Source organism: Pongo abelii, chromosome 8 (assembly GCF_028885655.2).
Source record: "Pongo abelii isolate AG06213 chromosome 8, NHGRI_mPonAbe1-v2.0_pri, whole genome shotgun sequence".
NCBI classification, from domain to species: Eukaryota; Metazoa; Chordata; class Mammalia; order Primates; family Hominidae; genus Pongo; species Pongo abelii.
Genome location: NC_071993.2, coordinates 107,206,902 through 107,350,126, shown reverse-complemented (window position 1 = coordinate 107,350,126; position 143,225 = coordinate 107,206,902). Strand labels below are relative to the sequence as shown.

Genomic DNA, 143,225 nt, shown 5'->3' with positions numbered 1-143,225 from the left:
TGGTACATGCCTGTAATCCCAGCTACTCGGGAGGCTGAGGCAGGAGAATTACTTGAACCCGGGAGGTGTAGGTTGCAGTAAGCCGAGATCGCGCCATTGCACTCCAGCCTGGGCAACAAGAGTGAAACTCCATCTCAAAACAAAAAACAAAACGTACTATAAGAGCCCTTATTGTTTTTCACATGTAAAAGAAGTGTTTTCTAATGTTGAATTAACATTAATTCAGATTATTCCCATATTCTCCATTATGAAAGTAAATCAATATTGTTCTTTCTCTTCCTCTGCATTTTCGCTCCTTCCCCTTCTTGCTCTCCTCTTGCTTCTCCTGCCCTCCTCTTTCCTCCCTCTTCTTCCCTTCATGAACAACTTTAATCCAAAGCCTAATGGTAAGCAAGGTAGATGTCTTCATGACAGGAGTGGTTGTGGGGATGATCGGTGCTTAAAATCAGGTGCTGGAGTCTAAGCAGGGGAGAAGCGACCAGGCAGGGGTGGGTAAAGAGAGCAGCCATGTGGAGGGAAGCTGGTGTGCAGGGCTGGATCCCAAGTGCTGTGAGGAGACATCCATTTGCTGAAGAACAGGATAGTCAATAGTCGGAAAGTATCTCCCCACCAAATAATTAGTAAGTACCCTTCCTCCGCCACCTTAATCAATTGAACCAAATTACTATCCCCAGTAATGGGACAAATATAAATCACGTGCCACCCGATGGGATGCAGTGAGAACGCAGCATCGGTGCCTTGGTGACAGTCCTGACGAAGACGCGTAAACTGAGTCTCATCATGAGGATATGTTAGTCAAGCCCACATTGAGGGATGTTCTAAAAAACAAGTGGCCATTAAGCTAGAAATGTCAAGATTGTGAAAGTCAGGAAAAGACTCTTCTAGATTGAAGGCAACTAAAGAGACACGATGACTGTATGCAATGCATGATTCCAGATTGGATTCTTCTGCTAAAAAGGACATTCTTGGGACAACTGAACGAGGCCTGAGTTTATGGTTGTAATGTGGTTATATAGGAGAATGCTTGTTGGAAACACACGCTAAAGAATGCAAAGGTGTGAGTTTCTATCTTTTTGAGAGAAAATAATAATAATAAGAAAGAAAGAAAGAATACAAACATGATGGGCTAAACCGGCAACTAGCTTTCAAATGGTTCAGAAAAAGATAAGGTTCTTTGAACTGTACTTGCAAATTTTCTAAAGTTTGAGATTGTCTACATTAAAAAGATAACATCTACAATTGATGTTAAAAATTAACAAATAGAGGTCAGGTGTGGTGACTCACATCTGTAATTCCAGCCCTTTGGGAGGCCGAGGTGGATGGATCACCTGACGTCAGCAGTTCAAGACCAGCCTGGCCAACATGCTGAAACCCCATCTCTACTAAAAACACAAAAATTAGCTGGGTGTGGTAGCACAGGCCTGTAATCTCAGCTACTTGGGAGGCTGAAGCAGGAGAGTCGCTTGAACCTGGGAGGCAGAGGTTGCAGTGAAACGAAATTGCACTACTGCACTCCATTCAGCCTGGGTGACAGAGCAAGACTCCGTCACACACACGCACACACACATACACACAAAACTAGGAACTTGGAACCCCAAAATATCTTGCCCAAATGTCCCCAGATCCACTTCCAGAGCCTGAGTGGACCTCTTCCTGGGTCTGTCCTCCCAAGGATGTACTGTATCCTCTGTGCACACCTCACTAGACCCAAGGGGGTGGCTGCTTGATTGTTGTGTGACTGAGACTTAAACATGGGACCTGCAGAGTTCACATGAATGAGCATCAGAACTCTCCTGGTGTGGACAGAGCTGGGGTAGAGAGCGAAGGGGTCTAGAGGCTGGTGCTGGGGCCAGCTCGTCCCACACCACCACATTCTGGTGTGGGACTCTCAGGAACTTGAGAATTCTAAACCCAAATCTAGCCTTCTAGGTTATGAAGGCATATGTGTCAAGGGAAAGGGAAAGAATATATCTTTCTCTTATTTTATTTAGCTGTTTGTTAGCTCGATTTGAAAATTTTAAATATTTAAACACATCTTTGTTCTTTTGTGCTCCTGTAAATGGTGGTTTGAAAATCCTCATGGTGACCTTTGTTTTCTACCTTATCATCATGAAAAGAAACATTAGGAAAGTGTAATTTGAAAAGCCCACTTGACCTGTCTATGCCTTTCATTACATTTTTTTTTTTTTTTTTTTTTTGAGATGGAGACTCACTGTGTCACCCAAGCTAGAGTGCGGTGACACAATCTTGCCTCACTGCGACCTCCACCTCCCAGGTTCAAGCAATTCTCCTGCCTCTGCTCCCGAGTAGCTGGGATTACAGGTGCCCACCACCACACCCGGCTAATTTTTTGTATTTTCAGTACAGCCGAGGTTTCATGATGTTTGTCTGGCTGGTCTTGAACTCCTGACCTCAAGTGATCCACCCACCTCAGCCTCCCAAAGTGCTGGGATTACAGGAGTGAGCTACTGTGCCCCACCTTTACAATATTTGTTATACTTCTCATAAGTATTTCATAAGTCAAGTTGGCATAGGAATAATTCGGCCATGGGAACAACCAGTATGTGCCAAGCGGTCACTTTAGAGAAGGTCAGTGACTGCAGATGGCACCACCTGGTTAAATGAGACATCACTCTCTTTCGCATTTAAGAATGGGCATGTCATTATCTCAGCTCTATCCAGATTGATCAGAACTGCTGCGTGATCTACCAAGTGATTCACTTTGGTCTGCAAAAAGGAAGGTATCATGTTCAATTTACTGATGCTTTGTATTTTCCTTTCTTTTTTTTTTTTTTTTTGAGACAGGGTCTCCGTGAGTCACCCAGGCTGGAGTGCAGTGATGTGATCTCGGCTCACTGCAACCTTTGCCTCCCGAGTTCAAGCGATTCTCCTGCCTCAGCCTCCTGAATAGCTGGGATTACAGGTGCGTGCCACCACAGCCCAGCTAAGTTTTGTATTTTTAGTAGAGATGGGGTTTCACCATGTTGCCCAGGCTGGTCTTGAACTCCTGACCTCAGGTGATCAGCCCACCTCAGCCTCCCAAAGGGCTGGGATTACAGGCATGAGGCACCAGGCTTGGCAGATGCTTGATATTTTCAAAATTTGGCCAAAATTTGTATTTTTGTGAAAAGTCTGAATTGAAACTAATCTGATTCTGTCTCTCCTTTCCTCCCTTCTTTCTTTTTCTCCTGTCTTCCCTCCTTCCATCTTCCATTTATTTGCTCCACAAAAAGAAAGCTATTGGGAATTTCTTCTGTCTTGGAACGTAAACAGACTTTTTAGGAAGAAAGCAAATTAGTTTATAGACCCAGAGTCCAGGACTTTTGCTTTTTTCTTTCTAGCTTTTGTTTTTAAAAAATGTTTTATGGGCTAGGTGCGGTGGCTCACACCTATAATCCCAGCAGTTTGGGAGGCCAAGGTGGGAGGATCATGAGATCAAGAGATCGAGGCCATCCTGGCCAACATGGTGAAACCCCATCTCTACTAAAAATAAAAAAATAGCTGGGCGTGGTGGCACGTGCCTGTAGTCCCAGGTACTCGAGAGGCTCAGACAGGAGAATCACTTGAACCTGGGAGGCAGAGGTTTCAGTGAGCCGAGATCACGCCACTGCACTCCATCCTGGGCAACAAAAGCAAGACTCCATCTCAAAAAAAAAAAAAAGTTTTATGTATTTAGAGATGGGGTCTCTCTATGTTGCCCAGGCTGGTCTTGAATTCCTGTGCTCAAGTGATCCTCCTGCCTCAGTCCTTCAAAGTGCTAGTATTATAGGTGTGACCTACCATGCCTGGCTAGGACTTTTGCTTTCTTCCCATTTCTTTTTTTCTTTTGTTTTGGTTTGTTTTGCTTTTTTGAGATGGAGTCTACTCATCGCCCAGGCTGGGGTACAATGGCATGATCTCACTGTAACCTCTGCCTCCTGGTTTCAAGTGATTCTCATACCTCAGCCTCCCGAGTAGCTGGGGTTACAGGCACATGCCACCACGCCCAACAAAAAATTTTTTTTTTGTATTTTTAATAAAGACAGGGTTTCACCATGTTGTCCAGGCTGGTCTTGAACTCCTGACCTCAGGCCTTTACTTCCCTGCCTTTTCTTCCCATTTCTAAGAGGGTCCCACCACGTGCTCTTAAGCAAGTTCTGTAGCTTCTTCGTGACTCTTTTTTCTCAATCATTTACCACACAGAGCTTACTATCCAAAGGAAATGGCTATCTGCATAAACTGAATAACGAAGGAAAAGTTCAAAATGTCATGTGAATATGTTTTATTCATGAGAAACAGTATGAAAGCTGTGTACAGTGAAGAAAGAACTATTGGTCACAGAGGGTATTTTTTTTCCAGCCACACCCACATACTGACAACAATCTCAGCCAGTTGTGCCCTCTCTGATTACAAAGAGGTAACACAAAAAATTCTGGCTGCGTAGAGTCCTACTTCATATAAAAGGGACAATTTTGGAGGCAAAACTCATGGGCAGCAGAGCTCGAGGACAGTCACAAAGACAAGGGTCGCTTCCAGTTCTAAGATTCCAGGATTTTAGTTTTTTGAGTTTGGGAGAAAGGATGCTCAGCTGAGCAGGAGAAGCATCCTGCCTTCATCAGTTAGTGTTAAAATTGTGGCACAGCTCAGCCTGCCTGAGGTTTATTTTGATACCTTATCTTCATCTGGGTTTAAATCAGTCGTGGTCACCTAGATTGCAAATATAGGATTTTTAGGCCGGGCACGGTGGCTCATGTCTGTAATCCCAACACTTTGAGAGGTTGAGGCGGGCAGATCACTTGAGGTCAGGAGTTTGAGACCAGCCTGGCCAACATAGTGAAACCCTGTCTCTACTAAAAATACAAAGATAAACTTGGCATGGTGGCAGGCGCCTGTAATCCCAGCTACTCAGGAGGCTGAGGCATGAGAGTCACTTGAACCTGGGAGGCAGAGGTTGCAGTGAGCCGAGGTTGCACCACTGCACTCCAGCCTGGGTGACAGAGTGAGATGGTCTGAAAAAAAAACAAGTATAGGATTTTTTAAAGTGCATTAGCTTTGTTTGGATGAATACAAAAAGTTGGAAAGTATGCCTTTTACTGACGTCACAAAAAGCTTGACCAATATATTTTCCTTTTATTGAATTATTCATTTAATTACCAGGCTGGGGAGAAAGAAATAGAGATTTCTTTTTTTTATTATTATTTTACTTTAAGTTTTTAATTTTATTATTATTATATTATATTATATTGTATTTTATTATTATTATACTTTAAGATTTAGGGTACATGTGCACAACGTGCAGGTTAGTTACATATGTATACATGTGCCATGTTGGTGTGCTGCACCCATTAACTCGTCATTTAGCATTAGGTATATCTCCTAATGCTATCCCTCCCCCCTCCCCCCACCCCACAACAGGCCCGGGTGTGTGATGTTCCCCTTCCTGTGTCCATGTGTTCTCATTGTCCAATTCCCACCTATGAGTGAGAACATGCGGTGTTTGGTTTTTTGTCCTTGCGATAGTTTGCTGAGAATGATGGTTTCCAGCTTCATCCATGTCCGTACAAAGGACATGAACTCATCATTTTTTATGGCTGCATAATATTCCATGGTGTATATGTGCCACATTTTCTTAATTCAGTCTATCGTTGTTGGACATTTGGGTTGGTTCCAAGTCTTCGCTATTGTGAATAGTGCTGCAATAAACATATGTGTACATGTGTCTTTATAGCAGCATGATTTATAATCCTTTGGGTATATACCCAGTAATGGGATGGCTGGGTCTAATGGTATTTCTAGTTCTAGATCCCTGAGGAATCGCCACACTGACTTCCACAATGGTTGAACTAGTTTACAGTCCCAACAACAGTGTAAAAGCATTCCTATTTCTCCACATCCTCTCCAGCACCTGCTGTTTCCTGACTTTTTAATGATCACCATTCTAACTGGTGTGAGATGGTATCTCACTGTGGTTTTGATTTGCATTTCTCTGATGGCCAGTGATGATGAGCATTTTGTCATGTGTCTTTTGGCTGCCTAAATGTCTTCTTTTGAGAAGTGTCTGCTCATATCCTTTGTCCACTTGTTGATGGGGTTGTTTGTTTTTTTCTTGTAAATTTGTTTGAGTTCATTGTAGATTCTGGATATTAGCCCTTTGTCAGATGAGTAGATTGCAAAAATTTTCTCCCATTCTGTAGGTTGCCTGTTCACTCTGATGGTAGTTTCTTTTTGCTGTGCAGAAGCTCTTGAGTTTAATTAGATCCCATTTGTCAATTTTGGCTTTTGTTGCCATTGCTTTAGGTGTTTTAGACATGAAGTCTTTGCCCATGCCTATGGCCTGAATGGTATTGCCTAGGTTTTCTTCTAGGGTTTTTATGGTTTTAGGTCTAACATTTAAGTCTTTAATCCATCTTGAATTAATTTTTGTATAAGGTATAAGGAAGGGATCCAGTTTCAGCTTTCTCCATATGGCTAGCCAGTTTTCCCAGCACCATTTATTAAATAGGGAATCCTTTCCCCATTTCTTGTTTTTGTCAGGTTTGTCAAAGATCAGATGGTTGTAGATATGCAGCATTATTTCTGAGGGCTCTGTTCTGTTCCATTGGTCTATATCTCTGTTTTGGTACCAGTACCATGCTGTTTTGGTTACTGTAGCCTTGTAGTATAGTTTGAAGTCAGGTAGCATGATGCCTCCAGCTTTGTTCTTTTGGCTTAGGATTGTCTTGGCAATGTGGGCTCTTTTTTGGTTCCATATGAACTTTAAAGTGATTTTTTCCAATTCTGTGAAGAAAGTCATTGGTAGCTTGATGGGGATGGCATTGAATCTATAAATTACCTTGGGCAGTATGGCCATATTCACAATGTTGATTCTTCCTACTCATGAGCATGGAATTTTCTTCCATTTGTTTGTATCCTCTTTTATTTCATTGAGCAGTGGTGTGTAGTTCTCCTTGAAGAGGTCCTTCACATCATTTGTAAGTTGGATTCCTAGGTATTTTATTCTCTTTGAAGCAATTGTGAATGGGAGTTCACTCATGATTTGGCTCTCTGTTTGTCTGTTATTGGTGTATAGGAATGCTTGTGATTTTTGCACATTGATTTTGTATCCTGAGACTTTGCTGAAGTTGCCTATCAGCTTAAGGAGATTTTGGGCTGAGACAGTGGGGTTTTCTAGATAAACAGTCACGTCATCTGCAAACAGGGACAATTTGACTTCCTCTTTTCCTAATTGAATACCCTTTATTTCCTTCTCCTGCCTGATTGCCCTAGCCAGAACTTCCAACACTATGTTGAATAGGAGTGGTGAGAGAGGGCATCCCTGTCTTGTGCCAATCTTCAAAGGGAGTGCTTCCAGTTTTTGCCCATTCAGTATGATATTGGCTGTGGGTTTTTCATAGATAGCTCGTATTATTCCCATCAATACCTAATTTATTGAGAGTTTTTAGCATGAGCGTTGTTGAATTTTGTCAAAGGCCTTTTCTGCATCTACTGAGATAATCATGTGGTTTTTGTCTTTGGTTCTGTTTATATGATGGATTACGTTTATTGATTTGCATATGTGGAACCAGCCTTGCATCCCAGGGATGAAGCCCACTTGATCATGGTGGATAAGCTTTTTGATGTGCTGCTGGATTTGGTTTGCCAGTATTTTGTTGAGGATTTTTGCATCGATGTTCATCAGGGATATTGGTCTAAAATTCTCTTTTTTTGTTGTGTCTCTGCCAGGCTTTGGTATCAGGAATGATGTTGTCCTCATAAAATGAGTTAGGGAGGATTCCCTCTTTTTCTATTGATTGGAATAGTTTCAGAAGGAATGGTACCAGCTCCTCCTTGTATCTCTGGTAGAATTCGGCTGTGAATCCATCTGGTCCTGGACTTTTTTTGGTTGGTAAGCTATTAATTATTGCCTCAATTTCAGAGCCTGTTATTGGTCTATTCAGAGATTCAACTTCTTCCTGGTTTAGTCTTGGGAGGGTGTATGTGTCGAGGAATTTATCCATTTCTTCTAGATTTTCTAGTTTATTTGCGTAGAGGTGTTTATAGTATTCTCTGATGGTAGTTTGTATTTCTGTGGAATCGGTGGTGATATCCCCTCTATCATTTTTTATTGCGTCTATTTGATTCTTCTCTCTTTTCTTCTTTATTAGTCTTGCTAGCGGTCTATCAATTTTGTTGATCTTTTCAAAAAACCAGCTCCTGGATTCATTGATTTTTTGAAGGGTTTTTTGTGTCTCTATTTCCTTCAGTTCTGCTCTGATCTTATTTCTTGCCTTCTGCTAGCTTTTTGAATGTGTTTGCTCTTGCTTCTCTAGTTCGTTTAATTGTGATGTTAGAGTGTCAATTTTAGATCTTTCCTGCTTTCTCTTGTGGGCATGTAGTGCTATAAATTTCCCTCTACACACTGCTTTGAATGTGTTCCAGAGATTCTGGTATGTTGTGTCTTTGTTCTTGTTGGTTTCAAATAACATCTTTATTTCTGCCTTCATTTTGTTATATACCCAGTAGTCATTCAGGAGCAGGTTGTTCAGTTTCCATGTAGTTGAGCGGTTTTGAGTGAGTTTCTTAATCCTGAGTTCTAGGTTGATTGCACTGTGGTCTGAGAGACAGTTTGTTATAATTTCCGTTCTTTTACATTTGCTGAGGAGTGCTTTACTTCCAACTATGTGGTCAATTTTGGGATAGGTGTGGTGTGGTGCTGAAAAGAATGTATATTCTGTTGATTTGGGGTGGAGAGTTCTGTAGATGTCTATTAGGTATGCTTGGTGCAGAGCTGAGTTCAATTCCTGGATATCCTCGTTAGCTTTCTGTCTCGTTGATCTGTCTAATGTTGACAGTGGGGTGTTAAAGTCTCCCATTATTATTGTGTGGGAGTCTAAGTCTCGTTGTAGGTCTCTAAGGACTTGCTTTATGAATCTGGGTGCTCCTGTATTGGGTGCATATATATTTAGGATAGTTAGCTCTTCTTGTTGAATTGATCCCTTTACCATTATGTAATGGCCTTCTTTGTCTCTTTTGATCTTTGTTGGTTTAAAGTCTGTTTTGTCAGAGACTGGGATTGCAACCCCTGCCTTTTTTTGTTTTCCATTTGCTTGGTAGATCTTCCTGCATCCCTTTATTTTGAGCCTATGTGTGTCTCTGCATGTGAGATGGGTTTCCTGAATACAGCACACTGATGGGTCTTGACTCTTTATCCAATTTGCCAGTCTGTGTCTTTTAATTGGGGCATTTAGCCCATTTACATTTAAGGCTAATATTGTTATGTGTGAATTTGATCCTGTCATTATGATGTTAGCTGGTTATTTTGCTCATTAGTTGATACAGTTTCTTCCTAGCCTCAATGGTCTTTACCATTTGGCATGTTTTTGCAGTGGCTGGTACCGGTTGTTCCTTTCCATGTTTAATGCTTCCTTCAGGAGCTCTTTTAGGGCAGGCCTGGTGGTGACAAAATCTCTAAGCATTTGCTTGTCTGTAAAGGATTTTATTTCTCCTTCACTTATGAAGCTTAGTTTGGCTGGATATGAAATTCTGGGTTGAAAATGCTTTTCTTTAAGAATGTTGAATATTGGCCCCCACTCCCTTCCGGCTTGTAGAGTTTCTGCTGAGAGATCAGCTGTTAGTCTGATGGGCTTCCCTTTGTGGGTGACCCAACCTTTCTCTCTGGCTGCACTTAACATTTTTTCCTTCATTTCAACTTTGGTGAATCTGACAATTATGTGTCTTGGAGTTGCTCTTCTCAAGGAGTATCTTTGTGGCGTTCTCTGTATTTCCTGAATCTGAATGTTGGCCTGCCTTGCTAGATTGGGGAAGTTCTCCTGGATAATATCCTGCAGAGTGTTTTCCAACTTGGTTCCATTCTCCCCGTCACTTTCAGGTACACCAATCAGACGTAGATTTGGTCTTTTCACATAGTCCCACATTTCTTGGAGGCTTTGCTCATTTCTTTTTATTCTTTTTTCTTTAAACTTCCCTTCTCGCTTCATTTCATTCATTTCATCTTCCAGGGCTGATACCCTTTCTTCCATTTGATCGCATCGGCTACTGAGGCTTTTGCATTTGTCATGTACTTCTCGTGCTGTGGTTTTCAGCTCCTTCAGGTCCTTTAAGGACTTCTCTGCATTGGTTATTCTAGTTAGCCATTCATCTAATTTTTTTTCAAGGTTTTTAACTTCTTTGCCATGGGTTCGAACTTCCTCCTTTAGCTCGGACTAGTTTGATCATCTGAAGCCTTCTTCTCTCAACTCGTCAAAGTCATTCTCCATCCAGCTTTGTTCCATTGCTGGTGAGGACCTGCATTCCTTTCGAGGAGGAGAGGTGCTCCGATTTTTAGAGTTTCCAGTTTTTCTGCTGTTTTTTCCCCATCTTTGTGGTTTTATCTACCTTTGGTCTTTGATGATGGTGACGTACAGATGGGGTTTTGGTGTGGATGTCCTATCTGTTTGTTAGTTTTCCTTCTAACAGTCAGGACCCTCAGCTGCAGGTCTGTTGGAGTTTGCTGGAGGTCCACTCCAGACCCTGTTTCCCTGGGTATCAGCAGCGGAGGCTGCAGAACAGCAGATATTGGTGAACAGCAAATGTTGCTGCCTGATCGTTCCTCTGGAAGTTTTGTCTCAGAGGAGTACCCGGCCGTGTGAGGTGTCAGTCTGTCCCTACTGGGGGATGCCTCCCAGTTAGGCAACTCGTGGGTCAGGGACCCACTTGAGGAGGCAGTCTGTCCGTTCTCAGATCTCAAGCTGCATGCTGGGAGAACCACTACTCTCTTCAAAGCTGTCAGATAGGGACATTTAAGTCTGCAGAAGTTTCTGCTGCCTTTGTTTGGCTATGCCCTGCCCCCAGAGGTGGAGTCTACAGGGGCAGGTGGGCCTCCTTGATCTGGGGTGGGCTCCACCCAGTTCGAGCTTTCCAGCCGCTTTGTTTACCTACTCAAGCCTCGGCAATGGTGGGCGCCCTGCCCCCAGCCTCGCTGCCACCTTGCAGTTTGATCTCAGCTGCTGTGCTAGCAATGAGCGAGGCTCCATGGGCGTAGGATCCTCCGAGCCAGGTGTGGGATATAATCTCCTGGTGTGCCATCTACTAAGACCATTGGAAAAGCACAGTATTAGGGTGGGAGTGACCCGATTTTCCAGGTGCCATCTGTCACCCCTTTCTTTGACTAGAAAAGGGAATTCCCTGACCCCTTGTGCTTCCCGGGTGAGGTGATGCCTTGCCCTGCTTCGGCTCACGCTCGGTGCGCTGCACCCACTGTCCTGCACCCACTGTCCGACACTCCCCAGTGAGATGAACCCAGTACCTCAGTTGGAAATGCAGAAATCGCCTGTTTCTGCATCGCTCATGCTGGGAGCTGTAGACTGGAGCTGTTCCTATTTGGCCATCTTGGCTCCACCCTCTTTTTTTTTTTTTTTGAGATGGAGTTTCGCTCTTGTTGCCCAGGCTGGAGTGCAATGGCGCAATCTCGGCTCACTGCAACCTCTGCCTCCCAGGTTCAACTGATTCTCCAGCCTCAGCCTCCTGAGTAACTGGGATTATAGGCATTTGTCACCATGCCTGGCTAATTTTTGTATTTTTAGTAGAGATGGGGTTTCACCATGTTGGTTGGGCTGGTCTCAAACTCCTGACCTCAGATGATCCGCCCACCTCAGCCTCCCAAACTGCTGGGATTACAGCTGTGAGCCACCGCGCTGAGCCAGAAATAGATTTCTGAAGCCAAAGATAATTGAAGGCAAGTGCCTGAGTATTATACCAAGAACAGGACTATGAGGAGTCTGGTGTCTATTTCTTCCCAAACAGAGGGTGGAGTGGGATGAAGGCACAGAGCTCTGACAGAGAAGTTTGTGTCTCACAAAATGAAAAGGAAGAGCTACTGGTGGGAACAGAGGCAGCTGCCATTTAGTCCTCTATAAGCTGTCACTCTGCCCCTGCCCCTGGCCTGCACCAGCCTGTCACTACTGAGTCTCAGAGCCTACACCTGGCTACCTGGCTGGGGAGACTCACTATCCTCCTTATCCCACCCGACATCTTTATAAAGTCCCTCATTGAATAAAGTGTCCGTGAATGGGTTCGCTTTCTTCATAGAATTCCAGTAACTGAGGGAGGTATCATCCTCATCTTGAAGTTTGGAAACACATTCATAGATAGTGTATAGTGGTCCTCAACCTGAGAGTAAAATGAGTAAATTCCTGTGCATTTCCTCCTGATCCTTGTGGTAATTAAATCCTTGCAAAAAGAGCTTTTCTGTGAAATGTTTAAGGAAAATTTTTTAAATTGCAGTTGTGGCCAGGTGCAGTGGCTCACACCTGTAATCCCAGCACTTTGGGAGGCTGAGGTGGGCTAATCACTGGAGGCCGGGAGTTCAAGACCAGCCTGGCCAACATGGTGAAACCCCGTCTCTACTAAAAATACAAAAATTAGCCGGGTGTGGTGGCGGGCACCTGTAATCCCAGCTACTCACGAAGCTGAAGCAGGAGAATCGCTTCAATCTGAAAGGCAGAGGTTGCAGTAAGCTGAGATTGCTCCACTACACTCCAGCCTGGACGACAGAGCGAGACTCTGTCTCAAAAACAAATAAATAAATAATTGCAGTTATTATTGCAGAGTATTCATTAAGAGAATCTTTTTTCCCCTAGAATCCTTCATCTGAATCCCAAGGCTAGATGAAAATGGAATTTCTCTCCTGAAGGAAATCAAAAGATTGTTACTAGGATTCGCAAATACTTGTCTCTTTTTTTCCTTAATGAGAGATCACTATTTCCTATTGCACATCTTTGTGAGGGCTTCTCAGGTACACCTGTTAGATTTTTATTCCAAACCCAGCTTCCACAGATGAGATATGTTTAGGTCACTGGTGTGACCAGGTGGCAACAAAGAATCTAAGGGATGTCCTTGGTGTCTGGTCTCTTTGCTGACTTTAAATCTGGGAAGGTTGCAGGCTAGCTTTAAACACAGGGGATTGGCCGGGCATGGTGGCTCACGCCTGTAATCCCAGCACTTTGGGAGGCCAAGGTGGGTGAATCACTTGAGGTTAGGAGTTTGAGACCAGCCTGGCCAATGTGGCAAAACCCTGTCTCTACTAAAAATACAAAAAAAGTAGCCGGGCATGGTAGTGCATGTCTGTAATCTCAGATACTCTGGAGGCTGAGGCAGGAGAATCGCTTGAACCTGGGTGGCAGAGATTGCAGTGAGCTGAGATCACGCCACTGCACTCCAGTCTGGGCAACAGAGCAAGACTCTATCACAAAAAAAAAAAGAAAGAAAACATTTTCACCTAACTTTACATAGCTTTCTGATATAGATAATGTCATTAAGTAGATATGTATAAAAGTCTATGAAAAAAACCCTGTTTCCTTCAGGCCTGGAGCAGAATCCAACTCCATTTCAGCATGGGGTGGGAGCTCAGTTTAGAAAAATTGTCTGACATGTAGCAGGCATTCAATAAAAAGTATTAATTAAATTGCTGTATCAACTGCTAACTCCCTGGATCAGCTTCTGTGCTCTCAACCATACTCCCAAAGTCTAAGTAAAGCCTGTGACACTTTTCCTGTAACTCTGATAAGTAACTTGAGTTCACTTACTAAAATCTTTTTTAAAATTAAGACATTGTTTATGTTAAAAAGCTCAAAACAGGTCAGGTACAGTGGCTCACACCTGTAATCCCAGCACTTTGGGAGGCCAAGGCATGAGGATTGCTTGAGCCCAGGAGTTCAAGACCAGTCTGGGCAACATAGGGATATCCCATCTTTACAGAAAAAAAAAATTTTTAATTAGCCAGGCAAACTGGCATGCAGCCCAGCTTTTCGGGAGGCTGAGCCAGGAGGATGGAGAGGATCACTTGAGCCCAGGAGGTCGAGACTGCAGTGAGCCATGGTCACGCACTCTAGCCCAGGCAACAGAGTAAGCAGAGTAAGACCCTGCCTAAAAAAATAAAGCTCAAATCAGATAGCATTTTATTAACCTCTACTGTTAGAAAGGGGAAGACTCATTATAGAAGGAGTGTATGAACTACTGGCTTCCAAGTTCTCAATTGCTTCCTACCTCATTTCTCTATATACCAGATAAATATGCAATATTTTACCTTCTGCTGATGATAGAGTGCTAATTAATTAATGTTGGCAAGATCTTTTAAAATGGGAATGTAGAGTCTGTTAAAGAAGCAGGAAACAGAATACTAGAGCAAGCCCTCAAGATTGACTAAAGTGTGTGTGTGTGTGTGTGTGTGTATTTGTGTGTGTGTGATGGAGTCTTGCTCTGTGGCCCAGGCTGGAATGCAGTGGCGTGATCTGGGCTCACTGCGAACCTCCCGGGTTCAAGCGATTCTCCTGCCTTAGCCTCCCTGGTAGCTTGGACTACAGGTGCACGCCACCACACCCAGCTAATTTTTGTATTTTTAGTAGAGACGGGGTTTCTCTATGTTGGTCAGGCTGGTCTTGAACTCCTGACCTCAAGTAATATGCCCGCCTTGGCTTCCCAAAGTGCTGGGATCACAAGCATGAGCCAACATGCCCGGCCTATTGGCTAGATTTTATAATGTTACATAACATGTTTTCTTGTACCAAATGAATAGGGTAGATGAGTTTTAAAAGAGTTGTTTTCTTAAAGTCTTCCTGTTACATTGGCAATAGTAAATAGCAGCCCAAATTAGCAATTGCTTAAAATGTTTGAAGAGTCAAGCATCTGGGAGAATGGGAACCAATGATGTAGCCCTCCCTTGTTTGTTTTCATCTTTCATTCTACAAGTAATTACTGAATGAATACACACTGTGTGTCATCAGTATTCTAAGCTGTATGGGAGATATTGTTTCTATTTTTTATTTTTCGAGATGGAGTCTCACTCTGTTGCCCAGGCTGGAGTGCAGTGGCATGACCTCGGCTCACTGCAAACTCTGCCTCATGAGTTCAAGTGATTCTCCCGCCTCAGCTTCCTGAGTAGCTGGGATTACAGGTGCACACCACCACACCCAGCCAATTTTTGTATTTTTAGTAGAGACGGGGTTTCGCCATGTTGGCTAGGCTGGTCGCAAACTCCTGACCCAGGTGATCCATCTGCGTCGGCCTCCCAAGTGCTGGGATTACAGGCATGAGCCAGTGCACCTGGCCTATTGTTTTGTTTTAATTTAATTTAATTTTTAGATACAGAGTCTTGGTCTGTTGCCCAGGCTGTAGTGCAGCACTGTGGTCATAGCTTACTGCATCCTTGAGCCCTTGGGCTCAAGCGATCCTCCTGACTCAACCTCCTGAATAGCTAGGACTACAGCTGCACACCACCACATCTGGCTAATTTTTAAATTTTTTGTGGAGGTGGGTATCTCATTATGTTTCCCAGGCTGGTCTCTGACCCCTGGCCTCAAGTGATCCTCCCACCTCAGTCTCCCAAAGTGCTGGGATTATAGGTGTGAGCCACCATGCCTGGCCTTTATGGGAGATATACAGGCATATAAGAGGGCAACATCTTCCATTAAGGTTATAATTTAGTAGAGGAAGTAAGATATGCATGTATAAATATCCAGGATATTATGTAAGACAGGATATAAGAAAAGTGCAAAGTACTTTCCTGGAGTGATTGGGACAGTATGTAGGGAGCTAGCCTTTGAGCTGGCACGAATAGGGCAAAAGCAGAGGGAAGGATCATCCAGGCAGAGGTAACTATGTGGGGGAAAACATGGTCAAACTTCCTCCTCTGTGAAGTCTTCTCTGACCCTCTCCCTTTTTTCCTTAGCTGTTCCAAATGGAGATAGATTCCTTCTGCCTTCTTGCTTTCTGTAATTGGTAAGCACCTTCATTGGAACAGTTAGTAATATATCATAACTGTTGTTTGCCTGTCACTCCAATAAATTATAAACTCCTTTAGGGCAAGAACTGTGTACTTTCATCTTTGTATTCCTAGCACTTAGTAGGGCTTCTGACGTGTATACCTACTCAATAAATACTTGAGGGAGTAGGGGAATCAATTATAGAATGTTCAAGGGGGAGCAAGTACTACAATATGGCTGGAATCAAAGATTCATGCAGAAAAGCAGTGGGAATTAAAGCTACAAAAGTAGGTTGGAAAGTAGGTCTGATAATATCAAGTGTTGGTAAAGAAGTGGAGGAGTGGAAACTCATATACTGCTGATGAGACTGTTAAGTTGGCACAACCATTTTGGAGAACTATTTATCAGTATCTAATAAAGTCTAATGCTCATATCCTGTGGCCCAGAAATTTCAATTCTAGGGAGACTCTTGCACATGTATACAAAGGAGACAGATACAAAATATTTATAGCAAAAAGCTAGAAATAAATTCAATGTCCATGAACAGAACGGATGAATAACTAGAGATACATATATCAATGTGGGTAAATATATAAGTATAATATAGAGTGAAGGAAAAAAAAACCAAGACTGCAGGAGAATTCCTTTTTTTTTTTTTTTTTTTTTTTGAGACGGAGTCTGGCTCTGTTACGCAGGCTGGAGTGCAGTGGTGCGATCTCGGCTCACTGAAACCTCTGCCTCCCAGGTTCAAGCAATTCTCTTGCCTCAGCTTCCTGAGTAGCTAGGACTACAGGCGCCTGCCACCACGCCCGGCTAATTTTTGTATTTTTAGTAGAGACGGGTTTTCACCATGCTAGCCAGGCTGGACTGGAACTCCTGACCTCAGGTGATCCACCCGCCTTGGCCTCCCAAAGAGCTGGGATTACAGGTGTGAGCTACCACACCCAGCCCCTCTTATCTTTGTATAAAGGTTAAAATACTGGCAATACAGTACTATGTATTATTTAGGAATATATATGTATATATTATATATTTATGTATTTACAAAGATACAAATATAAAGGCCAGGCCCGTTGGCTCACGCCTATAATCTCAACACTTTGGGAGGCTGAGGTGGGCAGACCACTTGAGGTCAAGAGTTCGAGACCAGCCTGGCCAAACATGGTGAAACCCTATCTCTACCAAAAAATACAAAAATTAGCCAGGTGCGGTGGCACGCACCTGTAGTCTCAGCTACTTGGGAGGCTGAGGCATGATAATTACTTGAATTTGGGAGGCAGAGGTTGTAGTGAGCTGAGATCGTGCCACTGCACTTCAGACTGGGCCACAGAGTGAGACAGTGTGTCAAAAAAATAAATAAATAAAAAGATATATATGTGTATATAAAGAAATGCCTGGCCGGGCATGGTGGTGGCTCACACCTGTAATCCTAGCACTTTGGGAGGCTGAGGCAGGGGGATCACCTGAGGTCAGGAGTTTGAGACCAATCTGGCCAACATGGTGAAACCCTGTCTCTACTAAAAATACAAAAATTAGCCAGGTGTGGTGGCGGGCACCTGTAATCCCAGCTACTTGGGAGGCTGAGGCAGGATAATTGCTTGAACCCAGGAGGTGGAGTTTGCAGTGAGTGGAGATCGTGCCACTGCACTCCAGCCTGGGTGACAGAGCAAGATCCCATCTCAAAAAAAAAAAAAGAAAAAAGAAATACCTGGGCAAGATGAATACCAAATTTAGGACAGCAGGGAAGGAGATGTAATCAGAGAAGTTTACATAAGGGCCTTGATTCTGTTAAACTGGGTGGAGGGTATATGGGTCTTTCGTATTACATACATAGTATGCAAAAATAATATTATTAACATAGAAGGTTCCAGGCTTGCACTTTCCCCTGACTCCCTCACCCAAATTAGTCTGGTAGTGAAGAGGCAAAAAGAGGGCAAGAGGCCCTGGGTCTGAATCTCTCAATCTATCAAACTGGAGAGAAGGCAATTCTTTAACAAGTGTCATAAATAAACTAGAAATAAAGAAAATTAAATAAATGAATGAAAAAATATAAAAACAAAAGACAAATTAAAAACATAAAAAGAAAGTAGATTCTATATATTCACAATTCACCTAGTACTCACATTAGACAAGTGAGAAGGACAAATTTAATTAAATTTATTTGAAATCAGGGAACAAGGGCTAAATGTAAGGGGCTTGGGCTTGGACGCTTTGAGTTAGAATTATATTTGTTTTAAAATGTCTTTGGGCCGGGCGCAGTGGCTCACGCCTGTAATCCCAGCACTTTGGAAGGCCGAGGCAAAAAGATCACCTGAGGTCATGAGTTCGAGACCAGCCTGGCAAACATGGCAAAACCCCATCTCTACTAAAAATACAAAAATTAGCCAGGCCTGGTGGCATGCGCCTATAATCCCAGGTACTCGGGGGGCTGAGGCAGAAGAATTGCTTGAACTCAGGAGATAGAGGTTGCAGTGAGCCAAGATCACGCCACTGCACTCTAGCCTGGGCGACAGAGCGAGACTCTGTTTCAAAAATAAATAAATAAATAAATAAATAAATAAATAAAATGTCCTTGTAATTGAATGTATCAGTAGGCAAAAGAAAAATCCATGGAGTTGAAGATACTCTTTGCCAGTTGTTGATATGGCAGGAAGGAATCAGGATGGTCCTCAGCCCTACTGGCCTCCTCCAGTCTGCCAAATAAATTTCTCCAACTGTTTTTTTTTTTTTTTTTTTGAGACAGAGTCTTGCTCTGTTGCCCAGGCTGGAGTGCAGTGGCATGATCTTGGCTCACTACAACTTCTGCCTCCCAGGTTCAAGCAATTCTCCTGTCTCAGCCTCCCGAGTAGCTGGGATTACAGGTGCGTGCCACCACACCTGGTTAATTTTTTATATTTTTGGTAGAGATGGGGTTTCATCATGTTGGCCAGGCTGGTCTCGAACTCTTGACCTTGTGATCCACCCACCTCGGCCTCCCAAAGTGCTGGGATTACAGGCATGAGCCGCCGCGCCCGGCTTTTTTTTTTTTTTTTTTTGGGGGGGACAGGGTCTCACTCTGTCAACCAGGCTGGAGTGCAGTGGCACGATCACGGCTCACTGCAATCTCCACCTCCTGGGTTCAAGCGATCCTCCCACCTTAGCCTCCCGAGTAGCTGGGATTACGGGCACGTGCCACAATGCCCGGCTAAACTTTTTTTGTATTTTTAGTAGAGACACGGTTTCACCATTTTGGCCAGGCTGGTCTGGAACTCCTGGCCTCAAGTGATCCACCCACCTCAGCCTCCCAAAGTGCTGGAATTACAGGCATGAGCCACTGCACCCTGCCTCTCCAACTGTTTTAAAACATTTATAGACCAGGCACTCTGGCTCACACTTATAATCCCAGCACTTTGGGAGACCAATGCAAGAGGATCGCTTGAAGTCAGCAGTTTGAGACCAGCCTGGGCAACAAAGTGAAACCTGACTCTACAAAAAATTTAAAAAATTATTATTTTAAAAAAAGGCTGGTTCCATTGTAGTGGGTTATCAGAACTTATTAACATTAGTGTCATTAAAGTGGTATACAACCCCTCACCGCTAAATTTGACTGGCTTTAAAAAAAGAAAAAAAAACATTTATAAAGATGTATAATGTTCAACAGATTCATCAATGCAACAAAGTATTTACACTACATATAAAAAGACCATTTAAAAGGCTGGGCGCAGTGGCTCATGCCTGTAATCCCAGCACTTTGAGAGGCCGAGGCGGGCGGATCACGAGGACAGGAGATCGAGACCATCCTGGCTAACAAGGTGAAACCCCGTCTCTACTAAAAATACAAAAAAAAAAATTAGTCAGGCGTGGTGGTGGGCGCCTGTAGTCCCAGCCACTCGGGAGGCTGAGGCAGGAGAATGGTGTGAACCCGGGGGGCAGAGCTTGCAGTGAGCCGAGATTGGACCACTGCACTCCAGCCTGGGTGACAGAGTGAGACTCCATCTCAAAAAAAATAAAAATAAAAAATAAAATAAAAAGACCATTTAGAGATGGGTGTGTGTGGTGGCTCATGCCTGTAATTCCAGCACTTTGGTAGGCCAAGGTGGGTGGATTGCTTGAGTCCAGAAGTTCAAGACCAACCTGGGCAACATGGCAAAACCCCAACTCTACTTAAAAAAAAAAAAAATTCTCCAGGTGTGGTGGCATGCGCCTGTAGTCCCAGCTACTCAGGGGGTTGAGGTGGGAAGATCACTTGAGCCCGGGAGGTGGAGGCTGCAGTGAGCCCTGATGGTGCCACTGCACTCCAGTGTGGATAACAGAGTGAGACCCTGTCTCAGAAACAAACAAACAAACAAACAAAAAGTTGTATATTTTTTCCTTCTTCTTTAAAAAAAAAAAATTTTTTTTTTTTGAGACAAGAGTCTCGCTCTATTGTCTAGGCTGGAATGCAATGGCACAATCTCGGCTCACTGCAACCTCCACCTCTCGGGGTCAAGCGATTCTCCTGCCTCAGCCTCCCGAGTAGCTGGGATTACAGGTGCCTGCCACCACGTCCAGCTAATTTTTTGTATTTTTTTTTAGTAGAAACGGGGTTTCACCATGTTGGGCAGGCTGGCCTTGAACTCCTGACCTCATGATCCACCTGCCTCGCCCTCTCAAAGCACTGGGATTACAGGGGTGAGCCACGGTGCCCGGCCAGAAATATATATATTTTAAAGAAAACTGAAAATAGAAACAAACAAAAAATAATAGAAATACATATATTTACAGCTGCAGTTCCCTCACATCTTTGCTCAAATTTTACTTCTTCAATGATACTTACTTTGATCATTCTATTATTATTATTATTATTATTATTGTTTTTGAGACTCAGTTTCACTCTGTCACCCAGGTTGGAGTGCTGTGGCATGATCTCGGCTCACTGCAACCTCCACCTCCCAGGTTCCAGTGCTTCTCCTGCCTCAGCCTCCCGAGCAGCTGGGATTATAGGCACCTGCCACCATACCCAGCTAATTTTTGTATTACTAGTAGATACGGGTTTCGCCATGTTGGCCAGGCTGATCTCGAACTAACCACAAATGATCTGCCTGCCTCAGCCTACCAAAGTGCTGGGATTACAGACATGAGCCACTGCGCCCAACCTGATCATTCTGTTAAATACTGCAGCCTACCACCTGCCCATTACTCCTGATTCCGCATTTCCTGCTGTACCATTTCTCTCTCTCTCTGTTTTTTTATAATAGAGATGGAGTCTTGCTATGTTACTCAGGCTGGTCCCTAACTCCTGGCCTCAAGCAGTCCTTCAACATCAGCCTCCCAAAGTACTGAAATTACAGGCATGAGCCACAGCACTTGGCCCTACTTTTTTTCATAGTGCTTTTAAACCTTATCTTCTGGGCGCAGTGGCTCACGCCTGTAATCCCAGCACTTTGGGAAGCTGAGACAGGTGGATCACCTGAGGTCAGGAGTTTGAGACCAGCTTGGCCAACATGATGAGACCCTGTCTCAACTAAAAATACAAAAATTAGCTGGGTGTGGTGACGGCACCTGTAATCCCAGCTCTTTGGGAAGCTGAGACAGGTGGATCACCTGAGGTCAGGAGTTTGAGACCAGCTTGGCCAACATGATGAGACCCTGTCTCAACTAAAAATACAAAAATTAGCTGGGTGTGGTGACGGCACCTGTAATCCCAGCTACTCAGGAGGCTAAGGCAGGAGAATTGCTTGAACCCAGAAGGCAGAGGTTGCAGTGAGCTGAGGTTGCGCCACTGCTCTCCAGCCTGGGCAACAGAGCGAGACTCCGTCTCAGAAATAAAATAAATAAATAAATAAATAAATAAATAAATAAACCTTATCTATCTAATACTTACTATATAATCTACATATTGGGCCATACGCAGTGGCTCACGCCTGTAATTCCAGCACTTTAGGAGGCTGAGGCAAGTGGATCACCTGAGGCCAGGAGTTCAAGGCCAGCCTGAGCAACATGGCAAAACCCCATCTCTATTAAAACTACAAAAATTAGCTGGGTATGGTGGTGCATGCCTGTAGTCCCAGCTACTCAGGAGGCTGAGGCACAAGAATCACTTGAATCCCTTGAACCCGGGAGGCGGAGGTTGCGGTGAACCAAGATTGTACCACTGTACTCCACCCTGGGTGACAGAGAAAGACTCTGTCTCAAAAAAAATTTTTTTTAATCTACATACTTAGATTTAATTTTTATAATCTGTTCCTCTGTTGTGCGTACACACACTAGAATGTAAACACTACAAGTGTAAAGATATTCTATTCTGTTCCCTGATGTATCCAAATATTTGAATAGTACCTACCCTGATGAGGCACCCAGTAAATATGTGCAGGATAAATCAGTTCTGAGAGAGAAATTCAGGATAAAGAAGACATTTTGAACACACGCATTTGCTCCCTCCCCAAACTGTAGTAAAATAACAGTAAAGGTTTTTTGAGAGGTATAATCCCACAAGGACAAAAGAATGGGGAAAAGACCACGATAAAATTTTGGAAGCTGGAAAACAGATTATGAGTAATAGCTGTCTTAGTAGAACCTGGAAAGCTGAAGCTTCAGCAGGCAGGGAGGGTAGCCAAAAGCAAAGTAGTTTACACCAAAGAACCCACAAAGGTTCAAGATTTGGTGGCCCCAGCTATCTTTGGAAGGGGAGGAGAAAGGGGAAGGTATGGCTAAGAATAGGATAATTGTTGAAGAAATTGTTAGTTCTCCCGACTTCAGGTAAAACACTGGAGGTTGATTCATCAGAAGGAGTGAAATCAAGGATCTCTTGACTGGGGAATACCAGAATCAGTTAAGGGCTGAGTTATAGCATCAGTCTGGGTCCATTCAGGAGACAGAAACTACACAGTATTATAGAAAAAAAGAGCAAAGGCTAAAGACTATATACTGAATGTTGCAGATAACTTATATACTGAATGTTGGACTTCTTAGTCTTCCAAGAACTTCTCCTCTTTCAGCTTCTAGAATGCTGGTAACCAGGTCTGAACTCTCAGGCTGGAGATTAGAGGAAGCTTCTCTGCAGATTCTGACAACCTAAAAGAAAAAAACCTATGATACAGGCAGGACGCAGTGGCTCATGCCTACAATCCTAGGGCACTTCGGGAGGCCAAAGCAGGCAGATCACTTGAGGCCAGGAGTTCAACACAAGCCTGGGCAACATGGTGAAACCCTACCTCTATTAAAAATACAAAAACTAGGCTGGGTGCGGTGGCTCACACCTGTAATCTCAGCACTTTGGGAGGCCAAGGTGGGCGGATCACGAGGTCAAGAGATGGAGACCATCCTGGCCAACATGGTGAAACCCTGTCTCTAAAAATACAAAAATTAGCTGGGCATGGTGGTGTGCACTTGTAGTCCCAGCTATTCGAGAGGCTGAGGTAGGAGAATCACTTGAACCTGGGAGCAGAGGTTGCAGTGAGCCGAGATTGCACCACTGCACTCCAGCCTAGCAACAGTGCGAGACTCCATCTCAAAACAAACAAACAAAACTAGCCAGCATGGTGACACAGACCTGTAACCCCAGCTACTTGGGAGGCTGAGGCACAAGAATCTCTTGAACCCGGGAGGTGGAGGTTGCAGTGAGCTGTGATCACGCCACTACACTCCAGCCTGGGGCCTGGGCAACAGAGCGAGATCCTGTCTCAAAACAAAAACAAAACAAATAAACAAAAAAACTATGTTACTAGTATTGGGAATTACTCTAAGAAACCATCCAGTCAAAAAGACAGAGATATGCTCATACTGAATGTAGTCTACCACATGTGCAGAGCCTCCAGCTGGCTTTTTGGTGCCCCATTGTTATACATAAACAGATAGCCAAGGATCATTCGTTATCTGCGAAAACAAATCTGCCAAAACAGAAAACAAGACAGAAAAATCTTGGAGGGCAAGAGACTTTGTAGGGAAAGAAAAATATTCCCCAACTAATCACTAATATTCTTAAAGGAATAAGAAAATATTGCAGGCTGGGTGTTTTGGCTCACACCTATAATCTCAGCACCTTGGGAGGCTGAGGCTAGATAAAGGATTGCTTGAAGCTAGGAATTCAAGATCAGCCTGGGCAATAAAGCAAGACCCTGCCTCTAAAAAACAAAACAAAACAAAACAAAACCCAAAACCCAGAAAATATTGCATCCATGGAAGCAGACAAGATACAGTAAGAAAGAAACATTCTAGCAGAATCTTTGGAAATTAAAGTATGATAACAGGTCTTAAAAACTCAATAGGGCTGGGTGTGGTGGCTCACGCCTGTAATCCCAGCACTTTGGGAGGCCGAGGCGGGTGGATCATCTGAGGTCAGGAGTTCAAGACCAGCCTGGCCAACATGGTGAAACACGTCTCTACTAAAAATACAAAACTTAGCCGGGCGAGGTGGCGGGCATCTATAATCCCAGCTACACGGGAGGCTAAGGCAGGAGAATCACTTGAACCTGGGAGGCAGAGGTTGCAGTGAGCCGAGATCGTGCCACTGCACTCCAGCCTGGGCGACAAGAGTGAAACTCCATCTCAAAAAAAAACAAAAAACAAAACAAAAAAACCCCAACTCAATAGTAGGTTTGTAAGATGAAGTTCAGGGAATCTAGACAGCCAAGCAAAAGCAAAAGGCATGGAAAATAATATAGGACTTTTTAAAAATAGAGAATCAATTCTGAAGATTCAAGAGAGAGAACAAAGAAAATGGAAGAGGAAGATGAAATCATCAATTAATCAAAAAACATCCTCAGAAATGAAGGAAAAGCATTTCTAGATTGAAATGGACTAGGAAACATCTTTGATAATGGATGGAAATGGATCCATACCAAAGCACATCATCATGAAATTTTGGGAAACCAAGAACAAAGAGAATATCTTTAAAATATGTCTTTTTCACAAGACTAATAAAGAATGAATTTCTCAGCTGGGCGCGGGGGCCCACGCCTCTAATCCCAGCAATTTGGGAGGCCAAGGCAGACGGATCACTTCAGGCCGGGAGCTTGAGACCAGCCTGGCCAACACTGTGAAACCCCGTCTCTACTAAAAATGCAAAAATTAGCCCAGCATAGCAGTGCATGCCTGTAGTTCCAGCTACAGGTTGAGGCACGAGAATCACTTGAACCTGGGAGGTGGAGGTTACAGTGAGCCGAGATCACGCCAGCACAGCACACTCCAGCCTGGGCAACATAGTGAGACTCGGTCTCAAAAAAAAAAAAAAATAGAATGGGTTTATCCAAAGCAAGGAAGTAAATCAAGAAAGAGGAACACAAAGGATCCAGGAACAGGGGATCTAACACAGGAGAGAACAAGGCTGAAGAGAATTCCCAGGACAAAAATTATGTATGCAACAGGTTGAGAGAGTAACCAGTCCAGATTGGAGCATGTGAGGGGGCTCCAGGAGAGATTTCTTCAAGAAAATGAAATTGAAAAAATATCTGATGTGACCAAGTGTATTAAGAGATGTAGACAACTGGGGCGGAGGTTGAGTTAAATTAATATATTAAGTACATAGAAAAATACAACTATTAGGTCCAAAAAACACAAAAAGTTATGCAAGAGAGAAACATTACTCAGCTTACTTGGGTACATTACTTCGCTTATTTGTGAATAATATTTGCATAGTCACAGCAGTATAAACACTGACTTTTTTTTTTTTTTTTTTTTTTTTGAGACAGAGTCTTGCTCTGACTCCCAGGCCAGAGTGCAGTGGCATGATCTCAGCTCACTGCAACCTCCACTCCCCAGGTTCAAGCAGTTCTCTGCCTCAGCCTCCCTAGTAGCTGGGATTACAGGCACCACCACCACGCCCGGCTAATTTTTGTGTTTTTAGTAGAGACGGGGTTTCACCATCTTGGCCAGGCTGGTCTTGAGCTCCTGACCACCACGATCCACCTGCCTCAGCCTCCCAAAGTGCTGGGATTACAGGTGTGAGCCACGACGCCCAGCCAACACTATTTAATTAACCAATTTTTTTACAACACAAGTGTATTGAGAGGACAGAGAAAGTGAAGTATGCAGATACCATGTGAATGAGTGAGGATGTGGTAGTGGTGGCACTGGTGATGGTGAAAAAGATAACATTCTCATCTTCTCTGGTGAGAAGTTCATAAATAATGTAAACATGTTTAAATTAATACGTAGTCATATAAGCCTTTAGAGATAAGTCATTTAGAGATACAGAGGTAAATGCCAGAAGCTTCCATTAAGAGAAGTTGAAAGTGGTTACCTTTGAGGAGCTGAAAATGGTGAGGAGAAGAGGCCAGGGCACTGCTATTTCAAAACAAGCCGTATGGCAGGGGTTGGGGAGTGGGGGCGGACAGGGACAAGCCTTATAAGGCCATTTAATTCTTTAAATCATGTACAAGTATAACAGGTATAAAATAAGAACAAAATACAAAGAGACTATAGGAGACTTTTCCAAGTGAACAGAGCCCATTGGGAGGCCCCCAGCCCCAATCTATTTCTATGACATTGTCTTATGTGATATCCCACCAATCTTCCCCCAGCCCAGCACTCAAACAAGGGTGCTGACAAGAGCAGAAGGGAGACATTGGTTGAGTCTGGATCTGCCCTGTCAGGCTCTTGTTAGAAGCCCAAGTCAGCAGCCCATTAACACTAGATTTCTTCTCTCTAGGCAAGTTAAAGATTTTTCTACTGAAATTACAAATATCAAAACCAGACTGACTCAATCCTAATGTGTTTCTTCTTCCTTACATTCCACTGAATATCTTGATTCCAAAACCCATGATTCGAAACATGCCTTCTTCTCCTTTCTTGAGGTTTTCCTCCGTTCATTGCTAGAATGGCCTTGGGGTCCATCTGCCTTTGGTAGCACTCACACTTGCCAAGTCTTTTAACACTTGGATAACAAACTATTCTGTTACCCTTTCACCTCAGTCTCTTGCCTTCACTGAGGATAAAAGGCAGAGGTACTATTAGCTGTGCTTTTTTTTTTTTTTTTTTTTTTTTGGTGAAGAATATTACCTTTACCTAACAAATTCTACAACATTTTTCCTTTTCCTTCACTGTATTCTACTGGCTCTGATTCTAAGGCTGGTCCATGACATAAATAAGGAACTGTTTGGGGAACAAAGATGGAATGACCTTGGTAAACCGGGCGTGCTCATCCACTCACTGCATAGTACTCAAGGGAGAAGAATGTCTCATTTCAGATTAGTTCAAAACAAAACATTTCACTTTGTCCTTGTCTCTGACCTAGACAACCCTCTTATCTGTGATAAAGAAGGCATGATTATGCTATTTTCCACTAAATAAAGCTAGAAGAGATATTTAATATCTTGGAAGACTGAATTGGGATTCATAAAGCTCTCAATAGTTTCCAAAGTTAGAATTAACAAATAAATGAAATTTACCAGGGAAATATATATATATATTTATTTTTTGAGATGGAGTCTTGCTCTGTCGCCCAGGCTGGAGTGCAGTGGCGCGATCTTGGCTTACTGCAACCTCTGCCTCCTAGGTTCAAGCCATTCTCCTGCCTCAGCCTCCCGAGTAGCTGGGACTACAGGTGCATGCCACTCTGCCTGGCTAATTTTTTGTATTTTCAGTAGAGACGGAGTTTCACTGTGTTAGCCAGGATGGTCTCGATCTCCTGACCTCATGATCCACCTGCCTCGGCCTCCCAAAGGGCTGAGATTACAGGCGTGATCAACCGCACCCGGCCAACCAGGGATATATTTAAAGTCCCATACTTATGTTCAAAATATTAATTTCACAAACATAGGATAAGGAAGACTTAGCTTAACAGTTCAGGTGAAAAAGGCTATGAGTCTTGGCTGACTACAAACTTAACAAGTTTTTTTTATTTTTATTTTTATTATTATTAGTTTTTTACGCTTAATGAGTTGAGAGCAGGAAGTGGCTAGGGAGTGACTACCAAAATGTAAATACTTCTCTTTTTACTTCTGACAACACAGGCAAGATTGAGTGCATCTATCAGTTCACAAATAAATATTTACTGAAGATCTGCTATATGTCTAGTATGAGGAAGGGGCTGTGGCAGTAGAACAAAAGGAAAAACCCAAGGATCTTTGAACAGGTTGGACAGACAACATATACATAAAAATAATAGCAGTAATGATCACTTACATTTCAATAGTGCTTTAATTTATTATGTCTTTCATTTATACCAGCTCTTTGTACTTCATAGCTGCCCTATGAGGTAGTAAGTCAAATACAGTTATCATTTTATTTATTTATTTATTTATTTTAATTTTTGAGACGGAGTCTCACTCCGTCGCCCAGGCTGGAGTGCAGTGGCGCAATCTTGGCTCACTGCAACCTCTGCCTCCTGGGTTCAAGTGATTCTCCTGCCTCAGCCTCCCGAGTAACTGGGACTACAGGCACGTGCCACCCTGCCTGGCTAATTTCTGTATTTTTAGTAGAGATGAGGTCTCACTGTGTTGGCCAGGCTGGTTGCGAACTCCTGGCATCAAATGATCTGCCTGCCTCAGCCTCCCAAAGTGCTGGGATTACAGGCCTGAGCCACCAAGCCCGGCCAGTTATCATTTTAAAGATGAGAAAACTGAGGCTGAGAGAAGTTAAAGCAGTGATTCTCAAATGTTTAGCTCTCAACCCCTTTATAGCCTTAAAATAATTTAGGTACCTCACACTACATACAAAAATGAAATCAAAAGGGATCGAAGACCTAAATGTAAGAACTGTAATTATAAAACTCTTAAAAGAAAACTAAGCGTAAATCTTCGTGACCTTGAAACAGACAATGGCTTCTTTAATGTGACACCAAAAGCACAAGCAACAAAATAAAAAATAGATAACTAGACTGCATCAAAATTAAAAAGTTTAATGCTTCAAAAGATACTAGCAGCTAGGTGTGGTGGCTCACGCCTGTAATCCCAGCACTTTGGGAGGCTGAGGTGGGAAGATCGCTTGAGTCCAGGAGTTTGAGACCAGCCTGGGCAACATAGTGAGATCTCATATCTACAAAAAAAATTTAAAAAATTAGCCAGGCTTGGTGGCACACACCTGAGGTCCCAGCTACTTGGGAGGCTGAGGCGGGAGGATTGCTGGGGCCTGGGAAGTTGAAGCTTCAGTGAGTTGTGTTCAGGCCACTCCATTCAAGCCTGAGCAACAGAACGAGATGTCTCCAAAAAAAAAAAACCAGATAAAATAACAATAAAAACCTATTACTATTATAACAATTTTTTAAAGGAAAATAACTATTTTCCAAAGCAATCAAATATTTAATGAGATGAGAGTTATTTTACATTTTTACTAATCTCATTAATGTCTGACTTAATAGAAGACAGCTGGATTCTCATATCTATTGCCATATGTTGTTTGGTTGAAATAGATGAAGAAAATCTAATCCCATTCAAATATGTAGTTGGAAAAGGGAGGAAGATTTTTTTTTTTTCTTTTTGAGATAGAGTCTCACTCTGTTACCCAGGCTGGAGTGCAGTGGGCCAATCTCGGCTTGCTGCAACCTCTGCCTCCCAGGCTCAAGCGATCCTCTCACTTCAGCCTCCCAAGTAGCTGGGAATACATGCACATGCCACCACGCCCAACTAATTTTTGTATTTTGGTAAAGACGAAGTTTCACCATGTTGTCCAGGCTGGTCTTGAATTCCTGGACTCAAGTGATCCATCCACTTTGGCCTCCCAAAGTGCTGGGATTATACGTGTGAGCCACCACAGGGAGAAGGATTTCAATAGATAATTGTGGATATTCTTCTTTGATACTACACTAAGACTCAACAAGTGTAGTGTCACACACGTCCATGTGAAGAGACCACCAAACAGGCTTTGTGTGAGCAACAGGGCTGTTTATTTCACCTGGGTGCAGGCGGGCTGAGTCCAAAAAGAGAGTCAGCAAAGGGTGGTAGGATTATCATCAGTTCTTATAGATTTGGGATAGGCGTACAAAGTACATTCTCAAGGGCGGGGGGGAGAATATATAGTATCAGGGTGGGGCAAGAACAAATCACAATGGTGGAATGTCATCAGTTAAGGCTATTTTCACTTCTTTTGTGGATCTTCAGTTGCTTCAGGTCATCTGGATGTACATGTGCAGGTCACAGGGGATGTGATGGCTTAGCTTGGACTCAGAGGCCTCACACTTCTATCTTCTTATATTAATAAGAAAAACAAAACAAAATAGTGGTGAAGTGTTGAGGCAGCGAAAATTTTGGGGGGTGGTATGGAGAGATAATGGGCGATGTTTCTCAGGGCTGCTTTGAGCGGGATTAGGGGCGACATGGGAACCTAGAGTGGGAGAGATTAAACTGAAGAAAGATTTGGCGGTAAGGGGTGATATTGTGGGCTTGTTAGAAGGAGTATTTGTCATATAGAATGATTGTTGATGGCCTGGATGCGGTTTTGTATGAATTGAGAAACTAAACAGAAGGAAGACACAAGGTCCAAATAAGAGAAGGAGAAAAATAGGTATTAAAGAACTAAGAATTGGGAGGACCCAGGAGATCCAATTAGGGAGTGCCAAAGGGAGTTCAGCATAATTATTTGCTTGGTTGGCGAAATTTTGGGCTCTATCCTTGAGTTTTTTTATGTTGTCATATACCAGGCCAGATTGATTTAGGTAAAAACAACATGCTTCATTTAAAAATATACAGAGTCCTCTTTTCTTAGCAGTAAATTGAGGCCTTGGTGATTTTAGAGGAAAGAGAAATGCAAAGCCAGCAACTGTTTGTTAAAGAAGGATTAGAGGGCCGGGAATAGTGGCTCACCCCTGTAATCCCAGCACTTTGGGAGGCCTAGGCGGGTGGATCACGAGGTCAGGAGATGGAGAACATCCTGGCTAACACGGTGAAACCCCATCTCTACTAAAAATACAAAAAATTAGCCGGGCATGGTGGCGGGCACCTCTAGTCCCAGCTACTTGGGAGGCTGAGGCAGGAGAATGGTGTGAACCCTGGAGGCGGAGCTTGCAGTGAGCCGAGATCACACCACTGCACTCCAGCCTGGGGGACCGAGAAAGACTCTGTCTCAAAAAAAAAAAAAAAAAAAGATTATAAACGGGGCTAGGAGAGAGTGAGATTGATAGTGTGGTGGAGATAGCTGGGGAGAGGTAGAGGGTGGCATAAGAACGGGAACCAGAATAAGAGCGAGTATAAAAGTAAAGAATAGGACTTCATCAGGGTGAAAGCATTGGAGGGTACCTTGCAACTGAAGATCTATCCACTTTAAGAGAGCCTCAAGTGTGGCGATTTGAGGTAAAACCAGGAGCCACTAAATACCAAGAGCCTGAGAAACTGCTTGGGTGATTTGACTAATAAAGGCTGGTCCATTATCACACTGTATAGAGGTGAGAAGGCCAAACGGAGGAATTATGTCTGACAGAAGGGAAGAAATGACCGTGGTGGGCTTCTCAGACCCTGTGGGAAAGGCCTCTACCCATCCAGTGAAAGTGTCTACTCAGACCAAGAGGTATTTTAGTTTCCTGACCTGGCGCATGTCAGTAAAGTCAATTTGCCAGTCCTGGGCAGAGGCAAATTCCCCAGCTTGATGTGTAGGGAAGGGAAGGGGCCTGAACAATCCCTCAGGGATAGTAGAATAGTAGATGGAACACCGAGAAGTGATTTTCTTGAGGACAGATTTTCACGATGGAAAGGAAATGAGCGGTTCTAAGAGATGGGCTAGAGGCTTGTAACCTACATGGAAGAGGTTATGAAATGACGACAGAATAGAATAGGCCTGTGAGGCTGGAAGGAGATATTTTCCTTGATCCAAGAACCATTTGCCTTGTGTGGGAAAAGATTGATACGTGGAAGTTTCAGTGAGGGATTAGGTGGGAGTGACCGATGAGAAGGAGAAAAAGTGGCCCTGAGGGACAGAAGTTGGAATGCTAGCTGCTTCTTTAGCTACCTTATCAGCATAAGCGTTCCCCTGAGTGATGGGATCTGATGCCTTTTGATGGCCCTTGCAGTGAATGACTCCAGCTTCCTTTGGAAGTAAAGCAGCCTTGAGAAGAGTTTTTATTAAAGAGGCACTAATGATGAAGGACTCTTGCATAGTAAGGAAACCTCTTTCAGCCCATATAACAGCATGGTGGTGCAGGATATGGAAGGCATATTTAGAGTCAGTATAAATATTGACGCGTAGTCCCTTTGCAAGAGTGAGGGCCCGAGTTAAGGCAATGAGTTTGGCTTGCTGAGAGGTAGTGGAGCAGGGCAGAGAGGTAGCCTCAAGGATAGATGTGGAAGATACTATAGCATAGCCTGCCTTTGCTGGTGAATGGCGATTAGGTCTGGTGGAACTGCCATCAATAAACCAAGTATGATCAGTGTGGGGAACAGGAAAGAAGGAAATATGGGGAAATGGAGTGAATGCCAGGTGGATCAGAGAGATACAGTCATTGGGGTCAGGAGTGGTATCAGGAATAATGTGGGAGGCCGGATTGAAGTCCGGACCAGGAACAATGGTAATTGTGGGAGACTCAACAAAGAGTGAGTGTAGGCTGGGCGTGGTGGCTCATGCCTGTAATCCCAGCACTTTGGGAGGCCGAGATGGGCAGATCACTTCAGGTCAGGAGTTCAAGACCAGCCTGGCCAACATGGTGAAACCCTATCTCTACTAAAAATACAAAAAATTAGCCGGGTGTGGGGCACACACCTGTAATCCCAGCTACTCCAGAGGCTGAGGAGGGAGAATCGCTGGAACCTGGGAAGCGGAGGTTTCAGTGAGCCGAGATTGTGCCACTCCATGTCGGCCTGGGAGACGGAGTGAGACTGTCTCAAAAAAGAGTTGAGTATAGCTGAAGGAGCCAGGGAGCGGAAAGTATATGCGTCAGGTATGAGAAAGAAAATAGATTTTGGAAGTTATGAGAACTGTAGAGAGTGAGTTGAGCATAATGTGATTTTGAGGGCCTCTAAAAGTATCAAAGCAGTGGCAGCCACCACACACAGACATGAGGGCTAGGCTAAAACAGTAAGGTCAAGTTGTTTGGACAGAAAGGCTACAGGGCATGGTCCTGGCTCTTGTGTAACAATTCCGACCACACAGCCCTGCACTTTGGCTGTGTGTAATGAAAAAGTTGGGATGAGTTAGGGAGAGCTAGTGTGGGAGCAGCTTTTAGGGCTGTTTTTTAAGGAATGGAAAGGGGAGTTGGGAAAGGATTTAGGATTTATGGGGTCAGCTAGGTTTATCTAGAACAGAATAATGGGTTGTGGAGGGAGGTATTGAGGATAGGAGAGTATATGGGTTTGGCACTATGGGGTGGATAGGCAAGACAATTTGGTTGATAAGGCACAGATCCTGAACTAACCTGTAAGCTTTGTCTGGTTTTTGGACAGGTAAAATGGGGGAATTGTAAGGAGAGTTTATAGGCTTTAGAAGGCCGTGCTGTAGCAGGCAAGTGATAACAGGCTTTAATCCTTTTAAAGCATGCTGTGGGATGGGATATCGGCATTGATCGGGGTAAGGGTGATGAGGTTTTAATGGGATGGTAAGGGGTGCATGATCAGTTGCCAAGGAGGGAGTAGAGGTATCCCATACTTGTGGATTAAGGTAGGGAGATACAAGGGGAGGATGCAAAGGAGGCTTTGAACTGGGGAAAAGGGCAGCAGTGAGGTGTGGCTGTAGCGCAGGAATAGTCAGGGAAGCAGATAATTTGGTTAAAATGTCTTGACCTAATAAGGGAGCTGGGCAGGTGGGGATAACTAAAAAAGAGCGTATAAAAGAATGTTGTCCAAATCGGCACCAGAGTTGGGCAGTTTTAACAGGTTTAGCAGCCTGGCCGTCAATACCCACAACAGTTATGGAGGCGAGGGAAACAGGCCCTTGAAAAGAAGGTATTGTGGAGTGGGTAGCCTCCGTATTAAGAAGGGGACAGACTTCCCCTTCACTGTAAGAGTTACCCAAAGCATCTGTGATGGTCCAAGAGGCTTCTGAGGCGATTGGGCAACATCAGTCTCCAGCCCCTAAGCCGAGAAGATCTGGTAAGGAGTCAGTCAGAGAGTCTTCGGCCAGAGTTCCAGCAGCTCTGGGAGTGGCTGCTGGGTGAGTTGGACAGTCCGATTTCCAGTAGGGTCCGACACAGATGGGACATGGCTCAGGAGGAATCCCAGGCTGCGGGCATTCCTTGGCCCAGTGACCAGATTTCCAGCACTTGAAGAAAGATCCTGGGGGAGGCGGTCCTGGAGGAACACCTGGCCGCTGCGATTCAGGTGTTTTGAAGTTCTTGTGTGCTGGAGATGTGGCTGGGGTTTCTCTCACAGTGGAGGCAAGTAATTGCAACTCAGAAATATGTTGCCTCTACTCTATTACTGTACACCTTGAAGGCGAGGTTAATTAAGTCCTATTGTGGGGTTTGAGGGCTGGAATCTAATTTTTGGAGCTTTTTCTAATGTCGGGAGTGGGTTGGGTAATAAAATGCATATTGAGAATAAGATGGCCTTCTGGCCCCTCTGGGTCTAGGGCGGTAAAGCATCTAAGGGTTGTGGCCAAACAGGCCATGAACTGGGCTGGGTTTTTATATTTGATGAAAAACAGCCTAAATGCTAACTGATTGGGAGAGGTCAGATGAAGAAAAAGGAGCATTAACGTTGACTATGCCTTCAGCTCCAGCCACCTCTTCTTTTTTTTTTTTTTTGCCTTGAAATGTGTTTAACAGAATTGGTCTAGCAATCGTTCAGGATTTCAGTGTCCCTGTCTGGACACTGCCAACCCACAGCTGGAGGGGCATTTAAGGCACATCATTTTGTGATTAGAATTACACAAAGTTTGATTAATATTACAACTGCAAAATTAACATACACAATTTTCACTCATAATTTAAAATATTTTGTTTTCATGAAATGCTTTGCTTTCACAATAGAAGATCAATAGTACATAGTATATTGAACTCTGTAACAAAATTCTTTTTGGAGAAAATACAGAAGTGAGAAATAGTGATTTCCTCAATTTGTTTATAGTCTTATCACAAAGTAGGCCAAAGTTCAGTATTAAATAAATAGATATCCTAATAAAAGTTTGTACAAGTTTTCCTAAGGAAATACATTCATAAGACTGTTTACCTTCTGTTTGACAGCAGTGACAGGAACGTGGGGATTCCTACTTATGACGAGTCCCTAGCACTCGGCTCCTGGCACCCACAGCCTAGGCACGCTGCATCACCTGGTGGGGTGCAGCCTGGGCTTCTGCGAGTGAGGTTTCCTCACCTGGAACTCTGGTTCCATGTTTGTGCTTAGCCTGTGCGATTCTGGTAAACACAGAAAACCTGCCTGTCCACACCCAGTGCTGAAGACTGACTGGTCAAGGAGGTGTTAGTGAGAGTGTTGTGTTCACCATGTGGAGATCAGGCGGTGATTACCGCATCTTCTTTGCTGACTTTAGTAACTGGGTGTCCAGAGAGGAGCGACCAAGAGTGGCCGAGCAGTTGCCTGGACTCAGCTTCTGATTCTGCAGCTGGGAGTCAGATGCAGGCCCAAGGGTCAAGGGGAGTTGTTCAGCGCCTGGAATCGCCATGCACTGCGCTGTGGGCCACACGACGCTCCTGCTGTGTTCTCCCAGGCACCGACAGGCACTTGGAAGGCAACTTTGCTCCTCTGGCCACCCGGAGACCTCTTGGCAGTGCAGATGGGACAAGCTGGGGGCCTGTCAGAACACCCACTCGTGCCAGGAAGGCCAGGCACCAGCCTGCTCTGATGAAGTCAGGATAGTCAGCCATCTCTTTAAGATGAAATTGTTGGGCTGGTTGGGGAGAGCTAGTCGAGGAACAAAATTGTAAGCCAGACCAGGTGTGAGGAGGGGAGGTGATAAAAGGATTATAGGGTGGGGGAGCAGAGGCTAAGTAAGAATTGGGACCTGGCTCGGCCTGGCAAGGAGCAGCCTGGGGAGAAGGGGACAGGTCAGATGAGCCTGTAGAAAAGAAGGATTCAAAGGATTCGGAACTTGGGGTGGAGACTGAAGGAACAGACAGGAGAGAAAGAGGAAAGATTTGGGATGAGTCACATTGGGAGCAGAGACTAGGGAGGGACCGATGTGTGAAAGAATGCCTGGACGTCAGGCACCTCAGACCATTTGCCCATTTTATGACAAGAATTATCTAGATCTTATAGGATAGAGAACTCAAAAGCGCCGTTTTCTGGCTATTCGGAATCATTGTCGAGTTTGTATTGGGGCCAAGCGGTGTTGCAGAAGAAAATAAGACACTTAGGTTTTAGGTCAGGTGTGAGTTTAAGAGGTTTTAAGTTTTTGAGAACACAGGCTAAGGGAGAAGAAGGAGGAATGGAGGGTGGAAGATTGCCCATAGCGAAGGAGGTAAACCCAAGAAAAGAGAGGGTAGAGACACGGAGAAGGCGGGTGGGGCAGCAGGGGGCGTTGAGCAGCCCTGGGCTGCAATGTGGGTGAGCAGGCAAAGCAGGTATCCCCGCAATTGACTTGCCACCAAGGGAATGTGGGTGAATGACCAAGGCAGGCGTCCCCGCGGTGATCAGACACCAATGGAGTGTGGGTGAATAATCAGGCAGGCGTCCCCCCAGTGATTAAACACCAAGGGAAGACTGTCTTCCCGAATCCGTGACTGACGCTGGAGTTTTGGGTCCACAGATAAAATGTGTCTCCTCATCTCTACTAGAGAGGAAAAAGAACGGGAATTGGAAGGACAGGGAGATTGAAGGGTAGTGAGAGAGGAAGTTGAAGGGTAGCGAGAGAGGCTGGAGAAGAATGAAAAGACCACTTACCCTATTTGAAATTGGTGAGATGTTCCTTGGGCTGGTTGGTCTGAGGACCTGAGATCATAGGTGGATCTCCTCACGGAGTGAGGGCGATAACAGGGGACTGGTCTCCCAAAGGAGTCCTCCTGTCCTGGGTCTTCAGCACCAAATGTCACATGCGTCCGTGTGAAGAAACCACCAAATAGGCTTTGTGTGAGCAACAAGGCTGCATATTTCACCTGGGTGCAGGCGGGCTGAGTCTGAAAAAGGAGTCAACAAAGGGTGGTGGGATTATCATTAGTTCTTATAGGTTTGGGATAGGCGTACAAAGTACATTCTCAAGGGCAGGGAGAATATTACAAAGTACCTTCTTAAGGGCGGGGGAGAATATATCGTATCAGTTAGGGTGGGGCAGGAACAAATCACAATGGTGGAATATCATCAGTTAAGGCTATTTTCACTTCTTTTGTGGATCTTCAGTTGCTTCAGGCCATCTGGATGTATACATGCAGGTCACAGGGGATATGATGGCTTAGTTTGGGCTCAGAGGCCTGACACGTAGTATCTTAAAGGTTAATTGCACTGGGAATTTGAAACCATATCAATGAATTTTTTGTATTCCATTACATTATAGTTCATTGGTCTAACTTGCATTTCTTTTTTTTTTGTTTTGTTTTTGAAACATGGTCTTACTCCGTCACCCAGGCTGGAGGGCAGTGGCACAATCATAGCTTCCTGTAACCTCAAACTCCTAAGCTCAAGCCATCCTCTCACCTTAGCCTCCCAAGTAGCTAAGACTTCATGCGCATGCCACCATGCCTGGCTAATTTTCTTACTCTTATTATTTTTAGAGAGAGGATCTTTCTATGTTGGCCAGGCTGGTCTCAAACGCCTGGCCTCAAGTGATCCTCCAGCCTCTGCCTCCCAAAATGCTGGGATTAGAGGCATGAGCCACCACACCTGGCCTCATTTGCATTTTCAATGCACCTTTTATCCATGCATGATTTTGTAACATTATGTTTTGGTCATTTGAAAAGTATTGGTTCACTGAGTTATGCAAATCTTCTAAAATGTTGACACGTTTTATTCTGTAATATTTAAAAATTCACATTTGTGAACATCACCACTGATATCATCAGAAGAGTCTTTAATTATTAGGAAGCTGTCAAGTTTAGTACCACATGAAAGATTACCACAATTCTGAGTTTTGCTTGAAAGCTATTTTTTCTTTTCTTTTTTCTTTTTTTTTTCTTTTTTTTTTTTTGACAAGATCTTGCTCTGTTGCCTGGGCTGGAGTGCAGTGGCAAAATCATGGCTCACTGCAGCCTTGGCCTCCCAGGCTCAAGTGCTCCTTCCACCTCAGCTGGTGCATGCCACCACGCCTGGCTAATTTTTTTTTTCTTTTTGGAGAGACTGCCCAGGCTGGTCTCAAACTCCTGAGCTCAAGTGCTCCTCCCGCCTCAGCCTCCCTAAGTGCTGGGATTATAGGCATGAGCCACTGCCAAAAGCTCAAATTTTATCATTGGAACAAATATTGCAAGTTGTTACTTTGAAGTAACAATTTTACTTTATTAATGTTCTTGAAACTGCAAAATACCAAAGTCTGAACAACCAGTTTGTCAATCATTCTTTCAAACAAAAATGATATTACATGAATAAAGGGGTTAATTCAGCTCACAACTATAATGATCACACTAATGTTTTTCCTTAAGACAACCACTGTTCTTTGACATATAGCAGAAGTACTTTATAAGTACTTCCTACTTCCCATTTCATGCCACAGAATTTTTAAAAGATGCTCTTAAGGATCAACATTTAATAAATTAATAATTTTTATTTTATCAAGAACATCTTGGCTAGGTATGGTGGCTCACACCTGTAATCCCAGCACTTTGGAAGGCCAAGGTAGGTGGATCACCTGAGGTCAGGAGTTCAAGACCAGCCTGGCCAACATGGTGAAAGTACTAAAAATACAAAAATTAGCCAGGCGTGGTGGCAGGCACCTGTAATCCTAGTTACTTGGGAAGTTGAGGCAGGAGAATCGCTTGAACCCGGGAGGCAGAGGTTGCAGTGAGCCAAGATCATTGCATTCCAGCCTGGGGGACTGAATTCCCCTCCAAGTGCAGGGCAGCGTGGAATGTAATGCCCACTGGTACAGTTTGGTGCTACTACCATGATTCCTATCAAGGTGCAAAGAATTTCCCACCATCAGAAGAAATGTCAATGTGATGGTGAAAAAAGGCAAATAACGGCTTAATATCATCATGAACATCATTTTGACCTTACGGATACCCTGAAAATTATCTGGGGTACCCTCAGGGGTCCATGGACTACACATTGAAAACCTCTGCATAAATGCCTTTCCCCAAAGCCACACATCTATTAAGTAGTAGAACCAGTACTTGAAACTGGGTCATACTGACTCCTAGCCTAATGGTTTCTCTACTGCACCATAGTATGCAAAATGAATGATATAGATATGAAGTATAATAAGAACTAACATTAAGGGCCGGGCATGGTGGCTCACCCCTATAATCCCAGCACTTTGGGAGGCCAAGGTGGGCAGATCACGAGGTCAAGAGATCAAGACCATCCTGGCCAACATGGTGAAACCCTATCTCTACTAAAAATAAAAAATTAGCCAGGTGTGGTGGGCACACGTGTAGTCCCAGCTACTCGGGAGGCTGAGGCAGGAGAATTGCGTGAACCCGGGAGGCGGAGGTTGCAGTTAGCCAAGATCACGCCACTGCACTCCAGCCTCGCGACAGAGCGAGACTCTGTCTCAAAAAAACAAAACAAAACAAAACAAAAAAGCTCACATTAAAACCAAATAATTAAATTTCTACCAGAGGCCTACTTAGAAATGCAATTAGTATTTATCAGCCAGGTATGATCACTTTAAGCTCCCCCTAGTCCAGGTCATAAAGTCAGCTTAAACAGATTTGATCAAAACCATGAAGAAATGGGGAATAGCCTGACAATCAAAAGAGATGAGATTGACATCCATTCCATAGACTGAAAATAACGTAACTCCTATCACCTTATGTTTGGTTGAAGAGCTTTGATGTGCTTTATATCATAGTCTTAAAACTAGGTGGAACCTAAGAGGTATCTAATCCATTATCTCATCCCATTCAGGAACCTGTTTACAGAATCTTAGATGAGTTGAACAAATATGGTGAGAAGCAGCTTATTCCTCCCAAGACACTGTAGAACAGCTCAAGTTATTTGAGCTGCCTTCCCATCCATAGCCATGCTTGCTCTCATTCCCACATAGTTTTATTCCTTTATTCAACCCTCTGGACAATGAGGAATACGTCTATTTCCTCATTTGTGTTATATTCTAAGTCAGCTACCAAGGCACCTCATAAACCTTCCCCCCTTTTTTTTTTTTTTGAGACAGAGTCTTGCTCTGTTACCCAGGCTGGACTACAGTGGTGTGATTGTGGCTCACCAAAGCCGCAACCTGTCAGGCTCAAGCAATCCTCCCACCTCAGCCTTCCAAGTAGCTGGGACCACAGACATGTACCACCACATCCCACTAATTATTTTTTATTTTTTGTAGAGACGGGGTCTCCCTATGTTGTCCAGGCTGGTCTTGAACTCCTGGGCTCAAGCAATTCTCCTATGTTGGCCTCTCAAAGTGTTGGGATTATAGGCATGAGTCACCATGCCCAGTGCCCTTTTTCAGTCTTAAAGTTTTCAGTTTCTCAACTTTCCTTTTTGTCTGGACCCATTCTAGGGTCTTTTATTTGTTGGTGGTTTTGTTTTAGAGGCCCAGGTGTGGCCTTTACCCATACTCTGGGCCTTGCTCCCAGTCTCGCCCCCTCCATGCTGTGGTCCTGGGTCATCCTTCCCTTCTCTACTGATTGAGCCCTTCTTATATTCCAGGCAATATGCTCTGGTCTGCCATTTAATCCCCAGGAAAACCCTGTGAAGTGGGTACCATCAACAGTCCTCCTCTTGTTAAAATTAAGGCATTCAGCTGGGCATGGTGGCTCATGCCTGTAATCCCAGCACATTCGGAGGCCGAGGCAGGCAGATCACCTGAGGTCAGGAGTTCGAGACCATCCTGGCCAACATGGTGAAACCCCGTCTCTACTAAAAATACAAAAATTAGCTGGGCATGGTGCTGCACACCTGTAATTCCAGCTACTCCAGGGGCTGAGGCAGGAGAATCACTTGAACCTGGGAGGTGGAGGTTGCAGTGAGCCGAGATCATGCCATTGCACTCCAGCCTGGATGACAGAGTGAGACTCAGTTTCTAAAAAAAAATAAATAAATAAAATAAAAAATAAAAAATTAAGGAATTCTAGTTTGAGTGTAGCAGGACGAGCCGCAGATGAAACCCCTTAGACACTGAGTTAAAGAAGGAAGGGCTTTATTTGGCTGGGAGCATCAGCAAGACTCACGTCTCAAAAACCGAGCTCCCTGAGTGAGCAATTCCTGTCCCTCTTAAGGGCTGACAACTCTAAGGGGGTCCGCATGAAAGGGTTGTGATCGATTGAGCAAGCAAGGGGTACGTGACTGGGGGCTGCATGCACTGGTAATTAGAACGGAACAGAACAGGACAGGGATTTTCACAGTGCTTTTCCATACAATGTCTGTAATTTATTGATAACATAACCGATTAGGTCAGGGGTCGATCTTTAACTACCAGGCCCAGGGTGTGGTGCCGGGCTGTCTGCCTGTGGATTTCATTTCTGTCTTTTAGTTTTTACTTCTTCTTTCTTTGGAGGCAGAAATTGGGCATAAGATAATATGAGGGGTGATCTCCTCCCTTATGAGGAGTTTGAATAATTGTAGAGCTGTGTAAACATTACCTCAACGAACATATAGAACAGTTCCCTCATCCTAAAAGTTTCCTCGTGCCTTTTTTTTTTTTTTTTTTTTTTTGAGACAGCGTCTCACTCTGTCACCCAGGCTGTAGTACAGTGGTGCAATCTCAACTCACTGCAACCTCCGCCTCCTGGGTTCAAGGGATTCTCCTGCCTCAGCCTCCTGAGTAGGTGGGACTACAGACATGCGCTACCACACCTGGCTAATTTTTGTATTTTTACAAAATACAAAAATTGTTCTATTTTGTATAACAAGTATTGGCTAGGCTGGTCTCAAACTCCTGACCTCAGGTGATCCGCCTGCCTTGGCCTCCCAAAGTGCTGGGATTACAGGCATGAGCCACCCAGCCTTCTCATGCCTTTTTGCAGTCACATATGTAATTTTAAAAAATGGTACAATTATATATATATATATATACTTTTTTTTTGAGATGGAGTCTCGCATTGTCACTTGGGCTGGAGTGCAGTGGCACGATCTCTGCTCACTGCAACCTCTGCCTCCCAGGTTCAAGTGATTCTCCTGCCTCAGCCTCTCAAGTAGCTGGGATTACAGGCACCTGCCTCCATGCCGGACTAATTTTGTATTTTTGGTAGAGACAGGGTTTCACTACGTTGGCCAGGGTGGTCTCAAACTCCTGACCTCGTGATCCACCTCGGCCTCCCAAAGTGCTAGGATTACAGACTTGAGCCACCGTGCCCAGCATATATACTATTTTTTAACCTGAGTGTTTCTAAGATGCATTGGGGGAAAAAAAGATGCATTGAACATCTCTTTATGGCAATTATATAGTTTTACAACATAATTTTAATGGCTGTATTCTATCAAATGAATGCTTTATAATGTATTTAACCAATGTCCTACTGTTTTGTACATATATAAACAATGTCCTGCTTCCTCTTCCTGGAATTATTTTCTTATTTCTATTACAGTATCATAGTTTGCTTTTTAATTTTTCATATTTTTCTGATACTTGTCTGTTTTGCTAGCTCTGTGTCCTCTTTTTTTTTTTTGAGATGGAGTCTCACTCTGTTGCCCAGGCTGGAGTGCAGTGGCACAATCTCAGCTCACTGCAACCTCTGCCTCCCATGTTCAAGCCATTCTCCTACCTCAGCCTCTCGAGAAGCTGGGATTAACAGGCGCCCACCACCACGCCTGGATAATTTTTAATAGAGACAGGGTTTCACCATGTTGGCTAGGCTGGTCTTGAACTCCTGATCTCAGGTGATCCACCCACCTCAGCCTCCAAAGTGCTGGGACCACAGGCATGAGCCACCACACCTGGCCTCTGTCCTCTTTCTACCTTCCTAAGATTCTGTACTTGAATCATCTTTTTTTTTTTTCTTTTGAGACAGGGTCTTGCTCTTGCTCTGTTGCCCAGGTTGGAGTGCAGTGGCACTATCTCAGCTCACTACAGCCTAGACCTCCCCAGGCTCAGGTGATCCCCCCACCTCAGCCTCCCAAGTAGCTGGGATTACAGGCACGTGTCACCACACCCGGCTAATTTTTGCATTTTTGTAGAGTCGGGGTCTCACCGTGTTGCCCAGGCTGGTCTCGAACTCCTGGGCTCAAGCAATCCTTCTACCTTGGTCTCCCAAAATGCTGGGATTACAGGCATGAGCCACCATGCCCTGCCCGAATCTTCTTATTCTATAATTTCTCTTTAGGTCATCAATTTCTCTCCCGCTCCACTATAAACCCTTTGGATCTCTACTTTTCTTCTCCACACCAGATCCTAATTCCCAACTGTCTACTGGGTATTATATCCACAGGGATGTACTTCTTGCAATTCAAACGCCACATGTCAAAAACTGAACTATTCCCTTTGCAAAATCTCTCTGTTTCTCTTTCTCTCTCCTTTTTGCTACCTATTTCAGGTAGGGGAAGTGCTGTCCTTCCAGCCACTCAGGCTAGAAACCTCAAAGTCCTCTTCTGATTGCTGTCCTCACTTATCTCACACATCCAGTCAATAAAGTGCTATTGATTCTCCTCCCAAATGCCTCTCAGCTTGTGCCCTTCCTTTCCATTCCCACCGTGACTATCCCAGCTTTTGAGGTCCCATGACTCTTCACCAGAGTGGTAACAATAGCCGCCCAACATCTCCCAGCCCCCATCCCCCCGCTACTCTGCTCTGTTGCAATGAGAGTTAACTTTGCGAAACAGAGAGATTATTTTCCTCTCCTGCTTGAAAATATCTGATGACTGCTTATCACTTACAGAAGCAAGTCTAAACTGTCCACTGTCTCCTCCCACTCTCCCACCACACACCACCTTCCTGCGCCGGTTGCGTCAGCCTTGAACGTTCCTGAACGCTTTGCTGTTCCTGTGCTTTTACTCACGTTCTCCCCAGTGTCTGCCCGATCTTTAGTGTGTTTTGCTGACTCCTGGCGCTCTGCCTCTTCCATAAGAGGCGTTTTTGCACGATTGCAGACAGGAATAAAAATGAGCTCTGCCTACTGGGCCGTCCTGGTTAGCAAGGTCTACACCACCTCAAAGGCAGTTATGGACTAAGAGCCCACAAGGAATCTCGGGTTATGAGGGAGGGGCTGGCCGTGGAGACGGCTAAAGCGCCTCATTTGTCTTCCCAGCAGGGAAGCGATGGGACCTCCGCGGGCAGGGAACGCGATCTCCACCCGTCTGGAAAACTCTCTGAGTTCTGGAGCACTGTTCGCGGCCGGACTGAGTAGCATGTCCGCATTTTCCCCATTCCAGTGTAGGGCAGACTGAGGTAGGAGAGCAGAGCCCCGAGGCCGACTCCCCGGAAAAAAAAAAAAAAAAAAAAAAAGGAAAAAAGGCTCCCGCCGACCTGTGATTCACAGGAGCAAGAGGCTGGAAGGACCGCGCCTCCTGATTGGAGCAGACAGAATCAGACAAGCTTGAGGGCCGCTGATTGGCTCCGGCGTGGTCAGGCGCTAGTGGGCTGTTGTAGGTGTAAATAGCTCTTGAAGGCCCGGGTCTGTGACCGGCAGTAACCCCGGCGAGAGTGGGTGGAGAGGGAGGCCCTTCCTCTCCATTCATGTCAGCTGCCAGCCAGGCCCGGGCAGGCCCGCCCTTTAGCGGAGGGGACTGGGCAGGACGAAGCGATGGGTGTCTTCGGAGATCTTAAGCTTGGGCTGAAAGTTAAACACTCACCCGCAGGGCTGAGCCAGAGCTGGCACCTTCCACACCGAGCCCCTTCCTATCTGCGCTCAGCTTTGACTGTTTAAAAGTTTAATGTGATATTCTGGGTGAGGACCGAGGCGTTGGAGGTCGCTAGGAGGGTAGTTTTATGGAGTCGCGTTAATGGCTGTAGTGGGTGTACCTTAGTGACCACAGGGAGGTGGCAGCCTGTCCTCGCCTCCTCCTGGTCACCGTATTCTATTTGCGGAAAAGGTAAGAATGGAGGCTTGGATAGTCTTTCTACTAGAGATGCAACTTCTCCCACCCTCTACTCCAGAGGAAAGAGAAGTCTGTGGGGAACAGGCTTTCTAAAAAGTAGGGAAGAGGAAAGGGACAAATGGGTACACGTTAAGAAGAGGGTGACTCTCATACATTGCTGGAGAAAATTTAAAGTGGTGCAGCCACTGGGGAAACAGTTTGATGGTGCCACAAAAAGTTAAATATCAAATTAGCATCTGACCCAGCAACTCCACTCCTAGATATAAACCCTAATAAATTATAAACGGGTACTCATATTTGCACTCAAATGTTCATGGCAGTGCTATTCACAATAACCAAAAGGTGGAAGCAACTCCAGTGTTCATCAGTTGATAAATCAGTAATCCAACTGTGGTATATTCATACAATGGAATATGAATAGGTAATAAACAGGAATGAAGTACTGATATATGCTCCAACGGGGATGAACGTTGAAAGATTATGCCAAGAGAAGGAAGCCAGACACAGAAGGTCACATATTGTATGATTCCATGTATATGAAATATCCTGAAGTGGTAAATCCATAGAGACAGAAAGCAGACTGATGGTCACCAGGGGCCGAGTGTGGGTGGGAAGATGGGGAATCACTGTTGAATGGGTTCAAGTTTTCTTTTGGGGTGAAAATGTTTTAGAACCAAAGGTAGTGTTTGCACAATATTGTGAATGCACTAAGTGCCACAGAACTTGTCAATTTAAAATGGTTAGTTTGGCCTGGCACAGTGGCTCACACCTGTAATCCCAGCACTTTGAGAGGCTGGGGCGGGCGGATCACCTGAGGTCAGGAGTTTGAGACTAGCCTGGCCAACATGGTGAAACCCCGTCTCTACTGAAAAAAAAAAAAAAAGAAAGAAACAAAGAAAGAAAAAAAAAGATGGGCATAGTGGCAGGTGCCTGTAATCCCAGCTACTCAGGAGGCTGAAGCAGGAGAATCGTTTGAACCCGGGAGGCGAAGGTTGCAGTGATCTGAGATCATCCCATTGCACTCCAGCCTGGGAGACAAGAGCAAAAACTCTGTTTCAAAATAAATAAATAAAATAAAATGGTTAGTTTAGCCGGGCACGGTGGCTCACGCCTGTCATCCTAGCACTTTGGGAGGCTGAGGGAGGAGGATCACTTGAGCCCGGGAGTTTGAGACCAGCCTGGGCAATATAGTGAGACCCCTATCTCAATAAATAAAGTGGTTAGTTTTATATTGTGTGAGTTGTCTCTCAATTAAAATGTATCTCTCTCTCTCTCAAACAAACTGACAGACTAAAAGGTGAGTCCTTCCTGCTGTCCATAATTCTCTAAGAAAGAAATAAGAAACAGCAATTCTGAGTCCTCTGCTGCCTTTCACTTCCACTTTTCTCTCTGTTTTTTGAAGTCTGGCATGGTCCTGGTTACTGACTGCTCCCCATGGAAAATGGCCAGGAGGGAGAGGGCCCCTTCCGCCCCTCTGAGAAGGTCCTCGCCTGGGCCCAGAACCACTGTGAGTCAGCCCGGCATACACACACTGAGCCTTTGTGAGCGCTCTGTGGCCAGGGTGTAGCTGGCTGGGCGGGACCGGGTGGGGGAAGGGCAGGTCCGGGTCCTGAAAGTGGGAGGGCTTCTGCCTCCAGCAACCCCAGTATGGAATCTCAACTCCTTGGAGCCTGCAATTAGGGCCTGTGGCATTTGTTCCAAAGTCAGTGTACAAGAATCAGCGCTTTGCCTGCGGCACGGAAAGTTAACTACAGGTCACAAAATATGACTCTTACTCCCTGTGACATTTCACACAGTTTGTAGCAGTGACAGAATTTAGAGCAAGACATGAGCTCATTCTGTCATTTCCAGTGCTGACTGTTTAGGGGCAGGGAGACATTTCTGAAAGAGGAAGATGCTTTTGAGGAGCTCAAAACCTTATAGGAGGGTGAAGTGTGGTTTAGGAAAAGTAGACAGGAAATGTTGGTTACGTATCTATGGTTTGAGAGGAAAGCTTAAAACCCAGGTGTGACTGAATGTTAAGATGGGTTAGGAGGTTGAGTGAGCTGGGTTCTTCCGGAACAGTGGATGCATCTGCTGTTTGTGCAAAAGTTAAGCTCCCTGCCACTGCCACCCAGGGAGGAGGGTCACGTCACCAGGCTTTGCCTCTGAGTATAACTGAATATTGCCAGGCATACAGTGGGACATATGACAGATTACGACATATCTAGTTTGTCATCTGCTCCACACCCAGTAGAACCAGTAGTTAAGACCATAGGTCTGGAACCAGATCATAGCAACATTACACATTTTCTCACAGCTTTTTCTCCAAGTGAACTCAGTTACCTCATCAGTAAAATCCAGGTAATAATAACACCTGCTTTGGATGAGGTGCGATAACACACTGCCAAGCATTCAGTACAGTGCCCAGCTCTAGTAAATATTGTTATTGTTATTGTTATTGTTATTGTATCCACAAGTCTGATGGACTCAGAACTTTAATTTCCCACTCAAAAGGAAGTTAGGTCTGTGTTTATGCAGTTGCCTAAACCCCTTTAACTAAATGTAGAACATGGTATCTTGATTTTTCCAAGTAACTTGGTACAGCCAAATTGTCATATTATACTCCAGTTTATAGCGGCTTGCCTTTTCTCATGTGGCTAGTCTTTGTCCCTTTGAAGTTTGAGACTAGAGACTACATCACTGCATAATTAAGAGAACATGGACTGGGCGTGGTGTCTCATGCCTGTAATCCCAGCACTTTGGGAGGCCAAGGTGGGCAGATCACTTGAGGTCAGGAGCTCGAGACCACCCTGGCCAACATGGTGAAACCCCATCTCTACTAAAAATACAAAAATTAGCCAGGCATGGTGGCAGGTGCCTATAATCTCAGCTACTTGGGAGGCTGAGGCAGGAGACTTGCTTGAACCCAGGAGGCAGAGGTTGCAGTGAGCAGAGAATGTGCCACTGCACTCCAGCCTGGGCAACAGAGTGAGACTCTATCTCAAAAAAAAAAAAAAAAAAAAAAAAGAGAGAGAGAGAGAGAATATGGAGCACTTCCTTTAATCAAAAAATTTATTTTCATCAGTACTTAATATATTTGGGTTTGTGTCTCAGCTACAACTAGCAGTAAAACATTAAAATAGAGGGCTTTTTAAATATAATTTTTAATCAAGATATAATTTATATACCATAAAATTACTCTTTTAGTGTATGATGCAGACATTTTTAGTATATTCACAGAGACATGCAATGCTTACCAAAATCTAACTTTAGGACATTTTCATCACTCCCCACAGAACCCATGCACATTGGCAACCCTTCCCCCAGTCTCTAGCAACCACAGATCAACTTTCTGTCTCTAGATGTCCCATTCTGGACATTTCATAATAAATGAAATCATACGATATATAGTTTTTTGTGTCTGACTTCTTTGCCTTCTTTGACTTTGAATAATCTTTTCAAGGTCCATCCCTATTGTATCATGTGTCAGTACTTCATTCTTTTTTATGGCTAAATAATACTCTATTATATGAATATCCCACATTGTGTTTATTCATCTGTTGATGGGAGTTTGTGTTGTTTCCATTTTTTTGGCTAGTATATAATGCAGCTATGAACATTCATGTGCATGTTTTTCTGTGGACATATGTTTTCAATTCTCTTGCCTATATACCTAGGAGTAGAATTGCTGGGTCATATGGTTACTGTGTTTTTAACTTTTGAGGAACTGCTATACTGTTTTCCAAAGCAAATGTACAATTTTAGATTCCCATCAGCAATTCATGAGGGTCCAAATTTCACCACAGCCTCACCAACACTTATTAACTTTTTAAAAATTACAGGGCTAGGGCGTGGTGGCTCACACCTGTAATCCCAGCACTTTGGGAGGCCAAGACAGGAGAGTTGCTTGAGCCAGGGAAGACCAGCCTGGGCAACATAGTGAGACCCTATCTCTTAAAAAAAAAAAAAGAAAAGAAAGAAAACAATTATAGGCAACCTAGTAGGTATGAAGTAGTATCTCATTGTTTTTTTAAAAAATTTTTTTTAAATGTTCAGCTCCTATCTGTACCAGATCATTGTGATCCTAAAGTAGTTTCTTGATGACTAATAATGTTGAGCATTTTTCATGTGCTTCTGGTCATTCGTGTATTTTTTTTGAAAAATGTCCGTTTATATATCAATTACTTGGGAGGCTGAGGCAGGAGGATCACTTGAGCCTGGGAGATCAAGGCTGCAGTGAGCTATAATTATGCCACTGCACTCCAGCCTGGGTGAGACCCTGTCTCAAAAAAAAAAAAAAAAAAAAAAAAGTTTTTAATTTTGATAGAGTTCAATTTATCTATTTTTTTATTTTTTTATTTTTTTAGACAGAGTTTCACTCTTGTTGCCCAGGCTGTAGTGCAATGGTGTGATCTCAGTTCACTGCAACCTCTGCCTCCCGGGTTCAAGCAGTTCTCCTGCCTCAGCCTCCCGAGCAGCTGGGATTACAGGCATGTACCACCATGCCCTGCTAATTTTGTATTTTTAGTAGAGACGGATTTCTCCATGTTGGTCAGGCTGGTCTCGAACTCCTGACCTTAGGTGATCCACCCGCCTTTGCCTCCCAAAGTGCTGGGATTACAGGTGTGAGCCACCACACCCGGCCTATTTTTAAAAGTTTTGTTGCTTGTGCCTTTGCCGTCATATCTAAGAAACTATTGTCTAATCCAAGGTGGTGAAGATTTACACCTATGTTTTCTCCTAAGAGTTTTAGAGTTTTTGTTGATCCATTTTGAGTTAATACTTGTACATGGTGTGAGGTAGTGGACCAACATTCTTTTGCATGTGGATATCCAATTGTCCCAGCAACATTTGTTGAAAAAAACTGTTCTTTCCTCATAGAATTGTCTAAGCATCTTTGTCAAAAATTAATTGGCCATAGATGTATGGGTTTATTTCTATACTTTCCATTTCATTTCATTGATCTATATGTCTATCTTTATGCCAGTACCACACTGTCTGCGTTACTGACCTTTGAAGTAATTTTGAAATCAGGAAATGTGAGTCCTTCAACTTTGTGCTTTTTTTCATCATTTGTTTTTGGCTATTCTGGGTCCCTTGAATTAGAATGAATTTTAGCATCAGCTTGTCAATTTCTCTAAAAAAAAAAGGAGCTGGAATTTGATAAGGATTGCCTTGAATCTGTAGATCAATTCGGGGAGTATGACCTCCTTAACAATATTGTCTTTTAATCCATGAACATGGGATTTCTTTTTATTTATTTAGCAGGCCTTCTTTAATTTCTTTCAACAGCATTTTGTAGTTTTCAACGTAACAAACTTATGTACTTTTTTTGTTAAATGTATTCCTATTTGTTTTATTCTTTTTGGTGTTGTTATAAGTGGAATTCTTTAATTTCATTTTCAAATTATTGATTGCTAATTTAGAAATACACTTGATTTTTTGCATATTGATATTATTATATCCTGCAACCTTGCTGAGCTAATTTATTAGCTTTAATATGTGTATGTGTGTGTATTCTTTAGGATTTTCTGTATACAAACTCATGTCATCTGCAAATAGAGATAGTTCTTCCTTTCCAATCTAGATGCCTCTTCCTTTTCTATCCTGGCAGACATCTTTAGGAACTATCTTGGTTCTTCTAGGGAAACGTGAAAAAACTGGTGGCCATTTGGGCATTGGGAATTTCATTTCTATGCTCTTCTCCACTATTATCTTAATCTATTTTTTGTCCTTTTGCCCCATGGTTAATCTTGATTCCTAAACAGAAACTTAACTTCCTTATGTCTTCCCATATGAAACATATCAAAATCAGGGTTCATTACTTTGACCCCCTAAGAGCTCTTACTCTACAAATCACCCTTTCAGGTAAGCTCATCACATGTTCCTTCCCTGTCTTGAATTCAGTTGACCATGTTGATCAACTCTTTTCCACCTCTCTGATGTATCTTTTTTCTTCTTCCTCTTTGGAACTTTTGCAGCTAATAATAAGAAAACAGCCCCAGGATGAAATAACAGATATGCAAAATACAGATTCCTGGAGGAAGCATGGAGGTGTGTTTAATCAGAGGGAGCTCAGCCAATTGTGAAATAAGAGGAAATAAGAAAGTAGCAAAGGCCACGTGTGGTGGTGTGCACCTGTAGTCCCAGTTACTTGGGAGTTTGAGGCAGGAGGATCGCTTGATCCCAGTAGTTTAATGCTGCAGTGAGCCATGATTGCACCACTGCACTCCAGCCTGGGTGACAGAACAGGACCCTGTCTGAAACAAAAGACAAAAACTAAACAGAAAGCAGCAAAGAGAACAGTGAGGATAAATTGTATAAATTGAGGCTGGGTGCGGTGGCTCACGCCTATAATCCCAGCAGTTTGGGAGGCCGAGGTGGGTGGATCACCTGAGGTCAGGAGTTCCAGACCAGCCTGGCCAACATGGCGAAACCCCGTCTCTACTAAAAATACAAAAATTAGCTGGGTGTGGTGGCGGGCACCTGTAATCTCAGCTACTCGGGAGGCTGAGGCACAAGACTCGCTTGAACACGGGAGGCAGAGGTTGCAGTGGGGTGAGATTGCACCACTGCACTCCAGGCTGGGTGACAGAGGGAGACTCCATCTCAAAAATTAAAATAAATAAATAAATAAATAAATATATTGGATCCTAGTTAATGGGAAACGAAGTAGAGACTTGGAAGAAACTGCAGTTACAGAATGGCTGAAAAAATATTCTGGCTTGAATATGTTAAGAAAAATAAAGAGGGAAAGGGACTCATGGTAGAAAACCAGATATTGATGAAAATGTCACCATTAAGGTCTAGCAAGGCCTCCATGTACATAGACTTTTGAGTTTGGATACTCTGAATTACTCTGAGAGACTCGTGCTTCTTGTCCAAGGTGAGGGCAACCTTAGATTAGAAAGCAAAGTGAGCTGGAGAACTGGCTCTGGGGAGCTCTTAGAAACCCAGGTATTGCTCAAGGTGGCTCCTGATGGAATATGGAGCTTCTTCAAACTGTAAAAGAGTCTGCCCTTCTTTTTTCCATAAAAGGATTATCAGATAAAATATAGTAAAAGCTAGGCTGGGTGTGGTGGCTCACGCCTGTAATCCGAGCACTTTGGGAGGATCGCTTGAGCCCAGGAGTTTGAGACCACCCTGACCAACATAGTGAGACCCGCCTCTTCAAAAATAAAACTAAAAAAAATTAGCCAGGTGTGATGATGCATGCCTGTAGTCTCAGCTACTCGGGAGGCTGAGGCAGAAGGATCACTTATGCCCAGGAGTTTGAGGCTACAGTGAGCTACAATCACACCACTGCACTACAGCCTGGGCAACAGAGCAAGACACTGTCTCAAGAAAAATAATTTTAAAAGTATTAAAAGCTAAAAGGAAAAACCAAAAACCAAAACCGTTTCCAATTTGTGCACCTGTGAGCATGAAGCCCTCTGCTCCAGGAACATACAAGCCTTTCCTTGGATTGGTTTTCCTTTCTTCCTGCTGCTGTGCATATCAGCATTCTCAAGGAGCCATTTTATTCCCTAGCGGTGACTACGTTTCAGAAACAGGAAAAAGCTGGACTGCCCAGCCTGGGTTGCAAGGTAAAGAACTGCTTTTGGCTGGGCGCAGTGGCTCACACCTGTAATCCCAGGACTTTGGGAGGCCGAGGCAGGTGGATCACCTGAGGTCAGGAGTTTGAGACTAGCCTGACCAACATGGTGAAACCCCATCTCTACTAAAAATACAAAATTAGCTGGACGTGGTGACATGTGCCTGTAATCCCAGCTACTTGGGAGGCTGAGTCAGGAGAATGCTTGAATCCAAGAGGCAGAGTTTGCAGTGAGCCCAGATCACGTCATTGCACTCCAGCCTGGGCAAGAGCAAAAAACTGCTTTCCCAGGGAGTGCTTGCTTCTCCTGCTGGTCTTTTCCTCTCCCAGTGTCTTTATCTTAGGTCTATGTGACCGACCATGTGACACACCCGAGAACCCTGGCACTTCCCCAGGGCCAAGTTGCCAGCTGGTGTTAATGTGTTTGATTTAATGGCAGCAGACTCCTGGCTTCCTGCTTCCCAGGGTTTAACCTAAAGTTACCTTTAGGACAGCAGGGCAGGTTACTGGGGTATGAGTCAACCATTGTAACTTCTACTTCTTTTATACTCTTAAAGGTACAGACATAGATATGAGCCAGAGATAAATCCCAAGACTTTGAATCACAGCCAAAAGAAACTCCCAGACCCAGTGCAATCAGATTCACTTCACTTTTATTATGAACAAACACAATCTCAGATTAGTACAATTAGCTTCAGAGTTGATATTAATAGAAATTATTCCAAAATTATTCTTGTCACAAGTAACTACTATATCCCACATAAAAAGGGAAAAAAATCCCACCCAATCACAGAAAAGGCATCCTCTGTATGTTTCCATGGCAATGCGTTGTTTATGCATTCTCAAATTTTGTCTGGCTAGTTATCCACCGCTTCTCCAATGGATTCATTCAGTTTCTTGGAGAACCATATAGACTAATGACAGCATCTGGGACACATGACATATCAAGTTCATGGTGGACATTGCTATTATAAAAAATACTCAAGGTCTTGAGAATTCCTGTGCTGAAGGATCCCAAAATGCTTTCTAAAAAGCATTAGTCACGCCTCAAAACTGCCCTTTGAGGTAGGTCAGTATTATTATCCCCATTTTAACAGAAGGAAAACTGAGGCACCTTATAGTTAAGTGACTTGCCCAGGGTCACACAGCAAGTCAGTGGCACAGTGGTAGGAGAGGCCCTGGCCTTAACCACCAGCATAACATGGCCCCCTCGCTTTTTTAGCCTTTCGTGATGACCTATTTGAGCTACACTTACAGAGAACACACCCAAGATACTAGCAAACCAAGGAGAAAATTTTCCATTTTAAATGCTACAACCATCTTTTAACCTAAAAAAAAAAAAAATTATAAATCAGATACATTCAAATTACTTCCACCCTCCATCAAATGTGGGCACTTAAGAAAAGCAGCCCTAACAAGTTTCCAGAATGAAGCCCAGAAGGGAATCCTGCAAATCGTGATACTGATAATCCTCCGCTCAGGACCCTTTTTCTACCAGCCACTTCAGTAGGGTCTCAGGTGCAAAGGGATTCTGCAGAGGGAGTGAGGGCAGGCTCATATGCAATACTGTGATTAGAAAAGATGTAAGGCACCCGAGTTAAGTTATCAGCACACCCCCAAAGCAAGGACTGTTAGAAATCCGGACTCTTGATCAGATCTGAGTTTATCATTAATGTGTCACTTGAATTGAGCTTTAGAATCTTGAAAATAGTGTTCCTTACTCAGCAGACACACCCCCACCCCCACCCACAGCCACACATACATTGGGGCCCTCAGCCTGAGGTGCCATCCAGCCTTATGTAGGGTCATGGTACAGATCAGATCCATGGCACACGATTACAATAGGAAGAAGTGAAAGTTGTTTTTATTGTTCATATATTATCAAGCAGGCATCTGATGACCTGTGGAATTAGAAATACCAGCAGACATTTCCAAGGGGTAGGTGCACAGGTCAACAGAACTAAACTACAGTGATCTTCCCTTAGATTCTTTTCTACTGAGGTGAATAGCTCAAAAGACAAGGATGCCTTTTGTCCAGGCTAACCCCTGTAGCCTCTATGCAATTAACACAGGAAGAAAGGCCCTCCTCCCTTCCAGCACTGGGGCTCAACAGTGGACTGAATGTTTGGTAGTGTACATTTCCAATCTTAATAGAGCAAAGCCAGACTTCTGCTTTGATGACTGAGCTATAGGGACAGGAGTGGTCCAAGGTTCTCAAATTCTGTTTTTGTTTTTTTCCAGACTTCTATATTATTGTCTGCCCTAGGCTGTAGGGAATGCTGGTTAGTTTGCTGAACAGACACCGTGTTCAGCAGGATTTGTGGTATCTCAAATCCCAGGTCTCAGCCAAAGCTTTGCAGTTCACCCTGACTCCAGGGAACAGGGCCTCCTTTCGAGGTGAGGCACTTGGGTTCTTGCCCTTGCTTCTTCCCAGTGAGAACTGTTTCCTTCTACTTCTACAAGCATTGCACTGCCAGCTGAGAGCACTGACTCAGGCGGGGCACCCTTACCGAGCAAGCAGGGGGCATTCAGCATGCTCTCTGGTTCTGACCCAGAGAGAGGGGACTGAAAATAAACCCTCTTTTGCTCTGTGGCTGGCCCACTGGCTCAACGTGAGCGCTTGGCTTGGCTGTGCCTCATGAGAGAGGGAGGGAGAGAGAGGCTTTCTGAGCCAGAGATGTTTCTGGGAGGGTTTGCCAGCCTTGTCTTGAGCCATCAGTGTGGCAGGGGAGCACAGGGGTGTAGGTGGAGACACTCTGGAGGCCACGTGAAAGTGGCAGCTAGCTCTACTTTTGAAAGAGAAGCAGTGGTTCAGTGACCCTGAGCATTCTGTCTGCAGGAGGGAGCTGCCTGGACAGTAAGTCATCACTGCCTCTGAATACACACAAAGGAGGCTGCTTGCCTGTCCAGGGAAATAAGAAAATGTTCAGGGAAGAGAAAGATCTGGTCAAAGAAAAGGGACAGACAGGGTAGAGCCAGGAATCAAGAATCAGGGTAGTGAAGAGATTCCTAAACCTGCCCCCCAGGCAGTTCTATACTTTAGGCTAGATGTTAACAGAGAACCCCCCACAAAAAAAATGAGTGAAGGGGCGCAACACTGTGGAGAGAAGCCTTCTAGTTTTTACTCATTTCAAGGAGAAACTGGAACTAATTAATGAATGGACCTAATATCTAGTTTATTTTATTAAGACTCCCAATAACTCACTCAGTAACCTTCTCAAGCCCCTGGCAACGTGTTCTCAGATCCCTTCCTATGTGAAGTTCACTCTTAGAAGCTGCCTATAGATCCTGTCCCTCAACCTCTCCATCTCATGTCCAGCAGTGGAGAGGAAATTGGCATCCCAACTAATTCCTCCTCTCCTTCAGAGTTTTTTCCAAACATCCCTCTTTGGGAGGGAAATACTCTAATAGTTTAACATTCTAAGCAATGTATATATGTATATGTATTTTATGTTTGACCCGACTCCACCTCCTAAAATCCTTCCCTTTTTTTGGATGTTTGGAAATGCCACAGCCATCTTATTACTATGAGAGGAACAACCAATATCCTGAAGATGGCAGAGCAGAAAGAGGAAAGAACTGTGATGAGCAGCTCACGGAATACTCAAAATTCTATGAGCTGCTGTTTTTACCAATTCTGGAAACACCCAACTTCAAGACTTCTTGATATATGAACCAAGAAATCTCCTTGTTATTAAAGAAAAAAAGAAAAGAAAACCCTTCCCCAGCAGAGACCACTTTTACTACAAACTTAAAATGTCTCTTCTTTATCCTCGGCCTCAACTATATGTTGCGGCATTGAATTAGCATTGCCAAACACCACAGCCACTTCTTACCCCTAGCCAGGAGAGAAAGGAAGCATGCTATGTGGTGGGGCTTGAAGTCCTCACCAGGTAGGCAGCTGTACGTCTGACCATGGCAAGAGGTTCCTCTTGCTTCGCTTCCCTCATCCTTACATTCACACATGCTAACTCTCTCCCCCAACAATTTATCTGCTTTAGAAGCTTTGGGTCAAATGAAGTTGCTTTTCCATTCCATCTAGCAAAAGCCTGGGCTGAAGATAATTAACAGGGGACTACCCAGAAGATTCTGTTTTATCTCTAGCTCAAGCCACCTACTTCAAAGCTCACAACAGCTCAAGGAAAGAGAGTTATCTGGAGCAAAGACCATTTGTTTTAGGCTACAGAAAGGTTGTCTAGGCTTTGGAAGCTGGACACTGAACAATGACTGACCAGCTGCTTGCCTGGGAGGCAATAAGAGAAAGGAGGGCGATAGCAGTAAAGTGAAAAAGAGGACAATGGGCCTAGAAGAGAGAGAGGATAAGAGAAGAAAGAATATCAGCTTAGCATCATAAAGGCAGAGTTGTTGGCTTTCAATACTTTTGAATTTTAAAAGAATACTGTACTGGAATGGGTTAACATCGTCATCTTTAGCATCCTGGTAGCATTATTCAGTAGTTAATAAACAGACATTAAAACCTCTGCCTGGCTGGTTTTTGAAAAAGGAACCTGAGGGACCCTAAACTCAGCCACTCTTGTAGTTTCCGTCTCCGGTTCTTTTAATCCTGGCCAAGATGGCGGCCTTGGAGACTTTCTTCCGGTCATAGGCCAGACCGAGGGCGGCCATGCAATCAATGAAGAATGTGGTGAAGTTGATGTGCCAGCGGTACTCACTGGCAGAGTAGTCATAGGGAAAGGAGTGGTGGTAGTTGTGGAAGCCCTCACCTGAAACAAAAGCAAGAAGAGAAGTTATGGAGTGACGGTGCATTGAGGTTTTCTTGATTTGTGCACACCAGTTAGCAGCAGGGTACCTCACACCTGGGAGAAACTCGCTATTGTTGAATGGATGAATTCAGTCTCTTTTAATATGAACCAAACAGATCCCCTCAGAGACATCTTTACTTCTATTATTTTACTTTTTTTGTAGAGACGGGGTCTTGCCATGTTGCAAGCAACCCTCCCACCTTGGCCACCCAAAGTGCTAGGATTACAGTCACGAGTCACTGCGCCCGGCCACTCAAAGGCATCTTAAGGAGTGATTGGAGACCCTGGTCACCCATGGCTGTCTGGGAGCCCTGTGGGAGGAGAACTGACAGTTTCTCAGAGGACAAAATGACTAGAGAGAAGCTCCTACTTTTGGGAATGGATATCAGATTGGAAAATTCCAAATTCACTCTTGGCCCTGCCCTCAAGGCTCTGTGTGTATGTGCACGTGCTTGCAGAATGAAGCACTCTGGCTATGACTCTTAAAAAAATGAGTAAAGAAGCACACCTTTCCCCACCACACTGGAACCACCTCTAGGGGTAGGAGGTTCCAAAAGAGTGGGCCCTGCAGCCGAAGATCAGAAGAAAGGCCAGCCCAGGGGCTGGAATGTCCTCAGCCACTGCAGTTCCTGGGGGCTGCTCCAACTTTTTTGAGCTTGGACCCTGGTGTGGGGGAGGTGCTGATAAAACAGAAGCTCTCTGAGGAAGAAAAATGGAAATGCTTAGATACCCTCTAACCTCTGAGATTTTGAGGACTCTTGGGATGAGCATTTCACTTTGCTGGAGGGAGGAAGACAAACAAATTCTGGATTCACAGCAATTTCTCTAACGTGTAAAGCTTTGGAAACTCGACAGATAGAGAGTTTGCCAACTCTTGGCGGGACTCTTCTTTCTGAACCACAGCCAAAAATAATACTGACCCTAATCAGGCATGGATAAAGAATAGCTACTAAGAGCTAATATTTGGCTCTTTGTAGATAACAATACCCTCAGACAGACCAGTCATGACATTAATCAGAAGCAAGGCAAGGAAGTCCTGCAAAGTAAATGACATCATCTAGGGCATTTCAAGGTATGTCCTCCCTCTGTGACACCTGATGATCTGCAGTGTGAACTGGGGAGGAGGGGGGTAGAATGCCAGGAATAAAGGTACTGAGGATTATTAATGTCCACTAATGGTTTTGCAGCTGGGCTGTGTAAGCACTAGCCAGGCCTTTAGTTACCAGATTTAAAATGGAATCAGATGCACACAGAGACAAGGGAGGAAAAAAAAAGAGGAAGAGGGTCAACGGGTAGAAAGAAGACAGGACTTTGCAACTGGGGCAGCAAGAGACAGCCCAAGAAAGGCTCAAGGGAGAAGGTTAATTTGGCAGAGAAGATGAGCATGTGACAGTGGGGGAGGTAATTCAAGAAACAAAAAGATTAGGGTGGCAGGAAACAGAGCTGGAGGAGAACAAAGGGTGAGGTGATAAGTGAGGCAAGCAGCAGGCAAGGAGGAGTGAATGATAACAACAACAGGTCAGATATTGGCAGCCACTTTGAACTGATAGCTACCCAGAGGCTGGAGGTGGGGAAGGTCATTATAGATCCATTTGTGATACAGGACACATCTCATGCCAGAAACTCCATTCCTATGATAATCTCAGATTTATACAGTGTATGTGATTTATTTTAATCATGGGTTAAAGTAAGAATAGGCACAATGGCAAGAAGGTACCTGAAAGGAGTTACGTGAAAGTTAAAAAGAGAGAAAAAAAATGCTTTTATTTTTATTATATATTTTTGAGATGGAGTCTCTGTCACCCAGGCTGGAGTGCAGTGGCACAATCTCGGCTCATTGCAACCTCTGCCTCCCGGGTTCAAGTGATTCTTCTGCCTCAGCCTCCTGAGTAGCTGGGACTACAGGCACGTGCCACCATGCCTGGCTAAGTTTTCTGTACTTTTTTTTTTTTTTTAAAGTAGAGACAGAGGTTCACCATATTGGCCTGGCTGATCTCTAACTCCTGACCTCAAGTGATCCACCCACTTCGGCTTCCCAAAGTGCTGGGATTACAGGTGTGAGCTACCACGCCTAGACAAATAAATCCTTTTAATAAACATAGTAGGCCAGGCGCAGTGGCTCACGCCTATTATAATTCCAGCACTTTGGGAGGCCAAGGCAGGAAGATCGCCTGAGCTCAGGAGTTCAAGACCAGCTTGTGCAACATGGCAAAACCCCGTCTCTACAAAAAAATAGAAAAATTAGCCAAGCATGGTGGCATGCACCTGTAATCCCAGTTACTTGGGAGGCTGAGCCCAGAGGATCGCTTGAGCCCAGGAGGTCATAGATGCAGTGAGCTGTGATCACACCACTGCACTGAAACCTGGGCAACAGAGTGAGACTGTCTCAACAACAATTTAAAAGATAATAAAGATGGTTAAGGTTGAGAATATAAAGGAAGATTTTAAAGAGAAAAAGAAAAATGAGTGTTAGGCAATGACCTGCATAAATGTGTGGAGTAGTGTGGTTGTCTAGATATTATTGAATGACCAATAGCATCAATTACTGGAAAGAGGTCACCAGATCTATTTAAGGAAAACTCATTCAGGGCATTGGTGAAAGTCTATATTCAGCTGGAAAGAGGGACAGAGAAAAAAATGTAGATAATTTGGGAGGCTGAGGCAGGAGGATCACTTGAGCCCAGGATTCAAGACCAGCCTGGGCACCATGGTGAGACCCCGTCTCATTAGAAAAGAAAAGAAAGAAAACAAAAGGAAAGAAAAGAAAAGAGAAAAGATAATATCAACATTAGAGAATTGAGCAGGAACTTGTGATCACACTGCTTTATTGGGAGATTCCTGAAGGCATGTTGAGGGAAGGGATGTTCCTAGCCTAGAATAGAAGTAGAAGAGAGAAAAATAGAGGACAAGAGGAGACAAGAGGGTAGGTGGTAGTAAAGGGCCACCAGCAGTTATTTTGATACCCTTCATAATGGCATCACCAAACAGTAAGGCATGGCACACTCTTAAAGCAAGGCGTATCTGAGTAGAGTGGAAAGATAAAAAATACTTTGTGTGGCATACTTGAAGTTCATAAAACACCAGGCTTACTGGCCACTCAGATGATCCCATTGTTCTATTTATGCATTCCTTGCCTCAAGCAAGACTGCAGTCCAGCCCAGAGTTGATGAAAGAAAGGAAAACTCTAAGGTGCTCATCACGTATGGCATTTGGTTTTCTTTTTTGTTTGTTTGTTTTGCTTTTTAATAGAAACAGGGTTTCACCGTGTTGGCCAGACTGGTCTCAAACTCCTGACCTCAGGTGACCTGCCTGCCTCGGCCTCCCAGTGCTGGGATTACAGGCATGAGCTGCCAGGCCCGGAGCATACCTGGCATTTGGAAATTGTTTTAGAACCTGGAATCAAAATCAGTGTTTTTTTGTGTTTTGTTTCTTATCCTTTCATTTCTACATAAAACATGTTGCCTGACTCTCAAAAGGGTTTTCCAGTATACTGCCCCCTAGTTTTATAGTGGAAAAACTGAGATACAAAGTAGCCATAAAAAACAGATTTATCTAGTTTTTCTGGCTCCTAGCCTAATCCCCTAATCAGCAGACCACTGGATGTAGTCTTGCTTGGACAGCTGACTTACCCACAGCTCCAAGTGAAACCAGGATATTCTCCCGGGGGCTAATGTTCTTGTCATAAGGACGATATCCGAAGAGGTGGGCAGCACTGTTCACCAGCCAGGTGGCATTAAGCACCACAGCATATCGCAAGAAAGTGGCAACGAACACGCTGTTTTGAAAAGTTTCACCCCAGAAATACCAGGGCACAAGCGTGGGCAGGATGAAGCACATCAGCAGCAAGCCGGGTTTGTAGTACCTACATTGACAGACCAGATACCAGGTCAATGGAGGGGGACTCCACACCTACATGGATCTTCCACACTAATTGGGATGGGCTGTCTCTTTCTTCCATGTTGAATTGCTTGTCTGACTCTAAGTTCATTGTTTTATTTATTTTTGTTTGTTTGTTTTTCTTGACAGGGTCTCACTCTGTTGTCAAGGCTGGAGTGCAGTGGCGTGACCATAGTTCACCGCAGCCTTGAACTCCTGGGCCAAGAGATCCTCCCACCCCAGCCTCCTGAGTAGCTGGGACCACAGGCATGAACCATCGTGCCCATTTAGTTTTTAATTTTTTGTAGAGATGAGGTCTCGCTATGTTGCCCAGGCTGGTCTCGAATGCCTGAACTTTCAAGCAATCCTCCCGCCTCAGCCTCCCAAGTGCTGGGATTATAGGCATGAGCCACCACGCCCGGCCATCACTGATTTTTACTAGAGCATAATACCACATTGGTAAAATAGGTGAGGTCCAAACTACAAACTAATGAACAGACGTCTCTCCGTCCTTGGCTGGTTTTCCCATCTGCCTTTGGGCTCCTTTCTCTTTCTAATCAGCACTCTTTTTCAGTCTGTGTTTAGTGTCATGCCTCCATTTTCTGCTAGCTACCCCCTAATTCTGGTCTTCTTTTCCCTCAGAGACCCATTGAGTGTCCTTGATCACCTGCAGCTCTCTGTCCCTCAGGAAGCCCTTTCTCAATCTTCAGTCTCAATGTAGACCAGGCCATTGACATTCCAAGGGCACTGATTCCCTACATTCCTTCAGCAGTCAAGTCTTTGACTTTTACATCACTGACATTCCCCGCACCCAACTCTTTTTTCCATTTCTGCGACTGCTTCGCTAGCAGGGGTCCTCATTACCTAACTTATGTCCCTACCTCTCACTTTGGCTCAATGGTTTCTTACACTTGTTCTAAAAGCAGCCTTCCTAAAGCACGTCTCTAACTATGCCACATTGCAGTTCGAAAGAGGTAATGGCTTCCTATTGCTTATTGAATTAAATCCTAAGTCTGCTTTTAGGACTCGACAAGAATGGCATTAGTCTCTCCAGTCTTACTTCTTCCCACACCCTATACTTCAAGCAAAAGGAGTCTATTGCTGGAACATGCTTCATGCTTTAGCGCATTGTGTTTCTTCTGTTTGCACTGTCTCTCCCCACACATAGTTGTAAAAATTTCTATCCGTTGGTGGATTCCAACACTATTTATTTCATAACACTTCCTTGGTGTTGCCCATTGAGCAATCTCCCTCCTCTTTGTACCGCTCATAGTACAGAAAATATTCTGCCTTATGCCATGGTTATCTGGATACTTGGCTTATCTCTCTACTCCGATAGGCTACAAACTTTTTGAAGGTAAGAACTAAGCTACCGGCCTGGGCAATATAGTGAGTGAGACCTTGTCTCCACAAAAAATTAGCCAGGCATGGTGGTGTGTGCCTGTAGTCCCAGATACTCAGGAGGCTGAGGTAGAAGGAGTGCTTGAGCCTGGGAAGTCAAGGCTGCAGTGAGCCATGATTGTGCCACTGCACTCCAGCCTGGGCAAGAGAGAAAGACTCTGTTGAAACACAAAAACAAAAACAAACAAACAAACCTAGGCAACTAGGCTATAATCATCTTTGAATCTATGACTGTCCTAGGACAATAAACACCTGTTGAATGTAATGGGTTTGATTAAGATAATCAGAGAGAAAGAAATGGAGCAATAGTCTATGGCTACGGGCCTGTGGGACGTTAAAAATGGGGATTTTAAATTATGATTGTGAACATGCAAACCCAGCAAATTTCTCAGCTTATATTTTGAAAGTCTTCGGAGAAAAAATGGGGTCCCTAAAGACCAGGTGCCAGGGCCATATTCCCACCTCCATCAGGGCTTCACTCACCTCCTCTGGAACATCACCAGTTTCTCAGCTTCTAGGTCAGACAAATCTAGCGTACTGCCCTTCTCTTTGACAGCTGGGTGTTTGCGCACAAGCAGCCAACCCACGTGAGAGAAGAAAAAGCCACGTCGGGAATTATGAGGATCAGCATGTGTTTCTGAAAACTTGTGGTGGGCACGGTGGTCACGAGCCCATTCATAGACATCATTCTGGGGAGAGAGAGAAGAGGAATGTAAGGCTTGAGGATAGACACCCTATTAGGAGAATCCCAACGGACAGGTATCAAGAGCCCAAGGCACTCAGCCCAACCTCACAAAATACCCAGGAGTCTGGGCTCCAAAGGAGTCATGGAGTTGCCTCCCTTCTTCTCCCAACTTGCCACTGAAGCTTAAGTGGAAAAAGCAACTTAAAGTCCCAGGACCATAGCAATAGGACTGCTGTTTCTTGAAAGTTATATGGTGGGTGGAACGGAGGTAAATCATACAGAGCTCAGAGAGTTTCAAGAAATGAGAACATTGCAATTCTTTAAGCAAGGAATGTTGGAAAAGATCCTCATGGGGTACCTAATCCCTGGGCATGGAGAACATGAGGCAGGCAGCCTTGTGTCCTAGGGTCTCAATCAGTAGATAAGCTGCAGCTGCAGGGTGCACCATTCTGGTGCCTTGCAAAAGAGCTCATACAACCCAATAACAAGGCCAGGCATGCAACTCGTGATCATGACTGCATTTTCAAACGACCTCTGGGCTTCTTCATGACTTCTTCCATCCCTTAAAGAATGTACCAGTATCTCTCTTCCTTCCCTTTGCTCCACAGGACTACTTTGGAAGCCTTCAAGGTATAAGCTGCTATGGCAGAGATGGTCATGCAAATGTGGCAGGTTCTTGGGATATTGCCACCACTAAGTTGGTTTCCTTTCTTCCTCTTGCTCCAAGCTAAGCCCCACGCCATATGCTATCATTTGCCCATTGCTACAGCTTAATGACTATGATGCATTCCCTTTCCCCATTTCCCTTCATTCTGTCTTTGCTATAAACCTTTTTTTTTTTTTTTTTGAGATGGAGTCTTGCTGTCGCCCAGGCTGGAGTGCAGTGGCGCAATCTCAGCTCACTGCAAGCTCCGCCTCCCAGGTTCACGCCATTCTCCTGCCTCAGCCTCCCAAGTAGCTGGGACTACAGGTGCCCGCCACTACGCCCGGCTAATTTTTTGTATTTTTAGTAGAGACAGGGTTTCACTGTGTTAGCCAGGATGATCTTGATCTCCTGACCTCGTGATCTGCCCGCCTCGGCCTCCCAGAGTTCTGGGATTACAGGCGTGGCCACCACGCCCGGCCTGCTATAAACTTTTTGCCTCAACAAACCTCAGTGTTTTACTTAGCCACCATGGCAGCCCAAGAGAGGGCCACAGTGTTGGGCTGGTCTATCTAATCTCTCTGTAACTTCGTTCCCTCATCTGTAAAATGGGGATAATAGTACCTATTTCCTAAGATTTTTGTGAGGACTTTATATGAAATGCTTAGAATAGTGCCAGGCCCATAGTCAGTGCAATAAAAGTGTTTGCTCTCATTATCTGAAAATAAGAGTTCATGAGTCTGGGAACATCAACTTCAATCCCACTGTGATGGAGTCCTAAGTTATTCACTTTTTAAATTTTTTTAAAGTTGGGGTCTTGTCACCCAGGCTAGAGTGCAGTGGTGATATCATGACTCACCGCAGCTTCAAACTCCTGGGCTCCAGTGATCCTCCCAGCTCTGCCTCCCTAAGATATTTACCTTAAATAGTGAATTTATTGTCCAATAAATCTGCCCAGGAATCTAAGGTCAGTCTCTGGCTTATGTGCCAAAGCCCCTTATGATGAAGAGCCACAACGGTCAGATTGTGTGACAACACAGGGACCTTAGGATCAAAAATATTCCTACACATCAAGAGTATTTTCCAATTATCTTCCAGTTCCCTTTTCCAAGACTCAGAAGTCTCTTCATGCTTTATGGACTTAAGGACTGAACTGGAACTTGAGGTGACCACAGGAGAGAGGAAAGTGAAATGGCTGTCAGGTGTGGCTCCTCTCTGACGCTGATCCCTCCTTTCTGTCCCCGGATCATTAATAGCGTGGAGGACAAACAGCTGAGCAGAGACAACTTCTTACCTGGAACGCCATTGTGTTGGCAATGATCAGAAAAAGCCGCAGGGGCAGCCGAGCTTTGTAAGATCGGTGGCTCCACAGACGATGAGCTCCTGCTGTTATGCCCAGGGCACTGACAAAATAGTAGAATACCCCTGCCAGGAGAAGACAGTGGGGGAGTCACCAATCAGTGTGAGTTCCATCTGGGAAAGGATGCCAGAGACATTCTCTGGATGCTAGAAACTGTCTTCTTCAGGCTTTGGGTGAGAACTGGCTTTACCATGAACTCTAGGGATAACCACGTCCCTTAGATTTTACCACTTGAAAAATATCATCACTCCCCAACCTCTCAACCCAGGAAAAAAAGATAAGCTAAGGAATCCCAGGAACTAAGGAGTCAGAAAGGCAAGAGAGAGAATAGTGCTCTTACCACTCATTCTTCATCTTAAAGGCATTCTCCCAGGGCCTAGCTATCTCCTTTCACCTCTATCTAGGCCTTCTCTAAGGTTTTAAGGGCCACAAACTGCTCCTGCAGAGCTCAGGACCCATAAGCAAGGGTGTTATTAAAATAACAGCAGAGGGCCAGGTGTAGTGTGAACCACTTTGTCATCCCAGCATTTTGGGAGGCCAAGGCAGGAAGATCCCCTTAAGCCCAGGAGTTCAAGACCAGCCTGGATAACATAGGGAGACCTTGCCTCTACAGATAATTTAAAAAATTAGCTAGGCATGGTGGCACCTGCCTGTGGTCTCAGCTACTCAAGAGGTTGAAGTGGGAGGATCTCTTGAGCTCAGGAGGTCGAGGCTGCAGTGAGCCATGATCGCGCCACTGCACTCAAGCCTGATCAACAGAGCAAGACCTTATCTCAAAAAATAAAATAACAGCCAGTACAATCTGGGCACTGACCAACTTGAGAAGCCCTTAGTTGTAGGGGACTCTTAGGGGATTCAGACTATGGACATTTATCAACTGGTGCAAAAAAGCATTTAAATATTCTAGCAGGCAATGTGGCCGTATCAGGGAAAACTTAGCCCTGTGCATAAATCCAATTTGCACAGTGTCTTAAGCTTTACCAAAGATTTCACATTCCAGCTATACCATCCACCTCCCCCAAGATACATGCACAGCTCCTCTGTCTCGCCTTTGCCACATCCCTGTCAGCCCATACTCTCACCCCACAACGCTCACTCTAGACAATGGTGGGATATTCTTCAAGCTGTCAGTGGAGCACCCCACCATTGTCTTCCCTCACCTTCCTGGAGGCCTACAGGCTCAGCAGGTGCCAGATATAATCTCTAATTGGGAAGTGGGCTGCGGGGCGTACCCATATCTTCCTCTGTTCAGTAGCTCTAGCAGGCAGAAGCTGTGGCCTTGGTAGAAACTTTTAACAATGTTTCATTCCTAGGAATGAATGTTAACAATGTTTCATTCCTAGGAATGAATGTTAACAATGTTTCATTCCTAGGAATGAATGTTAACAATGTTTCATTCCTAGGAATGAATGTTAACAATGTTTCATTCCTAGGAATGAATGTTAACAATGTTTCATTCCTAGGGAAACAGCTAGAAACAATAGATCCTCAGTGGCCACAGAACTTAGTTGCAGTTGAAGACACCACACATTGTAACAAATTGTCCTGTGTTCTTTTGCAGCCATTGATAGCTGTTTCCTAAACAACCTCCTTTTCCCCCCAGCCCTACCTCCTTTCTTCTCTCCTATTCCTCCTGTAAGATCTCCAGGAGAGCCACAGAGCCAGTCAGCCCCAACAAGAGCTCTCTCCACATTCCCTCAGAGTGGGGATTGAGGCCCCAGGTAATCTGCCCTCAAGCCAAGTGGTGATTGACATCTCCCCAGATACAGTATCTAACCTGCATCTTACTCGGGAAACCATCAGTTGAGCCAGAGCCCTCTCTAATGAGCAAGGGAGCTTCTAGGGTTGTTATTTGCGGCAAGACCCAAGGGCAGTGTTGACTCAGAATGTATGTAAGATCCTATATTAACAGGGAAATTAGGGAAAGAACTCAGGCACTCTGGTGCCTTTTCTAGAAACACCTCTAAGCCTATCAAGTAGAAGGGCTTAAATCAGTTGGAGATTTATTCCCTCTCTCCTCCCCGGGGGAAGAAAATGTCCAAATTGATGGTTAAGCAACATCTCATTGCTCTGGCCTTAAGAAAGAGACTTGAATGGTTTTGTCTCTGGCTCTCAGTGTTGCCAGAGGCATTCTCCTTACTACCTTAAGGGCTCCTTTGGGAGACTCCAAAATGAAAGAGATTTAAGGCTCTCAAAAGTACTCAGTCATAAGAAATGCTGGAAACACGACCAGTTGCTAATTTAACATTGTCCATAGGGATTAAAACAAGAAAGGTGAAGCTCCTAAATTCTCAAGGTGGGAAGAGAAGATGTCCAAGTTGAGACCTCTGACCCTCCTCCCCTCATCCTCCTTGTTTCTCAAGACAGAGGAGTTCTGATATCCCCATATCAACATGGTCATTCTTTCAGCTAAGCCATCCACCAAAGGGCCCAGTAAAATAAGTTACCATCCAGTCTCTGTGAGCCACATTTATCTGCCCAAGGGCACAGCACACACCCATGGGCAGGTCACCAAAAAAATGTAGCAGGCACACTTTGGGATGGAATTCTGCTCCCTGCACTAGCAACTGAGGGTAACCAAGCAGAGGCAATCGGGTCAAACTCTGGACTTCAGGAAACCTACAGGGGGTGCTGAGGCTGGAAGGAGCTTGCAGAAGAGAAAACTACTTGTGAAGACTATCCTCTTGGGGAGAAAGGGTGGAGAGAGGCATCCACAGACTCCCTGGGGAATGCTATCCCTGCTCCTCATCCCTCATGCTGCAACTGAAGTTCTGCTGGATCCTCAGAGGGGCTAGACAACAGATGTCGCCCTCCCCTCACAAATACAAGAGCTCTTCCTGGTATGCAGATGAACTGATCTGCACCTGGCCTGTTCTGTCTCTATGGCTGTAACACATATGTAACCCAAGGAATGCTACCTTCCCCATCCTAAAAAAGTACTATTGCCCACAGGTGGTACCTAGAAAAACTGAGATCCTGACAAAGGGGCTCTTCTCAGTTGCATTTCACTGTAGCACCTGGAAGATTTCTGGAAACAAAAGCTCAATGAACCAGATCTCACCATCTTCAGAAGACCTAAGAGGTTCTGAGGGAAACAGCTAAAACTTGGCCTACCAGCCCTTCTGCATAACTACCCTTCAAGAGGGAGCTGTCAGAAAGTATCCCACACCTGAGGCTGCTCTGAAAAACCTCAAGTTGTTTTCTGGAGGAGAAGTCCTGGCTCACCACCCCTTAGAGAGTAGCAAAGCAGGGCCCCTGAATCTGCAGAGCTCCCTGCTTTCCCTTCCCAACTCAGGCTCATAGTGGCAGAGGTGAAAAAGCCTGCAAAGTGCATGTGTGTATACAGGGGGCAGGGCCATGCCATCAGGCCACACCAACAGGTCCCTGAAAGAGCTGAGCTAAGGGCAGGTCGGGGACAAACTGGGAACTGTCTCCCTCATTACAGCAGCCTCAAGACCGGGCTCTCTTTTCTGGCCTGGCCTCGATGTCCCTGGCAAGGAGGGATGGGTAGGACTGGTGTTGGAAGGTGCAGAATTCTTGGCACTTCATGGCATCAGGTGGGGGGCCTGAAGCAGGCTGCATGGAGGATGGAACATGAAACATATCTTCAACCTGATTTCATTCTAAGAGCATTTTGTTGACTGGTATGTGCAGCACCCTGGAATGTAGAGTAACAGAGCAACACACACCTATGTGACTTGGGTTGCACGGGAGCTTCATCTTCTTCTGTAACGAAGAAGACTGGTCTGGCCAAGGGGTCAGGTCAAAATAGTTTTGTGGATAACAACCTCTCTGTTCCTCCCTTGCCAATGAGCTCTCTCCTCCCTTTCCAATAAACTCTTTCCCTGAGTAGTTTCCCTTGCGCTAGCCTATGACTGCTCAACACAGACCCTAGAAAGCCAATGGTTTAGTACCATGTTCCCATGCCTCCCAGGTAGAGGGGTTTGATTCTTCTGTGGTTGGCAGGGCTGGGACAGGCAGCCAAGCAAATGACTCAAACAGAAAAGCTCTTTCAGGAAAAGCTGACTCTCCAGCACAGGTCTACACTTCAAAGCCCACAAGCACAAGGTCCCAGAGCTCTCAACCCCCAGCATTGACAGTCCTGCATCTCAGTACCCCCAGGCTCTTCCTAGCCCACTAGGCCTGAAGCAACCAAAGAGAAATGCCTGAGAAAAACCCCAACCGGGAGGCTGGGAGGGGCTGGTGTCCTGTGTAAGATCCTACCTTATTAAAAGAGCAGGGAGTACCTGGAGGACTAGGTCGGGAGGACAGGGAGGCTGCTTACCCCAAAGCCAGGTGTAGAACTTGCAGGTAGGAATCAAGGTGATCCCATACAGGGCGCCCAAGTGTAGCAGAGACATAAGGATGATGTTTCTCCAGACATATTCAACCTTGGGGCTTGGGCCTTCCTTATCCTTGTATGTGGGGTCATATATATCATCTTTTATATCAGGGCGAATGTCGTCTTCCAAGTAGAGGGGTGTCGTCTCCAACTTATCTCCTCCCTTCTGCAGGACCCTGGAGGGAGGCGCTGTAATGGTGGTGGTGGTGGTATAGGAGCTAGAGATCTGGAAGGGGGAGGAAGAGGAGAGTCAGGAGAAGAGACACGTGGAGGCAGCTGCGGCCACTCCGCTCTCTAATCACGCTGGGGGAAGGGTGGACAGTACAGACCCTTCCCCCGCGCCGTAGCTCACTGAGGGTAGGGTGTATCCGAGATGCAACGGAGAGAAGTTCCCTGAAACTGTACAGATACATTAGGGGCGGAGGGCAAGGGGGACGAGGGGCGCGAAACCTATCAGGAGGCGGCAGTAGGAAGGAGAAGTAAAGCACTCACATCCCCACGAACACAAAGGAAAACCCACATAATTCATAAAAGCACCAGCACGACCGGATTTTTAAAGCTTAAGAAACAAAAGTTGGAGACTCAAGTCCCCAAATTACAATCCACATTCCCAACTCACTGAAGGCAGCACAACTCGAAAAAGATGACCAAGTTCTCCGCGGAGCTCTCCCCTCTCTTCTGCCACCAACCCGTCCCCTGGAAGCCCATCCCGCGCCGGCGACCCAGCGGTACGGGGCCAGGCTGGGAAACTCACATCGTCCTGCAGCAAGTGGGCCGGCATCTTGGCTCTCGGATGCCGGGATCACTTTCCAGGGGCTGAGGCTCCGGAGCGGAGCTCGGGGTCGCCGGAGGACTGCGGTTTCGAAGCCCGCCGGTGCGCGCTGAGCCGCGGCGCCTTGCACTCTAGCTGGTTGTCGGCGCTAGCCGCGGTGCGTGGAGGTCCCCGAGCCGGGAATTTAAAGGCTAGAGCTGGCAACGGGTGACCGTGTCCGGTATTTCCTCAGCCCCCTTTTATCCGCTGCCAAGCAGGGGCAAAGTGCGCGGAGTTGACTGGCGCGGGCGGTCCCGCGTGGAGGTGAGGGCGGGAGAGGGAGGAGACAGAGGCCGAGGCTCGCGGCAACCGCAGCAGGGCGCCGGGGATGCTGCCGACACCGACACCACACCACCCGGCCCCTGCCCCTGCCCCTGCCCCTGGGGAAATGCTAATGAGGCTTCTGTAAACTCCGGCTCGTCATTGGCCGAAGGGAATTTGGTGCCACCTCGTCCTGCCGTTGCCATTGGCTCGGCGCAATCTGCTGTTCCCTCTGCCGCCAGCTCCTCGCTCCCCCTCCCCTCCCTTTCTCCTTCTCAGCTTCTCTTCCACCCGCCGCTGGGCCTCTGCCCGGCATCCCGCGTCGGGAGCTTTCTCTCTGGAAGGGGCTGGGGACCCGGTTTGGGGCTGGGGCGCGGAGCCTAGCCCAGGACCGGCCCTCGGGCACACGGAGAACGGGTGGGTGGGCACTGGGGAAGTTTCTCAGGAAACAGTGGGGAACCCTCGGGGAGCGCCCACCACTAACAACTCCGTCCCGTCTTCCCGTCCCCCCAGGCGCGTGGCAGGGAGACGTGGCCGCCACCCCGGGATCTGTAGCTCGGGGGACGCGGGAAGCCCCGCCTCCCTCCCGGGCGAGCGCGGGGGGCTCGGTCCGCCTGCGAACAATGGCTCTGCCCCGCCCACCAGCCACGCGCTGCTCACCCGGGACCGCACCGGACTCCGGCCGCACACACAGGCTGGCTGGTGTGTGTGTGCCTGCGCGCACGCATCCTGTTCAGGACCCGGGCGGGCAGTGTCATCCCCAAGCCCGCGCCTCCAGGATGCGTGCGGGGAGGTTTTGGAGATTCTTCAGACTGGCAGGTTGTAATTTTGGAATCTTCTTTGTGGAAACAGTCGGGAAACACTGACGTGTTTTCACCCAGCAGCAGGCGAAAGGGCTTGGATGTGGAATAAGAATAGCTGGCAGGTATTGAATTATTACTGCAAGCCAATTCACAAGAATCGTTTTCTGTAAGCCTGTCTGTGACCCTGGGATGGGTACCCCATTATTCCATTTTAAAAGTGAGGAAAGAGATATGGAGAGATGGAATAACTTGCCCATGGTCACAGCAACCAGTAAGTGATGGAGCTGGCAGTTGAGCCCAGAAACGCCATATGAGAGCCCAAGCTCTTAATCCCTGCTCAGGACCATATTGCCCTCGGTCCCTGAGATGCTCTGACCCTACTGATCTGTCCCTGTGCCCCCATCTTTTCCGGGTCTGTAGGAGCCTTACCATGAGAGCTCAGAACCAGGCAGGCTATGCATTCACCCGGTCTACTTCCATGCCCATGTCTCCCCCAAATACTGCCCTAGGATCCTTCCTCTGGGAAGAGGAGAAAATACGGAGTGCTGCGCCAATGATTCACTTCCCAGGAGGAGAAGCACCTGGGATTTCCTGGGAGGAAGACTAAGCAGCTCCATTGTTGGCCACTGGTCTCAGGGTCAGGCCAACTCTCTGGCCAGTGACCAGGAGACTGCATTCCAGTCCTGGCTCCCTGTCCAGTGTGAAAGTTCTGAACAAGATTGGATGATTTCAGATGTGGACAGCTCATCCAGTCATGCCTCAGAAGTACTTGGCGTGTGGCACAGAAATCTGTATGTGGTCTGACCCCCTTCAGTTTCTCTCTGCAATGTCTAATTTGCTTAATTCTTTTGTTTTTTGTTTTTTTGAGAGGAAGTCTCGCTCTCTCCCCCAGGCTGGAGTGCAGTGGTGTGATCTCACTTCACTGCAACCTCTGCATCCCAGGTTCAAGCAATTCTCCTGCCTCAGCCTCCCAAGTAGCTGGGATTACAGGCATGTGCCACCACACTCAGCTAATTTTTTGTATTTTTGGTAGAGACGGGGTTTCACCATGTTGGCCAGGCTGGTCTTGAACTCCTGACCCCAGGTGATCCACATGCCTTGGCCTCCCAAAGTGCTGGGATTACAGGCGTGAGCCACCACGCCTGGCCCAGAGAATATTTTCATTCTATCTCTTTTTCGAGCAGAGATTACCTCTACTCCTGAGGCCCTGGTCACACTGTGGTTCTCAAGTGACAGTGGTCAAACCAACACACTGATTTGGATTCTAAGATTTATTTTTTTGGTCTGGGGGCCCTACCTCAGCAAAAGGAACAATAGTTTCAACAATTATGACAGCAAAAAGTTTGTGACCAGCTTGGCCAACAAAGTGAAATCCCATCTCTACTAAAAATACAAAAATCAGCTGGGCATGGTGGGAAGTGCCTGTAGTCCCAGCTACTTGGGAGGCTGAAGCAGGAGAATCTCTTGAACCCGGGAGGCGAAAGTTGCAGTGAGCTGAGATCACGCCACTGCCCTCCAGCCAGGGTGACAGAGCAAGACTCCTTCTCAAAAAAAAAAAAAAAAAAAAAAAAATTGTGATTTTTTTATTATTTTGTTTACAGCCAAGCTCCTTAATTTTTGTATTCAAGTGCTTCATGATTTTACTCTGAACACCCTATTCCAGCCTTAATTCTCACTTCCCACTTAGTATAACTTGTACCTTCATCAAACTGCACATTTGTCAACAGAATATAAAATAAAACTCCAAAAAACCCCTGCACTCTTGCTGATTTCTAAACATGCTTCATTTTCCCAAGTTTTTCTCCCCCTGAACTCTGCCTGTCAAAATATTACCCATGATCCAGCAATTCCACTCCTAGATATAAACCCAACAGAAATGAAAACATATGCCCACACAAATGTATACATGAATATTCACTGGAATATTATTCATAATGGTCAAAAAGTGGAAACAACCTAAATGTCTGTCAACTGACTAATGAACAGATAAGATGAGCACTTTGGGAAGTGGAGGTGGGGGGATCATGGCAACATAGTGAGACCTTGTCTCAACAATAAAAATACAGCCTGAGCAACATAGCAAGACCTCGTCTATACTAAAAATCATTTTTTAAAACTTAGCTGGGCCTGGTGGCACAAGCCTGTAGTCCCAGCTACTCAGGATGCTGAGGCCAGAGGATTGCTTGAGTCCAGGAGGGGAGGCTGCAGTGAGCTATTATTATGCCACTGCACTCCAGCCTGGGCAACAGAGTGATACCCTGTTTTAAGAAAAAAAATGTCAGCCAGGCATGGTGACACGTGTTTGTAGTCCCAGCTACTTGGGAGGCTGAGGCAGGAGGATCACTTGAGGCAGGAGGATCACTTGAGCCAGGAAGTCAAGGCTGCTCAGCTGTCACCATGCCACTGCCCTCCAGCCTGCGTAACAAAGTGAGACCCTATCTCAAAACAACAACAACAAAAAAGAAAGAAAGTAAATACATAAAATGAAAATAAAAAAATAAAAATTAGCCAGGCATGGCTGTGTGTGCCTGTAGTCCTAGCTACTCTGGAGGCTGAGGTAGGAGGATCACTTGAGCCCAGGAGTTTGAGGTTACAGTAAGCTATGATTGTGCCACTGCACTCCAGCCTGGGTGACAGAGTGAGAACCTGTCTCTAATAATAAGATATGGGATACCCACACAGTGGAATACCATTTGAGAATAAAAAAGAATGAAGTACTGCTAAGTACTATAACATAATGAGCCTTAAAAATAGAATGCTAAGTGAAAGCAGCCAGTCACAAAGTCTCACATGTTGTTTGCTTCCATTTATATGAAATGTCCAGAACTGGCAAATTTATAGAGACAGAAAGTAGATTGGTGGTTGCCCAGGGCTTGGAAGGAGGATGGAGGATGTTGGGGGGTGTTGGCTAAGGAATGCAGGGTTTATTTTTGGAGTAATAAAACTGTTCTAAAATGGATTGTGGTGATGGATGCACAACCTGTGAATATACTAAAAGCCATTAAATTGTATGATTTAAATGGATGAATTCTATGGTATATAAATTATATCTCAATAAGAAAAGTATAAAAACAAAACAAAACTAAACTAAAGGCTGGGCATGGTGGCTCACGCCTGTAATGCTAGCACTTTTGGGAGGCCGAGGCGGGTGGATCGTGTGCGGTCAGGAGCTCCAGATCAGCCTGGGCAACATGGTGAAACGCTGTCTCTACTAAAAATACAAAAAATTAGCCAGGGGTGGTGGCGGGCACCTATAATCCTAGCTGCTTGGGAGGCTGAGGCAGGCTGAGGCAGGACAATCGCTTGAACCCGGGGGATGGGGGTGGAGTCTTGCTCTGTTGCCCAAGCTGGAATGCAGTGGCACGATCTCAGCTCACTGCAACCTCCACCTCTGGGGTTCAAGCAATTCTCCTACCTCAGGCTCCCAAGGAGCTGGGATTACAGGTGTGCACCACCACACCCGGCTAATTCTTGTATTTTTAGTAGAGATGAGATTTTGCCATGTTGGCCAGGCTGGTCTCAAACTCCTGACCTCAAGTGATCCACCTGCCTTGTCCTCCAAAAGTGCTGTGATTACAGGCATCAGCCACTGCACCTGGCTGGAGATCTTTATAACTCTAGATGATTGAGCTATAGGCTCCAGAGGAAAGGTACACTCCAGACCAGCTCCGGAGAATGAGAGAAGACTTCCTGGAGGAGATGGTGGTGCTAAATCCGAAGGGACCGTTAAGGGTGAGTGTGGAGAAGGGCAGTTGGCAAGTTCAGAGACCTAGAGGAGGGAAAGACTGAACTGATATTCTATGAACAAAGACCCTCGAATATGGCTCCTCCTGGGCCCCAGGCTAGATAGATGGTGCAGCACGTCTTTCCCTGGTAGAGAAGAGGCCAGTGCACTAGCCCCACACCTCCCTCTGTTGGCAGACATCTGTCTCTCCACACTATCCACAGAGCCACGGTCTTCCTCTCACTCCAGCCCTTTCTGTGTGTGCTCACACACGGGAATGTCTGCACACACAGGTATGCGTACTGGCGGACAGGCCTCCACCAACTTATTATTATCTATCCCCGGGGCCCTGGGTAGGTCCTCAGATCAGATAGTGCGTGTGACTGGAAGCAGTTTATGTCTCAGGGGCAGAATGTGTGAGATGGGTACCGACAGTCCCGGCAGATGAGGCCTGGGGACAAATGTCTTAGGACCAGCACCAGGGCCAGAGATTTCTGCAGTGGTCTGACCTTACAAAGATGCCTTTTCCCAGGCCACAGACTACTCCCTCCCTCCTCTGGAGGCCCATAGGGGATCTTTCCCCAGCCTGGAAGGCTACCCCATTCTGAGCAAGCCATCTAGGATGAACACATGGAGAGGAAAAGCAAACACAGGCCCAGGGCCTCCAACAACAAATAAACAAGCTGAAGGGAAAGTCTCTCTTGCCCTGACTCAGCTTCTGAGCCAAAGTAAAGAGAGAAGAGCAGCTTGCCCCCGCGTTTTTTTCTTTCTTTCTTTTTTTTTTGAGACGGAGTCTTGCTCTGTTGTCAGGTTGGAGTGCAGTGGTACAGTCGGCTCACTGCAACTTCTGCCTCCCAGGTTCAAGCAATTCTCCTGCCTCAGCCTCCCAGGTAGCTGGGATTACAGGTGCACGCCACCCCGCCTGGCTAATTTTTGTATTTTTAGTAGAGATGGGGTTTCACCATGTTGGCCAGGCTGGTCTCGAACTCCTGACCTCATGATCTAGCCGCCTCAGCCTCCCAAAGTTTTAGGATTACAGGCATGAGCCACCGTGCCCGGTTCCCGTGTTGCCTTCCTGGTTGTAGAGAGGTAAACCCCCATTTGCTTCCTGCAGTTGCTAAGAGTGCTCCCAGGAAGGTCACACTCTCTTCCAGAGTTCTGAACCCATGCCTCTCTCCCTGCTGTAGGTGAAAGGAACAGACAGGCCCTGGCCATTCCTGGCCCTTCACACCTTTTGCTTCTCTCCTCCCAACTGCCCCTCCCAAGCTGCTGCTTCCCCTACAAGGGAACTGTTTCCTGAGTCCATCTAGCCTCGTGCCCCAGCCAGCCATCCCTCTCCTGGCCTTCCCTTTGCCTGACAGTAACCTCTCCCACAGCTGATGTCACCCTGGCTTTGCACTGACACAGCAGCTGAGCTGGGCACAGCAGGGCTGCGAGGTCCAGAGGGCAGCTGGCTATGTCTGAGGCCAAGCTTCCCTCAGTGCTCGCCCAGGGCTTTTCCTCAGCCAAGAGCCTGCTTCTCTCTCATTCTGTGCCTCTAAGCCAACGTAGCCACATGGGGATAGAGTGTTGACTGAGCCTCCCCTGTGCCCAGCGGAAAGTCAATTCTCTGCTCTGTGTGGGGGAGAATGGAGCCAAAGTTCTGCTCCCACCCCTGGGGAGCTTACAGATTTCTAAGAGAAACAGGACAAAGCACAATAGCAAACTGCGCAGGCTAGCATCTGATGAAGGCAGAGTGTAAACATACTATATTAAACAGGGTCGGAGTTCAGGGAAGAGAGAGGGGTGCCCTTCCTAAGAGGTGCCCCTAGAATCAGGTAGGGGAAGAGAATGGGCTGGTGACAGAGTCATTTAGTGTTTTTTTTTTTTTTTAATTTCTTTTTTTTTTTTTAAGCGTCTATTTATGTGCACTGTGCTAGGTGCTTTGACAATCTACTAATATTTGCCCACATATTTACCTGTATTTTGCAAGGCTCAGCAAAGTTGTACCAGCCTGGGAGTGCTGAGGTGGGGGATGTGATGGGGATTTGTCTGTACCTAACATCTGCTAGGTGCGTACTAGGTACTTCATATATTTTGTCTAGTAACTCGTTCTTTCCAGCCACAGAACAAACATGCTGAGCAGAAAGTCAGAAGGACACTTGCTGGGCGCTGCTTCTCCCTTGCCCTGCCACCACTCACCACTTCCCCCGTGATCACATTCCCTGCTGCATAAGCACTAGTACCTAGGAGGCCTGGCCCCTGGGCAAGTTACATTCTGGAAGGCTCCCCAGGTCAGCTAAAAGCTTCATCTTTCTACTCCAGCCCCCAACTCCACCTTTCTTCCCCATTTCTCCCTACCCAAGAGAGATAAGGAAAATCCCATGCTAGCCCTCAGCTTTACCTTCAGCATCTAAGGTGTAAATTAACGTCATCAAGGTGAATTTCCATGCTGTTATTCTGCTCCTCCCACACCCAGGGTTGGCTGGATTCCCTTTTAAAGGCCAGAGTTATTCCCTTCTCATGTCCTAAGAGACTCTGGATTTGCAATGTCATCTGGCCCAGATATGTTCTTGCAGAATATTTGGTGTCCCCATGTCCTCCTTTCAGGCAGCAGCCCAGAAAGCCAGCTACCTTTATCCCACCCTTCCTAAGCCTGCAGTTGAGGACCAGCCAGGGAGATGGAGGAGCCAAGCCTGGAGCCCCATGCACCGCAGGCCCCTCAGCCCTACCTCAGTTCCTGCAGCCTCAACAGCAACCACAGAACCCCAAAGGGGGCTGTGAACCCTGTCGTTCCCCAGGACATGCCAAGAACCCATCATTCTTTCCCCCAACATTCACTTTACCAAACCTCTGCTTTCTCCAGACAAGTGTCAATGTCTTTTTTCTGATCCCCAAGAGCTGCTTGGCTCTCTGAGCCACCTGGCAAAGCTATGGCTGCATATCGCATAGTTCAGGGAGGTCTATGAGGCTCAGCTGAGTCTGGGACCTCACCACCAACTCTGGCACCAGAGGATAGATGGTCACTTGAGAAAAAGGGACCCCAGGAAAGGGATGGGGCCTGGTGCTGGCCAGCTAGCTTCCAGCCAGGGCAGGCTGACACCTGGGATCTGGGCTGAAGCCAATACTCAGGTAATCCCATTACCTCCTTCATGTTTTAGGGGTTCTAAGCAAGAAGCAGCCAAAGGCGGAGGCATGGAAATGTAGGGCTTGCTTGGGAGGGTGAGTGTGCCTGAATGCATCCAGGAGCAGGCACAGAGTCTCATTCAGGGCATGGCAGGAGCCATGATGGAGGGTAGGGGCATGGGGAGAAGGAAATGAAATTGGGAAGTGAAATCAGCACATGAGGTGACAGGTGAGGGTTCAGTTGTCTCCCTGAGAGGTGGGGAGCAGATGTGGCACTTGGCAGAAACCCCGGAGGGCTGAGGCTGTCCCTTCTCCAAAGGAAGGCATGGAGGCAGTGCGAATGGGCCTCAGAGACCGCAGACTACAGGTAGGGCAGCTGACCAAGACATTCACCTGGGCCACACTGCCCCAGGCCTGCTCCCACCCAGAGCAGCCTCGCCAGTAGTTGAGTGTAGCAGTGATGCGAAGGCAAGCCCATTCCTGGGGGACACAGAACTCCTGATGGCCTATTGCAGCTCCCAGAAGGTTTCACTGAACCTCTCTTCGACTACGCCACGGCTGCCCTCCCAATCTTCCTACCCTATCTCCTTCACTCAGGCAGGACTTTCCTCACTCTCTGACAGCGCTCTCAGCCTCACTCAGCTCCCTGTTTTCTCTCACAGATGTTTCCCCCACGAAAAACCACACATAGTTGCCCAGACTTGGTGTCTGCTTCTCAGAGGAGCCAGTTTAATAGGGGCCATTACTAGACCTCTAGAATGATAAAGCCCTATGGGTTTAGGACCTGTTAGCAGGCCCAGATCTGAACCTGCAGAGTTATCCAGAGGGGGGGAAAAAAAAAGGTAAGGTATAGGAAGAAGCTGTGGAGAGAAGTGGTCTCTAGATTGAGGCCCGTCTGAGGGCTCAGCCCCTCCAAACTGGATTATCTGCTCTTTTACATCTAGAATCTCCATATTGACATACATGGGGCCAGGGTCCTGCTGCCACCCAGTGGCCCTGGTAGGTAAAGCACCTTTGTGGCCTCCTGCTGGGTCCTGTGATTCCGCTGGTGAGGGTAGGAGTGGAGAATTTGTTCTGCTGGTTGGGGTCCTCTCCCTCTCTCATTTACAGCATAAATTACAAAAATCCTGACTTCCAAACTTAATTCCCAAACTTTCCTCCTTTAAAATTAGCACCATAGTCGGCTGAGCACAGTGGCTCACGCCTGTAATCCTAGCACTTTGGGAGGCCGAGGCGGGTGGATCACCTGAGGTCAGAAGTTCGAGACCAGCCTGGCCACATGGCGAAACCCTGTCTCTACTAAAAATACAAAAATTAGCCAGGCATGGTGGTGAGCGCCTATAATCCCAGCTACTCGGGAGGCTGAGGCAGGAGAATCACTTCAACCCGGGAGGCTGAGGTTGCAGTGAGCCGAGATTGTGCCACTTCACACCAGCCTGGGCAAAAGAGCAAAAGTCTGTCTAAAAAAAAAAAAAAAATAGCACCATAGTCACACACATCTGTGAATGTACTACAACCATTGAATTGTCTGTTTTAAGTGGGTGAATTTTATGGCACATGATTCTATCTCAATAAAGCTGTTTTAAAATCAGCACCATAAGAAGAAGTGGGTGAGGCTTTTAGTACGTGAAGATGAGGATGGTTGTTTCCGTTTCTTAGGATATCCCCAAACCGATATGAAGGAAGGTCACACAGTAGGTACTCAACAAATCTTTAATAAATTACTAGTGTTGTTAAATGGAGCCAGTTTTTTTTTTTTTTTTTTGTAATTTCTTTTTTTTTTTTTTTTGAGCCACTTTTTTCATTGCCTCACCACTTATCCTTGAAGCCGTACACCTTCATTCCCCCAAATCTGTAGGCATCAAAAGCCTTCTTACTTTCCAAGGTCACCTGAGATCTTCTAGTCTAAACATCCAAAAGCTTTTCATTGATCAGAACCCTCCTTGAACTTTTTTATTTTTTTGAGACAGAGTTTTACTCTTGTTGCCCAGGCTGGAGTAAAATGGTGCGATCTCGGCTCACCACAACCTCCGCCTCCCGGGTTCAAGCTATTCTTCTGCCTCAGCCTCCTGACTAGCTGGGATTACAGGCGTGTGCCACCACACCTGGATAATTTTGTATTTTTAGTAGAGACGGGATTACTCCATGTTGGTCAGGCTGGTCTCGAACTCCCAAAGGTGATCCAGCCCACCTTGGCCTCCCAAAGTGCTGGGATTGCAGGTGTGAGCCACCACACCTGGCCCCAAAAAGGATCTCTTTAAAGACATGGGGCCGGGTGCGGTGGCTAACGCCTGTAATCCAAGCACTTTGGGAGACTGAGATGGGAGGATCACTTGAGGGCGGGAGAATCACTTGAGGCCAGGAGTTTGAGATCAGCCTGGGCAACATGTCTCTACAAAAAATACAAAAATTAGCCGGGTGTGGTGGTATGCCCTGTAGTTGTAGCTATCTGGGAGGCTGAGATGGGAGGATTGCTTAAGCCTGGGATGTTAAGGTTGCAGTGAGCTGCAATTGCACCTCTACACTCCAGCCTGGGCAACAGAGTGAGACTCTGTCTCAAAAAACAAACAAAAAACAAATTTTACTATTTTTCCCACACAGATGACTAGCGGGATATTGATGAAGTTTAAGGTCTCATGCCCAGGATGCTTTCTTATAGGTACGTGATTCCCAATGTCTTCCATTAATCATTGTCATATTGAGCCATGGTTATTTATGGACTGTGTCCTACGGTTTACACTTACTGAGGTGGAAATGGTTAAGAATCAGTATGTAGTATACAGAAGGTGGTTTGAAGCTTGCCTCTCCCTGTAAAACTTGGAATGTGAATCACCCCAAGATTTTTTTTTTTTTTGAGACGGAGTCTGACTCTGTCGCCCAGGCTGGAGTGCAGTGGCACAATCTCGGCTCACTGCAAGCTCCACCTCCCAGGTTCACGCCATTCTCCTGCCTCAGCCTCCCGAGTTTCTGGGACTACAGGAGCCTGCCACCATGCCGGGCTAATTTTTTTGTATTTTTAGTAGAGGCAGGGTTTCACCATGTTAGCCAGGATGGTCTCGATCTTCTGACCTTGTGATCTGCCTGCCTCAGCCTCCCAAAGTGCTGGGATTACAGGTGTGAGCCACCATGCCCGGCCAACCAAGATTCTTTTGTCTGGAATATGGAAGGCGACTTTCCCCAGGGGTTCCTTCAGGAGAACTTACAAAGTCGTGGGCCACAAGTTTCCTTCCTATAGACTTTGCTATTTCTGGCTCTTCATTGGAGTACAGTAGATCTGGGGGTCACTGAAGAAGCTTGTTGGGATGGGCATGCTGTGAAAAGGGAGCTCACTGGTGGCAGAAATGGGGTAATCCTCACCCCAGTGTCTACACTTGGATGGCATATTACCAAAAACCACATCCCAGCGAAGCCATGGGACCAATTCGCCAAGTGGGTTAAAAAGCTTCCTTCCTGATGAAGACGGGCGCGGTGGCTCACGCCTGTAATCCCAGCACTCTGGGAAGCCGAGGTGGGCAGATCACAAGGTCAGGAGATCAAGACCATCCTGGCTAACAACAGGGTGAAACCCCGTCTCTACTAAAAATACAAAAAAAAATTAGCCGGGCGTGGTGGTGGGCGCCTGTAGTCCCAGCTGAGGCAGGAGAATGGCGTGAACCCAGGAGGCGGAGGTTGCAGTGAGCCGAGATCACGCCACTGCACTCCAGCCTGGGGCGAGAGAGCGAGACTCCGTCTCAAAAAAAAAACTTCCTGATGAAGGGTGCTTCTGGCTTTGATGGGCCACAAGGCTTGTCATGTGGTTATAAAACTTATCTAATAGGTGCTGTCACTCAAAGATTACCTTTGGAATTCTCTCCAGGCCAAATGGTATCACTCCATTCTACTGGTGTCAGCTGCTTGAAATAGTGTAGACACAGAGAGTTCTGGGACCCATGTCACTCAGAAACAATGTCAAAGTCCTGGCTGAAGGTATCTACATTACCCACGAATTGCTGTATATGAGTGGAATGTACAAGCACGGACGCAATAGCAAGAGAACTAAATTTGTTTTGTGCTTCAAAGTACACAGTTTATAAAGACTTCTATATTCTATTATCTAAATCCTAAAACAGTCTTTAAAGTCAGCAGGGCAAGAATTGCTATCAACACTTTGGAGATTTGCAGATAGGTAAACTGAGTCTCAAAAGTGACTTGTTCAGAACCATATAATAGTAAGTTGCTGAGCCAACTGCTAAACCCAGGGACTTTATTCACATTTTCTGTTTGTTTGAGACAGAGTCTTGCTCTGTTGCCCAGGCTGGAGTGCAGTGGCGTGATCTCGGTTCACTGCAACCTCCGCCTCCCAGGTACAAGTGATTCTCCTGCCTCAGCCTCCCGAGTAGCTGGAATTACAGGCACATGCCACCATGCCCGGCTAATTTTTGTATTTTTAGTAGAGACAGTGTTTCACCATGTTGGCCAGGCTGGTCTCGAACTCCTGACTTCAAGTGATCCACCCACCTCAGTCTCCCAAAGTGTTGGGATTACAGGCATTAGCCACCGTGCCCGGCTGACACTGGTTTGTCGATGGCATCGACAAGAGGAAAAGTCAAGTGCCAGTAGGAGCTTGAGGACATGGAGAAAGGTACTGGACACAAGATAATCAGGAGATGCCACTTGATTACCACACTTGCAATTTCTTGAGCAAGTTTAAACATCATAAGAATGCGGAGAACTTTTTGAGAAAATTTCTCAAGCCGTGTTGCATAAGCTGTGCTCCTGGGGCCAATATGGGTTGATCCACACACATGGGGAATGCTTAACACTAAGCAGGAGAAAGCAATCAGATTTTGCCCAGGTAGGTGACCAAAGGTGAATAAAGCAATCCACTGGTGGCCTTGAACAATCAGAGATGTAAGACTTGTCACATAATGACCCTCCTTTAGCACAGTCAAACCCCCGCTGATCACAAGCCTCCTCCAGAATTCAAAATTACCCAATGGGAATCATATACCATCTCCTGTTGCTTTTCCTGCTTCTCTGGACCATACTGTTAGCTTCCTGTTCATCAACCCTATCCTAAGGTCCAGTTATGCAAGGCAGGGGTCTTTTTGCAATTATTTAAAAGGCTTGTAGGTGAGAGGTAGTGGCTCCCTTTTCCTTTATCATCAGCTTATCTAACATAAGGTGGTTGATTCTGGCACAGTTCCTCCTCCTTTTTCCTTTTTTTTTCTGGAGAGTTTCCAAATTTATTGTTTATCAATTGACTCATCTTGGAAATTGAGCTGTAAAACACCAGGATAGAGGATGGTCTTGGTTGCCAAATCTATATTCCCCCACCAGGGCAGTGTTGTATACTTCCAAAACTTTCTAGGTCTCCTCCAAATGACTCAAGGGATGGGAATTTTACCACCTCTCATGGGAGGTTGTTTTATAGCCTCTTACATCTTACCCATTATGAAAGTTCTGATGAAACATTTTTTTCCCCTTTGGTTCATTCATTACCCTTAGATAATCCCCTAAAGAGCACCTTCACAATGCCTCTCCTTCTTTGGAGCTTATGCCTTCAACTATCTGCACATGGCTGTCAGGACTCCATCCCACACACATGCACCTGCACTCTTTAGCTCTTCAGCCAGGCCTACCCACATGAAATTCTTTTCATCTTTCCTCATACTTCAAAACCTCAAGTGAATTGGAAGGGGGATTATGGCTCTCTTCTCAAGATTTTCTCACATCAGCTGCATCCCTTCTCCTCAACCACATGCCAGGTTTGTGTATGCCAATAGCCATTCAGCAATGGAAATGAGGTTTTTCTGGAATGCTGTGTTCTGTCCTACCCATAGCTTAAATCTAGGTAGGATCAATATTTATACAAACTATAATAAGGAGGAAAAATCTAAAAGAAGCCTGGGACTACCTTAAATCTCCAACCCACCAAGAAACTTTTAAACTACAAATAAAAATCTCAGAATAATATATTTCCCTTAAACATAGGCTATGAATTAATAAAATTCAATCACCTTTTAGTAAAGGAAGCATGAAAGGATTGACTACTCGTTTCTTTATGGATGAAAGATTAGCATGGATGAGTGCCCCAAATGAAAAAGAACCCTTCCTTTTCTTCTTATTTTGTTATTTCCTTCCCACTGACTTGGTCAGAAGCCACCTCCTTTTGTTCTGAAACCACTCTGAATAGCTGGTAGTTTCCATGGTCTCTGAAGGGATTCACGCACACCACAGTCCTCGGCGGCAATAGGGACCACCAGGAGGTCCTCACCCTCGTTATGCAACCTCAGGCCTTCCCCCTCCTCTGTCTTCTCCCAACTGCACTAAGGGCCAGTCTTCTACAACCCTAGGGGCATCACAGACATCTTCAGAGCCCCAAGACCCCACCTATCATTCCTATGCTTAGAAGGAACCTCTTCCTTTCCAAACCTTCCCATCCAAACCTGATGGGGCTCTTCGTTTCCAGATCTAGCTTCTGTTTCATTTCCTCCAGAGGAAGCTGCCTTTTCCTCTAAACTTCATAATGTTTAGTGTCTATACCATTAAAATATGCTACCTCACATTATTCATGCCTCCATTTTCTGCTGCTGCTTTTTTTTTTTTTTTTTTTTTTTTGAAACAAGCTCTTGCTCTGTCACTAAGGCAGGAGTGCAATGGCATGAACACGGCTCACTGCAGCCCTGACCTCCCGGGCTCAAGCAATCCTCCTGTCTCAGCCTCCTGTGTATTTGGGATCACAAACATGCATTACCATGCCCAACTAATTTTTTGATTTTTTTGTAGAGACAGGGTCTCACTTTGTTGCCCAGGCTGGTCTTGAACTCCTAGTCTCAAGGTTGGCCTCCCAAAGTGCTGGTGTTAGCCACTGTGCCTGGCCCATTTGCTCCATTTTTTAAAGTTTTATTTTATTTTTAATTGATAAATAATAATTCTATATACTTATGAGGTACAATGTGACATTTTTATACATGTATACATTGTGGAGTGATCAAATCAGGTGAATTAACATATTCATTACTTCAAATATTTATCATTTCTTTGTAGTAAGAGCATTTTAAATCCTCTCTGTTAGCTATTTTGAAGTACACAGTACCTCATTATTAACTGTAGTCACCACACTGTGCAACAGAACAACAGAACATATTTCTCTTGCCTGACTGAAAGCTTTTATCCATCGACCACTCTCTTCCCCTCTCACCCACCCCTCGCCCCCAGCCTCTGGTAACCACCATTCTACTCTCTACTTCTACGAGTTCAATTTTTTTAGATTCCATATATAAGTGAGAGCATAGGGCATCTCTCTCATTATGCCTGGCTTATTTCACTTAACATAATGTTCTCTAGGTTTATCTATGTGGTCGTAAATGACAGAATTTTCTGTGTTTTTTTTTCAAGGCTGAATATATTATATTGTGCATATATACCACATCTTTTAAATCGGTTCGTCTGTTGATGGATACTTAGATTGTTTCCACATCTTGGCTATTGTTAATAATCCTGCAATGGACATGGGAAAGGAGACATCTATTCAACACACTGATTTCAATTCCTTTGAGGTTCCTGGAACATATGGTAATTCTATTTTTAGTTTTTTGAGGAACCTCCATACTGTTTTCCAAGATGTCTGTACTAATTTACAATATTGCCAAGCATACAAGGGGCACCTTTTCTCCACAGCCTCGCCAACACTTGTTATCTTTCTTTCTTTCTTTTTTCTTGAGACAGGGTCTTGCTCTGTTGCTCAGGCTGGAGTGCAGTGGTGTGATTTCAGCTCACTGCAGCCTCACCGCCTCAGCCTCCCCAGCTCAAGTGGTTCTACCACCCCAGCCACCTGAGTAGCTGGGACTACATGCACGCACCCCATGCCTGGCTAATTTTTGTTGTTGTTGTTTTTTGTAGAGGCGGTGTTTCACCATGTTGCCCAGGCTGGTCTTGAACTCCTGAGCTCAAGTGATCCTCCTGCCCTGGCCTCCCAAAGTGCTGGAATTACAGGTGTGGGCAACCACACCCAGCCAAGATCTCTTTATAGGGAAACTCAAGACTGATTATTTTGACAAGGCTGATGTTTTGCTGAATGTGAAGGTGGGCTTCAGGCCAGTGAGTAGCCCTGGGTGGGGAGCCAGGAGTTAGGAGAGGAAAGTCTCTCCTCTAGCCTCAAAGAGGAGAAACTGCAGGGTGACCACCACCACCTGTGGGACCAGCCCCATTCTGGGGCATCATGCATGCCTATAGAGAAGCTGGGGCAGGTGATCAGAAGCTGGAGCAGGGCATAGGCAGCGATGTGCTTGGGGGCCCATGCCACAGTTTTAATTCAGAGACCTGCAGTTATAAAGAAAGCAGATTAATCCTGATATCACGCATAGTTCCACTTTGTGCTCAAGCTTACAATTCTAGGCCCAGGACTAAGCAGAGCCATGGGAAAATGTTCCAGCTCAGCTGGGTCCAGATATCCACTCCCCTTTAGTCCCACATCATACTGTCCTTGTCTTTTGTTCTCTGATCCAGCCTCCCAACCAGGTCTTAGCCTTTTTCCCATACTGAGCCCCACACCCTTAAGGAACCCCCTCTCTTGGTGTATCTCACCTATAAGCCATGGAAAGGCAAGCCTCAGAACAAGGAATATAGACAACCTAGGACTCTGTGGTCCTCTCCCCTGCCCCCTCAGTGCCCTGAAGTATGTGAGACTGAGGTTCCTCCTGCCACTGTCCTTTCCCCACAGCTGAGAGGTTGAAGTGAGGGAGGGGAGCTGCCCGTCTCTACTCCACCAGGGGACAGCTCAAGGTGAGACAGGACAGGAGCCTCAGACCCATTGGCTGAGCCTGGGAGGTGGGCAGAGCCTGGGAGGGGGACAGCGCTCTTCAGCTTTCCTCCCGGCCTTGGTCCCCACCCCAATCCATGTCGGCCCTTTCAGGAGCTTTTAGTGGGAATGAACTCAGACCCACAGCACAGGCCCCCGGCTCCCCTCCTGTCTCAGCTCCTCCCATTGCTCTTTGATCATCTCTTCTGTCCGACCTCTGGGCCATCTCTCCACCAGGCACATCTGCAAGCAGCCCCGTTCATCCCCAGCATCGCCTCTTCCTCCCGTTTCTCCTTCCACTCCCAGCTCCACAACCTCCTCCTATTCTCCCCTCCCCTCTTCAGACCCCCACCTCCCAGTTCCCTCACCTCCCCTTTCTGCTGGTCCCCTGGGGCTTGCAGCAAGAGGGAGAGAGAGCTCCTGACAGGATTGATGGTCCTTCCTCACCCTGTCCTCTCATCCGCTCCCTCCCCAGCAGGCACAGACATCCCCCTACAAAAGGCAGGAGCCCAGGCTGTGTGGAAACAGCTGCTCTCAGACGCCCTTCCCTTTGCTCTCTGCTGGCTAGGCTGGGCTGCGCCTCTGCTCCTTCTTCCTCTAGCTGAAAGTGGGCACCTGGGGTACCGGGCCCCCCACCTCATTCCCCATGAATGCTGTGGAAAGTCCTGAGGGGCAGGAGCTGCAAAAGCTGGGGAGTGGAGCCTGGGACAACCCCGCCTACAGTGGTCCCCCTTCCCCACATGGGACGCTGAGAGTCTGCACCATCTCCAGCACGGGGCCCCTCCAGCCCCAACCCAAGAAGCCTGAAGATGAACCCCAGGAGACGGCACACAGGACCCGGGTGTCCAGCTGCTGCCTCTATATCTGTCAAGGCATCAGAGGTACCAGATAGGGGGAGGGTTCTCCTGGGATATTAGAATCAGGAGAAGGAGTCACCAAAAGCTTTTGGGCAGGGGGTGGGGGTGGAATGTGATCTGAAGAAGAGGTGACCTTTCAGTGTCACTTTGGGGTGTGTGAATTTCCCGTGGTAGTGCCGCACGACCCAGAACACAGAGGCCAGCTGAGCGGTCTACCAGTTGTGGGGAGCCTGGCATGGTCATCACCTGGGGACCCAGGGAGTATGTGGGAGCTGGTTTGAGGGAGGACATGGATGTGATGATGCCCTAGACTACCCCACCTGGAACAGGTGCCTCCTTTCCATGCCTTCATTCTCTACAAGCCAGGGCCTTCACCCCTGTCGACCTCAGGGAGTTGATGGGAAGGGCAAGCATGGGTGTGGGTAGAGTAGCCACATTCAGCCAAGGATGAAGGTGATGGGCAAGGAAGGGCAGGGGTGGAAAGGGGCTAAAGTCCAGGGACAGATGGATGGGGATGACTGGGAGGAACACTGTCACTGAGCATCCCTGGCATCTCTCCCATGCCCCTTAGGACTTTGGGGAACAACCCTGACTGAGAACACAGCTGAGAACCGGGAACTTTATGTCAAGACCACCCTGAGGGAGCTGTTGGTATATATTGTGTTCCTGGTGGACATCTGTCTATGTGAGTAGCATCTGTGTTTGTGTACATCTGTCTGTGAGAAACATCTATGTGTGCACTATCTGTATAAACATTCCTGTGGGCAACATCTGTGGAGCCAGCGTCTATCTGTGTAAGCAGGCTATATCCGGGAACTTTAGATAACAATATTCCGATCCCATCTATTTACCTTTGCAGCTTAAGATATTTTGTTTAAAAGGAATTTGTCAGCAGAGGAAGGCAGTTTGGTCAAGAGTTACAAGGGGAAACCAGTTTTTGGCAGCCATTGTTTTCTATTGGCTGAAAAGGTGAAAGGTGAAAATATTTTACCCTTCTGTAGAGAGTGGGCCGGCACGGTGGCTCACGCCTGTAATCCTAGCACTTTGGGAGGCCGAGGTGGGCACATCACCTGAGGTCAGGAGTTTTGAGACCAGCTTGGCCAACATGGCGAAACCCTGTCTCTGCTAAAAATACAAAAATTAGCTGGGTGGCAGGTGCCTGTAATCCCAGCTACTCAGGAGGCTGAGGCAGGAGAATCACTTGAACCCAGGAGCAGAGGTTGCAGTGAGCCAAGATCGTGCCACTACACTCCAGCCTGGGGGACAGAGCAAGGCTCTGTCTCTCTGTCTCCAAAAAAGAAAAAAAAAGAAAAAAAAAAAAAAAGAGTGGAAAACCACTCCCTTCTGTTTGGAAAAATAGTTTGGTGGGCTTCACCCAGTTATTATACTATATCCAATTCATGTTTCTTTAGAGGCAGAAAAAAAAATGGAAGAAAAAAAGAGAGGAAGTAGAAGAGCCAGGCGACCTTAGATCTCAGATCCCTGTTAAGAGAGAGAGGGACGCACATGGTGTGGTGATGGTCCCATGTGAGAGACCACCATGCCACATGCCATTGGAGGAAGCTTATTGAGGCTCTAGCTATAGACACAAACTGAGAAGGTTTGATCTCTAAGTTGAGAGAAGCAAGTGAAAAGACAGGAGGGCGACTGTGGAAAGATAGAGTCAAAGAACTGTAAATAATAATAGAATTCGACCAAACAGATGCTATTAGACCTGTAGGTAATGACAGCAACTTTGTATTTGGTTTATTACTTCTTTCAAAAATTGCACAAGTGATGTATGCCTAGTTTAATATAGTTGTGTGTGGGGTTGTGTTTTGATTAAAGCTGTAGGTTGGATCATACAACTAAGATGCCCTCATTACTAGGTGTTCTAGGCTCCACAATACTCTGTTCTTGTCAGGGTGCATAAATCTTTTGAAAGTGGAGTCAAGGAATCTCATAACATCAATGTTGATGGAATGTTTTCTTATTTTTTGAGCCACCCACATTTGTGCGAGCCCTCTAGGAAAGCTGGCAGAAAGCACTTTGTTCTGGCTGTGCTGTATCGGAACTCATTCCATGCTGGACAGAGGGGACAGTCCTCTGTGTTTGCCACTGGCCACTTGGCTGGGAGTGAAAGGACACAGTGCGTGTGAGGAACAACGGCCGGCCCAATGTACATTTTGTGGGGCCCTATCAATTCCTTTCAGCAAATGGCTGTCAGAAATTCATTTGTTGACGTATTGATTTTTTTTTTGTCCTAACCATCTGCTAGCAAGGAGAAGTCATCTCCTTTTTCAGATCCTGTGACAGCAGCTGAAACCCACAGGCAGAGGCTTTCTCTATAAATGACTTAAACGTCTCTCTTTCCAGATTAACCTCTGGAACAGGACTGTTTCTAGCTCCCCAGAGTTACCGTGAACCATTTCTAACTCCATTGTATGGAGCTGGAAAGGGTGGAAGCTTGGGTTCTGGAAGTCCAGGAGTCCAATCCACTCATGTTCTCTGCTTTCTGAGATCTCAGTGCACTGATGCATTGCCAGATGGTCTGTGACTTGTCAAAATCTGAGTCATAGACTTAGTCCAATAATTACAGAATCCTTGAGCAGACGGGGGCTTTAGAGCTCATCTAATTTTAGGATGCAGAATACGTGGAATCCTTTCTCTGTGATCCTTCCCATGGTGCTCTGTCAGGTGGCCAACCAGCCCAACCTGGGGAGTGTCAACGGGGCTGTCACTGTTTCATGAGGCAACCCATCCTACTATTGGGCAGCTCTGTTTCCTTCCTCTTATGGAGCCACCTCCTCTGAGCTAGACGTTGGACTGAGAAACACATAGATAACAGATACTTGGGACTTTCCCCTCAGAGGCTCACTTCCTTTTCAGAACTTTCTTCTATTAAGCCAACTACTGATGTGTCCCTGTCACTCTCTGAAGTGACAACCTTTCACTTCAGGTTGAATGTAGCTTGCCCTTGGTCATCTCTTCTCTAGGTTAAATAACTTCTATTTTATCAGTAAACTAGTCATGATACTATGGTTTTCAGAGGTGGTATTATGCAGGGATTGAAGGCATGGGCTCCAAATGGGTCAAACACCATGCACTGCCATTCACCATTTGAGGGCCCTCGAGCAATTTGCTTAACTTCTTTGAATTTCAGTTTCCTCATCGTACTTACACAATCCAACAGGATTATGTGAGATAATAGCCATGAAATCGTTAACTCAGTGCCTGGCATATATTAAAAGCAATTTCAGAATGCTCTCCATACTGGTTGCCTGCCTGCAGACTTCATCTATGTGATTCCTGGCACTGGACAAAATATGCCACAGACAATCTGACCAGCACAGAGTACTGTGATGCCATTATTTCTGTTGTACCCAGATTTGGGGGATCTGTGAGGAAATGCAGAGGAAGTGATATCTGAGCTAAAACCTGAGAGATATGGAGGATTTATCCCCTTGAAAGGGAGGTGAATAGAAAGGAAGTCTCTGGGAAGAGGGGACAGCATGTGCCAAGGCCCAAAAGGGACAGAGGGCATAGTTTAGTTAAACTGCATCAACATGGCTGGAGCAGAGAGTTTGAGAAGCAAAGCGGTAAAAGACGACAAGCCTGGCCTTATAAGAAGGGGCCGATTATGAGGGGCCTTATAAGGCATGAGAAAGAATTTGGACTTTATTCTGAGGGGTACAGGGAGAGCTATTGAAAAGTTTTAAGCATAGGAGTGACATGACAAATTTTAAGTTCTCCTGAGGAGAGGGCAGAAGTATAAACCTTGGGTCACAGAGGTATCTCTGGGAAAGTTGAGTAGGGGAGATAATAGTCCTGTGCTAAGGATATTAATGGGATTTTTAAAAACCTTACCAGGGCCACTGAGTCAATCTGGTGGCAGTATAGCATGCTGGTCAAGCAGTGAGGCTCTGAAGTCGACTATGTGGGTTCAAGGTCTGGCGCTTCCCCAATTATCAGCTGTGTGATCCTGAGCAAGTTTGCTAACCTCTCTTATCCTTGGATAATGATCATACCCACCTGAGAAGATTCTTATGCAGGTTAAATAAAATAGCTCACTAATATGCTTAGCACAGTATCTGTCTGGCACATGGTAAATAGTGCCTATTGTCTTCAAGTCACAGCAGGCACTGTAAAACTATAAATGTGGCATCATAACCCAGCCAGCAGTGGAGGGTGAGGAAGGGAGAATTAATCTGATACCTTTAAACCTCAGAAAACCTCCAAGTCCTATGGAATTGGGCTCTTAATAAAGACCCTGAAATCGTTAGACTACCTGAAAATGTGCCATTTAACTTGGGCCTTGAGAATTAAAGTCTGCACCCACAAAGTGCCGGCCCCACAAGAACTTTTTATGAAACAGAATTAGGAGGCCTTCACATTCTGATGATTCCTACAACATCTAGTAAGATAATACTAATACTAGTTTCCTAGCCCCTGCCTCTACCTGCCTCTTCCTTTCAGACATATTTTCAGGCAACACGGAGCCTTGGAATGACCTCAGGAGGGCCACTTCGGCGCTCTCCAAGGTCCTGGCCTCACCTCCCTGGTGTCTCAGCTCTCCGTTAGGCTCCCTGAGCTCTGGCCAACAGCATCTAGACCACAGGTTCTCAGTGGGGATGATGTAGCCCCCAAGAGTGTAAAAATAGTTTCTCCAAGGGCAAAAAGAATGCTTTAGGTATTACAATGGCTTTTGGGCCACTGAAGAGCCACGGTACATAAGCAAATGTAGAGTCTGTCTGCGGTATCGGAATTGGGAGTGATTAGGAAGAAAATGTCTAAAGAGACTTCTGGGGAGATGGATAATGCAAAAAAGGTTAAGAAACACTGAACCAGATCCACTTAATTTGGCTAGTCAGTATGCTGACTGAGCTCTCCTGCCTAAGGATTGGGAATACATGTTATAAGCCTGAAAGCTGGCACCAAGCGGGGTGGCTGTTGTGTTGCTCTATCAGGATGCTGTTTTCTAAGAACTGGAGTGACATGCAGTTGGATATGCAGCTGTGCCAGTGTGCTTTTCCATGTCAGTTCCCGTGACTGGGTTCAAATGCTCCAGGACCCGTGTTTATTATTAGGTAAACACAGTGGCATGATGAAAACATAAAAACATTGGAGTCAGACACACTGGATTTAAATACTAGCTCCTCTACTTCCTGGCTTTGTGACCTTGAACACTTGTTCTACCAATAACGATAATAACATTTATCTTCTGGAGATAGCATGCATAAAGAACCAAACACAAGCACTGGTAGTAGTTATCTTTGTATTATCTAGTGGAAAATCAAAACCCTCACCTGGTCCTCTAGACTGTTCATTAAAAAAAATACCTTTCAAGAGAGAAGCCAATCTGAAAAGGCTACATACTGTGTAATTACAACTATATGCCATGGTGGAAAAGACGGAACTATGGAGATACTAAAAGCTGTCAGTGGTTTCCAGGGGTTGGGGAAAGAGAAGGATGAATAGGTAAAGCACAGAGGATTTTTAGGGCAGTGAAACTACTCTGTATGGTGAATACCTGCCATTTTACGTAAAACCCATACAATGTACAATACCAAGAGTAAAACCTAAGGTACACTGTGGACTTTGGGTAACAGTGATGTGTCAATGTAGGTCCATTGTATAACAAAGGTACCACCCTGGTGTTGGATGTTGATAGCAGGGGAGGCTGTACTTATGTGAGGACAGGGGATCTATGGGAAATCTCTGCACCTTTCATTCAATTTTGCTGTGAACCTAAAATTACTCTAAAAAATAAAGTGGGCTGGGCATGGTGGCTCATGCCTGTAATCCCAGCGCTTTGGGAGCCCAAACTGGGCGGATTGCCTGAGGCCAGGAGTTCGAGACCAGCCTGGCCAACATGGTGAAACCCCTACTCTACTAAAGATACAAAAATTAGCCGCATGTGGTGGCACGCTCCTGTAGTCCCAGCTACTCAGGAGGCTGAGGCAGGAGAATCGCTTGAACCTGGGAGGTGGAGGTTGCAGTGAGTCGAGATCTTGCCACTGTACTCCAGCCTGGGTGACAGAGCGAGACTCCATCTCAAAAATAAAATAAAATAAAAGCAGTGATTATTTGTCTATTAAAAGTAAATCAATAAATAACATAAAATTACCTTTCAAAATTTGTAGTTGGTTCCACATATAGGGATAGTATTGTTTGAGTAGCATCCTTTAAGTGATGTCAGACCTTTAAGTTAAAGTACTTTCCCTGGAAGCCCTGAGTTTATCACAACCACCACCACCATCATCATCATTATTAACAGCACAAACAACAAACCTTTATTGAATAATTTTTCAATGCACCTAGCACTATATTATGTACTTTATCTCACTGACTACTTCCAATGACTCTATGAAATTGGTTCAGCCTATCACTCCCATTTTACAAATCAGAAAGATTTAGAAAAGTCAAACAGCTTGTTCAAGGCCACTCATGCAAGCAAGTGAAGAAAGAGGAATCCAACTCAGCAATTGGTTGCCTGACTTGAATTCCGAGGCTTTTAACCACTGGAGTCTACTATGGCCTCTCTATCTGGAAATGTATTGCTCATAAATTTACTAATACCCATGAACATCTTAGCAAGGACCACTCCGTACCCTACCCTAATAGAAGCAGAGTATTGAGAAATTCTACTAGCTAACTACTATTCTTTCTTTTTATTGCTGTATTTAAAGATGATATAAAAACATTAAAGAATATTTTAAAATATAGTTGGCTACCACTACATTAAAGAATTTTTCATTTTTCTTATTACCAGTGTTTATGCATACATTCTTACCTGGTTGTATTATATTGTATACTTTCATCATTTATAACATTTCATCATATTTCTAAGTAGTTTTTTTTTTTTTTTTGAGACAGAGTCTGGTTCTTTCACCCAGGCTGGAGTGCAGTGTCCTGCCTCAGCCTCCCAAGTAGCTGGGATTACAGGTGCCCACCACCACGCCCAGCTAATTTTTGTATTTTTAGTAGAGACGGGGTTTCACCGTGTGGCCCAGGCTGGTCTGGAACTCCTGACCTCAAGTGATCGACCCACCTCAGCCTCCCAAAATGTTGGGATTACAAGCATGAGCCACTGTAGTTTTTGTTTTTGTTTTTGTTGTTGTTGTTTTGAGACAGGGCCTCGCTCTGTTGCTCAGGCTGGTATGCAGTGGTGTAATCTCAGCTCACTCCAGCCTCAAACTCTCAGGTGAGCCTCCCACCTCAGCCCTAAAAGTAACTGGGTCCACAGGCATGCACCACCACACCTGGTTAATTTTTGTATTTTTCATAGAGACGGGGTTTCCCCATGTTGCCCAGTCTTGTCTTGAACTCCTGGGCTCAAGCCTTCCAAAGTGCTAGGATTACAGGCGTGAGCCACTGTGCCTGGCCTCTCAATAGTTTTGATATTTTCTTTCCTTCTTCCTTCCTCCCTTCCTTCCTCCCTCCCTCCCTCCCTCCCTCCCTGTCTCCCTCCCTCCCTCCCTCCCTCCCTCTTTTCTTTCTTTCTTTCTTTCTTTTTTCTTTCTTTCTTTCTTTCTTTCTTCCTTTCTTTTTCTTTCTTTCTTTCCTTTTTCTCACTCTGTTGCCCAGGCTGGAGTGCAGTGGCGCGATTTCAGCTCACTACAGCGTCAACCTCCTAGGCTCAAGCTATCCTCCCACTTCAACCTCTCAAGTAGCTGGGACTACAGGTGCACACCAACACACCCTGCTAATTTTTAAATTTTTTGTAGAGATGGGGTGTTGCTATATTTTCTTTTCTTTTCTTTTCTTTTTTTTTTTTTTTTTGAGACAGAGTCTCACTCTGTCACCTAGGCTGGTGTGCAGTGGCGCGATCTCGGCTCACTGCAACCTCTGCCTCCTGGATTCAAGCAATTCTCCGGCCTCAGCCTCCCAAGTAGCTGGGATTACAGGCATGTGCCGCCCTGCCCGGCTAATTTTTTTGTATTTTTAGTAGAGATGAGGTTTCACCATATTGGCCAGGCTGGTCTCGAACTCCTGACATTGTGATCCACCCACCTTGACCTCCCAAAGTGCTGGGATTACAGGCGTGAGCCACCGTGCCCGGCCAGTGTTGCTATATTTTCTAGGCTGATCTTCAACTCCTGAGCTCAAGTCATCCCCCTGCCTCGGTTTCCCAGAGTGCTGGAATTACAGGCGTGAGCCACCGTGCCCAGCCAGTTTTTATATTTTTATTTTAAGGACTACAGTCACACCGCAATTAACTAAAACATTTCTCTGGTTGTTTCAGTATTTGCCTATCATGGTAAATGTATCTATAGCTGCAGCTTTTTTTTTCACTTCTGTTAAATTATTTCCTTGGGAATTGCTAAGGAGAGAGATTACCACGAGGGCAAAAGGTAGAAATATCTCCTTAGTATCTGCTATGTGTTGTCATTTTGCCTCTGTAAGGGATTATACAAATTTATGATGCCACTAGTGCTATAAGATCACATCAATTTTGTCACAACCTCATCAAAATGGGATGTTCTCATTTATAAGTTTTATTATTAAATAGGTATAAGATGGTACAACTCACATTAATTTACTTGCCTTTTATTACCAATGAGGTTGGACACTTTTCTCAAGCTTTAATTTATAATGTGTATTTATTTTTGTGTAAATTGCATGAGAGATGTTTTCAGGGGGACAAAGGAGGGAAGGGAAAGTGGGGAACTTGGACCATTAGACCCTAGGTGAGGAATCAACCACCAGTGACCTCATTTCCCAGATCTGGGCTCTGGGGAGTGGAAAGAACAGCTAACAAAGTTAGCCATCACCTGCAGAGAAATTTGGCGGCGGACAAGCCCCAGTAGACTATCATGGTCAGCCATACTGACCATGTTTCTTCTCCCTTATGCTTTATTCTAGAAACTGGTGGACCTAGAATCCAAGACTATTTGGAATCTCATCTGGCTAAAATGGAGCTATCTTTTTCATGCAGGCAATATGGGTGACCCATCAATTGTCCGATAATAATAATGTCAATTGTGCAATCCTTTAAACCTTACACAGAGATTTCGCATGTATCATCTCATTGGATCCTGACGGCAATCCTGTAATGGCTCAATATTTTTACTTTCTTTCTGCAGGTTAGGGAAATATTATTATTGTCTTTATGAATAGTTCAGGAATGATTAGTGACTCAAGCTCTTCCTGAGGGATGGAGTCAGTCCTGTCCCAGCTATTCCTCAGCAGAGAAAGTGCTGGAGAATTATCTTCCTGGTTCTCTTCCCACTGGGCCCACACCCTCATCATGATATTTATGAAAAGGCTTCCAGCCCTTTGTCTTCTTGGAGGGATGGCTGTAGCCTTTTGTTGATGGAGGAAACATTGAAGGTCTTTGTGTAGAAATAATGGCTGTTTGTTTTAGGAGACATTATTGTTATCTCAAAGGTGCACCTGGGACTGGCCCTGTATAGGAGAGGCTCTAAGCCAGGAAATGGCTGAGTCTGGTCACCATGGAGCTGGGGAGGAGGGCAGAGACCCTCAACCTTTAATGCCTAATGGCTACATGCCAATTAATATCAATTGGATGCTCTTAATCCATCACTAGTTGTAAAGAAATGCATGCCTCTCTTTACTCTGCTTTCTTTTAGTGGATTTCAAGGTTCTATCCATAGATTGGTGGAATTGCACTAACAGGAGAGGTTGAAGTGAGCTTGTCAAGAAAGCTTGACAGTATTTCTAGAATCAACAAAGAAAGGAGCAGAAATATATTGGAGGTTCAGAAAGTGTCTGTGGCTGAGTTCCTGTGTGGCTGTAATGATGTCAGAAGACACTTTGTCATATAGAACCACGATTTTAGTGAAGGCACAGTTGTATAATGGAAAGAGCGTGTGACCTGGAATAAGGTGGTCTGATCCAAATGATGGTGCTACCAGTTATTAGCCACGCATCTTTGGCAAATAGGTCAAGATACTTAAATCTTTCTAAACCTTGATTCCTCAAGTGAGAATAACATCTGCTTTTGTGAGGTTGATGGAAAACAAATTAGGTATTTAGTAGTACAGTGCTTGGAATATAATAGGCTTTCAGTAAATATTAGTTGCCATTCCCTGTCAAGATATAAATTAGGAAAATATTGAAATACATCTCAGCCAGGCTCAGTGGCTCACGCCTGTAATCCCAAAACTTTGGGAGGCTGAGGCAGGTGGATCACCTGAGGTCAGGAATTCAAGACCAGCCTGGGCAACATGGTGAAACCCCATCTCTACTAAAAATACAAAAATCAGCTGGGCACAGCGGTGTGTGCCTGTAATCCCAGCTACTCGGGAAGCTGAGGCAGAAGAATTGCTTGAACCCCAGAGGTGGAGGTTCCAGTGAGCCGAGATCGTGCCACTGTACTCAGCCTGGACGACAGAGTGAGATTCCATCTAAAAAAAAAAAAAGAAAAAAAAAAGACAGAGAGAGAGGGAAAAAAAAATGAAAAACAGGCTGGGTGCGGTGGCTCATGCCTGTAATCCCAGCACTTTGGGAGGCCAAGGCGGGTGGATCACGAGATTGGTAGATCGAGACCATCCTGGTTAACACGGTGAAACCCCGTCTCTACTAAAAATACAAAAAAATTAGCTGGGCGTGGTGGCAGATGCCTGTAGTCCCAGTTACTCAGGAGGCTGAGGCAGGAGAATGGTATGAATCCAGGAGGTGGAGCATGCAGTGAGCCGAGATCACGCCACTGCACTCCAACCTGGGTAACAGAGCAAGACTCCGCCTAAAAAAAAAAAAAGAAAAACATCTCAATACTCTGGATTGTTGTAGATGAGGCCAGTCTGGAGTACTGCTGATGTAAGTGGCTAGCAAAAGAGCATATAACTTGTATTACAAGGCGTGAGTTTGAGCACTAGCTCTGCCTCTTGCCCTGAGCAAATCATGTACACTCTGAACTTCATGATTCATAGGAAGTTTTGTTCATGGGTAAGATGGAATCAGCAGACATGTCTGATAGGCAACTGGGAGACATTACATACAAAAACTCTTTGAAAACTATGAAATAAGGTACACAGCTAGGGGATTATAAGGATATTGACAATTATGTTATTGGGTGGTGGCAGCAGGATTGCTGAGATTTTAAGTTCAGACAGAACCTCCAGACTGGGCAGAGGTTCTACTCACAAAAATAAGGAATGAGGGCAATCTTTTCTTTTTTTTGAGACAGAGTCTTGCTCTGTTGCCCAGGCTGGAGTGCAGTGGTGCAATCTTGGCTCACTGCAACCTCCACCTCCCGGGTTCAAGTGATTCTCCTGCCTCAGCCTCCGGAGTAGCTGGGATTACAGGTGCGCACCACCACACCCGGCTAATTTTTGTTTTTTTTTAAGTAGACGTGGGATTTCACCATGTTGGCCAGGCTGGTCTCAAACTGATCTCAGGTGATCCGCCCACCTCAGCCTCCCAAAGTGCTGGGATTACAGGCATGAGGCACCATGCCTGGCCAGAGCGATCTTTTTCAAAGGTGTCCTCTGAGGACCCCTAGGGCTTCCTGAGACCTTCTCAGGGGGGTTGTGAGGTTCTCTCTTACCCCGAAACATATTTGCTTAAGGTCATATTTTCTTCATATACTTCAACCAAAATAACATATTGCAACAGGTTGTGCGGAAGCAGATACGAGAATACAGCTGTCTTCTATTAAGCCAGACATTAGGAGACTTGCAAACATGGAAAACAATTCCATTAACATTTTTCTTTGTTTGTTTGTTTTGAGACAGGGTCTCACCCTGTCACTGAGGCTGAGTACAGTGCTGTGATCAGGGCTCACTGTACCCTTGACCTCTTGGGCTCAAGCAATCCTCCCACCTCAGCCTCCCAAGTAGCTGGGACTACAGGCATGTAGCACCACACCCGCTTAATTTTTGTTTTTTTGTAAAGACAGGGTCTCGTTATGTTGCCCAAGCTGGTCTTGAACTCCTGAATGTAAGTGATCCTTCTGCCTTGGCCTCCCAAAATGCTGGGATTATAGGCATGAGCCACCGTGCTCGGCCAAATTTTTGGGGGATTTGTTTGAAAAAATATAGTATTTTTTAAAAAATAAAAAGTGTTATTTGTGTTTACATGTATAGGGATTGTTATCATTATTTTCAAATGAATGAGTTAATATATATTTACATTTTTCCTGAATTTTAATTTATTTTATTTTATTTTTATTTTTATTTTTTTGAGATGGAATCTTGCACCGTCACCCAGGCTGGAGTGCAGTGGGGCGATCTTGGCTCACTGCAGCCACTGCCTCCCAGGCTCAAGGGATCCTCCCACCTCAGCCTCCCTAGTAGCTGGGACTACAGGCACATGCCACCACACCCAGCTAATTTTTTGTATTTTTGGTAGAGATGGGGTTTTACCATGCTACCCAGGCTGGACTCGAACTCCTGAGCTCAAGCTATGCACCTACCTTGACTTCCCAAAGTGCTGGGATTACAGGCATGAACCACTGCGTCTGGCCAGTTTTAACTTTTAATAAGGTAATGATTGATAAATATAACCCAAATAAATGAAAACTGTTTGCAGTCCTCAAAATATTGAAGTTGCAAAGGGGTTCTGAGAACAAAATGTGTGTAAACCACTGGCTCAGAGACTGAGTCTAAGCTGGTCGAATTAGATTATTTCATAGCATGGAGGAAAAGAACAGATGAGACAAAGAGAGCTTATTAGCAAAATGCTGAAACTAAGTTTGAGATCCTGGATAGTCACACATTCATTCATTCAAACATTTATGAAGTCTTACTATGTGCCAGGCCCTAGGCCAAGTACTGAGGGCTTTGAAATACCTGAGACAAGGGTGGGCAAGGTGGCTCACACCTGTGGCTCAGCATTTTGGGAGGCCGAGGCGGGCAGATCACCTGACATCAGGAGTTCGAGACCAGCTTGACCAACATGGAGAAACCCTATCTGTACTAAAAATACAAAATTAGCCAGGCGTGGTGGCACATGCCCATAATCCTAGCTACTCGGGAGGCTGAGGCAGGAGAATTGCTTGAACCTGGGAGGTAGAGTTTGCAATGAGCCGAGATCGTGCCATTGCATGCCAGCCTCGGCAACAAGAGCAAGACTCCATCTCAAAAAAAAAAAGAAATACCTGAGATACATCTTCTGCCTTCAAGGAGTAAGGAAGGCTGACATGTAAACAAACAGTGACATAGAATGTGATGAGTGCTACAGTGGAGGGTGCACTGGGACCATGGTAAGAAGTGGGAGACTAAGTGGTCAGGGAGAGCTGGGAAATCTTGAAGGTCCCAGAGACAGGTACCATTCATGTCTGCGGAAGCCCAAAGTCATCGTCATTTGCTTGCCTGCTTATTTTAACAGTGTTAAAACTGTTTTTAACTATTTTTAAGTCATTGCCAGGGAGGCCCAAAGTCATTGCCATTTGCTTGCTTGCTTGTTAGTTTTAATAGTGCTGGCTGTCAGCCTGGAGGAGGCAGGGGATGGAGGAGGTAGCACCAGCCAACTAAGGCCTCAGGCTATGAATATGCAAGAGTTTTGCCATAGTCAGAGTCTCAAAGGGCAAGTAAGAGGAAAAAGGTGTAAACCAGTATTTCTTCTCATTCCATTACAACATAATTCTACTCCCTTTCCCCTACAAAGAAAATCAGACTGGTAATATATTTATTAAATTTTTACCTAATACATAGTCCTTGTTTTTTAAAAGTCAAATAACATAGAGAATGTAAAAATCCCTCTTCATTCTCAGCAAACTAACATAGGAACAGAAAAACCAAACATCACATGTTCTCACTCATAAGTGGGAGTTGAACAACGAGAACACATGGACACAGGGAGGGGAACAACACACACCCGGGCCTGTCAGGGGGTAGGGGGCAAGGGGAGGGAGAGGATTAGGACAAATATCTAATGCATGTGGGTCTTAAAACCTAGAAGACGAGTCAATAGGTGCAGCAAACCACCATGGCACATGTATACCTATGTAACAAACCTGCACGTTCTGCACATGTACCCCAGAACTTAAAGTAAGGTAAAATAAAACAAAATAAAAATCCCTCCCAGTAATCACTGTTCCTAGTTTGGTATATAATCATTTCAACTGTTTTCTCTTTCCTTCCTTCTCTTCTCTTCCCTTCTCTTCTCTTCTCTTCTCTTCTCTTCTCTTCCTTCCTTCCTTCCTTCTTTTCTGCCTTAGCCTCTGGAGTAGCTGAGACTACAGGCTTACACCAACATGCCTGGCTAATTTTTGTATTTTTAGTAGAGATGGGGTTTCACCATGTTGGCCAGGCTGGTCTTGAACTCCTGACCTTGGGTGATCCCCACCCATCTCAGCCTCCCAAAGTGCTGGGATTACAGACGAGCCAGTGCACCCGGCCCATTTCTATTGTTTTCTAGACACATATAAATATACATGAATTTTAGATAAAGAAGCTTCTGTTGGTTTACACTAGAAGGATGTGTAAAGTCAACAGCAATGCTGTCTGTGAGGTGGAATGTCCGCTGATTGTGATAAACGTAGTGTAGGAGGCTCCCCTAAAGTGCTGATGGCTAATGGCAATAAAGTCAGTGAAGGAGGATCTCTGGATGCACTTTATGAAAGATAAATCACACAGCAGAGAAGCCCAGGATCAGAAACAGTGCTTCTTGCTGGATACTTCTCGGTCCTGGACTGGCTCTCCCAGTGCCTGCTTCCTTCTCTCTCTTCTTTCTCCCCAGGCACCGGTCCGTTTTGCTTTCTTCTCGCCTACCTCTGCCCACAGCTTTTGACTCCTTTTCTTTTCTCCCTGGTCCTTTGTCTCACAGGCTTTTCCATGTCTTCCTGTTCTGGATACAAGCCTATGGCTTCTTGAGATTTTTTTTTTAAAGGGCTCTCCTTGCTGGGAACTCCAGGGACTCACATTTTCCGCTTTTGGTTCTTGAATCCCAGGAAAAGTTTGATAAAGGTGTTTCAGGAATTTCATGCCCTTCCAAGTGGTGATAACATAGTTTCTGTTTAAATTATTTGCAGGCAAGGCATGGTGGTTCACGCCTGTAATCCCAGCAGTGTGTGGGAGGATTGCTTGTGTCCAGGAGTTTAAGACCAGCCTCGGCAACATAGCAAAACCCCATCTCTATTACTAAAATGAAAAAATTACATATAAATAAATTGTTTATAAATCAAGCAACTATTAATTACTTAAATATGATTTCCCTTATATGGAACCATTTGAGAGCCTCCTGTTGTGTACTGAGTGAGAAAGCCCTTGGTAAATAAGGTGATGTATCTCTCTGGGATGACCAAATCTTTCTGCATAAAGTCTTCTTGGATGGCCTTTATTTTGCAATACTTCATGAAACAATGATGAGTTATTGATTGGCTTTTGAACCAATGCCAATAATCAATTCTCTCTGGAGTTAAAGGGTCTATTGAGGGTAGATAGATATAACTCAAATAAATAAAAACTGTTTGCACTCCTCAAAATGTTGAGGGTAGACCCAGTAACTCCAGAGAGAATCGATTATTGGCATTGGATGAACATATGGTTCGGTCATGGTGTTGATTATCCTGTAATCCTCACAGAATCTTATTGATCCAGGTAGCTTATACTGCACAATTAGAGGTAACAGCCAGGACTTCTCTATAGTAAAATCACTCATTACCAACTCTATTAACTTAGTTACCGCTCCCTTATCATTTGTTAAGACAGTGCATGAAACTGGCAATCCAATTGGGGTGACCCCATATATATGTAATCACTAGGTTTTTCCTGCCTGGTTTCCCATCTTTTCTGGGTCCATATGTTCAAAGACTCCAGCTTGGGCACCTTTTAACAAGGGCCACTCTTCTCATGCTTCCTTGGTTTCTAGCACTAAATACATTTTTTTGGTTCAGCTAGATTTAGGCAGCAAAAAGTCTCCGGGTCTCGGCACCAGTATACTCTCTGTAGCTTTAGTTTTTCCAAAATGACCAGTCTCTGGGAGATCTTGAGCAAAATAGCTCAAAGAAGCTCAGTAAGAGCAAGTGCAACTGTTCCTCTGTAACCTTCTACAGGAGCGTGTGGAATTACCGCTGCCTCATCAGCCAGAAAAATCCCTATACTAAGACAGGCCTTTTATGTTTTACTACAGTTGGTGTCTTCAGCTCTTTTGAAACAGTGTGCCCTCCTTTGCAGAGACCATAGCTGCAGAAATCTTCCCTTATCTCTTGTGACATTAACTGAAGTTCATGCTATGTCTCCAGGTTTCTGGGCCACACAGAAGCAATGCTATCTAGGGTGCAGTATTTTTCCAGGGTGACTCTAGAGAAGAAGACTTCGTCTTCCTCAGGACTGTTGACTTCCTGGTTTGATTGCTGTCTTCGTAAACTCTTTATGCAGTTCTGAAACCACATGAGAATTTACAAGCCATTGGCTAAAGCCATACTGAATCCGTAAGAATCAATTGCTTTGCTCTCCCTTGATTCTGCATTCAGAATGGAATAGAACAGGGAAGTTCCACCAGCCTCCTTGTTTGATTGCTTTATGCCCTGTCCTCTACTCCTATCTCCAGTCTTCTAGGTATCTGATTTCAGTATTCCATCCCCTGAGGGAATCTATTATATTGATTCAGCATGGACAAGTATCTATAGGTCTATTCTTCCAGCTGGGCTAAGATCTCAGAGCTACTAGAAACTTCAGGGGAATCACTAACAGGATCTTGGATTCATTTCCATTTTTCCAGATAATCATCCTCAGTCTGATTGTTTTTCCTTCAACAGCAACTCATAAAACATTTGGGCTCTGAATCTAATTTCCCAAGAAGAAACTGGCCATGTGTCATAAGTTCTCTAGAACAAGAATCTTCTGAACCTAAGCCCTAAAAAGCTTAATAATGCTCATAGACTTCGTTACTGAAGCAGATGTGAGTGAATCTAGTTCTCTCAGTTTTAGTCTCTGTAGACACATTGATATGAAATGCATGGTTTCAACAACCTTCAGTGCATACCCTGAGGATATAACCCTTCCCTCGTTTCCAGGTTCCTACTTTCCTCTGCCTACTCTCTGTCTTAAGACACATGAACTATTTGGAATCCAACTTGGAATGACCCAATAACATTCACCAGAATATGTGATGGGATAGCAGCAAAGATAATGGAAGGAGGAATTGCCCAAGAGGAGTGACTGTCAGGGGAGGGATTGGGGGTGGAAGACATCCCCAGATTTCTAGAGGAGCACTTAATGCTTCTCTTCAGAGCTATCCAGCTTAGAAAGGAGCAGTTGACTTTTGAGTGTCAAAAAAAGTGTATATATAATAGTTCCTTTATGTGTTCGACTAGTACAGACACATAAAGGAACTATGTACACTTGCTGGCAGATGCACCCCAGCCCTCTGATATTCTTTGTCAACAAGTTGAGGGAAGGGATCCCATTCCTTCCTAGGGAGAGTGTTGTTGGAAAAGGACAACAGTGTTCCATCACATATCACATATTAGGGGCAGGGAAGAAGCTCAGTAGCATACGATGGCCTATATGGAAATCACCTGGGAAAGGAGACGTACAAAGTTTCCGACTGAAGTCAGCACTGGTGATTTCTTACTGCTGTGAGCTGGGCAGGTCTTCCAGCAGTTCAAAAGAAAGCACAAGAATATTCAGTCTCTACTGTAAACATAGGAGTGGATAAAATTTGGTTATTACCCAAGCTCATGATGTTAATGATTAATAATAATTATTAGTCATACTTCTTCAATAACAATACATTTATGCCCCACCTATGTCTAAAAGGGATCAGAGCTTATGTTAAAAAGTGCAGAACAGTAAAATATAGCCTGTTAGAACTACAATTAAAAACGACTTAGCAAAACAAGTGGGAAAAGGTTAGAAGAGGAAAAAAACGTGTACCAGAACACTCAAGATTAAACAAGAGTACTGCAAATGATAACAAACCTGAGGTTCCTAGTGGCCAAAGCAAAGAAGAAAACACAAATAGGTTTCATAGTTCTCATTGCTGAGTAAGAAAAAAGCACACCAGTTAATAAGGAGGTGCTAACTCTGGGAACAATTGGCCTTGTTGGTTTTTATATAAGGAGCATGGAATATCACAAAGGATAAAAGCAATGTTAAAAATTGGAGCTTCTGGCCGGGCACGGTGGCTCACGCCTGTAATCCTAGCACTTTGGGAGGCCAAGGAGGGCAGATTACCTGAGCTCAGGAGTTTGAGACCAGCCTGGGCAACATGAAACCTGGGCAACACGAAATGTGAAACCCTGTCTCTACTAGAAATACAAAAAATTAGTTGGGAGGAATGGCCCATGCCTGTAGTCCCAGCTCCTTGGGAGGCTGAGGCAGGAGAATTGCTTGAACCTGGGAGGTGGAGGCTGCAATGAGCCGAGATTGCGCCACTGCACTCCAGCCTGGGCGACAGAGTGAGACTCTGTCTCCAAAAAAATAAAAAATAAAAATTGGAGCTACTTTTCATTTGACTCTTTTTTATATCTGCCTTCCTTAAAATTCGTATTAAATACTCATTTTATAAGGGCAATTTTAGGAGTGAGAAGTATGTGTGTGTGTGCGTGTGTGCCTGCACACATGTATAAATGTATGTGTGTGTATATAATATACATTTTTCATGGTATTTTAGAGATCTTGCTTTACCCAGAAATAAACCTTGAAGAGCCTGGGGACTTAATGATAGGCATGTTTTTAGAATATCATCATCAGTTGACTTGCTCAGCAAGCCCCTTTTAATATCGGATAAGAATGTATTTTAATGAATGTAGGCTTTGGCATCCATTGCCCTCTTTTTGCTTTTTGTTGTTGTTGTTGTTGTTGTTGTTTGTTTGTTGTTTGAGACAGAGTCTTGTTCTGTCACCCCGACTGGAGTGTGGTGGCACGTACACAGCTCATTGCAGCCTCAGCCTCCTGGGCTCAAGCACCCTCCTGCCTCAGCCTCCCCGAATAGCTGGGGCTACAGATGTGTGCCACCACATCCAGCTAATTTTTTCTCTTTTTGTAGAAATGGGGTCTCACCCTGTTGCCCAGGGTGGTCTTGAACTCCTGTACTCAAGCAATCCTCCCTCCTTGGCCTCCCAAATTTCTGAGATTACAGGTGTGAGACACGGCGCTGGGCTCGCTGCCCTCTTTTCTAGCTCTCTTTTCCTCAGAAATAGTGCAACCTTTTTGGAAATGCTATGGTTGCCATATAAGTAAGGACTATGTTACAATGAAGGACAACCCAACGAAAACTGGCTTAAACCATAATGGGATTTATTGTCTGGGTAATGGGATTTATTGCAGGATTCAGGGCTGATCAAGCTAGTGGCTTAATAACATTGTCAAGGATCTGTCTGTTTCTGTTACTCAGTTTTGCCAGGGGCACAATCAGTTTCCTCCTAAGGCTGACTCTTCTGGGGCTTTCTCATTCACATCTAGTAGAAAAGAGAAGATCCCCAAAGGTTCAAGAAATCTCTCTTTATGACTCCTTGACCTGAAATGGGTTACAAGGTCATCCCTGAACCTGTAATTGTGCTAAGGGAGGAGTCTTTGCAGATTTGCTCTGGCCTGAACTGCTTGTCCAAGTCCTATAGCCAGGGTTAGATTCAGCTTCTGCCAACATATGTGAGATGATCTGGAGAGGTGTGATACCTCAGATAAAATCATGGTATTAGCCAAGAGAGGAGGGAACAGATCTTAATGAGGCAATAGCAAAGTCAGTACAGCATCCAGCACCTGGAAACTTCAGCCTATAACTTGGAAACAGACGAAAATTTTTTTAATGATTTTATAATTTTTATATTGTTTTACTATTATTATAGTATAAGAATATCCATGAGAATGAAAAGAAAGAAAATCCAGCTATTAAACCACTGGTTTTTAAACAGTCAGTTTTTCCTTCAAGTTTTTACACTTAGTGTTTTTAAAATAATTTTCATTGTATGGATACAATCATTGTATGGATACAGTTTTGCATTGTTTTTGTTACTATTTCGATGGCTGTATCATATTCCATCAAGTGACTCAGTGATCTCATAATTTACTTAATAATTGTCTCTGTAAGATTTTTAGGTTGTTTGCAATTTTTTTTGACTTTATAAATAACCCAGGTATCATTTTTGTGCATGTGACTTTTTCCTTCCTTGGGACTTATCTGTGTCAGAATATGGTTCCTGATACAGATTTAGATACTGTTATTCATTTTACACCAGAATGGAGCTTCTTTCAAGACGGTGATCTTTTGAGTTTAACAAGTGCTTTTGCAATTCACCTTCAGACTCAGATATTAAACTCTTAAAACAGAGTTCGCTTATAACGACATCTTATAGACTTGCACAATCCTAACTATTTGGAAGGAATTTTGAAAGGAGAGTCAGAATCCTTAATCAGAAAGATTTAGGGTGTTAGGGTGATAGCATGATATATTAGTGTAGTGTAGAATAGTGGTTAAATCACGGCTTTTGGAGTAAGGCAGACTTGAGTTTGAATCCAAGTTATATTAATACTTGCTTGCTATATTATCTTTTGACAAGTTATTTAACACCATTCTTGGGCCTGGCGCAGTGGCTCATGCCTGTAATCCCAGCACTTTGGGAGGCCAAGGCGGGTGGATCACCTGAGGTCAGGAGTTCGAGACTAGCCTGGTCAACATGGTGAAGCCCCATCTCTACTAAAAATACAAAAATTAGCCGGGTGTAGTGGTGCATGCCTGTAATCCTAGCTACTTGGGAGGCTGAGGCAGGAGAATTGCTTGAACCCAGGAGGCAGAGGTTGCAGTGAGTCGAGATGGTGTCATTGCACTCCAGCCAGGGCAACAAGAGAGAGACTCCATCTCAAGAAAAAAAAAAAAAAAAAAAAAGCAACATTCTAAATCTGAGTTATCTGTATAAAATGGAGACGGTAATTCCTATTTTATTGGTATTTTTCAGGATCCTGGGAGAAAATGTATATAAAGCCTGGTGAATAATGTATCAATAATGGTGGTGGTTGTTATTATTGAGCAATTGTGAATTTGATCTGAGGACAAGATTAAGAAGCATGATATAGTGTGTGCAGAAGAATTTAATTTCTGTCCAAGAAAAAAAAAATCAGATACTCTCTATATTTGAAACCCACCTAGTCTCTGAAACCCTTTTGCATATTCTCATGTGGTTATCATCCAGTCTCCAAAGATTTCCTGGAATGAGCTCATTTCTGCCTCAAAATTGTAGTGATGTACTGGCATTTGACATACTGAGTCAAATCCTGACTCATTCCACCCTCTGGTCTAGTGTCACCTTATGAAATACAAAGGGCAATTCCACTCTTTCGCTGTATCTTACAGAAAGGAGCTGGGAAGGCCAGCCTTAGAACCCCCTCCATGTGAGTCTCAGATGATCCTCAGCTGACAGTCCTTTGCTGACACTCCCAGTGGTGAAAATGATGTTTGTGAAGTGGCCCATTTCATAATTGAAAGCACTAGTGGTGAAGAAGGACTGTCTTTTATGTAGCTAAAGTTTCTCCCCTATAACTTTTTATTTTTATTTTTTGAGGCAGGGTCTCACTCTGTTGCCCAGGTTGGAATGCAGTGTCACAATCACTGCTTACTGCAACCTCAACCTCCAGGGCTCAAGCGATCCTCCCACCTTAGCCTCCCAAGTAGCTGGGATCACAGGTGCCCACCACCATGCCTGGCTAATTTTAAAATTTTTTTGTAGAGACAAGGTCTCCCAGTTTTGCCCATGCTGCTCTGTGAATTCCCGGGCCCAAGTGATCCTCAAGCCTTGGCCTCCTAAAGTTTTGGGATGAGCCACTGGACCTGGCCACCCTCTGTAACATCTATCTCTTGGGATAATTCTGGGAGTGATACACAATTGGTCTACTATGGAGGCAGACAGATTTGCATTTTAATCCTGGCTCCATTAGTTGTTTTCCTTGGGCAAGTTACTTAAACTCTCCAAAACTGGAAAGCATGGATAATATTGGCACCCACCGCATAAGGCTACAGTAGGATTAAATGAAATAAGCATGTCAAGCACTTAACACAGGACACATAATAGGTGTTTTGAGGCAATAGGTGTCTAGTCTTGTCCTTTCTCCTGATTTGGAGAAAGGTGATGATGAAATGGATATGTTGAGCCTCTGTCAGATTTGGAAATCTTTGAACCAGGTGTTCCAGTTAAACAGGCTGATTCTTGACTGTAGAGTCAAACTACGATACTTATTACCTGAAGAGAATAGAAACCAGTGGGGATGTAGGGGGAGGGAAACACCAGGAAAGATCATCAAGTTTTTTGGGTTTTTTTTTCTTTCTTTCTCTCTCTCTCTTTCTTTTCTTTTTTTTTTTTTTTTTTTTTTTTTTGACAGGGTCTCACTCTCTCGCCCAGGCTGGAGGGCAGTGGCACAATCATGACTTACTGCAGCCTTGATCTCCTAAGGCTCGGGTGATCTTCACGCCTCAGTCCCCCAAGTAGCTGGGACTACAGGTGTGTGCCAACACACCCAATTTTTGTATTTTCAATAGAGAAAGAGTTTCGCCATGTTGCCCGGGCTGGTGTCGAACTCCTGTCTCAAGTAGTCCACTCGCCTTGGCCTCTCAAAGTGCTGGGATTACAGGCGTGAGCCATTGCGCCCGACCCATCAAGTTGTTTTCAGTTTTCTTCTGCAATAATGCACCCGAGGCATGTGATCCCCTTACATGACTACCGGTGGTTCACATGGGCAGTGAACTCAGTGATTTTCCCCTGGAGTGGGAAGCAGGTGTCCTAAGTGTTCTGTGTAGTTTGTAAAAGCATCTTGCAATCCCTGGGAAGTTCTGAGAGCCCTCTGGAAGCTTTTTTCTCTTTTCTACTCTTTATCTTGAGAATCATCAAAATAGACACTGGGAAACCCACTGCCTTCTTGACATTTCTATAGAAGACAAGTAGGACTGATTGCTTGTCTGATTGCAACAGGTCAAGGCAGCAGTTCTCAAAGCGTGGTCCCATGACCATGAGTATCACTTTGGAACTTATTAGAAATGCAAATTGTTGAGCCCCACCTAAACCTATAACAATCCATGTTTTTTAGGGGTTGGTTTGTTTTTGTTTTTGTTTTTTGAGATGATCTTGGCTCACTGCAGCCTTGACCTCTCATCTCTCACCAAGTAGCTGGGACCCCAGGTGCACACCACCATGCCCGGCTAATTTATGTATTTTTTTTTGTAGAAACAGGATCTTGCCATGTTGCCCAGGCTGGTATCGAACTCCTGGACTCAAGTGATCTACCCGCGTCAGCCTCTCAAAGTGCTGGGATTACAAGAGTGAGCCCTGTACTTGGCCAGCAATTTGTGTTTTAACAAGCCTTCCAGGTGATTCTGATGCGTGCTAAAGTTTGCTTATCATCAGTGGGTTAAGAAAAGGGGAGAAAGACACAGGAGCCAAATCATCACCCCATGAACAACCCTGGGCTTCCTCTGCCCTGCTTTTAGATTCAGATTCCTGCAGTCTCCATGCCTGATGCCCATCTGATGCTCTCGATGGATGACTTATTAGAGAGATTGAGTTCTGCCAGCACCATTTCTACCCTCACGCTGTGGAGGGAGGGGTTCCTGGTAAACTGTGCTTGCTTGCTAGGTCAATCAAGGACTGGCTTTATTTCTCTTACCCAAGACTTGTATGAATGTATTGTTCTCTTTGGACTAAGGAATATTCCAGCCTCTTTCCAACATTTACTAAATATATGTTGTCCTTGACTATTTTGATGACATTGCTGTGATGGGTCAAATATGGAGTAATAATGCTTTACTCAGTTTGAAATTGATTCACTTGGCCGGGTGTGGTGGTGCACGCCTGTAATCCCAGCACTTTGGGAGGCCAAGGCAGGTGGATCATTTGAGGTCAGGAGTTTGAGACCAGCCTGTTCAACATGGTGAAACCCCTGTCTCTACTGAAAATACAAAAAATTAGCCAGGTGTGGTGCCAGGCGCCCGTAATCCCAGCTACTCGGGAGCCTGAGGCAGGAGAATAGCTTGAACCTGGGAGGCAGAGGTTGCAGTGAGCTGAGATCACGCCACTGCACTCCAGCCTGGGTGACAGTGCGAGACTCCATCTCAAAAAAAAAAAAAAAAAAAAAAAAGAAAAGAAAATGATTCACTTATTTCATTTCTACCCTTTATTATAGTATTATAGTTATTTTTAATTTTTCCACTGTTGGTTCAGCCAACAAACACTTATTGGGAAGCCACTCAACTACTTGTTGAGTTGCCTAAAAGGTATTATATTCCCAGTTTTACAGATGAGAAAGCTGAGACTCAGAGCCCAAGTCTATACTGTAAGTGGCAGAGCTGGGATTTGAACCTAGATCTGTCTGGCTGCAGTGCTCATGCTCATTCTGCTACATCAAGTTCATTCTGGGACATGTCTTCCTCAATAGAACTTTTTAAGGATAGAAACCATGACACTGCTGGTCATGGTGGCTCACGCCTATGACTCCAACACTTTGTGAGGCTAACAGCGGAGGACAGCTTGAGTCCAGGAGTTCAGGACCAGCCTGGGCAACATAGTGAGACCTTGTCTCTACAAAAAATAAAAAAAGGGGTGGCATGCACTTGTGGTCCCAGCTACTCAGGAGGCTCAGATGGGAGGATCACTTGACCCCCAGGAGGTTGAGGCTGCAGTGAGCTATGATAGTGCCACCCCACTCCAGCCTGGGCAACACAGCAAAACCCTGTCTCAAAAAAAGGAAAAGAAAAGATAAAGATAAAAGAAACCGTGACACCTAGCAAGGTATTTTATACATTGTAGAATTTGAATCATGTTTGTTTAATGAATATAAAATGTGTTTTTAGAATAATTCAGGTTGATAGGCTGATAATATGGGCTACTAACTATGAACATCAGAGGTATTAGAAATACTTAGTTTGGGTTTCATAAAATGGTGGGAAAGTACCCCTCATCTCATGGGATGGAGTACAAAATTCACAGATGTAAGAATTAATGAGAGAGAAAGAGTGTTTGTATGGGGAAAGAGTGCTGAATAGGTACTAAACCAAATTTAGATTCTAATTTAGAAAATTTTTAAGGTTGCTTCTTGGTCTTTTCTGTACCTATGCACTTCAATTTAAAAAGTTACAAATAGCGAATACTGAATTTCTGCCTGTCAATAGGCATTTTACCAGGTGAAGCCATTTTTCTCAGAAGACGTAATATTTACTGCCTTGTATAATAATCAGAGATATTATGCATCCATGAATAGTTGACAGGCCATTCAGAGCAATGTTAATTCTCCGAATTGGAAAAGAGGAAAAGCTGTAGCAACGAGTACCACCTAGTGGCCACTCAGAAGATGTGACAATTTAGCCAACCTACTTCATTAGGAAAGGTTCAGCTTGCTATCAGTTGTAACTGCGATGGACTTCCGCACACAGAAGTTTGATTTCCAGCGGGACCCCATTTTCCAGATCCAGAAAAATTGAGTCCAAATAACTAATGACAAGTAATCACAGATTTGAGTTAGAAGTAAAGCCATATCTTGGACTTAACAGTGTGGAATGGGGAAATGTGAATAATAATGTTTCCTTCTTTGCCGTTTTTACCCCCCTGAAAAAGTATAATGTTAGTGCCCAATCTGTGATCATTCCCCTTCCAGATGAGGAAGTGGGAGAAAATATGGCCCAAGATCTGAAAAGGAAAATTCTTAAAGGGAATTGCTCACAAGAGGCTGACAAATTCTACTTTTAAAATGTTTGATGTGGGCTGGGCGCGGTGGCTCACGCCTGTAATCCCAGCACTTTGGGAGGCCGAGGCAGGCGGATCACCTGAGGTCGGGGGTTCGAGACCAACATGGAGAAACCCCATCTCTACTAAAAATATAAAATTAGCCGGGCATCGTGCTGCATGCCTGTAATCCCAGCTACTCGGGAGGCTGAGGCAGGAGAATTGCTTGAACCCAGGAGGTGGAGGTTGCAGTGAGCCGAGATCATGCCATTGCACTGCAGCCTGGACAACAAGAGTGAAACTCCGTCTCAAAAAAAAAAAAATGTTTAATGTAATTATGGACTTACAGAAAATTTGCAAGAAAAAGACAAAGAATTCTTGATACACTGCTTGTATTTCACTCAGTTTTCCCATATGTGAACATGTTACCATGCTTGCTTCTCCTTTCTCATTCTCTCTCTTTCCCCCATCCTCCACACATGTGCATGCACACACACACACACACACACACGTTTGAGAGTAAATTATAGACATAATGCCCTTTTGTTCCTAAATACTTCAATATGTATTTTCTAAAAAACAAAGATATTCTCTTATCAAAGTCAGAAATTTATCAGCAATCCAGTACTATCATCTAATGAACAGACCTTATTACAATTTCACCAATTATTCCACTAACAGCCTTTATAGCAAAAGGAAAAAAATTATGGTCCAGGATTAGCTTTCAATTTTTTCTTTTTTTACTTTAGAACATTTACATCAAGTCAAATTTCTTTAGTCTCATTTAACTTGGAACAATTTTTTTTCTTTTGAGACAGAGTCTCACTTTGTCACCCAGTGGTGTGATCTTGGCTCATTGCAACCTCTGCCTCCTGGGCTTAAGTGATCCTCCTGCCTCAGCCTCCCAAGTAGCTGGGACTACAGGCATGCAACACCATGCCCGGGTAATTTTTGCATCTTTTTTTTTGTAGAGATGAGGTTTGGCTATATTGCCCAGGCTAGTCTCGAACTCCTGAGCTCAAGTGATCCGCCCACCTCCACCACCCATAGTGCTAGGATTACAGGTGTGAGCTACCGCACCTGGCCAAACCTGGAGCAATTCTTTAGTTTTTCTTTGCCTTTTATTACCTGGCCAAAAAACCTGAGTAACAAAATAAATAATAAATTATAACCCATAGGGAAAAAAAGCTGCCAAGAATCCATAGGTTCTAATTGATATGTGTGTGTGTGTGTGTGTGTGTGTGTGTGTGTGTGTGTGTGTGTGTATACATATATATTCATGAATACATGAATTAGGAATAAGGGAAAGCTCTTCTGAAGAGAATGTCAACTAGTAAATGGAGAAGGAATTGTGGAATTTTAAAAAAACGCCATTTGAGGCCAGTGCAGTAGTTCACGCTTATAATCCCAGCACTTTGGGGGGCCAAAGTGGGTGGATCACCTGAAGTCAGGAGTTGAAGACCAGCCTGACCAACATGGAGAAACCCCGTCTCTACTAAAAATACAAAATTAGCTGAGCGTGGTGGTGCATGCCTGTAATCCCAGCTACTTGGGAGGCTGAGGCAGGAGAATCACTTGAACCCAGGAGGCAGAGTGTTGCGGGAAGTCAGGGACCCCGAACGGAGGGACCTGCTGAAGCCGTGACAGAAGAACATAAATTGTGAAGATTTCATGGACATTTATCACTTCCCCAATCAATACCCTTATAATTTCCTATGCCTGTCGTTACTTTAATCTCTTAATCCCATCATCTTTGTAAACTGAGGATGTATGTTGCTTCAGGACCCTGCGATGATTGCGTTAACTGCACAAATTGTTCGTAAAGCATGTGTGTTTGAACAATACAAAATCTGGGCACCTTGAGAACAGGTTAACAGTGATTTTCGGGGAACAAGGGAGATAACCTTAAAGTCTGGCTGCCGGTGGGCTGGGCAGGACGGAGCCATATTTCTCTTATTACCAAAAACGGGTAAGATAAATATCGCTGAATTCTTTCCCCAGTAAGGAATATTAATAATTAACAGCCCTGTGAAAAGAATGCATTCCCGGGAGGGCCTTTAAAATGGCCACTCTGGGGATGTCTGCCTTATGCAGCTGCAGATAATGGACGAAACATGCCCTGGCCACCTGCAGCGCCCCCAGGCTTGCTAGGATTAGGAAATTCCAGGCTGGCAAATCCTAGTCAGACTGGTTCTCTGCTCTTGAACCCTGTTAAGATGTTTATTAACGACAATGCATGCACAGAGGGACGTGGAAGTTCATTAGTGATTCTAGTTTCGCCCTGACCTTGTGATCTTACATTGACCTGCCATGTGATCTTTTGTTGCCCTTGAAGCATGTGATCTCTGTGAGCCACACCCTATTCGTACACTCCCTCCCCTTTGAAAATTGCTAATAAAAACTTGCTGGTTTTACGGCTCAGGGGGCATCACGGAACCTGCTGACATGTGACGTCTCCCCCGGACACTCAGCTTTAAAATTTCTCCCTTTTGTACTCTTTCCCTTTATTTCTCAGACCAGCCGACACTTGGGGAAATAGAAAAGAACCTACGTTGAATTATCGGGGGCAGGATCCCCTGATAGCGGAGGTTGCGGTGAGCCGAGATCGTGCCATTGCACTCCAGCCTGGGCAACAAGAGTGAAAAAAAATCACCACTTGACAATGTTAGTAATAATCAGGCAAAAATCATCAAGGGATGCTAAAAGTAGCATTCACTCATGACAAGTGAAAGTGAATGATTGATGAGTAACAGAATATTTACACAGTTTGAAAGGGTCTCCCCACAAAAACACGTATTAATTACAAAAAGAAAAACAGTAATTTTACGTTGAAGAAACTGGCAGACACTACCTTAACAAAAGATTAAAGTTAATCTCACTAGTAATGAGATGAACAGGCAATATGTAGTTCCTGATATCATGCACTGAGAAAGACACAGTATCACTTCTATGGTATCCCTCCCAAAAATGCATAACCTGAATTTAAAAATAAGAAAACAGACTAACTTAAATTGAAGGACAATCTATTAAATAAATGACTTATACTTTTAGAATCCTGCTTTGTAAACAAAACTTAGAGCTCCCTACAGCCCTACCGGCACATGGGACTGGATGGTTGTGTTAGGGTGCATGAGGGAGATCAAGTTCTTCAGGGTAAAGGCCAGGTCTTTTTTTTTTTTTTTTTTTTTAATTTAACTTGCACACAATGTGTGCACAGGAAGAATCACAGGGTGATTGCTCCTAGGTCTTTTTTGATCTGGGAACACTGAGTTGCTCTCTCAGGAGATGACTGTGCCCATCTGATCATACTAGTCATGCCAGGGACAAAGGTGCTGTGCCTACCTGTCACTCCCATGGCTACAGCCACTGACACCAGGGGCCATGAGACCACATCTCTATTGTAAGGTGTTTGGCGAAGGCCTTGAACTCTAGAGGGAGTACTCTAGACTTTGGGGGCACTTTCCAAAAGGCATCACTACCTTTTGGAAGCAGACAAAAGGAATCACTACACAGTGCAGAAGGCAGAAATATCTTCGCTCTGGGGAGTAAGAACTGGGAAGTTAAGCTGGTTCAGGAAAAGAAAAATGTATTTTCATAATGACAATGTAAGAGACAACTACTGAGTGGAGTTCAGTCTTTCTGAGGTGGGTTGGAAGAAGAGGAGGAGATATTGTAGCTACAACCCTTCCCTAATGCATTTCCTGGCTTCCTCATGCCACCATTAGGCTCCTAACCAAGTCTACGAGATGGGTCCAGATGGGGGATGGGCTTCCATCTTGGAAGCATCTCTGGCTCCAGGGCAATGGGCTTTCCTGTCTCCTCTGGGGGAATGGTGAGAAGAACACAGCCTCTTGGGTTGTTTTCTAGTGACCTATGGAATGACAAGCTCCAGTGCTTACTACTACACCAAAGTGATGTCTGAGCTCTTCTTACATACTCCATCAGACACTGGAGTCTCCTTTCAGGCCATCAGCAGCATGGCAGACTTCTGGGATGTGAGTATAAGATCTTTTCTACCCCTCCCCTCTCATTCTCAATGGCCTGAGGCCACAGGTCAGACAATGCATCAGACCTTATGCTGGGAAATCAGATCAGTCAGGGATCATACTGGGTCAAAGAGCCAGGCTGAATTAATGGGTTAGGCTAGAGTTCAGGTGGAGGTGGGTAAGGGATTAATACAGCAATCAGGGAATTAACCCAGGAGTTAGATTAGTATCGGGAGTCAGAGGTAAGGCTGAACTTCAAAACGAATTTTAAATAAAGAGTAGGGCCACTTCAGTTCAGACTCTGGTCAAGGTTCATTGGTCAATGGAGGAGTTTTAAAAAGCAGGCCGGGCACGGTGGCTCACACTTGTAATCCCAGTACTTTAGGAGGCTGTGGCAGGCAAATTACCTGAGGTCAGTTGTTCAAGACCAGCCTGGACAACATGGTGAAACCCTGTCTCTACTAAAAATACAAAAATTAGCTGGGCGTAGTGATGCATGCCTGAAATCCCAGCTACTCAGGAGGCTGAGGCAGGAGAATCGCTTGAACCTGGGAGGCAGAGATTGTGGTGAGCTGAGATTGTGCCACTGCACTCCAGCCTGGGTGACAAAGTGAGACTCTGTCCCTAAAATAATAATAATAATAATAATGATAATAACAATCTTTTAAAAAGCAGTCTGGAGACAAGCTGGGGAGTCAGAGGATGAGGGCAAAGGTCATCCTAAAGGTAGGGGATCAGGAGGAGGCTGGGTAAGGTTCAAGCCAGCTTGTGGTTCAGTTTGCCCAGGGCCCACTACTGGACAGTTTGTATTGGACCAAATGGTACAACAACCAGAGCTTGGGCCATGGCTCCCACTCCTTCATCTACTATGAGAACATGCTGCTGGGGGTTCCGAGGCTGCGGCAGCTAAAGGTCCGCAATGACTCCTGTGTGGTGCATGAAGACTTCCGGGAGGACATTCTGAGCTGCTATGATGTCTACTCTCCAGACAAAGAAGAACAACTCCCCTTTGGGCCCCTCAATGGCACAGCGTGAGTGAGCCTGTCCTACCAATATCACAGGGCTTGCCCCTGTAAACCTGACATCATCCCAAGGTCTGAGAACCACTTCCACTGAGGCTTAAAGAGCCTCGAGAACACTTCAGGGGACTTCAGGGGGCATCTCCCTGAATCCCAGCTGTGACTGTTTGGGGACCTTGGTCTGTGTCACTCAGGAACAGAGGAGGTAGGTTAGCAAACACAGCCATAGCCTCCAGACTTGTTCCCACACACAGGTCGCAACCACACTTGTCCTATCTTGCATGTAGTCCTTCCAGGGAAAGCTTCCCTTCTTGCCTAGAAGTTGGTTAGGGGTATACAGAACGGGTGAAATTGAAGAGCCCAACCCTTGAGATTGATACGTGAAGCAGCAAGGGGTCAAGGATGGATGACAAATTAGGGAAGAAGGGGGAAAGGGTGGACACGACAGAAGAGGGAGGAAATAAGCACCCAGGGTAGAAAGTTTAGTGGATAGAATGGAGAAACATGGGGTGAAGGAGCCTGATGTGCAATCACAGAGCTGGAGGATCTTTTCCTCCTGGTCCAGGTGCTTCCCTTATGGGGACTATTCACGGTGGGCCAAAAGTGGGGCTTGGCTTTGTCATCCAAATCTTTGAGTGACATAGTGAAAAATCAGATTTACATTTGAGTTTCAGTTCTGTCATTTATAGCTGGATTATCTCGGTAACCTCTTTCATAGTTTCCTCTTCTGCAAAATGTGGATAATATTCACTCTCCCTTCTCAAAAGGTTGTTAGTATCAAACAGAATAATAAATGATACACTATATATGTATATATCACATATCTCATACACACACACACACACACACACGCACACAATATGTAAACCTGTAAAGCCCAGACAATGATAAAGCATTGTCATTGCCTTGGGAGATGAACTTTTGGGCTGGCTCAGCTGGCATTTTCTGTGGCAGGTGGACATACCACTCGCAGGATGAGTTGGGGGGCTCCTCCCACTGGGGCAGGCTCACAAGCTACAGCGGAGGTGGCTACTACCTGGACCTTCCAGGATCCCGACAGGGTAGTGCAGAGGCTCTCCGGGACCTTCAGGAGGGACTGTGGCTGGACAGGGGCACTCGGGTGGTGTTCATCGACTTCTCAGTCTACAATGCCAATATCAATCTTTTCTGTGTCCTGAGGTGAGCCCCCTTTCCCTACTTTATCACCCTGTCCATGGCTCCTGGTTCCCGTCTCTTGTGCATGAGACCCTTCCCTAAACTCATACCCTGTGGTGGGGGTGGAGAGGAGAGGAAGTGGGAGGAGCTGTCCCAGCCCAGGCTCCACTAGACATCTCCCCCTCCCCCTGTAGGCTGGTGGTGGAGTTTCCAGCTACAGGAGGTGCCATCCCCTCCTGGCAAATCCGCACAGTCAAGCTGATCCGCTATGTCAGCAACTGGGACTTCTTTATCGTTGGCTGTGAGGTCATCTTCTGCGTCTTCATCTTCTACTATGTGGTGGAAGAGATCCTGGAGCTCCACATTCACCGGCTTCGCTACCTCAGCAGCATCTGGAACATACTGGACCTGGTGGTCATCTTGGTGAGGGACAGATATCTAGGACTTGGGACATTCTGGGGTGAGGAGGGGGTTCCACCCTAATAGGGGCTCCAGGTTCTTCCTTTTGGAGCCCTAAGCCCTCCTTCTGACTTTTGGTCAAATCATCGTTTAACAGCTCCCTAAGTGAGAGGGAGATGTTCCCCTCTCTCAGCCCCTGGGAAACCCTGTCTCTCACATCTCCTCTCCTCCTCACCTGTCATCTGAGCCCTGCTTTTTTTTTTTTAATGTACTATATTCTGCCCCTCTCTTGTCTTTTGTCTTTATGAACCGTTCTGTGGAAACCCATGCCTTTTGTCTTCTATTCAAATATTCTGCCCCTTCTTCTTCATCTCCCTCCTATTAACGAGACAAATTCAATTCCTGACCAAAGCTTGGAAGTGGTGGGAGTGGAAGGAAATGACTGGTTCCAGTTCCCTACAGCCCTTTACAATCTATACATTAATATTTACCACTGTCCCCAATGCCTTCTCTTGGGCTTTGGAACACTTAAGATGCTCCCCAGTCATCCTACCCAGTTCCATTTGAAACTGAGTGAACAAGTCAGCAAGGAAGGCTTTTTTCCCACCTGTCTTACCTACCCTGGCTCTCCCTTGGGGCCTCATCTTGGAACTTCCCTTGAGATCCCCTTGCCTTCTCTGACACCCCCATGATCCCTGTGTGACAGCTCTCCATTGTGGCTGTGGGCTTCCACATATTCCGAACCCTCGAGGTGAATCGGCTCATGGGGAAGCTCCTGCAGCAGCCAAATACGTATGCAGACTTTGAGTTCCTCGCCTTCTGTCAGACACAATACAACAACATGAATGCTGTCAACCTCTTCTTCGCCTGGATCAAGGTACCTGGGATTCCCACACCCAGCTTTGCTTCAAGGCACACTCATTCTCCCTTCTTTTTTTTTTTTTTTTTTTTTGAGATGGAGTCTCGCTCTTGCCCAGGCTGGAGTGAAGTGGGGCGATCTCGGCTTACTGCAACCTCCACCTCCTGAGTTCAAGTGATTCTCCTGCCTCAGCCTCCTGAGTAGATGGGACCACAGGCACCCACCACCACGCCTGGCTAATTTTTGTATTTTTTGTGGAGACGGGGTTTCACCATGTTGGCCAGGCTGGTCTCGAACTCCTGACCTCAGGTGATCTGCCTACCTCAGCTTCTCAAAGTGCTAGGATTATATGCATGAGCCACCGCCCCTGACTTTTTTTTTTTTTTTTTTTTTGAGACGAAGTCTCACTCTGTTGTCTGGCTGGAGTACAATGGCACGATCTCAGCTCACTGCAACCTCTGCCTCCCGGGTTGAAGCGATTCTCCTGCCTCAGCCTCCTGAGTAGCTGGGATTACAGGCATGCACCACCACACCCAGCTAACTTTTTATATTTTTAGTAGAGACGAGGTTTCACCATGTTGGCCAGGCTGGTCTTGAACTCATGACCTTGAGCGATCCACCTGCCTCAGCCTCCCAAAGTGCTGAGATTGCAGGAGTGAGCTGCTGTACCCAGCTTTTTTTTTTTTTCTTTTTTTTTTTAATGGTCCCAGTATGTCCCTCAATCAGTTGCCCAGACTGGAGTGCAGTGGTGCAATCTCAGCTCACTGCAACTTCCGCCTCCCAGGTTCAAGTGATTCTCTGCCTCAGCCTCCCAAGTAGCTGGAATTACAGATGCGTGCCACCACGCCCAGCTAATTTTTGTATCATTCTCCCTTCTTCAATATGTGTCTCATTTTCTTTGTCTGGCTTGGCAACTCCTGTGGCCTCCATAGGCCCTTGGCATGGACTTATCAATGCTTTTCCCTTTTCCTTCTTCATCCCTTGGTTCAACATGGTCCTTCCAGATATTCAAGTACATCAGCTTCAACAAAACCATGACCCAGCTCTCCTCCACGCTGGCCCGCTGTGCCAAGGACATCCTGGGCTTCGCCGTCATGTTCTTCATTGTTTTCTTCGCCTATGCCCAACTCGGCTACCTGCTTTTCGGGACCCAAGTGGAAAACTTTAGCACTTTCATCAAGTGCATGTGTGTGTCCTGTCCCCTTCACTCCTCCCTGGCCCCTCACCCTCCAGCTCCATGGGTGTATGTATCCTTGGGGAAGATGCGTACGTGCGTGTCTGTGTGTCTGTGTTTAAAGCATCTGTGTGAGGGTCTCCGGAAGCCCTGGTGTGTGTGCTCAAATAATCTAAGCACCCTGCCCTGTGTCTATCAGATTGGGGTGGACGTGTGGTGAGGGGTCTGTCTGTGATTAGGAAAGTGGGATGGGGGGTGTTTGTTAGGCTCTGGGTAAAGCCCAGATCTGGTCTCTCAGTTTCACTCAGTTCCGGATAATCCTCGGGGACTTTGACTACAATGCTATCGACAATGCCAACCGCATCCTGGGCCCTGCCTACTTTGTCACCTATGTCTTCTTCGTCTTCTTCGTGCTCCTGGTGAGGGTCTCTCTGAGGGGTGGGGACACAGACAGCCTGCAGGGTGGAGTTTTGGTCCCAGTATGTCCCTCACTCAGGATTGATAAGTTTCTCAAATCAAGGATGGAGAGTGAGTGGGGGAGCAGATGTATGGATCTTCTGAGAGATGGTTAATGTAGTATAGCCAGCATGGTCAGTTTGCAGGTTTGCAGAGTATAAGGGAACCTGCAGACTCCCTCAGTAAAATCAAACCCTCATTCTCCAAGGATGGAAATGGGGAGAAAAGTGTCTCATGAGGAGCAGTAGCTGCACCTGGAAGCTTCTATGACTGTCCTCCAAGACTCCCCTTCTTCTGGGGATCTCATGCTGATTTCTGCTGTCACTACTTGGTAGTTCTCTCTCCCTGCCAACCATGAAAAGTCTGGATTACTATTTATTTATTTTAGACAGGGTCTCACTCTGTCACCCAGGCTGGAGTGCAGTGGTGCAATCTCAGCTCACTGCAACCTCCACCTCCCGATCTCAAACTATCCTCCCACTTTAGCTTCCTGAGTAGATAGGACCACTGGTATGGTCAGGAGCCACCACACCCAGCTAATTTTTGTATTTTTTGTAGAGACAGGGTTTTGCTGTGTTGCCCAGGCTGGTCTCTAACTCCTGGACTCAAGCAATCTGCCTGCCTTGGCCTCCCAAAGTGCTGGATTACAGGTGTAGGCCACTGTGCCCAGCTCTTGGATTTTATTCTTACTAACAAGGCCAGCAATTTTCTTTATTTGATCAATGGATGGGGATACAGATATGGATTGGGGGGTAGATGAAAAAGAGATCACAATTGTACTCTCACCCTGAAAAGCTTCTAGTTCCAATGATTGATGGGCCCTTATACGAAGGAGGTCTGTGGCATATGTTATTGTATCTCTGTGGTCAGAAAGGTTATTACAGCAACTGACAGTGAGGACACCAGGTTGGTCAAGAAGCATGATCCATCTCTAATAGAACTGTGCTGAAAGGCTGGGCTCTGGGGACCCTGAGAGGCAGGGATTGGTGGGCTGCCGAACTGGGGTTGAGAGCACTGACCCCTTTGGAACACGTGTCTTGGACATTAATGGGGTCAGTGGGCTCAATCCTTTCAGTGGGTCTGGGGGTGAGGACCCAGGTCCCCACTTTATTTTCCAGAACATGTTCCTGGCCATCATCAATGACACATATTCAGAGGTCAAGGAGGAGCTGGCTGGACAGAAGGATGAGCTGCAACTTTCTGACCTCCTGAAACAGGTGACTGCTCAGTCTCCTTGAGCTACACATTTCCATCAGTGCCCCAGTCTAAGGCTCTGTGTCCTGGTCTGTTCCTGACTGATTGAGGTGCCTGTGCCCTTGTGTGCCTTTAATTTATCCTTGGAAGCCTGGCATACTATGGGTGGGGCTGGGGGCCAGGGATGAGTGAGCAGCCTGTGAGAACTTGTGCCTATTTCCTTTCCCTTTCAGGGCTACAACAAAACCCTGCTAAGACTGCGTCTGAGGAAGGAGAGGGTTTCGGATGTGCAGAAGGTCCTGCAGGGTGGGGAGCAGGAGACCCAGTTTGAGGATTTCACCAACACCTTAAGGGAGTGAGCAACCAGAGACCCAGCCTTCTCTAATACCAGTCTCTTAAGTCCTCAACCCTCAACCATACTTCATTTGCTTATAAGCCTTTGGTTTTAGTTTGGGGGCCTCTGATCTTGACTTGCAGGCTTCAGATCTTTGCCCGTAGGTCTCCGCTCCTGACCTTCAGAACTGTGCCCTTGGTTTAAAGATCTCTGACCGTGGTTTATAACATCCTGGATCTTGTTGAACAACTCTTAGGAACCAATGTAATAATTCCCTAATCATTGAATACACACCCCACTCCCACAAAACTCTGATTTTTGTTCTATGCTTCCCTACAAACACTCATCTATTCCTTTAGCCATTCACTCCCTGATTCCCAGTCGAACATATTAACACACATTGAGCAAATACATTGTGAGCACCAGCTGCAGATCAGGCACTGAGTAATAGACAACATAATTTTTTTTTTTTTTTTTTGGAGAAAAAAAACAAAGTCCTGCTCTGTTGCCCAGGCTGGAGTGCAGCTGCACAATCTTGGCTCACTGCAACCTCAGCTTCCCCGGGGTCAAGCAATTCTCATGCCTCAGCCTCCTGAGTAGCTGGGACTACAGTCACGTGCCACCACGCCCGGCTAATTTTTGTATTTTTAGTAGAGATGGGATTTTGCCATGTTGGCCAGGCTGGTCTCAAACTCCTGGCCTCAAGTGATCCACCCACCTCAGCCTCCCAAAGTGCTGGGATTAGGAGACAACGTAATTAAATGGGACAAAGTCTTTGTTTTCTAAGAGCTCATAGACTTGCAAATAAACTGAATCACAGAATAAGTTCAACAGAAGTGACTAGGAGTAGAGGGTGATCAATTCTATCTCTGAGCTTAAGGGAAGGCTTCCTGGAAGAGGTAATGTCTAAACAGGGTTTTGGAGGATGAATAGCTCACAAGTGGACAAGCAGAGGAAGGCTCTTCCAAGAAGAGATGAAAGCACATACAAAAGCATAGAGGTCTGAAACCAAGCAACATATACAGGAGGAATAAGTAGTTGAGCATTGCTAAGGTATTAAATAAAGGGGCGGGGACGGGTGGTGGTCATAGCAGGAGATGAGACCAGAGAAACAGGCAAGGACCACACTGAGAAAGGCCACACTACCACTCTGCCAAAAGAATAGGGTGCCAGAAGGGATTTCAAGAAGGGACATTTTTAGATCTGCATATTAGAAAGGTTAATTACTCTAGTTGTATTATGGAGGATGGATTTCAGGGGTAGGGAGTAAAGGGGAAGCTGGGGCATAGCAGGTTATTTAGAGGCAAACAGATTTTGCAATAATCCCTGTAGGAGGTCATGAGGCCCTGAACCTAGTGAGCAGGAGTCAGGAGAGAAAGAAGAAACAGAACCAAGCGTTTTCCTGGGGGTAAGATTGCTAGACTTTGGAGAACCTTCTTTTCCAGAAGCAAAACTTTTGCCAGAGTCAAGCAAAAGAGTGAGGAAGTCCATAACTGAGAGGTCACTGCCACAGCTGGGCAGAACTCATTTCATCATCCTCTTCTCAGACTGGGACACGCAGAGCATGAAATCACTGAGCTCACGGCCACCTTCACCAAGTTTGACAGAGATGGGAATCGTATTCTGGATGAGAAGGAACAGGAAAAAATGCGACAGGACCTGGAGGAAGAGAGGGTGAGCTGGGCTGATGGGTGGAGAGGCAGTGTAAGGAAACAGCTCACCCTCCCCTTCCCCCAACACACCTAGAACACAAACCCACCCTGAAAACTCTCCCATAGATAGACAGTAAAGAACTCTCTAGAATAGTAGTTCCCAAACTGCTGCACATTAGAATACCCTGGGGGGCCTTTAAAAATCTTCATACTCAGGACACACACTCTAGACCAATTAAACCAGAATCTCTGGGTGTGGGGCCTAGACATCAGTACTTTTTAAAACTCCTTAGGTGATTCCAATACATTGCCAAGGTTGAGAATCATGCTCTAAAACACAGGCTTAGGAAAAATGACCAACTGCCCAAGAATCACTGATACTTCCCTCAGAGGGCTTGCCTTCTCTTGGGAATTTTCAAACTTGGATTCTTGGCTGTCCCTACTGTGCCTGCTCCATCCCTATCCAGTGTAGACCAAAAAAAGTCAAAGGCAGGGTGACAGCAGCCTAGAAAGTGCCAAGAACACTGGTAGTGTCCCTCCTCTGCTAAAATGAGTTGGCCTCTAGTAAACACCTCATCCATCAAGGCTTCTAGGATCTTGTGTTTTCTTTGAGAGGTGACTCCTCCAGAGGTTGGTCCAGCACCACCACCCTGACCCTATTGTCTCCAGAGTCTGGGAGGGAAGGAGAATAGCAAGAACTAGAACCTGAGCCTTGGTCCTGAGATCCCAGTAGAGTGGGTGATAGAACAGGAGCTGATGGCTTCCCAGAGTTATCTCCTCCCCTCTAACCTCTGACTTCCTGAGCAGGTGGCCCTGAACACTGAGATTGAGAAACTAGGCCGATCCATTGTGAGCAGCCCACAAGGCGAATCGGGTCCAGAGGCTGCCAGAGCAGGAGGCTGGGTTTCAGGAGAAGAATTCTATATGTACGTGCAGCCAAGAAGGGCTGGTTCAGGGCTGGCAACACTTCTATTATGATACCCTATCTTGTACTTTTTCCCACAACTTTCCAATTCTCTCTCCTACCCCAGGGAGAACCTCTGCTCCCCTTTAATTCTGCCTACAAGGCTGGGTCTTCCCTTCCTTGTTCCAATCAGGACACATGCCCTTCTGTGAACCCTGCCTCTTTAGACATCCAGCCCCTAGACACAGATTTCTGCTCCATTCGTCTCTCTCAAATCCCACACAGGCTCACAAGGAGAGTTATGCAGCTGGAGACTGTCCTGGAAGGAGTAGTGTCCCAGATTGATGCTGTAAGCTCAAAGCTGAAAATGCTGGAGAGGAAGGGGTGGCTGGCTCCCTCCCCAGGCGTGGTGAGTGGCCCTTCACCTGGTCCTCCTATTTCCTCACAGCTGAACTCTGCCATCTTTTCCACTCAGTGGGTGGGGCAAGAACATTTCTGAAAGACCTGTGTTTTCAGGCTCCTGGGGAAACATGTTCATAGCAGTTAGTGTATCAGCAGAGATGGGTCATGGAGATAAGGCCTGGAAGTTGCTTGCCCTGGCCTAAGGGCTGCCTTGGCCACATGAGATGGTCTGTGTCAGTCTGTTTGGGCTAATATAATAAATTATCATAGACTGGGTGGCTTATAAGCAACACAAGTTTGTTCCTCACAGTTTGGGAGGCTGGGAAGTCAAAAGATCAAGATGACAGTAGATTCAGTATCTGTTGAGGGCCCACTTCCTGATTCATAGAGAGCTGTCTTCTTGCTGTGCACTTTCATGGTGGAAGGGGTAAGGGAAGTCTCCTTTATTTTATTTTTTAATTTTATTTATTATTATTATTTTTTGAGACGGAATTTCACTCTTGTTGGCCAGGCTGGAGTGCAATGGCGCGATCTCGGCTCACTGCAACCTCCGCCTCCTGGGTTCAAGTGATTCTCCTGCCTCATCCTCCCAAGTAGCTGGGATTACAGGCATATGCCACCACACCCAGCTAATTTTGTATTTTTAGTACAGATGGGGTTTCTCCATGTTGGTCAGGCTGGTCTCGACCTCTTGACCTCAGGTGATCCACCCGCCTTGGCTTCCCAAAGTGCTGGGATTACAGGCGTGAGCCCATTCATAAGGGCTACATACTCACTATCTAATCCCCTCCCAAAGGCCCCACCTCCTAATACTATCACATTGGGGATTACAATTTTAACGGATGAATTTGGGAGGAACGCAAACAGTCTATAGCAGTCTGAGTTCTCTGGAATCAGATACAGAGAAAAGAAAAGTGGTACACAAACTATTTCTTCAAATGATTTGTCCCTTTCTTCTTCCAACAGAAGGAACAAGCTATTTGGAAGCACCCGCAGCCAGCCCCAGCTGTGACCCCAGACCCCTGGGGAGTCCAGGGTGGGCAGGAGAGTGGTGAGGAAGGGGGCCTAAAGCATCAGACAGCAGGCTTCCCTCCCTGTGCCTCCGCACAGGCCCCCTCGCCACATCCCCTGCACTTCTAGGACAACAGGTCCCATCATGGCTGCTGCTGAGCCCCACTCTGCATCTGGCCTTTTGAGCCAATGTTTCTGTGTGTGGTGGGCATCATGCTTAGGCTTGTGACTCAGTGTTTCTGTGTGTTGCCACATAGCTCTGTGAAATAACATCTTCCGCTGGGCCTTTTACTCCCTGTGTACTTAGCTCTGTGTGTTAATTTAAAAAAAAATGTTAACAAACAGGATAAAGAGAGGGAGGGTAATGGCTCTTCCTAAGCATCTGGATAGCCATGGTCTGTGAAAAAGGTAGAAACCAAGAGAGTAGGCGGTATCTAGATGTCTTCCTACTTCCCAGTGAATCTTATTCTTATCCTTTGTGCATCCCAAGATTTGTTACTAGCACCCATGGGTTTCTTGTTTTCCCCTATAGAGGTTCCCTATAAAAGAGAAGAGGAAGCCTTAGAGGAGAGGAGACTTTCACGTGGTGAGATTCCAATGCTGCAGAGGAGTTAAGTGTGAGGCACTCCTGGAGCAAAGTCTATGAAGGATCTTCTGCAAGAGGCCGCCTTCTGGTCCACTGAACCTGGAAACTGAGTGGGCTTTAAGCAGGAGATAAAAATGGAGCCTGAAGGGAATCAGGCAAGGAAATGACCTCAGGATTCAGAGATCTTCGAATTAATATGTGGTGGGTTCTGACATTATTCTTCCACAAGACCATGTGGGTTTCCATGGTGGCTATTAATAAAACTCCTTAGGAAAACTTGGACTTTGCATTTGCTTCTGGTATTATAGAGGGAAGAAAGGCCATCCATGTGCCTGGGCTGGAATAGGTTCATGCTCTCTAGGGGGTATAGAGTAGGTGCAGTGATGGGAAGGAGCTGGGCTATAAGAACTTCTAGGCCCAGCACAGTGACTCATGCTTGTAATCCCAGCACTTTGGGAGGCTGAGTTGGGCGGATCACTTGAGGCCAGAAGTTCCAGACAAGCCTGGGCAAAATGCTGAAATCCTGTCTTTAATAAAAATACAAACAAATTAGCCGGGTGTGGTGGCGCATGCCTCTTATCCCAGCTACTTGGGAGGCCGAGGTATGAGAATCGTTTGAACTTGGGAGGTGGAGGTTGCAGTGAGCTGAGCCGAGATCACGCTACTGTACTCCAGCCTGGGTGACAGAGCGAGACTCTGTTTCAAAAAAAAAAAGAACTTCTGGCTCGCAGGAATGGCTTGAAGTAGTGGTTACTATGGTTGCACCATAGGAAAAGTGGGGACAGGTGACAAGTGAGACTCAGTCCTCAGGGTGGAGACAGTCAGGGTAGGAGGGCTGGGGATAAGGGGTAGCTGGTGTGTGTGTGTATGTGCTAGCATCGGGGTGGGGTGAGAGGGTGCAGAGGGAGGATAACCAGGGATAAGATAAGAAACTACCAAGATTTTGGGTGTCCAGGAGCCTGCCTGAGGCCTGCTGAATATCTCCTATCCCTTCTTCTGTGGCCTTTATCCCTCCTCATTTTGCACCTTCGATTGCTCCCCAGTCACTTCTTCTCATCCATCTCTTTCACTCACTCCTGTTCTCCCATCCCATTAAGTACTCTGTATACCTAGGAGGCTTGTGAAACAGCTTAAATGCAATTCAGATAACCAGAGTGTATCCTCAGCCCTAAAAAAGTTACAGTCCAAGCTTTCTTCAAGAAAGGCTGTATCAACTGAAGAGAAGTAGATGCCTGCCTGCAGTTTAAGAAATAGGGGCCAGTGAGTTGGTGTTAACTCAGGACATTGGGAGGGAGAGTATTTAGGACCAGAGATCAATGCCTGAAGGTTTCCCAAAGTGTGGACGAGACAACCTGTAAAACTTTGGATTCCCTGAGCAATCTTTTGATGACTAACTCCAGTGCGGAGTGTCAGGAGAGGGGGCAACCCGTCTTCAGTGGTTTGGGTCAGCAGGCCACAAACAGGGTTGACTATTCCCAGACGGGTCGTGAGTGGTACAAGATGAGTGATGCCTCCAGGGTGTGACTGTAGGGATGAGCTCGCCCTCAGTCCCAGACGTCGCGACTGTTGGCAGTGGATCAATTCACAACAGCCTGGCGTAGCTTCAGTTTCGGCTCCGGAATCGCCCTTTGCTGTGTCATAGACCTGAGGCTGGACTGGACCGCTAGGCGCAGGACTGCAGGGCCGGCCGGGTGGGCGGGACACACCCAGTGCGCACGCGCAGCACCCCGGCCCGGAAACAGCGCAGGGTCTGCTATGGCGGCGGCAGCCGAGGGCGTCCTGGCGACCCGGCGTGATGAGCCCGCCCGAGGTACCCGGAATGGATGGGGAGGAAGCGTCTGGTGGGGGGCTTGGGGCTCCATCTCGGGAGGGCGAGGTTGAGTGTGTGGTGGCTCACCTGGCAGGAACGGGCTGGTGAGAGGAGTGCACTTGTCTCTGCGCGCGAGTGTTTGTCCTGTCAGGGTGACTGGGATGGTTTAGCGGGGGTGCCGGGTATGGGCGAGGGGCGGTGCGAGGGAGGCGAGTTGGTGTGTCAGATGGGCAGGGACGCAGTGAAGGACTTGAAATTATGGCAGATGGAGAATGGAGCCGACTTGATGGAATGAAGGCAAGTGGAGGGATGTCGGAACAGGCTGCTTTGGCTGGATTAGCACCGGGTGTAGGCGGGACACTTAGTCATTCTCCCTTGGCCCAGACGATGCCGCCGTGGAGACAGCTGAGGAAGCAAAGGAGCCTGCTGAAGCTGACATCACTGAGCTCTGCCGGGACATGTTCTCCAAAATGGCCACTTACCTGACTGGGGAACTGACGGGTGAGGCGGGGTCTGGGTTGATTCGGGTGCGGTTTGGCCCAGGAGGCCTGGGAGATGGTTAGCAGCATCAGTCTGCAGCTCCCTTCCTACACTGCATGCCCTGAGACAGGCCTGTTGGAAGTTTGGGGAGGTCATGAATGGGAGAGAAAGAGAATACAACTCTGCAGGCCTCTGTAACATAGACTAATGAGAAAACAATAACAAAAAAGAATTCATATCCAGCAACAGTAATCAAGAAGTGCTTCCTTGGGGAAAGTGTATTTTGAGCAGGGTTGTGAAGGGAGTTATTGGTGGAAAAGGGGGAGATGATACAACTAGTGAATGAGGTGGTATGTCCAAGCAATGTGTTTGGCTAAAGCAGAAGATGTGTTTACCGGGATAAAGAGAAATGAAATTGAGGAACGGGGAGTGACCTGCAGATTTAGGGACCTATTAGTTTGGTCTGAGGATTTGATAACCGATCCTTTGCGACATGACTAGTGTTTGATCGTTTCCAAGTGGACACATGACCTATGTGTGGAGGAGGATCAGAAAGTGAAGTATGGGCCGGGCGCGGTGGCTCATGCCTTTAACCCCAGAGGCTGAGGCTAGTGGATCACTTGAGGTCAGGAGTTTGAGACCAGCCCGAGCAAAATGGCGAAATCCTGCCTCCACTAAAAATACAAAAATTAGCCGGCCGTGGTGGTGGGCGCCTGTAATCCCAGCTACTGGGGAGACTGGGGCAGGAGAATCGCTTGAACCCAGGAGGTGGAGGTTGCAGGTTGCAGTGGACTGAGATCACGCCACTTGCACTCCAGCCTGGGCGACAGAGTGTGACTCCATCTCAAAAAAAAAAAAAGAAAGAAAGTGAAGTCTGGTCCAGTACAGCATCTCAAAAACATTTATTAAATTGTTTCACTTCCCCAGGAAATTACTGTAAGCTAAATTTGTGAACCAGAATCTATGAGAAAAGGCTTGATACAGAATAGTAGGGGTTGTGAATCTGTAATTTTTTTTTTTTTTCTTTTTCTGTTTTTAAGAGACAGGGTCTCACTATGTTGCCTGGGCTGGTCTTGAACTCCTGAGCTCAAGTGATCCTCTTTCCATCTATTTTGGTTGATGGCACCGCCCAGGCTTAAAACCCCAGATACATCTTAGTCTGCTTCCATCCCTCAATATCTACTTGAACAAGTCCTATAAATTCCACTTCTGTAATGTTCTTGCACCCATGCTCTCCTTTCCATTCCTTTTACCACCACTCTGCCTGAGATCTTCATTACTTTTCTTTTATTATTATTATTATTTAAAAAAATATGGCCAGGCACTGTGGCTCACACCTGTAATCCCAGCACTTCGGGAGGCCTAGGCAGGCGGATCACCTGAGGTCAGGAGCTCCAGACCAGCCTGCTCAACATGGCGAAACCCTGCCTCTACTAAAAATACAAAAATTAGCCAGGTGTGGTGGCGCACGCCTGTAATCCCAGCTACTCAGGAGGCTGACACGGGAGAATCGCTTGACCTGAGAGGTGGAGGTTATAGTGAGCTGTGATTGTGCCATTGCACTCCAGCCTGGGTGATGGAGGGAGACTCTGTCCTAAATAAATAAATAATAGAGATGAGGTCTGCTCCGTTGCCCAAGCTGGCCTCAAGTGATCCTAACACCTCAGCTTCCCAAAATGCTGGGATTACAGGTGTGAGCCACTGCACCCAGCTGTGACTCTGTAAGTTATCAGCCTGATTATTTGTTTGTTTATTTTTGAGCAAGAGAAACCAAGTAACAAAATGTAGGTTTTTGGCTTCTCTTTAATAATTCCAAAGATTTGGCGCTACTAGCCCCTGCATTTTTTCAAGGCTATAATTGACTAGAGCTGAGCAGCTGCCTCTTAAAAGGATTAGTGCTATCTAATTTGTCCTTACCACTTCCTGTTTTTTCCCCTTTACTGGGAACTAGTGTTAAGTGCCATTGATCACTGTTCTCTACTGTTATTTTTATTAGTAGCAGTACAGAAATGGTTTTCTATACCAATGGCTCTATCAAAACTGGTAAAGTAAATGATGGGCTAAGAGGATCACATATTCCAAGAAGTAAGGGGAAGCACATTTCTTCATGGAAGTGAATAATTTTCTTATGCATTTAATGTGCAAACACTTGGCTTACTTTACTCATTTACATTATCTTGCTGGCTTCTAGGTGTTTGAATATGTCACCCTTGTTTTATTTTATTTTATTTTATTTTATTTAGACAGAGTTTTCACTCTTGTTGCCCAGGCTGGAATGCAGTGGTGCAATCTCGGCTCACTGCAACCTCCGTCTCCCAGGTTCAAGCAATTTTTCTGCCCCAGCCTCCAAAGTAGCTGGGATTACAAGCACACGCCACCACGCCTGGCTAATTTTTTTTTTTATATTTAGTAGAGATGAGGTTTCGCCATGTTGGCCAGGCTGGACTTGAACTCCTGACCTCAAGTGATCTGCCCACCTTGGCCTCCCAAAGTGCTGGGATTACAGGCATGAGGCGCAATGCCTAGCTGTGACCTTTGTTTTAGAGAGACTAATTTGATAGCAGTATAAATATGAGAGTGTAGATATGGGGGAGAGAGAACAGAGAGAGATGAGCAATAATTCAGATGAAAAGTAATAGAGGACCAGGCACCGTGGCTCATGCCTGTAATCCTAGCACTTTGGGAGGCAGGAGGATTGCTTGAGGCCAGTAGTTCAAGACCAGCCTGGGCAACATAGCACGACTCCATCCTTGTAGTCTTGTCTTTTCCCCTACCATCCAGAGGTTACATGCTCCAAGTAATCTAATAATAATAAAAGAGAAGAAAAGTAATGAAGATATGAGGCAGAGTGGTGGTAAAAGGAATGGAAAGGAGAACATGGGTGCGACAACATTACAGAAGTGGACTTTATAGGACTTGTTTAAGTAGATATTGAGGGATGGAAGCAGACCAAGATGTATCTGAGGTTTTAAGCCTGGGTGGTGCCATCAGCCAAAATAGCTGGAAAGAGGAACCATGTTTAGTGTGAAAATGTTTTCAGTTTTGGGTTGGCTGCTTGTTGATATAACTAGGGAACTTAGGTGACTTGTACGTTGGATTCCAGAGCTCAGAGATTGATCAGAGCACAAAAAACAGATTTCGGAGTCACTTTCATAGTGGTGTGATTGGAGGCTGTGCAGGATGAGATTGCCAAGGAAGAGCTTAGAAGTAGGTAAGAGAGTCTAGGCTAAAATGTCAGGGAATGCCTGTATGGTGCACTTAATTTGTTTTTAATAACACTTAAAGTACCTAGGTTTCCAAATGATTTATTATATAATTAATTTTAAGCAAATTGTTATTTTCCTATGATTGTTATTCTTACTTGCACAAATGCTTTATTGAATTTAAGAGTAAATTGATATTTCCTCTCAAACTGCTAGTTTCTAGCATAAGCCTGGGAATGCCCATAGGTATGTGCTACCCATGTAAACATCAGTTATGTGTTACAGCTGAGAAAAAGTTGAGAACTGTTAGTTAAGTGGGTCTGATAAGAAAGGATCTGGCATAGACATCTAAGAAGAGCAGTTAGAGATTAGAAAATCGGTGTAGTACAATGCCATAGCAGCCAAAGAAAATGAGCATTTCCCAAAGAAAAAGAGATCAGTAGTGTCCAAGACAATGGAGAGGTTTAGGCGGATAAGAACTGAGCAAATGCCATGGATTTGGTGGTTAGCAGAGCATGGATGACCTTGGAGCATGTAATCTCTGGATGGTAGGGCCAAAAACCAGACTACAAGGGTATATGTAAGTAAATGGTAAGGAAGAGGATGTAGTGAGTGTCAGCTACTTTTTCAAATTGTTTAGCAGTGAAGCTCCTTTGCTTTACTGAGCAAATGATATAGGTGTAGCAGAATAGAGAGAGTGCTTTTGAGCTGGAAGAAATCTGAGTATATTGCTAAATAGAGAGGAAGGTGCCAGGAGAGAGGGAGAATTTGGAAATGCAAGTGAAAGGGGATGATTGAAGAGAGGCCGTGAAGAAGTAGAAGTGTTTGGGGTCAAGGCCACAAGAGGAGGGGGTTGTCTTGGCAAGAATAGGAACATTTCTGCCTCTTGGGAAGATATTAAGATCCAGAGAAGTTTAGAAGTAAGGCAGAGAGAAAAACAAAAAACAAAAGAAGTAAGGCAGAGAGGTTGAAGCAGCTTATGTTAATGGACTTGGCCTTTAGGAAAATTGGAGTAGAGACCATTTGCTTTGAATGGGGATAGGGAAAGAACTGAGGATATGAGAAGCAGACAGATGGTTTGGAAATGTCACTGCATAAAATGCAATATAGAATTATACATGGTAATAAATGAGTTACTAAGAAGTAGTGAGGTCCTAGCTGATAGTGTGTGTGTGTGTATATATATATATATATTTTTTTTTTTTTTTTTTGAGATGGAGTCTCACTCTATCACCCAGGCTGAAGTGCAGTGGCGCAATCTCGGCTCACTGCAACCTCCGCCTCCTGGATTCAAGCAATTCTCTGCCTCAGTCTCCCGAGTAGCTAAGATTACAGGTGCCTGCCACCACGCCCGGCTAATTGTTTTGTATTTTTAGTAGAGATGGGGTTTCACTATCTTGGCCAGGTTGGTCTTGAACTCCTGACCTCGTGATCACCCGCCTCGGCCTCCCAAAGTGCTGGGATTACAGGCATGAGCCACCGCGCCCAGCCTGATAGTATATATATTATATGTATATAAGTTAAATGTTTTCATGCTGTAGAAGTACCAAGACTATTTTACCTCCCTTTTCTTAGGACATGAGTTTATCATTTCCCTTTGTAACCATGATCCTGAACCTTCTGGATCTTGTTTGGTTTAAATAGTTTTCTGATTGTTGCCTGAATTTCTACCTAGACTTTCAGAGTACATAGGCTGAGTTATAAATGTCATAGATCAAAAGTGGCCCACTCCTTTGACACTTCGTTGGTCCTGCCTTGAACTACCACTTAGCTTATGCTCCCATGTTCTAATGATCTAAGACAAATCTTAAAGACATTACATCTTCTGTTTAATTTTCAAGCCACCAGTGAAGACTATAAGCTCCTGGAAAATATGAATAAACTCACCAGCTTGAAGTATCTTGAAATGAAAGATATTGCTATAAACATTAGTAGGAACTTAAAGGACTTAAACCAGAAATGTAAGTAATAATATTTGTAATTAAACATGTTTGTATTTAATGTTCTTTTGTGCTTGGGGCCATGGAGAAGAGGAGGGAACATGACAGCCTTGTCTTGTGGGAGCTTGTTTTCTAAAAATGAATTCCAAATTTAAGATGAATTTCTTCCATTCTGAGGATTAGCATGTTTTGTTTGTATGGTTATTTTTGCTTCTAAATCTTGATTTTATCAGTTTATTCCTGGAATGGGAGGGGGCAAAGGAAGGGTGGCCAGATTCTAATGAATTGATTTACAAATCCATAAAGGATTACTCTATAAGCAGAAAACCAAAAACTCTATAATGGAAAACACTAATTTAGAGTATTCGAATATATTGTTTCCATTGACTTATTATTTTTGTGTTCCTTGTCTCTAGGGTGCTCTTTCTTGGTATGGGAGTACCCAAGAAACAGAATCAGTAATGGAAAGATTGCTCAAGGAGCAAGAAATTAAAAAGAACGGAAAATTAGTAGATGAGAGACACTAAGTCTGGGCCACAGTCGTGCCTGATCAACTAGCTACTGTCTTCTAAAGCACCTGCCCTGCTAGTGCTCAGAATCATGTCATGCCACCTAATCTGTCTTAGCATAGCTGGAGAGACACTAGCATTATTACTTTTCCACTCTTTTCCTATATTCCTTGTTGATAAAACCATATAAACATGAAGTTTTTCTTTGTTTTTAAAGATGCTGGACTGCAGCCTTATCTGGATCAGATCAATGTCATTGAAGAGCAGGTAGCAGCTCTTGAGCAGGCAGCTTACAAGTTGGATGCATATTCAAAAAAACTGGGTAACCGTTTTTACTTCTGTTTTGATGTAATAAAGAGTGCTTCTTGCCAGCATATTCTTAGTAAACATAATAGTTAACATTTATGGTGTGCCTACAGTGATCTATTAATCTTCACAAAACCTTAGTAATTTATTATTATATTAATAAACATAACATTTCCTGATTACTTAATGACATATCAGGCACTGTTCTTGGTGCTTTACCTGTATTATGTTTGGTTTTTGTTTTTGGTTTGTTTTTTTTTGAGACAAGTTTCACTCTTGTTGCCCAAGCTGGAGTGCAATGGTACGATCTCGGCTTACTGCAACCTCTGCCTCCTCGGTCTGGGTTCAAGCGATTCTCCTGCCTCAGCTCCCCGAGTAGCTGGGATTACAGGCGCGCCACCACGCCTGGCTAATTTTGTATTTTTAGTAGAGACGGGGTTTCTCCATGTTGGTCAGGCTGGTCTCGATCTCCCAACCTCAAGTGATCTGCCCACCTCAGCCTGGCCTGTATTATGTTTTTTTATCTTCCCAATAATCTGTGAGGTAAGTACATGATTTTTTTTTTTTTGTACTTTTCGTAGAGACGAGGTTTCACCATGTTGGCCAGGCTGGTCTTGAACTCCTGACCTCGTGATCCGCCCGCCTCAGCCTCCCAAAGTGCTGGGATTATAGGTGTGAGCCAGCATGTCTGGTTCAAGTACATGATTTTTATCCCCATTTTGTAGGCAAGGAAACTGTGGTTTAAGGGGATAAGTAAGTTGCTTAAGGACACTAAGCCAGTACAGGGAAGAGCCATATTTCTAAGCAGGTCTGTTTGCTTACAAAGCTCAAGTTCTTATTTATAGTTGAGAAGGCAGAAGCACCCTTAATAATGTAGATAAATATGTCTTAAATGAATAGTCAGTTGAGGATTTTCTTGAAAGATCACTTTTCCTTTGAGGAAGAAACTAGTATTTTTAGTACTAGTGGTTTGCTAACTGGCTCTGGCTCTTACATACATGGTTAAAAGTAAAGAATTTAGTGGGTTTTTTGTTGTTGTTTTGTTTTTTTTCCTATAGGAGATGAGGTCTTGCTGTGTCACCCAGGCTAGGGTGCAATGACGTGATCATAGCTCACTGTAGCCTTGAACTTCTGTGCTCTAGTGATCCTCCTGCCTCAGCCTCCTGAGTACCTGGGACTATAGGTGTGCACCATCACATCCAGCTACTTTAAAAAATTTGTTTTTGAAACAAGGCCTTGCTGTGTTGCCCAGGCTGGTCTCGAACTCATGGCCTTAAGCAGTCCTCCCACCTCAGCCTCTCAAGTAGCTGGAATCACAGGCCTGAGCCATCACATCTGGCCTGAGTTTGTTTTTATCCTTATAACGTTTACAGATTATTTTATTTTCATCATTTAACAAGGGCTGACTACTTCAAGAAAGTAGTTTGTAGTAGGCTGGGATTTGATATGGGTGGTGATTAACAATCAGTTTTATTTTCTACAGTTACATTTAGCCAGTGATTACCATGAACCTTACCGCATAGAAGGCAGGGGTAACCTTACCATGTAGAAGGTATCTTGGTTCACAGTAACCATTTGTGACAGAGTCCCTTTTTCTGTTAAAATTGTGAAACCAGGTGCTTTCATGGTTTTAATAGAAAAACGGAATGTCACAGTAAGAGGCTTATTTGATGGCCTTTTAAATCTCTGTATCTTTCAAAATTGCTTTCCTGGAGTAAGGTGTAAGGATAAGAACATACAGGAGGAAACACACATTTATACTTCCTGAGGGTTCCAGTCTGGTTCCAGAGGGCACCTGGGACAGTGCTGAGAGAGGCAGTTTTTTAGTAAGGCTCCCGATAGGTCAAGTGACAGATCTGCCCCATCCTGGTGGAGCTGTCACAGCTAAGTAGGTGCTGTTGACAGGGTGAGGACTTCATGAACCTGTGTTAGGCTCTCAATTCTGAGTGTCTGTGCTTGAATTCTTATTCCAAGTTTTACAGATCAGTGATCTGTATATTTGGACAGATGATGAGATTGAAGCTAATAGATTTTTAGCAATATTATACATATTTTTTTAACTTGACTGGAAATGCTAACTAAAAACTGTCATTGTAAGAGCCAGTTTTAAAAGATGTAACTCTCCCTCATCCCTCACAGAAGCCAAGTACAAGAAGCTGGAGAAGCGATGAGAAACTTATTTCTATGGGACGGAGTCTTTTTTTTTTAATGTGGAAGAATGTCTTATAAAACCTGAATCCTGAGGCTGATGAATTGTGAAAATTCCTCAAAAGGAAATTATGCTGGTCATCCCAGGAACATCTCAATGTTCGAGTAAACTGGAGGACTGTGGCTATTCCTGAACCTTCTTTGAGGCAGAATCCCTCAGAATCTCACACTTATAACTCCCTACCTTTTACTTGAATGCTTTGCCATATTCAGGACAGAGACTCTCACAAAGTTCAGAAAACAGCTGGACTTACCAGTAAAATCAAATGAGAGGACCTATTTTCTCTGGTAGTGGTTGATTACTACATTATTTTCTTAAGTGGCTGGTTTTTTAGTTACTATGTAAATGGTCGGTTTTTTTTTTTCTGTTAATGATGCTAATGTGTTGTAAACAAGATTCTAAATTTAAAAAGGAAAACAAAACAAACTTGTTCTTTGCAGCTTATCACCTTGTGAATGTCGGTGACTTACTTTTCCATAATATTGCAAATAACATAAAATCTTAAAATAATTCCAAGCTGAGTCTTCTAGATTGAGCAGAAATGGTGAAAGGAGTATTGATAACTTGGCATATGTGATGGGTCCCTCTTGTTTATTTTCTATGTGAATCACATTGACATGCGGTCAGTTTGGGAAATGTGATGAAAACAAAGACTAAATGGGTATGTATGTTTATGTGTTGGGTAGGGAGGTGACGATTGCCACTTATAAAATAAAGGATTTTATAAAATACCTTCCTACTGTGTATGTAGGATTTGGGGGGATCTTAGGGACCTAATCGACTTCTTTTCACACCAAAAACATCAGACAATGGGACATACTGACTGACCAATTTGGGTTGAAAGATAGGCAGCCTTACCCAGAACACAACATTAGCAGCTGGGAAGGTGTCTGAGGTCCCCAATTACATATCCCAAAGAGTTTCTTACTTCTGTTTCTGTCATTTCCCCTCTGTTCCAGACAGTCATCATTTATCCTCTGTTCTTCCTGGACTGTTGCTGTGGTCTCTTCTCATCTTAACTGTCCCTCCAAACCACCCTTCACACTGCTGCCAGAGCAATCTTAAAAATGTAAACCAGCCCTATTACTCCTGCTTAGAACCCTATAGTGACTTATCATGGCCTCTCTGAAAAATCTAGACTTTCATTACGCATACAAGTCCTTTGTGTTTTTTTGTTTGTTTGTAGACAGGGTCTCTATTGTCACCCAGGCTAGAGAGCGGTGGTGTGATAATAGCTCACCTTAACCTCTAGGCTCAACTGATCCTCCCACCTCAGCCTCCTGAATAGCTAGGACTACCAGCACGCTCCACCATGCCTTGCTAATTATTTTTTATACAGATGGAGTCCCACTATGTTGTCCAGGCTGGTCTTGAACTGGCCTCAAGTGATTCTCTTACCACAGCCTGCCAGAGTGCTGGGATTGTAGGCATGAACCACTGTGCCTAACATAAGGCCCCTATTTAAACATTTTTCTTAAATAAAAAACAAAAGAGGAATTAAACTGTAACTCTACTGTCTCAACATAGAATCAGTCTTACCCCTTCTTCCAACCCTTTTCCTTTTTCCTTTTCCGTGCATGTATTGATCTTTTTTTTTTTTTTTTTTTTTTTGAGATGAAGTCTCGCTCTGTCGCCTGGGCTGGAGTGCAGTGGTGCGATCTTAGCTCACTGCAACCTCTGTTTCCCGGGTTCAAGCAATTCTCCTGCCTCAGCCTCCCGAGTAGCTGAGAATTACAGGTGCCCACCACCACGCCAGGCTAATTTTTGTATTTTTAGTAGAGATGGGGTTTCACCATGTTGGCCAGGCTGGTCTCGAACTCCTGACCCCAAATGATCCACCCACCCGGGCTGGAGTGCAGTGGTGCGATCTTAGCTCACTGCAACCTCTGTTTCCCGGGTTCAAGCGATTCTCCTGCCTCAGCCTCCCAAGTAGCTGAGAATTACAGGTGCCCGCCACCACACCAGGCTAATTTTTGTATTTTTAGTAGAGACGGGGTTTCACCATGTTGGCCAGGCTGGTCTCGAACTCCTGACCCCAAATGATCTAAATCTAAATAGATTTAGATTTACAGGAATGTTGCAAAGATAATACAGAATTTAATGGATGAGTTTTTTTTATTGATGTATAATAGATGTATGTATTTTCAGAGTACATGTAATAATTTAATACATGTATATAATGTGTAAATATTAAATCGAGTTATTGGGATGTCCTTCACCTTAATATTTATCTTGTCTTTATGCTAGGAACATTATTTGAATTATTCTCTTCTACCTATTTTGAAATGTACAATAGATTAACATTAGCTATAGTTACTCTACTGATCTATCATAGGTCTTATTTCTTCCGTATTTGCGTCCACTAATCAAACTCTTCATCCTCACATCCCCACTACCTTTCCTGGCCTCTGGTAACCACCAGTCTACCTCCATCTCCATGAGATCCACTTTTTTAGCTCCCACATGTGAGTGAGAACGTGTAATATTTGTTTTTTCTGTGCTTGGCTTAGTTCAGTTAACACAATGACCTCCAGTTTTATCCATGTTGCTGAGAATGACAGAATTTCATTCCTTTTATGGCTGAACAATATTCCATTGTGTATATATACCACATTTTATTTACCCATTCATCCATTGATGGGCACTTAGGTTGATTCCATATTTTAACTATTGTGAATAGTGCTGCAATAAACATGAGAGTGCATATATCTCTTTGATATATTGATTTCCTTTCTTTTGGATACATACCCAGTGGTGGAATTTGCTGGATCATATTGTAGTTCTATTTTTAGTTTTTGGAGGAAACTCCATACAATTTTCCATAGTAGCTGTACTAATTTACATTCCCACCAACTGTGTACAAGAGTTCCTCTTTCTCTGCATCCTTGCCAGTATCTGTTAATTCTTGTCTTCTTGATAGGAAATTTTAAGTGGGATGAGGTGATATCTTGTTGTGGCTTTGATTTGCATTTCTCTGATGATTAGTGATGTTGAGCATGTTTTCTTATAGCTGTTGGACATTTGTATGTCTTGAGAAATGTCTATTTTGATCTTTTGCTCCCCCCTCTTTTTTTTTTTTTAAGAGATGAGTTCTTATTATGTTGCCCATGCTGGAATCAAACTGGGCTCAAACAGTCCTCCTGGGACTGGGCATAGTGGCTGAGGCCTGTAATCCCAGCACTTTGGGAGGCTGAGTAGGTGGACCATTTGAGGTCAGGAGTTCAAGGCCAGCCTGGCCAACATAGTGAAACCCTATCTCTACTAAAACTACAAAAAATTGGCCGGGCATGGTGGTGAGCACCTGTAATCCCAGCTACTCGGGAGGCTGAGGCAGGAGAATCACTTGGACCCCGGAGGTGGAATTGCAGTGAGCTGAGACTGCATCACTGCATTCCAACCTGGGTGACAGAGTGAGACTCCATCTCCCCACCCCCACCCCCCCAAAAAAAACCCTCCTGCTTCAGCCTCCTGAGTAGCTGGGACTACAGGCAAGCACCACCACATATGGCTTTGCCCATTTTTAGATAGGATTATTTGTGGGGTTTTTTCCACTATTGAGTTGTTTGACCTCCTTGTTATATTTATTCTGGTTATTAATCTCTTGTCAGATGGATAGTTTGCAAATATTTTCTTCCATGCTGTGGGTTGTCTCTTCACTTTGTTGATTGTTTCCTTTGCTGTGCAGAGCTTTTTAGTTTGATATAATCCTATTAGTCTATTTTTGCTTTTGTTGCCTGTGCTTTTGAAGTCTTAAACAAAAAATTTTTGCCCAGATCAATATCTTGGAACATTTCCCCAGTGTTTTCTTCTGGTAGCTTCATAGTTTCAGGTCTTAGATTTAAGTCTTTATCCATTTTGATGTGATTTTTGTATATGGTGAGAGATAGAGCTGAGTTTCATTCTTCAGTATAGGGCTATCCGGTTCTCCAAGAATCATTTATTGAAGAGACTGTCCTTTCCTCATTGTATGTTCTTGGCACCTTTGTACTTTTGGTATTGACATAAAATGAGTTGGCTGTAAATGCATGGATTTATATGTGTTCCATTGGTCTATGTGTCTATTTTTATGTCAGTACCATACTGATTGGGTTACTATAGCTTTGTAGTAGATTTTGAGGTTGGGTAGTATGATGCCTTCAGCTTTGTGCTTTTTGCTCAGGATTGCTTTGGCTCTTTGGGGTCTTTTGTGGTTCCATATAGATTTTAGGATTGTTTTTTCTATTTCTATTTCTGTAGAGCAGCAGTCCCTAACCTTTTTGGCACCAGGGACCGCTTTTGTGGAAGACAATTTTTCCATGGACGCAGGGGGATTTTTTTTTTTTTTTTTAATGGTATGAACCATATTTATTGAAAACATTATTTCTCGCCTTCTCAGATTGAAGACTGCAAAAAATAAAAGCAGTGCTTTATTGAGTTGTCATTAACCTTGAGAGCAGTGGCGCTGCCTCTCCACGCTCTGGGAACGGTGGAAACCGTGGCTAGTGCGTGCCACATCTATCCCACCTCGCTCTACAAAACAGTCCTGACGTCAAATAAAACTATCGTGGCCGGGCGCGGTGGCTC

General features: G+C 45.1%; 3 protein-coding genes across 11 annotated transcripts; 2 read left to right on the top strand and 1 right to left on the bottom strand.

Annotated features, from left to right (window-relative positions):
- Nucleotides 1-53,966: 53,966 nt before the first annotated feature.
- SCD (stearoyl-CoA desaturase) lies at nt 53,967-70,374 on the bottom strand. Its single transcript, NM_001132259.1, is given in 6 exon segments — nt 53,967-56,854; nt 60,523-60,755; nt 62,654-62,859; nt 64,793-64,923; nt 69,144-69,426; nt 69,955-70,374. Coding segments are annotated over 6 exon segments (1,080 nt in total). The 5' UTR covers nt 69,982-70,374; the 3' UTR covers nt 53,967-56,654.
- A 553-nt stretch (nt 70,375-70,927) lies between these two features.
- PKD2L1 (polycystin 2 like 1, transient receptor potential cation channel) lies at nt 70,928-128,491 on the top strand. Of its 9 annotated transcripts, XM_063727706.1 has the most exons (20): nt 70,978-71,197; nt 71,585-71,866; nt 85,285-85,461; nt 86,609-86,670; nt 87,255-87,567; nt 88,115-88,228; nt 116,942-117,069; nt 117,838-118,091; nt 119,034-119,258; nt 119,429-119,657; nt 120,340-120,510; nt 121,497-121,678; nt 121,965-122,085; nt 123,241-123,339; nt 123,550-123,671; nt 125,198-125,324; nt 126,110-126,228; nt 126,492-126,615; nt 127,575-127,659; nt 128,152-128,486. In XM_063727706.1, exons 5-20 carry the CDS (start codon nt 87,333-87,335, stop codon nt 128,232-128,234), a joined length of 2,418 nt encoding a protein of 805 aa, XP_063583776.1. In that variant the 5' UTR covers nt 70,978-71,197; nt 71,585-71,866; nt 85,285-85,461; nt 86,609-86,670; nt 87,255-87,332; the 3' UTR covers nt 128,235-128,486. The 9 variants fall into 9 exon arrangements, with proteins under 9 accessions (XP_054378748.2, XP_054378750.1, XP_024109714.2 ...); XM_024253946.3 differs by lacking the exons at nt 71,585-71,866; nt 85,285-85,461; nt 86,609-86,670 and adding an exon at nt 80,506-80,563 and having other exon boundaries at nt 70,959-71,193; nt 87,458-87,567; XM_063727707.1 differs by lacking the exon at nt 127,575-127,659 and having other exon boundaries at nt 71,083-71,866; nt 87,288-87,567.
- A 226-nt stretch (nt 128,492-128,717) lies between these two features.
- On the top strand, nt 128,718-139,393 carry BLOC1S2 (biogenesis of lysosomal organelles complex 1 subunit 2). Its single transcript, XM_002821062.6, has 5 exons — nt 128,718-130,015; nt 130,400-130,516; nt 135,540-135,659; nt 136,365-136,469; nt 138,593-139,393. Exons 1-5 carry the CDS (start codon nt 129,961-129,963, stop codon nt 138,622-138,624), a joined length of 429 nt encoding a protein of 142 aa, XP_002821108.2. The 5' UTR covers nt 128,718-129,960; the 3' UTR covers nt 138,625-139,393.
- Nucleotides 139,394-143,225: the final 3,832 nt, after the last annotated feature.

What these genes read in the sequence shown, in the direction of transcription:
- BLOC1S2 (XM_002821062.6), top strand. Translation starts at nt 129,961, where the DNA reads ATGGCGGCGGCAGCCGAGGGCGTCCTGGCGACCCGGCGTGATGAGCCC. An exon ending in AAAGGACTTAAACCAGAAAT is followed by an intron (nt 135,660 to 136,364) that starts GTAAGTAATAAT and finishes TTGTTTTTAAAG; the next exon opens with ATGCTGGACTGCAGCCTTAT. An exon ending in TGCATATTCAAAAAAACTGG is followed by an intron (nt 136,470 to 138,592) that starts GTAACCGTTTTT and finishes CATCCCTCACAG; the next exon opens with AAGCCAAGTACAAGAAGCTG.
- PKD2L1 (XM_063727706.1), top strand. Translation starts at nt 87,333, where the DNA reads ATGAATGCTGTGGAAAGTCCTGAGGGGCAGGAGCTGCAAAAGCTGGGG. An exon ending in TCGTCTTCTTCGTGCTCCTG is followed by an intron (nt 122,086 to 123,240) that starts GTGAGGGTCTCT and finishes TTTATTTTCCAG; the next exon opens with AACATGTTCCTGGCCATCAT. An exon ending in CCAGGGTGGGCAGGAGAGTG is followed by an intron (nt 127,660 to 128,151) that starts GTGAGGAAGGGG and finishes TTTCCCCTATAG; the next exon opens with AGGTTCCCTATAAAAGAGAA.